This window comes from Myotis myotis, unplaced genomic scaffold (assembly GCF_014108235.1).
Source record: "Myotis myotis isolate mMyoMyo1 unplaced genomic scaffold, mMyoMyo1.p scaffold_m19_p_3, whole genome shotgun sequence".
NCBI classification, from domain to species: Eukaryota; Metazoa; Chordata; class Mammalia; order Chiroptera; family Vespertilionidae; genus Myotis; species Myotis myotis.
In genome coordinates, this window is record NW_023416335.1 from 89,816,483 (window position 1) to 89,960,661 (window position 144,179).

Sequence of the window (144,179 nt, forward strand, 5' to 3'; positions counted from 1 at the left end):
AGCTCCCCAAACCACACCTTTGTGCTCCAGTGCTTCTTCCGGCATGGTTTTGTATGTTCATTTTGTCAGGCAAAGTCAGATTTATTATAACAGTTCTTTGCTACCCAGATAACTGGTAGTCTTTGTGAGATCAGAAGGGACCTGTATTAAGAGAATGACAACCTTAGGGGAGAATTCACATCAGCCTCAGCTCCCTAAGTCAGTGAAAGTGTAGGAGAGAGAGATTAGGAGTGGGGAACTAGCCTGATAATATTAATACATGGCCAGTTTTGGCAGTGTCGCAGTTCTGTTCAGCATCTACCCTCTCCATTCTCCAGTTTTGGGAGCAAGCTATGAGCACTGCCTTAGGATCAGTACCACGTGGAGTGGAACTTGTGTCCCCTGATGGAGGCTTCAGCAGGGCAAGAAATTGCTTCACAATGGCTGCCTTGTCTCCTTGGCTGCCGTAGGGTAAAATGAGGCATAAATGGAGGCTCCATCAAACAGGCTCCTCCTCCTGTTAATGGAAGGAGCCCAGTTGCTAGTGTATTTCTCCTTTGAAGTATATCTTACCAAAATTCCTTACCTCCAGAGTGCACTTGCAACCCCAAATGTGACTCTAATTAGCTGTTGTATTAATGGGGATGTTTTGTTTTCTGAGATGAGTATTACAAGAGAAGAGTGTCATTTACTCCCTACCGATCCCTAAAGTCCCTTATATTGCTGTGGAAACAGTTCTGAAAAGTGTGATAACTTGTACAGCATCACACAGCTTGTTAATGGCAGAGCTGAAACACAGATCTCTTCTACCACTCCCTTCTGTCTCCATGTTATATTGCTTTAGTTAATGACTCCAAGTTTAATATTACCATAAAGTTGGGATTGGTGCTTTACAGGCAAGAGAAATGTCACTAAACATCCAAAGTTTAGTGTTTTACTCATATATATTCCACATTTGAAAAAAAATCATGAAGCAGGAAGGTAAAAATTTTAGTTATTAGTAAAAAGCATTTTGTTATGAAATTTATGAAGAAATTTTAAAAGAATTACATTTATAAAGGCTTTTGTTTATTGGTTAAATGATATTATATGCTAGAAGAAATCTGTGATAAACTTGAGAACTCTGGAATTTGACTTTTAATTCTTTTTGCAGCAGCAAGATTAAGAGAATTATGCACGTAATTGTATCATCCTTTATATTGAGGTATGTGAGACCCTAGAAAAGGAGGTAATTAAAAATGTATAGCACTTAATTTTGATATTTTTTATCAGTATGTTGCTAAATAGTCTGTGTGCAACATTTAATATAATATAATTTATCTGGGAATTTTAGTTTAAGCTGAACATAAAGTATTGCAAACAAATGGCATTTGACTAAGCTTAATAATAATATATTAATATGTTTCTCCTATATGTGAAAGTAAAAATAATGACGCATGCATTTAAAAATTCTATAATTATGTGTTTTATTAAAAATTTACTTGTCTAGAATTTATGGAAGCATTCTACTTTAGCTTCTTCTCAACATGATAGTAAGATTTCATACTATAATACAGATTCACACAATATACTTCCTTCCTTTTGAATTTATAATATTTTAATTTGTGTTACAATTGTAAAAAAAAAAAGTAATTGGAAGACATTTACCTTCATAGATTATATAAATTGTATAGTCAGTTTGTGGCAAATGTGTTTAAAATATATGAGACTCATTTCAAAATTTATATTTAGATAAAATTTGACAGCTAATAAGGATCCAAGTGTCTTGAGAATGCTTGTTTACAACCTCCCCCAAAAACCCACACTCTGAACTCCTAGCTGCCCCATCCTGTGGAGCTAGCACCCTGGTGAGGAATCAGTTGCCTGGACTGGATTGTAGAGGGGTCTGGACAGACTCCGGGGGTATCAGTGACTGAGTTTTGTAGCTTTGGGGTAGGGCCATTTCCCCTACTTTCCTGAAAACTTGACTGGTGCCTCCCTCTCATGGGAGATCCACTATCCCCACTCTCCAGGCTCCAGTGGCCCCATTCTCTTGACTCTTCATGACTCCACCTTACCCAGGTCTGAGCAGAATCTGGGACAAACTAATCTGTGTGGCTCCAGGGTGGTGGCTACTTCCCCAACCTTCTCCCAAGCCTGACTGGCATCTCTCTCTAGCCCCATCATCCCAACTCCTGGGGGTCCTACTCTACTGAGATCAAGCTCTAGGTAGAAACTTGGACAGACAGAGTTGTGTGGCTCTAGGATGGGGGACATTTATACTTTTCATGCCAACCAGCGCGGAGCCCTCCCTTCACACAGCCAAATCTTGGTCTATTTGGTTCTGATAAACTCTGCTGGCTTCACCTTGATGACTCCCTGTGACCCCACCTCACTACAAAGGTCTGTGAGCACCCAGGAGGAAGAAGCTATTCTTGGTGTACTCCAGGACATTAGATGAATGGTCTCAGAACCTGAATCAATCTGGTGAATACCATTCACCCCCAGAGGCTCTTTCAGTGACTGAGCCTAACAGGCAGTTGGTGGCTGGTAGACCTCAAGGTGCCTAGGGACTTTTACTGACCTTCCTCCAGGGCCAGCTTTGGTGCACAGTTGGTCCTTTCCACATACACACCCAAGCCCAGTAGAGGCAGTCACAAACTGTGGTTTGCTTTGTAGCACCAAACAGATTACCCAGGGCCAGTTACAGACAGACAGTGGCTGGCACCAGAGTTCTTAAAAAGGCCCCAGAAACAACACACTAAGTGGCCAGTTTCAGACAACATTAAAGCAGGATCTAATTATTAGCATCACCAATGGCATATCCAAAGAAAAATATCAGCAGGCAGCAGTCCCTGCTGAAGTAAATTATATTTTGTGAGGTCAGCATGTACACTGTGGTCCAGATTATCCTCATAGTCAGCCAGCCTGAGGATTGACCCTAAGCATGAATGGGCCAATAGCAATCAAAACTCAATTACAACAGGAGGACAAACATAATTGACATAAGGGACATTTCTGGGGCACCCAACTCAGGTAATAAAGGAGACTATATCACTGGTTCTTGCAGCACACCTACTACATAAAGATACCTGATCAAGACTGGAAATCATAGCAAATCTACCAAATACATAAAAACAAACACAAAGAGAAAGCCAAAATAGGGAGACAAAGAAGCATGTCTCAAGTGAAAGAGTAAGAGAAATCTCCAGAAAAAGAGCTACATGAAATAGAGGCAAGCCATTTATCAGATATATAGTTCAAAGAAATGATTAGAAGGATGCTCAAGGAACTTAGAACTACAACAACATGAAAAAGGATATCGAAACCATAAAAAAGAACCAGTACAAAATGAAGAATACTCTAGAAGGAATAAACAGTAGATTGGGTGAAAAGGGGATTGGGTCAGTAATTTGAAAGACAAAGTAGCAGAAAATCCCTCCAAAGAGCAGCAAAAAACAAAAAAGAATTTTAAAAAATGAGAATGGTTTAAGTGACATTTGGGAAAACATGAAATGTAACAATATCCGCATCAAAGGGTATCAAAAAGAGAAGCGGGAGAACAAGAGATTGAGAATTTATTTGAAGCCAGAACCGGTTTGGCTCAGTGGATAGAGCGTTGGCTTGCAGACTCAAGGGTCCCAGGTTCGATTCCGGTCAAGGGCATGTACCTTGGTTGCAGGCACATCCCCAGTCGGGGGCGTGCAGGAGGCGGCTGATCGGTGTTTCTCATCGATGTTTCTAACTTTCTATCCCTCTCCCTTCCGCTCTGTAGAAAATCAATAAAACATATTTTAAAAAAAAAGAGAGAATTTATTTGAAGAAATAATGACTGAAAACTTTCCTAACTAGTGAAGGAAAAAGACACACAATTCCAGGAACTGCAAAGAGCCACAAACAAGATGGGCCCAAAGTGGCTTTTAGCAAGACACATCATAATTAAAATGGCAAAGTTTAAGGAAAAAGAATCTTAAAAGCAGCAAGAGAAAGACAGTTAGTTACCTACAATGATGCTCCCATAAAGCTGATTTATCAACAGAAACATTCAGGCCAGAAGTGATTGGCATGAAATATTCAGTGATGAAAAAGCAAGTACCTACAACCAAAACTACTTTACCCAGCAAGGCTAGCATTTAAAATTGAAGGAGAAATAAACAGCTTTCTTTTTTCCAGACAAGAAAAAGCTAAAGGAGTTTGTTACCACCAAACCAGTGTTACAGAAATGTTAAAGGGTCTTCTTGAAGAAGAAAAGAGGAACATAGTTAAAAAAATAAAATGGTGATAAATATGTACTTATCAATAATCACTTTAAATGGCAATGGTTTAAATATTCCAACAAAAATATATAGGGTAGCTGAATGGATAAGAAAAAAAGACCCATAAATATGCTGCTTACAAGATACCCACCTCAGAATGAAATATATACACAGACTAAAAGTAAAGGGATGTTAAAAGGTATTTCATATGAATGGAAATGAAAACAATGCTGGGGTAGTAAAACTTATACTTGAAAAAATAGAATTTAAAACCAAAGTTAGACCTGGCTGGCGTTTCTGTTGGCCTTTGCACCAAAGGGTCATAGGCCCAATTCCTGGTCAAAGGCATGTACCTAGCCCCAGTCAGGGTGTATGTAGGAGGCAACAAATCAATGTATTTCTCTCTCACATCAATGTTTTTCTCTCTCCCTTTCTTTTTAAAAATCAGTGGAAAAACATATCCTCAGGTGATGATTAACAACAACAAAAACAAAGCTATAGTAAGAGACAAAGTATAATGATAAAAGGAGAAATCCAGCAAGAGGATAGAATGCTTGTAAATATTTGTGCACCTAAGATAGGAGTACCTAAATATTAAAGCAAATCTTGATAGGACCAGCTGCTGAGATGATCGCTTCACTATGGCAGTCTATGCATATTATGGGGAGATAGACATGCTGCCTATTCCTTATGGATATTAAAAATGGCAACAGAGTAAGTGGATGCTCCACGGACACGCTCCCAGAACCAAACTGGGATTACAACTAAAATACAGAAAAACTTCCTGAAAAATCAACTGAAGGCTCTCTGGAGAGAACCCTGATAACCAAAGACAGAAAGTGGAGACTGCATAGAGACTGGTATGAGGGGCAGAAGAGTGAAAGGACTGGCCAGGCGCCCACCAACAGCAACTGAGGTTCTGGAGAGATAGTTCAGCTGTGGGGTGTTCCCACTGAGAACTCTGCAGTCTAATCCCCAAACTGGGCCCCCTAGCAGAGAGCACCAGAACTGAAAAGGGTACCCACATAACATCTGGCTGTGAAAAGCAGTGAGGTTGCTGTATGCCAGGGAGAGACAGTTAGAAATGCAGGCACCCTCTTAAAGTGCCAATGCACAAAATTCTCTGTGCAGCCACTCACCTATTGCTCCAGAAGAGGGAGGGCAGAGTGGACGGGAGCTTTGTGAGAAAAAGCCAGGGTTGGGATCTTAGTGAAGGAAAAAGACACACAATTATAGGAAGTGCAGAGAGTCCCAAGCAAGAAGAACCAAAACAGACCCATGCCCAGCCACATCATAATTAAAATGCCAAAAATTAAAGACAAAGAGAGAATCTTAAAGGCAACAAGAGAAAAGCAAACTATTGCCTACAAAGGAGCTCCTATAAGGCTGTCATAGGAATTGTCATCAGAAAATCTACAAGCCAGAATGGAATGGCATAAAGTACTCAAGGTAATGGAAAGCAAGGATCTGAAACCAAGATTACTATATCCATCAAGGCTATCATTAAAAATAGACGATGAAATAAAGAGCTTAGCAGAAAAAAAAAAAGGTTAAAGAAGTTCACTACCACCAAACCAGCATTACAAGAAATGCTAAAAGGACTGCTGTAATTAGAAGAAACAGAGAGAGAAGCCTGGGAATACAGAATTAAAATGGCAAAAATAGGTACCTATCAATAATAACCTCACATGGAAATGGCTTAAATGGTCCAATCAAAAGGCAAGCTGAATAGATAAGAAAACATGACCCCACTATATGCTGTCTACAAGAGACCCACCTCAGAACAAAAGACTCACACAGGATGAGTGTGAAGGAATGGAAAAAAATTTTTCTATGAAAATAAAAATAGGAAAAAAGCTGGGGTTGCAATATTCATATCTGACAAAATAGACTTCAAAATGAAGGCCATCACAAGAAATAACAAAGGCCACTACATAATACCAAAAACATCAATCCAACAAGAGGATATATAACCCTGGTCAAAATATATACACCCAATATAGGAGCATCTAAATATATAAAAAATTTCTAGAGAACTTTAAGGGAGAGATCCATAACAATACAGTCATGGTAGGGCACTTTAACACTCTGCTGACTTCACTGGATAGATCTTATAGATGAAAACTTAACAAGGAATCAGTGACTCTAAAGGACACACTGGATCAGATGGATTTAATGGACATTTATAGAACGTTTCATCCCAAAGATGCAAAATATACATTCTTCTCAAGTGCATGTAGATCATTCACAAAGATAGACCACATTTTAGGACACAAAACAAGTCTCTACAAGTTCAAGAAGATTGAAATCATATCAAGCATCTTCTCAGAACACAGTGGAATGAAATTAGAAACCAACTACAGTAAAAAAACCCCAAAAGATTCAAACACATGGAGGCTAAATAGCATGTTATTAAGCAAAGAATGGGTTACCAATGAGATCAAGAAAGAAATAAAAAACTTCCTAGAAACAAATGAAAATGAACACACAGCAACCCAAAATCTCTGGGACACAGCAAAAGCAGTCCTGAGCGGGACATTCATAGCACTACAGGCTTCCCTCAAAAAATAAACAAAACAAAACAACAAGGCAAATCAGCAATAAAATATTTAACTCTACAACTTAAAGAACTAGAAAGAGAACAACAAGAAAAGGCCAGAGTAAGTAGAAGAAAGGAAATAATAAAGATTAGAGTAGAAATAAATGACATAGAGACTAAAAAAAAAAACAATACAAAAATTTAATAAAACCAAGACCTGGTTCTTTGAAAGGATAATCAAAATTAATTAACCCTTAGCCAGACTCATCAAGAATCAAAGAAAGAAGACCCAAATAAATAACATCAGAAATGAAAGTGGAGAAATAACCACTGACACCACGGAAATACAAAGGGTTGTAAGGAAATACTGTAAACAACTATATGCCAACAGGCTGGACAATTTGGATGAAATGGACAAATTTCTAGAAAAGTATAATCTCCCAAAACTGAACCAGAAAACCTGAACAGGCCAATAACAACAGATGAAATAAAAACAGCAGTAAAGAAACTCCCAACAAACAAAAGCCCAAGTCCAGATGGCTTCACAGGATAGTTTTATCAAACATTCAAAAAAAGAAATAATACCTATCCTTCTCAAACTATTTCAAAAAAAATCCAAGAGGAAGGAATACTTCCAAGTTCTTTTTATGAGGCCAGTATTATCCTAATTAAAAAACCAGATAAAGACACTAAAAAGGAAGAGAATTACAGGCCAATCTCCCCGATGAACATAGATGCTAATATTTTGCTCAACAAAATATTAACAAATTCAGCAATATGTTAAAAAGATCATATACCATGACCCAGTGGGATTTATTCCAGGGATATAAGGCTGGTAAAATATTTACAAATCAATAAACATGATACATCACATAAACAAGTTTTTTTTTAAATTATATCTTTATTGTTCAGATTATTACATTTGTTTCTCTTTTTTCCCCCCATAACTCCCCTCTTTCCAGTTCCTGCCCCACCCTCCACTCTCACTTCCCACCCACTGTCCTCATCCATGGGTGCACGATTTTTGTCCAGTCTCTTCCCGCATCTCCCACACCCCTTTCCCCCCCAAGAATAGTCAGTCCATTCCCTTTCTATGTCCCAGATTCTATTATGATCACCAGATTATTTATTCACTTGATTCTTAGATTCACTTGTTGATAGATACATGTTTGTTGTTCATAATTTGTATCTTTACCTTTTTCTTCTTCTTCCTCTTCTTAAAGGATACCTTTCAGCATTTCATATAATACTGGTTTGGTGGTGATGAACTCCTTTAGCTTTTCCTTATCTGTGAAGCTCTTTATCTGACCTTCAGTTCTGAATGATAGCTTTGCTGGATAAAGTAATCTTGGTTGTAGGTTCTTGGTATTCATCACTTTGAATATTTCTTGCCATTCCCTTCTAGCCTGCAAAGTTTCTGTTGAGAAATCAGCTGACAGTCGTATGGGTATTCCCTTGTAGGTAACTGAGTTTCTTTCTCTTGCTGCTTTTAAGATTCTCTCTTTGTCTTTTGCTCTGGCATTTTAATTATGATGTGTCTTGGTGTGGTCCTCTTTGGATTCCTTTTGTTTGGGGTTCTCTGCGCTTCCTGGACCTGTAAGTCTATTTCTTTCACCAGGTGAGGGAAGTTTTCTGTCATTATTTCTTCAAATAGGTTTTCAATATCTTGCTCTCTCTCATCTTCTGGCACCCCTATAATTCTGATGTTGGTACGCTTAAAGCTGTCCCAGAGGCTCCTTACACTATCTTCATATTTTCGGATTCTTTTTTCATTTTGCTTTTCTGGTTGGGTGTTTTTTGCTTCTTCGCATTTCAAATCTTTGCCTTGATTCTTGCGCTCCTCTGGTCAGCTGTTGGGAGTCTGTATAGTATTTGTTATTTCAGTCCATGTATGCTTAATTTCTAGTTGGTTCTTTATCATAACATCGAGGGTCTCATTAGATTTCTTGAGGATCTCACTACATTTATCGGCGGCTTCTAGACAGTTCTTAAGAGACCTTAAAATTGTGGTTCTGAACTCAATATCCTCCATTGACAGTTTTGTCCTGTTTCTTTGTCTCCGCATTTTTTATGCTTTCTTGGTGCACCCCCTAGTGGTCTTTGTGAGCAGTCTTGTTGTAGTTAAGCCTTGATTGTTGTCGGCAATACCCGGGGTGATGTGACCTCCAGGCTAACTGGCTATGAGAGTCCGCTGTGTCTGCAGTGGGAGAGCTTCTGTGCTGGATCTCTAGGGTGGTGCTAATCTAGCGTTTGCCTGAGGCTATCCGGCAAATGGCTCTGCACAGGGCTAGGGCAGGGCGGGTCCCCGGGGGATCTACAGGGCCGGAGGAGTGAGCAGTTATGGCTTCTCTCAGTTCTGTCCCTAGGGGCTCTGCCTCACAGAGTCCCAGCAACCGCTGCAAACCTCAGAGAGAAAGCTGCCTTTGAGCTCCGACTGAAGCCAGACAGTCCTGCTTCTCCCGTTTGAGTCTGGGTCCCTAGAGACTCGCCCAGATCTGGAGCTCAGAGTCTGAAACTAGCTCCCGATTGAAAACAACAACCGCGCCCTCGCCGCCAGCCCGCTCGGCACACACTCCGCACCTCAGTATTTCACTTCAGCACTGGGCCTCCTCTGAGTCTGGGTATGATATTCTCTTTCCTCCTAGTTGTAGAATTTCCACTCAGCCAGCCTTCCTGTGGTTCTGGATGATGTCCGTTCCATCGTTTAGTTGTTTTTTGAAGTGGTTGTTCGAGGCAGCAATCTCCAGCGTTAACCTATGCCGCCATCTTGGTTTCTATAAACAAGTTGAAAGACCAAAATCACCTGATCATATCAATAAACATAGAAAAAGCATTCGACAATATCAACACCCATTTTTGATAAAAACTCTCAGCAAAGTGGGAATAGAGGGAGCATAGCTCAACATGATAAAGGCCATATTTGACAAACCTATAGCAAGCATCATACTCAATGCGCAAAAATGAAAACCATTTCCTCTAAGAACAGGAACAAGGCAGGGATGTCCACCATTACCACTCTTATTCAACATAGTACTGGAAGTCCTAACCACCGTGATCAGACAAGAAGAAGAAATAAAAGGCATCCAAATTGGAAAGGAGGAAGCAAAACTCACATTATTCACAGATGACATGATATTGTACATAGAAAACCTTAAAGACTCCACCAAAAAACTACTAGATTTAATAAATGAATTTGTCCATGTAGCAGGGTATAAAATCAATGCCCCCAAATTGATGGCTTATGTATACACCAATAATGAATTCTCAGAAAGAGAAACTAAACAAACAACGCCAATTATCATTGAAAAAAATTAAGGTAGTTAGGAACAAACTTAACCAAGGAGACAAAACACCTGTATTTGGAAAACTCCAGGATGTTGAAAAGAGATATACAAAAATATATAAACAAGTGGAAGAATATACTGTGTTAATGGATTGGTAGAATTAACATCATGAAAATGTCCATACCACCCAAGACAATCTACAGATTAAATGCAATTATTATTAAAATGCCAACAGCATATTTCACAGATCTAGAAAAAATTCTCCAAAAAATTAAAAATGGAGTGGCCTATGACCCAGCGATTCCCCTTCTTGGAATTTATTTTAAAAAAACAACACCCCAAAACACCAATTTGAAAGAATATATATACTTCTATGTTAATTGCAGTGTTATTTACAACTAGAGGCCTGGTGCACAAAAATTTGTGCACTCAGGAGGGTCCCTCAGCTCGGTCTGTGCCCTCTTGCAGTCTGGGACCCCTCAGGGAATGACCACCTGCTGGCTTAGGCCCAATCCCCAGGGGATTTGGCCTAAGCTGGCAGTCATACATCCCTCTGGCAGCCTGGGAGCCCTCGGGGGATGTCCACTTGCCAGCAGGGAGCAGGCCTAGCTGCAGTTGGACATCCTTAGTGCTGCTGAGTAGGTGGGAGAAGCTCCCACCACCACCGCTGTACTGGCAGCCGTCAGCCTGGCTTGTGGCTGAGCAGAGCTCCCCCTGTGGGAGCACACTGACCACCAAGGGGCAGCTCCTGCATTGAGCATCTGCCCCAAGGTGCTCAGTGTCTGTCATAGTGACCAGTGATTCCCAGTCGCTCTGCTGATAGGGTCAATTTGCATATTACCCTTTTATTATATAGGATAGAGGCCTGGTGCATGGGTGGGGGCCAGCTGGTTTGCCCTGAAGGGTGTCTTGGATCAGGATGGGGGTCCCGCTGGGGTGCCTGGCCAGCCTGGGTGAGGGGCTGATGGCTGTTTGCAGGCTGGCCAAGTCCCCCAGCGAGGACCCTCACCCCATGAGGGTGTGGCCAGCCTAGGTTGAGGGGCTGATGGCTGTTTGTAGGCTAGCCACAGCCTCCTCAGGGTGGTGGTCCCCACTGGGGTGCCTGGCCAGGCTGGGTGAGGGGCTGAGGGCCATTTCAGGCTGACCACACCCCCTTCAGGTTGGGGGGTCCTGCTGGGGTGCCTGGCCAGCCTGGGTGAGGGGCTGATGGCTGGTTGCAGGCTGGCCACAGCCCCTTCAGGGTAGGGGTCTCCCCTGGGGTGCCTGGCCATCCTGGGTGAAGGGCTGATGGCTGTTTGCAGGCTGGCCACAGCCCCCAGCCACCCAAGCTCCCAGTGGAGGCTGGCTGGAAGCAGGTATCTGGGATTTATTAAGCTTCTTTAATTGAAACTTTGTTGCCTTTTGCAGAGGCCACAGCCATCCAGAGCAGGTGGGAAACTTGGCTTCTTCCATCGCTGGGGTAACCAAACCTCTTGCTTGCTCCAGCTCCATGGCTGCCGGCCGCCATCTTGGTTGGGTTAATTTGCATATATCTGCTCTGATTGGCTGGTGGGCGTGGCTTGGGCATAGCAAAGGTACGGTCAATTAGCATCTTTGTCTTTTATTAGTGTAGATAGCCAAGATTTTGAAGCAGCTCAAGTGTCCATCAGTAGATGAGTGGATAAAAACCTGTGATACATTTACACAATGGAATACTACTCTGCTATAAAAAGAAAGAAAAAATTTTATACTTTGCAACAGCATGGATGGAGCTGGGAAACATTAATAAGTGAAATAAGGCAGTCAGGGAAAGACAAGTACCATATGATTTCACTCATATATGGAATTTAATGAGTAAATTGAGCTACCAAGCAAAATAAATACAGACCCATAGATAGAGAGCAGTCTGACTGCTCTCTATCTATGGTGGGGGAATTAGGGAGTGTTGTATGGATTGAGCAAAAAAAAAAAAAGTGATAATTCATGGATATGGACAATAGTGTATATAGCAGGTTGGGGGCGGGGTGGAAGTGGAAGAGGGCATGGAGGGGATAAACGTGATGGAAAAATTTTAATTTAATTTTTAAAAAGAAACATACAATCTTCAAACACTGAATCAGAAAATCTGAATGGACAGATTACAATTAATAAAATTGAAGAAGTAATTTTTTAGTATATGTGCTGCCGAAGCGAGCACAAGAAGTAATTTTTTAAAAAAACCCTCCCAACAAGCAAAAATCCTGGACTGGATGGCTTCACAGGAAAATTTTACCAAACACTCAAAGAAGAACTAACACCTATCCTTCTCAAACTATTCCAAAACATTTAAGAGGATGGAAAACTCCCAACCTCATTTTATGAGGCCAGCATCATTTTAATTCCCAAACCAGATAAAGACACTACAAAGAAATAAAATTATGGGCCAGTATCCCTGATGAACATAGATGCTAAAATTTTCAACAAATATTAACAAACCAGAACCAGGAGTACATTGAAAAGATCGTGCATGCCTTGCTGGTGTTACTCAGTAGTTGAGCATCCATCTATAAACCAGAAGGTCACAGTTAGATTCTCAGCCAGGGCTCATGCTTGGGTTGTGGAGTTGATCCCCAGTAGGGGGCGTGCAGGAGGCAGCTGATCAGTGATTCCTTTTCATCACTGATGTTTCTATCTTTCTCTCCTTCTCCCTTCCTTTCTAAAATCAATAAAAATGCTTTGTGTTTTATTTTTTTAATTAAATCTTTATTGTTCAGATTATTACAGTTGATCCTCTTTTTTCCCCCCATAACTCCCCTCCTCCCAGTTCCCACCCACCCTCCGCCCTCACCCCCCCCACTGTCCTCATCCATAGGTATACGATTTTTGTCCAGCCTCTTCCCGCACCCCCATACCCCTTTCCCCCCTGAGAATAGTCAGTCCACTCCCTTTCTATGCCCCTGATTTAATTATATTCACCAGTTTATTCTGTTCATCAGATTATTTACTCACTTGATTTTTAGATTCAATTGTTGATAGATGTGTATTTGTTGTTCATAATTTGTATCTTTACCCTTTTCTTCTTCTTCCTCTTTTTAAAGGATACCTTTCAGCATTTCATATAATACTGGTTTGGTGGTGATGAACTCCTTTAGCTTTTTCTTATCTGTGAAGCTCTTTATCTGATCTTCAATTCTGAATGATAGCTTTGCTGGATAAAGTAATCTTGGTTGTAGGTTCTTGCGATTCATCACTTTGAATATTTCTTGTCACTCCCTCTGGCCTGCATAGTTTCTGTTGAGAAATCAGCTGACAGTCGTATGGGTACTCCCTTGTAGGTAACTGACTGTCTTTCTCTTGATGCTTTTAAGATTCTCTCTTTGTCTTTTGCCCTTGGCATTTTAATTATGATGTTTCTTAGTGTGGTCCTCTTTGGATTCCTTTTGTTTGGGGTTCTCTGTGCTTCCTGGACCTGTAAGTCTATTTCTTTCACCAGGTAGGGGAAGTTTTCTGTCATTATTTCTTCAAATAGGTTTTCAATATCTTGCTCTCTCTCTTCTTCTGGCACCCCCGTAATTCGGATGTTGGTACATTTGAAGTTGTCCCAGAGGCTCCTTACACTATCTTCATATTTTTGGTTTTTTTTTTTATTTTTGATTTTCTGGTTGGGTGATTTTTGCTTCTTCGTATTTCAAATCTTTGACTTGATTCTTGTGATCCTCTAGTCTGCTGTTGGAACTCTGTGTAATATTCTTTTTTTAAAAAAATATATTGTATTGATTTTTTACAGAGAGGACGGGAGAGGGATAGAGAGTTAGAAACATCAATGAGAGAGAAACATCGATCAGCTGCCTCCTGCACACCCCCCACTGGGGATATGCCCGCAACCAAGGTACATGCCCTTGACTGGAATCAAACCTGAGACCCTTTGATCCGCAGGCAGACGCTTTATCCACTGAGCCAAAGTGGTCAGGGCTCTGTATAATATTCTTTATTTCAGTCAGTGTATGCTTAATTTCTGGTTGGTTCTTGTTCATAACCTCGAGGGTCTCACTAGATTTCTTGAGGGTTTCACTAAATTTATCGGCGATTTCTAGAAAATTCTTGAAAAACCTTATAAGTTCGGTTTTGAACTCTATATCCAGTAGTTTGGAAGGCAGCTATGCTCACCACTACATCACCAACGCATGAAATTGAATTCCTTCTCCTGTACCCAGCCTTGTTCTAAAAGCATCCATATGTAAAATATCACTGATAAAAAAATTCTATTAGCCAAAGTGATCTTTTAAGAGCTTATATTAGTCATGATTTCACTTGTTTTTTCTTACTAAATTCTTTACATTTATTGAGGTTAATGAAGTTTAATTACTATAAGAAATTGACAGAAGCCCTTATAAAATTCTCAAATTTTAAGAAGAGTTTACAAACAGATGCATGTAATTTTTATTCAGCTAATATGTTCTTGTTTTGGAGTATTGATCTGATGTGTCTATGATGAAAGAACATTATCACATTAAGTGGTTTGGTGGAAATTTTGTTTCCTTAACAACTGTTTCTTTTGGGTGAAAACTGAGTAACTTTTTTTCAGATTCTAAGGCAATGCAGTTCAACTACCACTACAGGGTTTAATTTTAAATAATGACATTTTCTTATCAGACTATTGGCCTAAATGTAGTTTAACAAGATAGGTAAAAAACCACTTTATTTTTATTCTCTTGATTTATTTGTTGTAGAATTTTTGGAATTTTGCTGGTCTTTGTGGATGTGTCCCTCGTCATTGCAGACCTACTTACCACTGATCAAACAATGTATATTCCTTTGGCATATCGTTCAATTTCTTTATCGATTGGTTTATATTTTTTCATGGATGTTCTTCTTCGAATATTTGTAGAAGGGTAAGTTTGACTAATTTTTCTAAAAGCACATCAAGCTATTTTGTACTGCTATGAAAAGCATCCCCAAATAATTGTCAGGTCAACCCAATCAGATGTGTCCCTCTTTATTAAAACAAGTCTCCTAGAAGGCATAGTCCACAAGAGAAACAACAATCCAAATCCCAATTTATACTAGACTAGAGGCCTGGTGCACAAAAATTTGTGCACTGGCCGGGGGGGGGGGGGAGCGGGGGGGTGTCCCTCTGCCCCACTTGTGCCCTCTCACAGTCTGGGACCTCTCGGGAGATAACCACCTGCTGGCTTAGGCCCGCTCCCCGGGTGGCAGATGGCAGGCCCAATCCCTTGGTGCCTGCCCCACCTCCCTGGGTCACGCACACAGCAGGACTGATCCGGGGGTTGGGGCGCTGCCCCAGGTTCGGGTCACACATGGGACGCCCCAGGTCGGGTCCCACACGAGATGCCCAGGCAGGCCAGTGGATCGCTGCTGCCCTGCCCAGCCGCCCTGGGTCGGGTCGCACACAGGATGCCCGGATGGAGGCCGGGCAGGCTGGCCAATCGCTGCTGCACCGTCCGGCTGCCCTAGGTTGGGTTGCACATGGACGCCTGCCGCCCGGGTCCCAAATAGCAGGCCCGGATGGTGGAGGGCAGGCAGGATGGCGCTGTCCCACCCTGCCTGCAGTATGCAAATTAGCCGCCATCTTTGTTGGCTGTTAATTTGCATATTGCTCTGACTAGCCAATGGGAGGCGTGGCGAAGGTACGGTCAATTACCATGTTTGTCTATTATTAGATAGGATTGGGCTCTAAAATTATTGTTGCAACTGGTCCTCTAGTCTCTGACAATGTATTCTAGATGGTTTCTTCAACAAGTAAACCCCTTTTGGGTTTGCAAAATGGAGCCAGACAGGAACGTGTCTACATACAAAATATTAAGAGGAACATGTATGTGAAACATTTGTATAAATATTAATATTTCATTAATAACTGAATCTAAATAAAAGCTGACAGTATGTTAAATAGAACATGAACAGCCCCTACCTCAGTTAAAAGAAAAACTTTTGTCAAGGTCACAGGAGATCTGAGGCATGGTTATTCCATCAGCTTGGTACTGAGGCAGCAGCTGATTTTCTCTGCTTTCTGAGAAGGTGCATAGAGTGAGCCACGCCTTGGAGTTTTATTGCTGTGGGAGTTAGGGACTAAATTCCCCAGCCTTCTCCTTTCCTTGTGAACTATCCTAATGCCTTTGAGTTAAGGACAGCTGCCCACTCCCAGGTCACTCAGAGGCTGAAAGGGCTACCCAGACTTGGGAAAAGCTTTCCCTGGAGCACCAGTGCCATGGCTGAAGTAGCCAATGTTGGGAGGAAGGTTCAGTGGGTAGAATTTCAGCATTGGTTAGGGATTGTTCTACAGGTGCAAAGCCAGACTATAAGTTTGCAGGCCAAAGTTGTGGACCCTTCTTCCTCTCATAAGCTCCTGTTATGCATTCTTCACAGTCCCAGTTGCTCTAAAAGTGTGTCAGGTTCAGCTTCCATTGCCCAATAGTACTGCCAAACATCCTACCTTTCTCTTGCACCTATGTGAAGGCAATGCTTGCCTCTTCTTTAATGGTTTGGTTATAGCCCATACTATACTTAAATTGACAAATTGATGCTTTTTACACATATATTAATGAATATTATACCCTTAGTCTAGTTTATAAAATACATTTTAAATAATTTATTAAAATAGAATGCTTAATGGGAATGAGTCAAATACTTTGTGTTCTTATAAATATCCCCATCTCTTCTTTGGGGGGCATAAACGTACTTTTTTGTTTTATACTACAGGATACTATCATATTTTTCTGATATACTTAATTCCATGGATGCTGCCATTATTGTAGTGACTCTAATAATTGATTTCAATTATATTTTTTATGACTATGAGATTTTTAAAGATATTCCCAGGTAAGAAACATATGATTCATCTCTCTTAAAGATTTTTTCTTTATTTTCTGTGGCTTTCATTTTGTGTAATCTTTTTAACTTTGAATGTCCTGATTCTGTGCCAGATAAGTTGCTTGAAAATGAAATGTTTAGACTAATTTCCACATACATGGAAACTAAAGACTTGGTAGGTCCAGCGAAGGGTGTACACACTAAGTATCTTTAGTTGAATGAAGAAGATGGAACACCCGAAGAAAAAACTAGGGACTTTACCTTTGTAGTAACTTCAACTTCTCCACATTTTTAAATTCACACTATTAGAATTTGAGCTTCAACCATAAATGATACATGAAATTCCTAGTTTTTTCTACCAGAGAATATTGATTTGAGTATATGCAAAATTTTAATGACTCCAATGACGATTCTCTAAAAAACAGCTAATGGAACATAAAACTAGATGACATGGGTAGCAATACAGAGGTAGAATTTTCAGGATAGTGTATTTAAAATTAAGAAAGCTGAGACAAAGTTAGAACTGTTAGGGATTAGAAAACTAAAATGTGTATGAGACACTGATGGATTTTTCTTTTTGTTCTTCCTCTTCCTACTCTGGTAGAGAGGAAAAGAAGAGCAAATGTGTACTGGGATGTAAATGTTGGGTTGGCTCACTAGGCTTATTCATTCATCAAATAGCTTGCTTCTTTCTGCTATATAACTTCCCAGGACTTCATTTTAGGTTCCGACATTATTTGACATTATTTGATAGGCTTTTAGAGTTGTTTGAAATAGCTAGAATGGTCCTCTGACCAGCAACCTCAGCATCACCTAAGCGCTTGCTAAAAATGGAAGAAGAAAAAAAACTCAGGCCCATACTAGACCTATGGAATCAGTATGTACACTCAAGTTAGGGAAGCACTAGTCCCCACCATCAGTTCTCTGCCATTGTGTTTCTTTCTGACGGTAGGCGGGACACCAGCTAGCCCATTGCGAAGTATCTCAACCTGCTGCCTGCCTGATGTGTTAGCAGCGGTAGAGAACCTCTGTTACTGACGGAAGTAACAGAGGTGAACAAGAATCCTCAGTTTGTATTGATGGGAAAAAGACTGAAAAATACTCATCTTAAACCACAAAAGTTAAATCTACAAATTCTAAGTGTCTATCGTACAACTATTTCTCTAAACCAGTTTCTCAGCTTCAGCGCTATTGCTATTTGGGATCAGATTGTTCTTTATTATGGGGGCTGCCACTAGATGGGGGGGCTGTCACACACAATTGTGACAACCCAAAATATCTCCAGACATTGCCAAATGACCTAGGTGGCTGGGTGGGAAACATGGGGTAGGAGGTGCAAAATTATCCCTTGTTGAGAACCACTGCTCTATACTTAGATCACATTGAGAAAAACATCGTTTCCAAAGCAAAAATTGATCTTTCTAATTTATTGTTAGATTGGTAATTCTCCTTCGGTCTCTACGCCTTATCATTCTGATGAGAATTTTTCACCTGGCTTACCAAGAAAGACAGCTTGAAAAGTTGACCAGAAGGATGGTAAGTGGGCAAAACATGCTTATGGTTCAGAAAAATGTGTTTTAGGAAATACTGGCAAGGGTTATAGGTATCTATATAATGATCTTTATTTTTATGTTGATTTATGTTTTACAAATTAATGATTCTTTTAAATGCTCAGGTTTCAGGAAACAAACGACGATACAAGAAAGATGGATTTGACTTAGACCTCACTTATGTTACTGGTTTGTGAAATTTAACTGTTGATTTACTTAAATTGATTTCACTTTTTTGTGTGTATAAGTAATTATGTGGGGTTTTTATTGTTGTTGTTGTTGCCTTCTCTAAGCCATGTTCTTTCAAAGCATTGTTTATCCATGAAGAAGTATGCCACTATGGTAGTGTGACATATTTGTAATTTAACCCTGACAATGTTTTTATTGTCATCTCAAATAAGGTCTACTTGGTTACAATACAGGAAGTTGAATGGATTTTCAGATGACTGCATTTGTTTGGTTTAGAATTTATTGAGTAGTTATTCTGGGTCCAAAGGATTCCAAAGAAACCTCTTCTTTTTTCTAGAACCCCAGAGAATAAGGTCATTGCTTTGTAGATATCAGGTTTCTGAGCCAGGATCACTGGAAAGCATCCTGGCAGTTCCCAACATCCCTGGAGCCCGGATCTCTCATTTTCCTTTGGTGTTTAAGTAAAAAATAAATTCCCGCTACAGGGGGAGCTCCAGACTGAGATCAACACAAATCTGTTCGCATATAGCTGGAACCAACTGAGTTGGGAACACAGGGGAGTTTAATGGTCATTGTACTGGATAATTTACTATATTATCTTGATTATCTTTAGGGTTAGTTAGTTTTTTCTATCATTTTCAATCCTGAAAGTATTTTTTTTTCTGTGAAAAAGGAGTCTGGTTATTAGTAAATTAAGTTGTCACATATTGTTTGGCATCTATAATGACATTCATAACAGTGACTATTTTGACTTCCAGAACGTATTATTGCCATGTCATTCCCATCTTCTGGAAAGGAGTCTTTCTATAGGAATCCAATTCAGGTAAGGGTATTGATCTAACAAATGCTCATATTTCTCAGTAACCATAGACTGTGGCCCAAAGATGGAAGTATTTTACTAAAAATTTACTCTTTCAGGTAAAAAATTATAATGGATTGACATTAATTAGCTTTTGCTTTGTTGCACACCAACCAAAAACTTAGTGACTTATAATAGCAGCCATTGGCTTAGCTCATGATAATGTGGTTTGTGAATTTGCATTGGGCTTAACTGGGTAGTTCTGGTGATCACAGACAGGCTCAATTAATCTCAGTTGAGTTAACTCATTTATCCGTGGGCACCTACTGGGCATCTGAGGATTGGTTAAATGGCTCCATGTAATATTTCATTCTCTAACAGGCCAGTGTGGGCTTTTTCGTTGTGGCAGTGTCAAGGATCCCACAAGTAGCAAGCAAAAGATTGTAGAGCCCCTGAAGATCTAGGCTCAAAACTAGTATAATGTGGCTTCTACCTCATTCTATTAGAAAAGCAAATTGCAAATCCAGTGCAGATTCAAGGAGTAAAAAACAGACTCCATTTCTTGATGGCAGGAATTGAACAAATTGTGACCATATTTTTGTAGTCTATCATAGGGGGTAAGGGTGGGAATTCTTTAAAGTAAATAAGTAAAACATGTGTTCTTAGGTTGAGATCCAAAATTATAGTAGAGGCATACTGCTTTAGGTCTTGTGGATTAAGTAAACTAATTTCAAAGATAAAATTATGTGTACTATGAAATTTCAATTAAAAGTCATTGCTTAAGAAGTTTGCATAATGTGTGGGTATGTATACATTAGAGCAATTTACAGTATTTATATCTCAATAAAAATATAATATGTAATTATACATAATTATGTGTATGTGTGTATGTCTATATTCATACATATATAATTATACTTTTATTGAGGCATAAAAAAACTTGTAAGATGTACTGATCTTAAGTGTTTATCTTGATGTAATTTCATATATGTATATGCATGTAACCAGCACCTCTATCTAGATATAAAACATTTCATGCTCTTTTTCAGTCAATATCCCAACACACTAAAAGTCTAACTGAGTTAGTTTTACTTCTTATTGAATTTCACATAAGTGGAATCATACTCTAACTACATCTTTTGTTACTGACTTTTTATGTTCAAAATAAGTTCTGTGAGATTCATCCAATATTGTTATGTGTAAGAAGTTCTTTTAATTTGTTGCTTTTTAGAATACTGTATTGGAAGTCCAAGCATTCAGTTTACATGGAGAAATTATAACATTATACAGCACCTCACAAAGGCAGCAAATACATTACAGTTTACAAAAGCTATTCTACAAAATATTTTAAATTTGAATTATCAAAAGGTACAGCTGGAGAAACAGATATAAAACTGGCAACCAGTAATTTTGACTGTAGCTTACATGACTTTACATATGTGAATTTGAAAATACTGAGTTTAGGGTAATCATTATGCTTTGTGTCTATATGAAAACTATTAAAGGCCCTGTGCATGAATTCATGTACTAGTGGGGTCCACCTGCGCCAATCAGGGCTGATTGGGCCGGGCTGGCCCGGGAAAGGGGACGCAGGTTAAGGGGATCAATTGGGGGTGGGGCTAGCTGAGGGGACGGGCCACTGGCGGTTAGCCAGCTAGCCCTGCGCCCTGGTCGAACTCCCGATTGGGGGACAATTTGCATATCAGCCTCTTATTATATAGGATAATACTGCCTGTTGAAGAATGAACAGTATAATACTGATTGTTAAAGAATCGTGTTCAAAATTATTTAATTCACTTCAAAATGTCATACAAATTATTATGTTTTTTATGTGCTATTAAATCTTCACTCATTTAGCTCAAGTACATTACTAAAGTAATATATTAAATTTTCCACTGCAGTGGTCTTTCACACCATTGACATTTGCATACTTTAGTATAAATTAGAAAGAAATGTGTGATATTCACAAATGTTCAGAAAAGCAAGCAAAAGGTCAATGAACCTGCCAGGTTCTTTGAGATAGTGTCATGTCAGCTTCATAAACATTCATTCTGTAAAATAGTTAGCTAATGTTTGAACACCATTTGCAAGATAAAACACATTTTCTCATAAATAATGAAGTCTTTTTATCAAGCACTAAAAAGTATACAAAATAATTTGAATTTGAGCAAGTCCTGGAATGTGTTCAGCCTAATATTTAAACAGACTTGTTTCCAGGGTTTCACAAGGACAAGATTTTAAATTGCTCAGAAGAGTTAGAAACTGCCTTGAGAGAGATGAACACAATCATTACCAATAGAAAAAGTAACCATTGTGTTTATCGCTTAAGAGACAGAAAAATGTAACATTTTTCCCTTAGAATTATATGTATACAACTATATATAATATATAACATATAATAAAAAATATATTATATATACTTTGGTATAAAACATATATTAGATAATATAGTTATTTAATAATATGTAATTATAAAGTATATAATTATAAAATAAAATATACTATATATTAGAATAATATATTTCCCTGTTAAAATAGCATGCTTAATTATATTACATATAATTAAGCCCAGCCTGCACCCTCTTCAACCTGGGAGCCCTCAAGGGATGTCCGACTGCTGGTTTAGGCTCGATCCCACAGGGGACCCTCACCCCATGGGGGTGTGGCCAGCATGGCTAAGGGGCTGAGGGCTGTTTTCAGGCTGGCCACACCCCCTTCAGGGTGCAGGTCCCCGCTGGGGTGCCTGGCCAGCCTGGTTGAGGGGCTGAGGGCCATTTTCAGGCTGGCCATGTTCCCCAGCGGGGACCCTCACCCTGATGGTGGTGTGGCCAGCCTGGGTGATGGCTGAGGGCTGTTTGCAGGCCCCTCTCTCAGCAGCCGGCCCTGGTGACCCAAGCCTCCTGTGCCTAAAGGCCTCTCCTTCAGCCCCCAGCTAGGGCGGGAGAGAATCTTGGGTTGTCCTCGGCAACCCAAGCCTCCCTGCACTCTGGCCTGCTTCGTGGCTGCCACCCACAGGCCCCTCGGCACTGGCCCAGGCAGGCGGGAAGCTTGGCTTTCTTTGTTGCCTGGGCGACCCAAGCCTCCTGCCTGCTCTGGCTGGCTCTGTGGCTGCTGCCGTTATTTTTGCCCCACTAATTTGCATACTCACTCCTGATTGGCCGGTGGGCGTGGCTTGTGGCCATCATGAAGGGACAGTTAATTTGCATGTTTCTCTTTTATTAGTGTAGATTATATATAATATATATAATTATGTATCATAATATATAATTATATATCATATGGTTGACCCTTGAACAACATGGATTTGAACTGTGCAGGTCCACTTATATGCAGATTTTTTTCAATAAATACTGAAAGTGTATTTTCTCTTCTTATGATTTTCTTAATTTACATATCATGAATATGGTACATAATACATATAACATAAAAATATGTGTTAATCAACTGTTTATGTTATTGCAAGCCTTCCAGTCAAACTTAGTAGGTAAGTTTTGAGGGAGTCAAAAGTTATATGTGGAGGAGATTCCAAGATGGCTATGGATTAAATGAAAGCTACACTGACCTTCTCCCAGCAACAGCAACTAAAATATAGAAAAATCATCCTGAATAATCAACTGAAGACTAGTTGGAGAGAAGCCTTATAACCAAGGACTTAAAGAGGAAGCCACATTGAGACTGGTATGAAGAGGCGGCCACATTGAGCAGAGGCATGAGAGGGTTGGTGGGAGCAGCTGAAGTTCTATAGGGTATCTCCCTGAGAAGTCTGGGGTCCAAATCCCAAACCTGGCTCCCCAGATCAGAGCACAAGAACTAGGAAAGGTGCCCACAAAACATCTGACTGTGAAAAGCACAGGGGGTTCTGTCCACCAGGGAGAGATGACTAGAAATGCAGGTACCCTCTTAAAGGACCAGTGGACAAAATTTTGCTTGTAGCCACTCCCCTTGGGCTCTGGCAGAGAAAGGGTAGAGTGGACTAGATCTGTGTGAGGAGAGCCTGGGGTTAGTGGCTCTGGGGAGAGAGCTGAGAGGAGAGCTGCCTGGATCCCTGTGCTGAGTCATTCCTCCATACTGCAGAAGCCATCTTTCTTAGGCAGACCTTTCCCATCCATGTAGCTTTAGCTTTGGGGGAAACAATAGCCCCATCTATTGGAATCCCTCTCTCCCCATCCTGTGGAGCTTATGCCCTGCTGAGGACTACAGCCAGAGACTCATTAACTGACTGAGGCTAACAGACAGCTGGAGGCAAAGGCAATCCCTGGGTGCTTTGAATCTTTGCCTGATGTACTCCTGGGCTGGGGGCTAGCAAAAGCAGAACTTGGTGTGCAGCTTGGTTCTTTCCACATGAACTCAGGCCTAAAAGAGGGAGTCATAAGCTGTGGATTGCTAATAGCTCCAAACAAGTTGCTCAGGGCCAATCACAGACAGTATCAGACACTGGCCTGCACCGGAGTCCCTCTGAAGAGGCCCAGAATTAATACACCCAGTGGCCAGCTTCAGACAACAATAGAGAAAAATGCAACAAGCTTCACAAGCAGCATATCCACAGGGAAAAATTGGCAGGCACTAAATCCTGCTGAGGTGAATTCTGTTTCATGTGATCAGCACCTAGATAGCAGCCTCCATACTGTGTTGGGGGTTGAAGCTCACTGTCAGCCAGCCTGATGGTAGAGCCCATTCATGAATGGGCCAATAACAATCAAGACTCAACTACAGCCCTGGCCGGTTTGGCTCAGTGGATGGAGCGTTGGCCTGCGGACTGAGGGGTCCTGGGTTCGGTTCCTGTCAGGGGCGTGTACCTGGGTTGCGGGCACGTCCCTAGTGGGGGGTGTGCAGGAGACAGCTGATCGGTGTTTCTCTCTCATCGATGTTTCTGACTCTCTGTCCCTCTCCATTCCTCTCTGTGGAGAATCAGTAAAATACATATATATATAGAGAGAGACTCAACTACAACAGGAAAGCCCATACAATGCACACAAGGGGACATTCATAGAGCACCCAGTTCTGGTGATCAGGGAGACTATGCCACTGGGTCCCACAGGTCACCTACTATATAAAGCCACCCTATCAAGATGAGGGATCATAGCAGATATACTTAATACATAGAAACAAATACAAACAGGTAGCCAAAATGGGGAAACAAAGAACCAGGCCCCAAATGAAGGAATGTGAGAATGCTCTAGAAGGAGAGCTAAATGAAGTAGAGGTAAACAATTGATCAGATATAGAGTTCTGAGTAAGGATTTTAAGGATGCTCAACAGCATGAATAAGGATATAGAATACCATATCTGAAATAAAGAATACAGTGGAAGGAATAAACAACAGGCTCAATGAAGCAGAGGATCAAATCAGTGATTTGGAAGACAAAGTAAGAAAAAATATCCAATCAGAGCAGAAAAAAGAAAAAAAGTTTTAAAAATGAGGATAGTTTCTTGTTGTTTTGTAAATGTTTGTATTGATTTCAGAGAGAGAAAGGGAAAGGGAGAGGGAGAGATAGATAGAAACATCAATGATGAAAGTGAATCATTGATCAGCGCTTCCTGCATGCCCTCCACTAAGGATCAAACCTGCAACCCAGGCATGTGCCCTGACCGGGAATTGAACTGTGATGTCCTAATTTATGGGTCAATGCTCAACCACTAAGCCATACTCATTGGGCAAAATGAGGATAGTTTAAGGGTCCTGTGGGACAACATGAAGTGTAAGAACATCTATGTGATTTGGGTACAAGGAAGAGAAGAAAGAGAGAGCAAGCGATCAAGAGCCTATTTGAAGAAATAGTGTCTGAAAACTTCCCTAACATGGTGAAGAAAAAATACATACAAGTCCAAAAAATACAGAGACTCCCAGTAATATGGAGCTAAAGAGGTCCACACCAAGAACATCATGACTAAAATTTCAAAGGTTAATGACAAATAATCTTAAAAGCTGCAAAAGAAAGGCAGTCAGTTACCTAAATTAACTTTCATAAGACCATCAGCTGATTTCTTAACAGAAACATTTAAGCCAGAAGGGACTGGCATGAAATATTCAAAGTGATGGAAAACAAGGACCTACAGTCAAGACTACTTTGCCCAGCCAGTTTACATTTAAAATTGAACGAGAAATAGAGAGCTTTACAGACAAGAAAAAATTAAAGGTGTTTATTACCACCAAACCAGTATTATATAATAAATGTTCAAGGGCTTGCTTTAAGAACCAGGAGAAGGAAAAAAAAAGAAAAAAGAAAACAAAACAGAAGAATATAGTTAAAAAATAAAATGGCGGCTATCATCAACAAATCAGCAAACGACAAGTGCTGGAGAGGATGTGGAGAAAAAGGAACACTTGTGCACTGCTGGTGGGAATGCAGACTGGTGCAGCCACTATGGAAGACAGTATGGAGTTTCCTTAAAAAACTGAAAATGGAACTCCCATTTGACCCTGTGATCCCACTTCTAGGAATATATCCCAAGAAACCAGAAACACCAATCAGAAAGGATATATGCACCCCTATGTTCATAGCAGCACAATTCACCATAGCTAAGATCTGGAAACAGCCTAAGTGCCCATCAGTAGATGAATGGATTAGAAAACTGTGGTACATCTACATGATGGAATACTATGCTGCTCTAAAAAGGAAGGAACTCTTACCATTTGCAACGGCATGGATGGAACTGGAGAGCATTATGCTAAGTGAAATAAGCCAGTCAATGAAGGAAAAATACCACATGATCTCACTCATTCATGGATAATAGAGACCATTATAAACTTTTGAACAATAATAGATACAGAGGCAGAGCTGCCTCAAACAGATTGTCAAACTGCAGCGGGAAGGCCGGGGAGGGTTGGGGGGCAGGAGGTAGGGGAGTAAGAGATCAACTAAAGGACTTGTATGCATGCATATAAGCATAACCAATGGACATAAGACACTGGGGGATAGGGGAGGCTAGGGGAATGTCTAGTGCAGGGGGATAAAATGGACACATATGTAATACCCTTTGTAATACTTTAAGCAATAAATTAAAAAAAAATAAAATTGCAAGAAATATGTATCTATCAATAATCACTTTAAATGTAAATGCTTCAATCATAAGATATAAGGTAGCTGAACAGATAAGTAAACAAGACTCATAAATATGCTGTCTTCAAGAGACCCACATCAGAATGAAAGATACACACAGACTAAAAGTAAAGGGATGGAAAATGAGATTTCATGAAACTTGAAAGGAAAAAAGGCTGGGGTAACAATACTTATATTTGACAAAATAGACTTTAGAAAAAGACAAAGAAGGATACTACAAAATGATAAAGGGATCAATCCAACAAGAGAATATAATCTTTGTAAACCTTTTCTCCCAACATAGGATCATCTAAATATGTAAAGCAAATCTTGGAAATAAAGGGAGAGATTAACAGTAATACAGTTATAGTTATAACACCCCATTGACATCAATGGATAGATTTTCCAGACAGAAAATCAACAAGGAGATGATAACTTTAAATGAAACACTAAATCAACAGCATTTAAATGATATCTTCAGATCATTCCACCCATAGGCAGCAGAATAAACAATCTTGTCAAATACACATGGGATGTTTTCTAGGATAGACCACATGTTAGGACACAAAACAAGTTTCTATAAATTTAAGAAGATTGAAATCATATCAGGCATCTTCTTTGGCCATAATGCTATGAACCTTGAAATCAATCACAAGAAAAAAAAAAACTGGAAAAAAACAAACACACACAAAAAACACCACACAATGACATGGATACTAAATAACATATTGCTAAACAATGAATGGGTTAACAATGATATCAAGGGAAAAAATCAAAAGATACCTTGAAACAAATGAAAATGAGAACACAATAACCCCAAATCTGTGGGAAATTCATAGCATTGCAAGCCTATCTCAAGAAATAAGAAAAAGCTCAAGTAAACAATCTAATTTTACACTTAAAGAAACTTGAAAAAGGGCAACAAAGCCAAGAGTGAGTAGAAGGAAGGAAATAATAACATCAGAGCAGAAATAAGCTAAGTAGAGTAAAAAAAATACAAAAGATCATTGAAACCAAGAGCTGGTTCTTTGAAAAGATTAACAAGATTGGCAAACCTTTAACAAGACTCATTGAAAGAAAGGTAGAAAGGAAGAAAGAAAGAAAGAAAAAATGAAAGGAAGAAAGAAAGAAAGCCCAAATAAATAAATCAGAAATAAAAAAGGAGAAGTGCTAATTGACACTAAAGACACCCAAATGATTATAAGAAAATATTATGCCAACCATTTGGACAATATAGAAGAAATGGATAAATTCATAGAAGCCTACAACCTTCCAAATCAGTAAATCAGGAAGAATAAGAGAATCTGAACAGACAGATTACAACTAGTGAAATTGACGGAGTCATAAAAAAAACCTCCCCAAAACAAAAGCCCTGATGGCTTTAGAGGTGAATTTTACCAAACATCTAAAGAAGAACTAACTCACATCCTTCTCAAGCTATTCCAAATTTTTCAAAAGGAGGAAAGACTCCCAAGCTCATTTTCTGAGGCCAGCATTATCCTACTAGTAATTCCAAAACTAGATAAAGACACAACAAAGAAAATTCTAAGCCCATATTCCTGATGAACATAGATGCTAAAATGCTCAACAAAATATTAGCAAACTAAATCCAGAAATATATTAAAAAGATCATACACCATGATCAACTGGGATTTTTTCCAGGGATGCAATATCTGCAAAACAATAAATGTGATACACCACATAAGCAAATTCAAAGATAAATACCACATGATCATACCAATAGATGCAGAAAAAACATTTGATAAAATCCAGCACCCATTTATGATGAAAACTCTCAGCAAAGTGGGAATAGAGAGAACATACCTCAATATAGTAAAGGCCATATATGACAAGCCCACAGCCAACATCATACTCAATGGGCAAATACTACATCTGCCTCTTAAAATCAGGAACAAGACAGGGATGTCCGCTTTCACCTCTTATTTAATATAGTGCTTGAAGTACTAGCCACAATTATCAGACAAGAAGAATAAATAAAAGGCATCCAAATTGTAAAGGAAGAAGTAAAACTGTCATTATTTGCAGATAATGTGATGTTATATATAGAGAACCTTAAAGATTCCACCAAAACAATACTAGAACTGATAAGTGAATTCAACAAAGTAGCAGGATACAGAATATCCAGAGATCAGTTGCACATCCAATAACAAAGTGAAGAGACAATCCACTTAGTTGGAGAACATTTTCACCAATGATACATCTGATAAGGTATTAATATCCAAAATTTACAAAGAACTTATACACTAATAATGAACTATCAGAAAGGGAAACTAAAAAACAAATCCCATTCACTATTGCTTCAAAAGGAATAAAAAACCTAGGAATAAATGTAACTAAGGATGTAAAGAAGAGCAAAAAAATGATAAGACAGTGAAGAAAGAAATTGAGGAAGATACAAATAAGTGGAAGTATACACTGTGTTCATGGATAGGAAGAATTAACATCATTAAAATGCCCATACTACCCAAAGCAATCTACAGGTTCAACATGATTCCTGTCAAGATACCAATGGTGTATTTCACAGAACTAGAACAAATGATTCAAAAATTTGTATGGAACCACAAAAGATCTCTAATAGCAACAGCGATCCTGGGAAAGAAGAACAAAGTTGGAGGAATCATCCTGTCTGATATCAAACTAAACTACAAGGCCACAGTAATCAAAACAGCATGGTACTGGTATAAAAACATACATATAGATAAATGAAACAAAATAGAGAGCCCAGAAAGAATTCCATAGCTTTATAGTGAATTAATATTTGACAAAGGAGGCAAAAACATACAATGGACTAAAGATAGACTATTCAATAAATGGTGTTGGGAAAATTGGGCAGATACATGACAAAAAAAAAGTGAAACTAGACCACCTTCTTACACCACACACAAGAAAGACTTAAATGTTAGACTCAAAGCCATAAAAATCCTAGAAGAAAACATACACAGGAAAGTCTTAGACATTTCCTGTAGCCATATTTTTTCTGCTATATCTCTTTGGGCTAGGCTGCAGTGATCGGCAAACTCATTAGTCAACAGAGCCAAATATCAGCAATACAATGATTGAAATTTCTTTTGAGAGCCAAATTTTTTAAACTTAAACTATATAGGTAGGTACACTGTTATTAACTTAATTAGGGTACTCCTAAGGCTTAGGAAGAACCACACTCAAGGGGCCAAAGAGCCACATGTGGCTCGCGAGCTGCAGTTTCCCTAGCTGCTAGGGAAACAAAAGAAAAACAAATGGATCTACATCAAACTAAAACGTTTTTGCACAGCAAGGAAACCAATAGCAAAATGAAAAGACAACTCACTTAATTGGAGGACATTTTCACCAATGATACATTTGATAAGGTATTAATATCCAAAATTTACAAAGAACTTATAAAACTCAACACACACACACACACACACACACACACAACAAAAAACAAAAACAAACAACATCATTTTTAAAATGGCAAAAGACCTAAATAGACACTTCTCCAAAGAGGACATAGAGACGGACAATAGACAAATGAAAAGATGCTCAATGTCACTAATCATCCAAGAAATGCAAATTAAAATCACAATGAGATATCACCTCCCACCTGTCAGAATGGCTATCATCAATAAATCAACAAAAACGAGTGTTGGCAAGAATGTGGAGAAAAGGGAACCCTTGTGCACTGTTGGTGGGAAGACAAATTAGTGCAGCCCCTGTGAAAATCAGTATGGAGTTACCTCAAAAAATTAAAAATGGAGTCGCCTATGACAGCAATTCCACTTCTGGAAATTTATTCAAAAAAATCTGAAACACTAATTTGAAAGAATATATGTACATCTATGTTCATTGCAGCATTATTTACAATAGCCAAGATTTGGAAGCAGCCCAAATTTCCATCAGTAGATGAGTGGCTAAAAAAGCTGTGGTACATTTACACAATGGAATGCTACTCTGCTGTAAAAAGGAAGAAAATTTTACCTTTTACCATAGCATGGATGGAACTGGAGAGTATTATGCTAAGTGAAATAAACCAGTGAGAGAAAAACAAGTATCATATGATTTCACTCATATGTGGAATTTAATGCGTAAATTAAACTACCAGGCAGAAGAGAAACAGACTTACAGATAGCAGCAGACAGCTCTGGTGTGTGTATGTGTGTGTGTGGGGGGGGGGGGGGGGGAGAGAGAAAGGGAGGAAAGAGCAAAAAAGTAAAAAAGAAAGAGAACTCATGGACATGGACAATGGTGTGGTAATTGGGGAGTGAGAGGAGGGAGGTAGGTGGAGGTGGAAGAGGGCCATAGAGGGGATAAATGGTGACAGAAAAAATAAAATTAAAAAGAAAGTTATTCATGGATGTTCAACTATGTGGGGGTTGGCACCATTAACCCTAATGTTGTTCAAGGTTCAAATGTATAATTACATATAAATTATATGTAGTACATAACTATATATTATTCTATAAATATGTTACATATTGCTGTTATATCTATAACTAGAGGCCTGGTGCACAAAAATTTGTGCACTCGCGGGGGGGGGGGGGGTGTCCCTCAGCCCGGCCTATGCCCTCCTGCAGTCTGGGACCCCTCTGAGGATGTCCACCTGCTGGCTTAGGCCTGCTCCCTGGGGGATCAGGACCAAGCTGGCAGTCAGACATCCCTCTGGCAGCCCGGGAGCCCTCAGGGGATGTCCACTTGATAGCAGGGAGCAGGCCTAAGCTGCAGTTGGACATCCTTAGCGCTGCTGAGGAGCCGGGAGAGGCTCCCACCACCACCACTGTACTGGCAGCCATCAGCCTGGCTTGTGGCTGAGCAGAGCTTCCCCTGTGGGAGCGCACTGACCACCAGGGGTCAGCTCCTGCATTGAGTGCCTGGCCTCTGGTGGTCAGTGTGTGTCATAGTGACCACTCATTCCTAGTTGTTCTGCTGTTAGGGTCAATTTGCATGTTCCCTTTTATTATATAGGATAGAGGCCTGGTGCATGGGTGGGGGCCAGCTGGTTTGCCCTGAAGGGTGTCCAGGATCAGGGTGGGAGTCCCGCTGGGGTGCCTGGCCAGCCTGGGTGAGGGGCTCATGGGTGTTTGCAGGCTGGTCACCTCCCCCCCACAATGGGGACCCTCACCCCATGGAGGTTTGGCCATCCTGGGTGAGGGGCTGATGGCTGTTTTCAGGCTGGCCACACCCCCTTTAGGGTGGGGGGTCCCCACTGGGGTGCCTGACCAGTCTGGGTGAGTGGCTGAGGGCCATTTTCAGGCTGGCCAAGCCCCCCCAGCAACAGAAGCTCCCGGCCTCTCCTTTTTTTCTTTTTTCTTTTTAATTCTGGGATTTATTTACCTTCTATAATTGAAACTTTGTAGCCTTGAAAGGAGCTCAGAGCCTGCCAGGGTGGGTGGGAGAGAAGCTTGGCTTCCTCCATCGCCAGGGGCAACCCAAGCCTCCTGCTCACTTCAGCTCCGTGGCCACAGCCGGCTGAAAGCAGGTATCTGGGGTTTATTTACCTTCTATAATTAAAACTTTGTTGCTTTGAGTGGAGCTCAGAGCTGGCCACGGCAGGTGGGAAGCTTGGCTTCCTCCATCATTGGGGCAACCAAGCCTCCTGCTTGCTCCAGCTCCGTGGCTGCCGGCCGCCATCTTGGTTGGGTTAATTTGCATATAGTCGCTCTGATTGGCTGGTGGGCGTGGCTTAAGGCGTAGTGAAGGTATGGTCAGTTTGCATATTTGTCTTTTATTAGTGTAGATAATAAAAGGTAATATGCTAATTAGACTGGACATCTTCCAGACGTCATTCCGGACCTCCTTTATGCCAAAGCCAGGGCTGGAGGGAAGCCAGCGTGAGTCCTGGGTTCCTGTGGGTGGCCCAAGGGAAGCCAATCCAGGTCCCTAGTGCCTGCAGGCAGCCTGAGGGAAGCGTCTGTGGCCTGGGTGTTGGAGGGAAGCTGGGGGAAGCTACTCTTGCACAAATTTTCGTGCATCGGGCCTCTAGTACTATATAATTACATATATAAATTATATAGTATAAATTATATAGTATACATATATATATAGTATAAACTGATTTATTTTTTAAAATTTAAGTGTGGTTGGCATATAATATTACCTTAGATTCAGATGTACAATATCGTGATATGACAAATATATCTTATGATGTGATCATCACATTAAGTCTACTAACTGTCACTGCAAAGTACGATGTTAGCTATGGGCTTTTTATATATAACCTTTATCATTTTGAGGTACATTCCTTCTATACCCACTTTGCTGAGAGTTTTCATCATAAATGGATGTTAAATTCTGTCAAATGCTTTTTTAAAAAAAATCTATTGAGGAGATGATCATATGATTTTTGTATTGGTTTTGTTGATGTGATGTTTTACATTAATTATTATGTGGATATTGAACTTTCCCTGTATCCCTGGTATAAATCCCACTTGATCAAAAGGTATAATATTTTAATGTATTGCTGAATCCAGTTTTCTAGTATTTTATTGAGAATTTTTGCATCTATATTCATCACGGATATTGGTCTATAATTTTCTTTTTTTTTTGCAGTGCCTTTGTCTAGTTTTGGTATCCTAGTAGATTGAGTTTGGAAGTGATCCTTCTTCTTCATTTTTTTGGAGTAGTTTGAGAAATATAGCTATTAATTCTTTTTAAAATATTTTCTGTGAAGCTGTGTAGTCCTGGGATTTCATTTGTGGTGGTTTTTTTTTTTTATTACTGGTTCCATTTTATTCCTAGTAATCAGTTGTTCAGATTTTCTGTTTGTTTTTACCTATCTCAGTTTTGAAACATTGTGTGTTTCTAGAAATTTATCAAGTTCTTCTAGGTTGTCCAATTTGTTGGCATATAATTGTTTATAGTATTCTTTAATGATCCCTTATATTCTGTGATGTTGGTTGTAATCTCTTCTCTTTCATTTCTGATTTTATTTATATTGGCTCTCTCTTATTTTTTGCTGAGTCTGGCTAAAGGTTTGTCAACTTTATTTTTTCAAAGAATCAGCTATTAGTTTCATTGTCGTTTTTCTATTTTTTTAATCTGTATTTTGTTCATTTCACCTCTGATCTCTATAATTTCCTTGTTTGTATTTATTTGGGGCTCTGTTAATTCTTTTTTTAGTTCCTGTAGGTATAAAATTAGATTGTTTATTTGAGACTTATCTTGTTTCTTGAGGTAGGCCTGTATAAATATGAACTTACCTCTTACAACGGTTGTTGTTGCATCCCATAAGTTTTGGAAAGTTGTATTTTCATTTTCATTTGTCAAAAGGTAGGTTTTTTTTTTAAAAAAAAGAAATTTATTAAGATGTCATTCACATGCTATATAGCTTACCCATTTACAGTGTAAAATTCAATGGTATTTACTATATTCACAGAATTGTACAACCATCATCACAGTCAATTTTAGAACATTTTTATCACCTCAAAAAGAAACTCTTTAGCTACTGCCCCCTCCACCTCCCATTTACCTCAGCCCTAAGAAACTACACATTTATTTTATGTCTTTATAGATTTGCCTATTCTTGGCATTTCATATAAAGAATCATATAATGAGTGGTCTTTTATGACTGGTTTCTTTCACTTAACATAATTTTCTCAAGGTTCATCCATGTGGTAGCATTTATATCAGTACTTTTTTCTTTTTTGAGACCAAATAATATTTAGTGTTGGTATACCACGTTTTGTCTATCCATTTTTAAGTTAATAGGCATTTGGATTGTTTCCACCTTTTTGGGATTATGAATAATGCTGCTATAGACATTTGTTTCATTTGTTACATTTTTGCATGGACATACGTTTTCCTTTCTCATGAGCATATTAGGAGTAGAATTGCTATAGCATATTGTCATTTTAGATTTAATGATTTAAGAAACTACTGGACTCTTTTCAAGCAGTTGCACCATTTTACATTTCCACCAACAGTGTATAAGAGTTCTAGTTTCTCATCATCCTCTCCAACATTTTTCTTTGCTTGACTTTTTATTCTAGCCATCCTAGTGGGTGAACATGGTATCTTGTCATTTTGATTTGCACTTCCCTGGTGACTAATGACATTGAGAATCTTTCCATCTGCTTATTAGTCATTTGGATATCTTCTTTGGAGAACTGTCTACTGAGATAATTTTTTATTTTCAAATTGGGTTATTGGTCTTTTTATTATTGAGTTCTTTATAGGTGACATCAGAGGAATGGGGGTGTGAGAGTGCACTTCCCCCCCCCCACCTCCCCCCCCAAATTTCAATAAGTTAACCAACTATAATTCAACAAAGAAATCCCTGCTCAACACAGAGGCACACCTGAGAGACCTACGCACTGAAACATCGAAAGGCGGGCAACCAGGAATAGACAGGGAGAGGACAAGGGAGGAAAGCACAGATGGCCTGCAGACACAGCCCTGCAGCCGGGAGCTTGTGGCCCAGCTGGCTGGAAGAGGGGAGAAAGCCGGAGGTAGGAAGTGCTTCCTTCAACTGGAAGAAACAGAGAGCTGCGGGGGACAGTCCAGCAGGGCCAGCCGATGGAGCAAATGGTGACTGAACCAGCAGATGCCTGACAGAGCATGGGGTTCTGCCATGTGGCTCTCCACTGTCGGGCAGTTGGTGGTATTTCAGACAACAACCCTGTCCCTCCTTGCCCCCTCCCCCCACAAAAAAACCACATGCTTCCTATTGCCATTAGCATCAGGCCTACGAGTATATTATCTTAAACCAACAGCTAATGCAGTAGAACCACCGTTTCCCTCTGTGCCTGGTCCCCAGGTGGGGTGTTTGGAGTGGGACCCCACAGAGGTCAGGGGTCTTCATTACAGTGAAGGCAAAACAAACCCCAGGAACAAGCAGCATGCCTGTACTGTCTTATGGAAGCCAGAGGTTCAAGATGGGAGATCACAGCCATAAAAAATAAATTGGAAAAAAAATCTTGCGATTTGGCGCCATCTACTGGAAAATAATAGAAAGATCTCTTCAGAGATAAATGCATAAGCAAAGGAGGACATCAAATACCATGAAGAACCACAGTAACCATGATGACAAGAAAGAAAACAAAAAACCCCCAGAAAGCAAGCTGGAACACATGGAAATATGTGCTATAAATGATAGAGATTCCAAGATTGCGGTTCTGAAAATGCTCAACAATGCAAGAAAATACTGACAGACAGTTCAGTGCACTCAGAAAACAAACCAATAAACAAAATGAGTACTTTACCAGAGAGATAGAAACTTAAAAAAAAAAACAAACACAATCAGAAATCCTGGAAATGAAGCATGCAATTAAGAAGACAAAGAATGAACTACTGAGCATAGAAAACAGAGCCAACCAGATGGAGGAAAGAATTAGTGATATCAAAGATGGGAATCAATAAATGACACAGAGGGAGGAAGAGAGAGAACTGAGCATAAAGAATGAAACAGCTCTATGAGATCTATCTGATTCTATCAGAAAAAACAATATTAGAATTATAGAGGAGGAAGAGAGGGAGCAGGGAATGGAGAGTCTATTATAACAAAAAGTGGATGAGAACTTCCCAAACCTATGGAAAAAACTAGATCCTTGAATCCAAGAAACACACAGAACAACTAGTTACCTCAATACAAAGAGTCCCTCTCCAAGGCACTTGGTAGGGATAAATAAAGATTTTCCAAGACATACAGAAGCTAAGGAATTTTATCACCAGAAAACACTGATTGCAGGAAATACTCAAGGATGTTATTATACCTGAAACAAAGAACATAAGGTCAGAACACTAAGAGTAAGATCAACAAAAAACTTACAGCATAAGCAGGGATAATTTGTGACAACAAAAATTTAAAGGGGGAGAAATGAAAGATCTGACCTGGGAAAGGAAGATGAAAATCAGATGCACTCAAAAGAAAAAAAAACTACAATATATATGCAACTTCTTCACTTGCTATACACCTAATGGTAACTACATACAAAAACCCCCACACTGGGACATAGCTTAAAAAAATAAGAAACATAGGAAAGATGTATATGGAATACCATCAAACAAAAACAACAGACAGAAACATAAAGGAAAAGAATCAATGGAGATACAGAACTACCAGAAAATAAAAGATAAAATGACTACAGGAAATCCTCATACATCAATAATTACCCCAAATGTAAATGGATTTAACTCACCAATAAAGAGGTACAGAGTATCAGAGTGGATAAAAAAACAAAACCCAAACATATGCTGCCTACAAGAGAAACATCTAAGCTGCAAAGACAAAGGTAGTTTAAAAGTGAAAGAGTGGAAAATGATTCTCCAAGCAAATAACATCCACAAAAAAATCAGTTGTGGCCATACTTATATCTGACAAAATAGATTTAAAGATAATAAGAAACAGAGATGGATACTTTATAATGAACACTACATCAAGAAAACATAACACTTATCCTATATAATAAAGAGTGATATGCAAATGGTCGTTATGCCATGACACGTAATGACCAATCAGCAGGAGGGCGGGGCAGTGAACTACTAGCGGGGGACGGGGAGAACTACAGGAGGGTGGAGCAGGCGGCGGTGGGCAGGGTGGCAGACGAGGCAAGTGGCAGCGAGCTACTTGCACATGGATTCATGCACAGGGCCACTAGTTGATATATATGTACTCACCCATGAAGCGCTGAAATATATAAAGCAACTACTCACAGAACTAAAGGGAGAAACAAATAAAACACAATCATATGTGGGGAACTTAATACTTCATTGACAGCTCGAGATAGATCATTCAAACAGAAAATCAATAAAGAAATGCCAGCCTTAAATGACAAACTAGACCAAATGGACATAATTGACACTTACAGAACCTTTCATCCCAGAACATAAGATTATACATTTTTCTCCAGTGCACATGGGACAATCTCAAGGATAGGGCATATGTTGGGTCAAAAACTAACATCAACATCTTCAATGAGGTTGAAATTATACCTAGCATATTCTCTGACCATGATGCCACGAAATTAGAAATCAACTGCAAAAAGGAATTAAAGAAACACACAAATACATGAAGATTAAACAACAAACTACTAAAAAATAACTTGGTCAAAGAAGAAATAAAAGATGAAATCAAAAGACATATGGAGACTAATGAAAATTACAATACAGCACATAAAAATTTCTGGGATACAGTGAAAGTAGTGATAAGTGGGAAGTTTATATCATTACTGGCCTATCTCAAGAAACAAGAGAAATCCCAAGTAAACAACTTAACATCACATCTTAAAGGACTAGAAAAAGAAGAACAAAAGCAACCCAAAGTCATCATAAAAAATGAAATAATAAAAATCAGAGGAGAATTTAATAAAATAGAGAACAAAAAGACTACACAAAAAATCAATACAACAAAGAGCTAGTTCTTTGAAAATATTGATAAAACTGGCAAACCCCTGGCTAGACTCATTAATAAAAAAAAGGGAAAAGATCCATATAAACAAAATCAGAAATGGGAGAGGAGAAGTCACCATAGACATCACAGATATATTAGAATATAATGAAAGACTATATGCCACCAAATTCAATAATCTAGAAGAAATAGATAAACTCCTAGAAATATATAACCTTCCTAGACTAAATCATGAAGAATTGGAAAATCTAAATAGACAATCAGCAGTAAAGGAAATTGAAACAGCTATCAAAAAACAGAAATCCAGAACCAGATGTCTTTACCTGTGAATTCTACCAAACGTTCAAAGAAGATTTAAAACCTGTCCTTCTCAAACTCTCCAAAAAATAGAAGAAGAAGTAACTTTCTAACACATTTTATGAGGCCAATATAGGCCTGATACAAAAACCTGGCAAGGATAACACACACAAAAGAAATCTACAGAACAATATATCTGATGAATACAGATGCAAAGATAAACAAAATACTAGCAAATTTAATACAACAGTACACCCAAAAAATAATACATTATGATCAAGTCAGCCTGATTCCAGGGGTATAAGGATGGTTCAACATACATAAATCAATCAATGTAATACATCACATTAACAAAACAAAGCATAAAAATCATATGATCTTATCAATAGATGCAGAAAAACATTTGATAAGATACAATATCCATTTATGATTAAAATATTCAATAAAATAGGAATAGAAGGAAAGTACCTCAACATAATAAAGGCCATCTATGATAAACCCTCAGCTAATATAATACTCAATGGTGAAAATTGAAAGCTTTTCCTCTAAGATGAGGATTAGACAAGGATGTCCAGTCTCAACACCCTTATTCAACACAGTGCTGGAAGTTCTAGCCAGAGCAATAAGGCAAAAGAAAGAAATAAAAGACATCCAAAAAGGGAAGGAAGAAATAAGACTATCACTTTTTGCAGATGTCATGATTCTGTATACAGAAAACCCTAAAGACTCCACCAAAATAATTTAGAGAAAATAAACAAATACAGTCAAGTCTAAGGTACAAAATCAATGTGCCAAAATCCATTGCCCTCCTATATACTAACAACAACACTTCAGAAAAAGAAATGGAATTGCAACCAAAAGAATAAAATACCTAGGAATAAACTTAACAAAGAACTCAAAAGACCTATATTCTGAAAATTACAAAGCATTATTAAAACAGATTGAAAAAGACACAACAAAATGGAAAAGTATTCTGTGTTCATCGATTGGAAGAATCAATATAGTTAAGATGGCCATATTACCCAAAGCAATATACAGATTTAATGCAATCCCCATAAAAAAACCCCAATATCATTTTTTAAAGAAATAGAATGAGAAATCATCAGATTTGTATGGAACCACAAAAATTCTGAATAGCCAAAGTTATCCTGAGAAAAAAGAACAAAGCTGGAGCTATCACACAACCTGACTTCAAATTATACTACAGAGCTATGATAATCAAAACAGCATGGTATTGGCCAAGAAACAGACACACAAATCAATGGAACAAAATAGAGAGCCCAGAAGAATTCTGGGAGGGAGTCAAGATGGCAGCTAGCAGGACAACAGTGAGGGAGAGAGTGTGAGGGAGGGAGGGAGCAAAAGGGGAGTGTGTGTATGTGTGTGGTGTGTGTATGTGTAAGTGAGGGGCAGTTAGATTCTTTCAGGAGTCTCAGAGGGCAAAAGACCAGGCTCTCCTAGATGGGGGAGCCCCTGCTCCTACTGCAAGCACTCCCGGGGTGGCCAGCTCTGGCACAAAAACCATGCTGTCTTAAAGGGGAGAGCTGCTGTGACTAGGACTCCAGCCTCACCACCACCAGACTGGCCTCAGACACCATATAGGACCCTACAGACACTCTTACCAAAGACCTGCACCTCATCTGCAGACCCACAGACACTGATACTCTAGCCTCCCTCGCCACAGGCTCCTGTGAGTACCAGAGGGTACTCACTTTCACTGGCCTGGCTCCAGCCACAGGCCCCACACATCCTGGTGCCTGGGCTCTCTGGTGACTCTTGGGGTGCACGACTCTCCCACCAACCCGTCGCTTCAGCCTGGGGCCCTGTGAATCCCAGCACCTGGGTCCTCTGGTGACTCTCTGGGTGTGTGACCTTCCTGACAAGCCCTCTGCTTCAGCCACAGGCCCTGCAGAACTCGGTGCCTGGACCCTATGGTTAGAGCAAAAATGGGGAAACAAAGAAACAATCTCCAAAGGAAAGAAAAGGAGGATCACCAGGAAAGGAACTAAATGAAACAGAGGCATGCAATATGTCAGAAAAAGAATTCAGAGTAAGGGTCATACGGTTTATAAACCAGCTGGATGAGAAAATCAACAATTTATGTAAGAATAAAGAGGAAATCAAGAATTACATAGCTACAATAAAGAACACAATTGAAGGTTTCAACAGTAGACTAGAAGAAGCAGAGGACCAAATTAGTGAGTTAAGACAGGGCAGGAAAAACACACCCAATCTGAACAGCAATTAGAGAAAAAATTAGAAAGCAGGAGATGTGCCTAAGGCAGCTTTGGGGCTACATGAAACAAAGTAACACCCGTGTAATAGCAGTGCCAGAAGGACAAGAAGAGGAGCAAGGATTAGAAAATCTATTTGAAGAAATAATGACAGAAAACTTCCCTGATTTGGGGAAGAAAAAAGACACACAATCACAGAGAGTCCCAAACAAGATGAACCCGAAAAGATCCACACCAAGACACATCTTAATTACAATGGCAAAAGTTAACAACAAAGAGAGAATCTTAAAGGTTGCAAGAGAGAGACAGAGAGTTACGTACAAGGGATCTCCCATTAGATTATCAAATGATTTCTCAACAGAAACACATCAGGCCAAAAAGGAATGGAATGAAGTACACAAAGTGATCCAAAATAAGGGACTGAATTCAAGAATACTCTATCCAGCAAGGCTATCATTCAAAACTGAAGGGGAAATCAGGAGCTTCACAGACAAAAAAAGGCTAAGGAGTTTATCACTACCAAGCCAGCAATGCAAGAGATGCTAAAGGGACTGGTGTAAAAAGAAGAAATAGAAAGGGAAGAAGGAACACAGGTGTAAAGAATAAAAATGGCTTCAAACAAATACTTATCAATAATAACCTTAAGCATAAATGGTCTAAATCAAGCATGTCAAACTCAAAGACTAACCTGGGCCAAATAAATAAGGTTTAAGTTTATGTGGGCCGTAAAAAAAACAAAAGCTTCAATTTCCATAGAAACATAGGTTATTTCAATAGAGACATGCTGAATGCAAAGGGCTGAAATAAATGAGTAACCATTAACATAAAATAATAGAACATTTTAATAAAAGTTAACATTTTTTCTTGAACATTAACTTACCAGACACTGAATAACTGTACAACTTAATAAACAAAATGCAAATAAACCTATTTTTCTTGTTCTGAGAAAGCAAAATATTTCCTGTTACACACACCAAAACAAGTCAGTACAAGACTAATGATGTGGCAATAGGCTGCTAAAATATTCACTGTTAGTATTAGTGGAGAGAAATGGTATACCTGCGTGTAAGGTGCATAAGGGAAATGAATGCAACATGATATAGTAACCAGTCATTAGTGAACATTTTAGTTCATTATTAATAATTATGTATAACACGATATTGTAAAAATTAAGTTACAAAATTTTTATTAAAACATTTCTTACATACTGTTATATTGCCTGGGCCACAAAAATATTCATTGTCGGCTGCATGCGGCCCAGAGGCCGCAAGTTTAACATGCTTGGTCTAAATGCTCCACTCAATCAAAAGACACTGAGTGGCTGAATGGATAAGAAAACATGACCCATATATATGCTGTCTCTGAGAGACCCACCTCAAAACAAAGGATTCACACAACTGAAAGTGATGGGTCGGAAAAATATCTTTCAGGCAAATGGAAATAAAAATAAAAGCTGGGGTAGCAATACTTATATCTGACAAAATAAACCTCAAAGTGAAGGCCATAACAAGAGATAAGGAAAGCCATTTCATAATACTAAAGGGATCAATACAACAAGAGGATATAACTCTGGTATGCACCCAATGCAGGAGCACCCAAATACATAAAAAAAACTTCTGAACAATATCAAGAGCGAGATCAACAACAATATAATCATAGTAGGGGACTTTAGTACCCCATTGACATTACTGGATAAATACCATAGAGAAAAAATCAGCAAAGAAATAGCAATCCTAAATGACTCACTAGATCAGATGGAATTAATTGACATCTTCAGACCATTTCACCCCAAAGCTACAGAATATATATTCTTCTTGAGTGCACATGAGACATTTTCAAAGATAGACCACATATTGGGACACAAGCAAAGTCTCTTCAAATTCAAGAAGATAGAAATCATATCAAGCATCTTCTCAAATTATAATGGCATAATATTAAAAATTCAAACACTTGGAGGCTAAATAGCATATTATTAAGCAATGATTGGGTTATCAAAGAGATCAAAGAAGAAATAAAAAACATCCTGGAAAAAAATGACAATGAAAACACAACAATCCAAAATCTATGGGACACAGTGAGAGCAGTCCTGAGAGAGAAGTTCATATCATTACAGGCCTACCCCCAAAAAACAAGAAAAACTAGTAATAAATTAACTGTACAATTTAAAGAATTAGAAAGAGAGGAGCAAGAAAAGCCCAGAGTGAACAGAAGGAAAAAAATAATAAAGATCAGAGTGGAAATAAATGACACGGAGGCCAAACAAACAAACAAACAAACAAAACAAAACAATTCAAAAGATCTATAAAACCTAGAGCTGGTTCTTTGAAAGGATAAACAAGATTGATGAACCTCTAGCCAGGCTCACCAAGAAGCAAAGAGAGACGACCCAATAAACAAAATCAGAAAAGAGGCAAAATAACAACAGACCCCACAGAAATAAGAAAGGCTGATAAAAAAAATACTATGAACAACTCTATTCCAACATACTGGTCAACCTAGAAGAAATGGACATATTCCTAGAAAAATACGACCTTCCAAAACTCAATCAGGAAGAATTAAAAAAATCTAAATAGGCCGATAACTATTGAGGAAATTGAAGCAGTAATCAAAACATTTCTAGAGAGCGTGGCTATAATACCATATGTATATGGACAGATAATTTTCAACAAAGGAGACAGAAACACACAATGGAGTTAAGGACAGTATCTTCAATAATTGGTGCTGGGAAAACTGGAAAGCCACATGCAAAAGAATGAAAGTGGATTACAGTTTGTCCCCCATGTACAAAAATTATTTGAAAATGAATCAAAGACTTAAATATAAGACCCAAAACAATAAGTTACATAGAAGAAAATATAAGTACCAAACTTATGGACCTTGGTTGTAGAGAACAATTTCTGAACTTGGCCTCAAAGGCAAGGGAAGTAAAGGCAAGAATATATCAATGGGATTATATAAAACTAAAAGGCCTCTGCACAGCAAAAGAAACTGACAGCAAAACAAAGAGTCAGCCATAGATGGGAGATGATATTTGCAAACAGTAGCTCTGAGAAAAGGTTAATTTCCAAAATATATAAAGCACTCATAAAACTCAACACCAAACAAACAAGCTACCCAATCAAAAAGTGGGCAGAGGACAGCCAGCTTCTCTTCAGCTTCAGCCTGCGTGCTGCCATCGCCTTTATGCTGGGTGCCGCTTTCCGCCGCTGCGCTGTAGCAGCGGCCGCAGCCTCCCGAGTCAGCTCTCGAGGCCTCCTGCACCCAGCACCGCCCCGGCCCCAGTGGGTATCCAGTCAGTTCGCTGCTACTCCCATGGGTCACATGAGACAGATGAGGAATTTGATGCTCGCTGGGCGACATACTTCAACAAGCCAGATATTGATGCCTGGGAATTGCGTAAAGGGATGAACACGCTTGTTGGCTATGATCTGGTTCCAGAACCCAAAATCATTGATGCTGCTTGGCGGGCATGCAGACGGTTAAATGATTTTGCTAGTGCTGTTCGCATCCTAGAGGTTGTTAAGGACAAAGCAGGACCGCATTAGGAAATCTACCCTTATGTCATCCAGGAACTTAGGCCAACTTTAAATGAACTGGGAATCTCCACTCCAGAGGAACTGGGCCTTGACAAAGTATAAACCCCATCGATAGGATTCCCAAGGATTTACTGATAATACTACTTGAGTGTAAACAATCACCTGGAAACACTGATGATAACATATTACCTTATTTGAACAAGTTTTCTTTTATTGAGTACCAAACCATGTAATGGTAACTTGAATTTTAATATAAAGGAAATGAGTTTGAACTGAAAAAAAAAAGTGGGCAGAGGAGCTGAAAATACACCTCTCCCAAGAAGACATATGGAGCACCAATAGATATATGAAAAGATGTTCAACCTCACTGACAATTAGGAAAATGCAAACCAAAATTACAATGAGCTACCACCTTACACCTGTTAGAGTGGCAATTATCAACAAGACAAGCAATAACAAGTGTTGGAGAGGTTGTGGAGAAACCTCACTGCTGATGGGAATGTAGACTGGTGCAGCCACTATGGAAACCAGTCTGATGATTCCTCAGAAAATTAAGAATAGAGCTACCATACAACCCAGCAATCCCTCTTCTGGTTATACACCCGAAAAACTCAAAATCATGTATTTGCAAAGATATATTAGTATGTACCCCTATGTTCAGTGCAGCATTATTCATGGTGGCCAAGACATGGAAACAACCAAAGTGTCCCGCAATAGAGGATAAGGAAGACATGGTATATATACACAATGGAATACTATTCAGCCATAAGAAAGGATGAAATAGTGCCATTTGCAACACCGTGATGGACCTTGAGAACATTATGCTATGTGAAATAAGTCATTCGGAAAAAGCTAAAAGCTATATGATTTCGCTCATATGTGTGATATAAAACTAAAACTCTTGACCACAAACAGCAGCATGGTGATTGCCAGAGGGAAGAGGATGCGGGTAAAGGGGGTCCTGATATATGGTGACAGAAGATTTCACTTTGGGTGGTGGGCACATGGTGCAATATATAGATCTTATAACACAGAAACCCACACCTAAAGCCTATATGTACATGTTGACAAATGTCACTCCAATCAATTTAATTAATATTTTAAAAACGTTCTTTATATATTCCACATACAAGTTTCTTCACAGGCATGACTTGAAAATACGATCTCTCATTTTATAGGTTGTCTTTATACTTCCTCTATAGGGTCGTTTGAAGCACAAAAGTTTTTAATTTTGATTAAGTTCAATTTATCTATTTTTTCTTTGGTCGCTAGTGCTTTTGGTGTCATACCTAAAAATGCTTTGCCAACTCTGAGGTCATGAAAATTTAATCTATGTTTTCCTCTAAGAATTTTATAGTTTTAGATCTCCCAATTAAATATTTGATCCATTTTGAGTACATTTTTTAAAAAATATATTTTATTGATTTTTTACAGAGAGGAAGGGAGAGAGATAGAGAGTTAGAAACATCGATGAGAGAGAAACATCGATCAGCTGCCTCCTGCACATCTCCTACTGGGGATGTGCCCGCAACCCAGGTACATGCCCTTGACCGGAGTCGAACCCGGGACCTTTCAGTCCACAGGCCGACGCTCTATCCACTGAGCCAAACCGGTTTCGGCTTGAGTACATTTTTATACAGTATGATTCAAAGGTCAATTTTTTTTAATGTGGCTAACCAGTTGTTCCAACACCATTTGTTGAAAGACTAAAATATGATTGTAATGGCCTGTTTGCTACAAAAGATGTGGTTCTCAAAGTGTAATCACCATAGCAGTAACCTTACTTGTTAGAAATGCAAAGTCAAGATCCCATTGCAGACCTATTGAATCTGAAACTCAACAGTTGGGCCCAGCAATCTTTGTTTTTTATTGAATTTATTGGAGTGACATTGGGTCACAAAGCCATAAGGTTTCAAGTGTACAACTCAACAAAACATTATCTGCACACTGCATTATGCACCCATTGCCCAAAGGAAAGTCTCTTCCGTCCTTATTTATCCCCCTTTGCCCAACTCAAACTACCCCATCCCCTCTTCCCTCTATCACCAAACTATAGTCTGTGTTCGTGTGTGTGTGTGTGTGTGTGTGTGTGTGTGTGTGTGTGTGTATCCTTCACCTTCTTTTATCCAACCCCCAACCCCCACCCCTCTGACAGCTGTCAGTCTATTTCATGTATCCATGCCTCTGTTTCTATTTTGTTCATCAGTTTATTTTGTTCATTAACTTCCACATATAAGGGAGATCATATGTTATTTGTCTTTCTCTGACTGGCTTATTTCACTTAGCATAATAATCTCCAGGTCCATCCATGCTGTTGCAAAAGGTAAGATTTCCTTCTTTCTTATGACCAATTAGTATTCCACTGTGTAAATGAACCACAGCTTTTTTAAAAAAGATTTTTTATGGATTTTAGAGAGAGGGTGGGGAGGGGGAGAGAGAGAGAGAGAGAGAGAGAGAGAGAGAGAGAGAGAGAGAGAGAGAGAGAGAGAAACATTGATGTGAGAGCAAGACATAATTCGGCTGCCTCCTGCATGGCTCCTACCAGGAATAGAGCCCACAACCTGAGCATGTGTCCTGATGGGGAATTGAACCAGTGACCTTTTGGTACACCGCCCAAGTCACACCAGCCAGGGCTGAACCACAGCATTTTTATTCACTCATTTACTGATGGGCACTTGGGCTGTTTCCAGATCATGGCTATTGTAAATAACATTTCTATGAACATAGGGGTGCATATATTCTTTCTGATTGGTATTTCAGGATTCTTAGGAGATATTCCCAGAAGTGGGATTTCTGGGTCAAAAGGCAGTTCCATTTTAATGTTTTGAGGAAACTCCAGTGACTGCACCAGTCTGCATTCCCACCAACAGTGCATCAGGGTTCCGTTTTCTCCACATCCTCATTAGACTTGTTGTTTATATATTTATTGAGGACAGCCATTCTGACAGGTGTGAGGTGACATCTCACTGTGGTTTTAATTTGCATTTCTCTGATGATTAGCGACATTGAGCATCTTTTCATATGTCTATTGGCCATCTTTATGTCCTCTTTGGATAAGTGTCTATTCAGGTCCTTTGTCCATTTTGTTTGTCTACCTGGTGTTCAGTTATATAAGTTCTTTATATATTTTGGAAATTAACTCCTTAACATTGGTTAATATGTTGTCCCATTAGGTGGGCTCCCTTTTCACTTTATTGATGGTTCCTTTTGCTGTGCAAAAGCCTTTTAGTTTAATGTAGTCTCATTTGTTTATTTTTTCCTTTGTTTCCCTTGCTCAAGGAAATACATCAGCAAAAATATTGCTATGAGAGGTGTCTGAGGTTTTAATGCCTGTGTTTTGTTCTAGGATTTTTATGGTTTCATGACTTATGTTTAAGTCTATTATCCATTTTGCGTGTATGTGTATGGTGGTCTAGTTGCACTTTTTTGCATGTACCTGTCCAAATTTCCCAACACCAATTAGTGAGGAGAGTGTCTTTTCTCCATTGTGTGCTCTTCCCTCCTTTGTCAAATATGAATTGACCATAAAAATGTGGGTTTATTTCTGAACTCTCTGTTCTATTCCATTGATTTATATGCCTGTTTTTATGCTATTACCAAGCTGTTTTGATTTCAATAGCTTTATAGTATAGTTTGATATCAAGTAGCATGTTTCTCCAACTTTGTTTTTTCTTAAGATTGCTGTGGTGGTTCAAGGTCTTTTTTGGTTCCATATAAATTTTTGAAGTATTTGTTCTAGATCTGTGAAATGTGCCATTGGTAATTTAACAGGAATTGTGTTGAGTCTATAGATTGCTTTGGCTAGGATGGACATCTTAATTATGTCAGTTCTTCCAATCCATGAACCTGGTATATGCTTCCACTTTTTTGTATATTCTTCAATTTCTTTTTTTTTTTTTTTTTTTGTATTCTATAATTTTTGGAGTACAGGTCTTTTACCTCTTGGTTTAATTTATTTCTAGGTACCTTATTTTTTTGTTGCAATAATAAATGGGATTGTTTTCTTAATTTCTCTTTCTGATAGTTCATTATTGGTGTATTAGAGGCCTGGTGCATGGATTCGTGCACCAGTGGGGTCCCTCGGCCTGGCCTGCACCCTTTCGCAATCCAGGACCCCTTGGGGGATGTCAGATTGCTGGTTTCAGCCTGATCCCCGCTGGTGCATGAATCTGTGCACTGGACCTCTAGTATGTATGTAAGATCTTTGGTTAATCTCTTCCCACTCTCCCCCCACACTCTTCCCTCTGAGATTCATCAGTCTGTTCCATGTTTCCATGCCTGTACATTGAGCATCTGCCCCCTGGTGGCCAGTGTGCATCATAGCTACTGGTTAGAATATAGATAAGAATGCCACTGATTTCTGAATATTAATTTTATATCCTGCTAATTGCTGAATTCTTTTATTAGAGCTAGTAGGTTTTTGGTGGAATCTTTAGGGTTTTCTATATATAATATCATGTCATCTGCAAAGTATAGCCATTTTACTTCCTCCTTTTTCAATTTGGATGCCTTTTCTTTTATCTTTTTGTCTGATTGCTATAGCTAGAACTTCTAGTACTATGTTGAATAAGAGTGGTGAAAGTGGACATCCCTGACTTGTTCCTGATCTTAGGGAAAATATTTTTAGGTTTTGCCCATTGAGTATGATGTTGGCTGTGGGTTTGTCATACATGACCTTTATTGTTTTGAGAAATAATCTCTCTATTCTCACTGTGCTAAGAGTTTTTATCATAAATGGGTGCTGGATTTTATCAAGTGCTTTTTTCTGTATCTATCGATATGATCATGTGCTTTATCCTTCAATTTGTTTATGTGATGTATAATGTTTATTGATTTGCAAATATTTTACCAACCTTGAATCTTTGGAATAAATCTCACTTGATCATGTGTATAATCTTTTAATCTATTGCTGGATCTGGTTTGCTAATATTTTGTTGAGGATTTTAGCACCTATACTCATCAGGTATTGGCCTATAATTTTCTTTCTTTGTAATATCTTTATCTAGTTTTAGAATTAGGATAATGCCGGCCTCATAAAAAGAGCTTTTGGTAGTGTTTTCTCCTCTTCAATTTTTGGGCAGTTTGAGAAGGATAGTGTTCTTCTTTGAATGGTTGGTAAATTCACCTGTGAAACCATCTGGTCTAAGACTTTTATTTGCTGGATGTTTTTTGATGACTGCTTCAATTTCATTAGTTGTAATCTATCTATTCAGATTTGCTGATTCTTCCTGATTCACATTTGGAAGAGTGCATGTTTCTAGGAATTTATCTATTTCATCCAGGTTGTCTAGCTTGTTGGCATATCGCAGTTCATAGTATCTATACTTATAATATAGAGTAATATGCAAATTGGTTGGGACACCATTACATAATAACAGATCAGCAGAAGGGCGGGGCAGCGAGCTACGTGTGGCGGAGAGCTACAGGAGGGCGGGGCAGCGAGCTATGAGTGGCAGAGAGCTATGAGCAGTGGTGGGCAGGGCAGCCAGCTCAGGCAAGTGGCAGTGAGCTACCTGTGCACGGATTTGTGCGCAGAGCCACTAGTTTTCTTATAATCCTTTGTATTTCTGCATTGTCAGTTGTTACTTCCCCTCTTTCATTTCTGATTTTATTTAGAGACTCTTTTTCTTTCCTTGATGAGTCTGGTTAAAGATTTGTCTATCTTTTTTTATCTTTTCAAAGAACTAGTTCTTGCTTTCATTGATTTTTTTTTTTGTATATTTTTTAGTCTCTATGTCATTTGTTTCCATTCTAATCTTTATTATTGTCTTTTTTCTACTTACTCTTGGCTTTGTTGTTCTTTTCTAATTCCTTTCAGAGTAGGATTATATTGTTTATTTGAACTCTTTCTTGCTTCTTGAGGTACCCCTGTAATACAATGAACTTTCCTCTCAGAACGGCTTTCACTGTCCTCAGGATTTTCACTGTCCAAATCCTCTAGATTTGGAGTTGTGTTTACATTTTCATTTATCCAGATAACTTTTGATTTCTTCCTTGATCTCATTATTAACCCATTCATGTTATTTAGCCTCCCTGTGTATGAATGTTTTTAATTACTTTTTGAATTGTAGTTGATGTCTAGTTTTATACCATTGTGGTCAGAGAATATGTTTGATATCATTTCAATCTTCTTGAATGTATTAAGACTTATTTTGTGACCTAACATGTGGTCTATCTTTGGGAATGTATCATGTGCTCTTGAGAAGAATGTATATTCTGATGCTTTGGGATGAAATGTTCTGTAAGTATCAATTAAATCCATCTGATCTAGTGTGTCATTTAAGATAGCTCTTGCCTTGTTGATTTTTTTGTCTGGAATATCTAGCCATTGATTTCAATGGGATGTTAAAATTCCCTGTGACTGCATTACTGTCTATCTCCTCCTTAATGTCCACCAAGATATTCTTTATTTGTTTTTTTCTATGTTTGGTGCATATCCTATCTAATAATAGACAAACATGGTAATTAACCATACCTCCACTATGCTTCCCATTGGCTAATCAGGGCGATATGCAAATTAACTGCCAACAAAGATGGCGGCCGGCAGCCAAGCAGCTGAAGCGAGCAGGAGGCTTGCTTGCTCCAGTGATGGTGGAAGCCAAGGTTCCCCGCCTGCAGCAGCCGGGCTCTGAGCTCCAGTCTAAGTAACAATGTTGCAATTATAGAAGCTAAACAAAACCCAGATACCTATTTTCAGCCAGCCAGCCTCGGAGCTGGAGCTGCAACAAATTTTCAATTACAGAAGGTAAATAAATCTCAGAATAAAAAAAAGGGAGAAAAAAAGGAGAGACTGGGAGCTTCAGTTGGAGGCTTGGCCAGCCTGAAAATAGCTCTCAGCCCCTCATCCAGGCTGGTCAGGCACCCCAGTGGGGACCCCCACCGTGAAGGGGGTGCAGGCAGCCTGAAAACAGCCATCAGCCCCTCATCCAGACTGGCCAGGCACCCCAGTGCGGACCCCCACCCTGATCCGGACACACTTCAGGGCAAACCAGCTGGCCCCCACCCATGCACCAGGCCTCTATCTTATATGTAAAAGGGTAATATGCAAACTGACCCTAAGAGCAGAAAGACTGGGAATGACTGGTCACTATGACATACACTGACCACCAGGGGGCAGATGCTCAATGCAGGAGCTGCCTTCTGGTGGCCAGTGTGCTCCCACATGGGGGAGCTCTTCTCAGCCACAAGCCAGGCTGATGGTTGTCAGTACAGCGGTGGTGGTGGGAGCCTCTCCTGCCTCCTCAGCAGCACTAAGGATGTCTGACTGCAGCTTAGGTCTGCTCCCCGCTGGCAAGTGGACATCCCCCGAGGGCTGCTGGGCTGCCAGAGGGATGTCTGATTGCCAGCTTAGGCCCAATCCCCCAGGGAGCAGGCCTCAGCCAGCAGGTGGTCATCCCCCAAGGGGTACCAGACTGAGAGAGGGCACAGGCCGGGCTGAGGTCCCCCCCTCCCCCCCGCAGCCGCCGAGTGCACAAATATTTGTGCACCGGGCCTCTAGTATGTTTATAAAGATTATATCCTCTTGCTGGATCGATCCCTTTAGTATTATGTGGTGACTGTCTTTGTCTCTTGATATGTATGTCCTTTGCTTCGCAGTCTATTTTGTCTGATATAAGTATTGCTATCTCAGTTTTTTTGTTTCCATTTGCATGGAGCTATTTAAATATGTTTTTATTTATTTTAGAGAGAGAGGAAAGGAGAGGGAGACAGAAAAAAAAAAACATTGATGAGAGAGAAACACAGATCAGCTACCTCCTGCATGCTCCCTCGTGGGGACTGAGCCCACAACGTGGGCATGTGCCCTGACCAGAAGTCATGGGACATTGCTCAATCCACTGAGCCACACTGGCCGGCCATGCATGGAATACTTTTTTCCATCCCTTCACTTTCATTCTGTTTATCTTTTGTTCTGAAGTGGGTCTCTTATAGACAGCATATATATGGGTCACATTTTCTTGCCCTATGTCTTTAGGATGATCCCTTTACCATTTTTAATCAGCATCTCTGAAGAGATAATCATCTGCTTTCATAAAATCCATAAGTCATAAATCACCCCACAGGTATATCTACTATTCATATTCATATTTATTCTTATCATTTGCCAAAGTGCAGGCTCAAGTTTGAGCTATTAGTTCAGCTATCTAGGCAGACTGAGTATTAGGCAATAGAACTTAGGCTTCAGTGGTTGCATGTTCAATTATAACAATACTAGAGGCCTGGTGCACAAAAATTTGTGCACTGGCAGGGGTGGGGGTTCCCTCATCCCCACTTGTGCCCTCTCACAGTCTGGGACCCCTCGGGAGATAACAACCTGCTGGCTTAGGCCTGCACCTGGGTGGCAGAGGGCAGGCCCAATCCCTAGGTGCAGCCCCTGGTCGGGCTCAGAGCAGGGCCGATTGGGGAGTTGGGGTGCTGCCCCCTGTCATGCACAGAGCAGGGCAGATCGGGAGGTTGCGATGCCACCCCCAGTCATGCTCAGGGTAGGGCCGATTGGGGGGTTGGGGCGCTGCCCCCATTACACTCAAGGCAGGGTCGATGGGGAGGTTGGGGCACCACCCCTTGTCACGCACAGAGCAGGGCCGATCAGAGGGTTGGGGAGCTCCCCCCTGTCACACTCAGGGCAGGGCCAATGGGGAGGTTGCGGCTCCACCCTGTCACACACAGAGCAGGGCTGATCAGGGGGTTGGGGAGCTCCCCCCTATCAGGCACAGAGCAGGGCTGATCGGGGGTTGGGGCCCCTTCCCTTGTCACGAACAGAGCAGGGTGGATAGGGAGGTTGTGGCCCCGCCCCCTGTCACACACAGAGCCGCAGGGCGATCAGGGGGTTTGGGCGCTGCCCCCTGTCACACTGCTCCAGGGGCCAGGAGGCCTCGCAGCTCCGCTGATCCCAGTACTGGGAGGCCTCGCAGCTCCGCTTGATACAGGGGCAGTGAGGCCTCGCTGCTCAGCTGATCCCGGTGCTGGGAGGCCTTGCTGCTCCACTGATCCCGGTGCTGGGAGGCATATTACCCTTTTACTATATAGAATAGAGGCCTGGTGCACAGGTGGGGACTGGCTGGTTTGCCCTGAAGGGTGTCCTGGATCAGGGTGGGTGTCCCCACTGGGGTGCCTGGCCAGTCTGGGTGAGGGGCTGAGGGCCATTTTCAGGCTGGCGGGTGACTGAAGCTCCCAACCTCTCTTTTTTTTCTTTCTTTTTTTTTTTTATTCTGGGATTTATTCACCTTCTATGGCTGTCACTGGAACTGAGAGCCGGCTTTAGCTCTGAGGCTTGGCTCCAGCTCTGAGACCTTGGCTGCTGAAAGCAGGGATCTTGGTTTGTTTGGCTTCTATAATTGAAACTCTGTTGCAACTGCAGCTCGGCCGGCTGGCTGAAAGCATGGGGCTTGTTTAGCTTCTATACTTGCAACATTGTTTCTTAGAGTGCAAGCTCAGAGCCCAGCAGCGGCAGGCGGGGAACCTTGGTTTCCTCCTTCACTGGAGCAAGCAAGCCTCCTGTTCGCTTCAGCTGCCTGGCTGCCGGCCCCCATCTTTGTTGGCAGTTAATTTGCATATCGCCCTGATTAGCCAATGGGAAGCGTGTCAGAGGTATGGTTAATTACCATGTTTGTCTATTATTAGATAGTATATCCTGGACAGAGAATACCTTTGTCATTTTTAAGATAAGAGCCATCTACAAGCTATTTTAAGTGAAGGTTGACTACAGGATGCAAGATTCAGATCTGGCTATACTTGACTCCTGATAGAATGCTAAGCAGTCAGGTGGTTCCCCTTTATCCTTAAGAGGAAATAAAGTTGTAGGGTTATATTTTGAACAACATTGAATAGCAAAATGCAGAGCAAATGGTAGAATTTCATGAGTGGTACAATTGAATATTATTTATTCTGGCCAAGGACAGAAACTTTCTGTCTAGTGCAGGGGTGGGCAAACTTTTTGACTCGAGGGCCACAATGGGTTCTTAAACTGGACCTGAGGGCCGGAACAAAAGCATGGATGGAGTGTTTGTGTGAACTAATATAAATTCAAAGTAAACATCATTACATAAAAGGGTACGGTTTTTTTTTTTTTAGTTTTATTCATTTCAAACGGGCTGGATCCGGCCCGAGGGCCATAGTTTGCCCACGGCTGGTCTAGTGACAGATTGTGACCCCAAAAATGTAGTTTCTTGGCAAAGTTTAAGTTTTCTCTAGGTGTTATATGTATGTCTCTGTTCAGCTCATTTGGGTTAGAGGTATTTGGAGTCTTCGGGTAAACTACTTAGACCAGCAAACACAGCAGTAAATTGTCTACATATTGATACAAGGATGGACTCATGGGAAAAAATGAAATCAGTAAGATTATTTTTTAGACATTTAGAGCAGTATGAAGATGATTTTAAATGTCCCTGAACTTTAAACATCTAGGTACATTAATTTTCCCATTAAAAAGTAAATACTGAGAATCCTTATATGATGGTATACTAAAGAAGGCTGCACATAAATTAACCACTGTGAAATATTTACTTGTTGAGAAAATGAAGGTTTCAGGAGAGTACTCTAATAGTTGTATATTTCATTAGTGCTGTAATTAACCTCTAATGTTGGATATTTAGGTGTTACTGTTATCAATAACAAAGCAAGGAAGACACAAAGGCACAAGGATAGATTCCTACAGGTGAAATTATCAGGTTAAGGAGTATGAGTATTTTAGTATATATATTATAGTATATATTGCCAAATCCAATGGACTCTTATCAGCAATAAATCAAAGGTTTTATTTTCATGCCATATTTGCCAGCATTGGATTTTCTCATTAAAAAGGAAAGGGCTGATTTCATGGGTGAAAGTGGCATTTCATTTTTGCTTTGACTTCTATATTGATGAGGGTGAATATTTCTTTATGTAGGTTCTAAGCCAGTGAATTTTATTTTTTGTGAATTTATTTATGTCTTTGGCCCATTTAGCTATAGGATGAGGGCTTACAAGTTAAATTATTGTTAAAGAGTTAGTTTATATTAGTATCACTAATTTACAGATTATATTAGGCATAATCCCCAGTCACTCAATTTTACTGAGAAATCGTCTCCTCTGTTCTTTGTTTGTTATACTGAGGCATTTTTAAAACAGAAATTTCAGATTTTTATGAACACAAACTTAAATCTGTTGATTTTTCATTGATTTAACACATAGTTCTTTCTCATCCAAAAATTGACTAATGTTCACTTAAATTTCTTAGAGATATTTGTGGGGTTTTATATTTCATTCCTCGATCTACCTGGGATCCTATGAATTTTTTATGTAAATAAGACCGTTTATCTCCCTAACCCAGTACTATGCAGACTCAGAATGTTTATCTTTTTTATTTGACAGGGATTAACCAATTAACAAATTCATCACTTTGATACATTAATTTTATTTTTCTCAATATTAATCCAGTAAACATTGTTCTGAGGGTACTATACTAATCAATTTTTGAACTTTTTAATAATAATTGTTCTTGTACAGAGATTTGCATGTTTGTGTGTGTGTGTTTCAGATGGATAAGTTTGCTGAAATGTATTAGTGTGGTAAAGTAACTGTATTTTAAAAATAATCACTACTGCCCAGCCAGCATGGCTCAGTGGTGGCCTATGAACCTGGAGGTCACAGTTTGATTCTGGTCAGGGCACATGCCCAGGTTGTGGGCTCAATCCCCAGTAGGAGAAGGAAGATGATCAATGATTCTTTCTCATCATTGATGTTTCTATCTCTCTTTCCTTCTCCCCTCCTCTCTGAAATAAATTTTAAAAATATTTTTTAAATCACTACTTATTTCTTATTTTAAAAGTTATACATATATGCACATTGCATGTGTATATACATGTACACATATGCACATATATTCATTTTAGAAAATAAGAAAACACAGAGAAGACAAAAAAGTCTCCATATTGCCACCACTTACCTAAAAGTTGATATAATATGTTCATCTTTTTCTATCATTCATATACAAGAAATCATACCATATGTTTTCTTTGCATTTATTTATTTAAATAGTGCTTAGGTAAATTGTAATAACCAGATAATTACCTAAAAGATGTGTCGATTCAGAAGTAGATCTAGATAAAAACCACATATTACTGTGAATTAATGATTTGGAACAAATTTACTTAAAGTTAATTTATCATCTAATTTCTTTTTCGGGTAGCTTAAGCAATGTCTATTTATAGTATAGGCCAATTAGAGTGGCTAAGTACAACTTTGTGGGTTATTTGAAAACCATCAGTGGGTTAGATATGACTTGGAATGTACATAACCTCATATTTCCTGACTCCCCTAAAAGGTGCTAAGTGAGAGACCAATGAATAAAAGGTAATAACCATTTTAGGTTATTCCTAGAAAATGGTTTTTGTTGGTGTCATGTGGATATATGTAAGATAGGTGTCCATCTTTCTTAGGAAGTTGTGCGGTTCCTGGATACCAAGCATCGAAACCACTATCAAGTCTACAATCTTTGCCGTATGTACATGACTGGATATGTAACTACTATAGATAGAAAATAGATTACTATATATAAGAAGATGATTCAATTTTTACATTTCATTTAATCATAAGTATGTGGTGGTGGTGGGAAGTGAGTGAAAAAAATCTCCATCTTGTGCTGGGCTGAGTTGGAGGGGCAGGCAGGAGGCTGAAGTGGAGGTGGAGCCATGTAAGGAAGAGTCTACTCTAATGGTGTTAGGTTTAAGAAAACATTTGTTTTTCTTGTCAGTTTGTGTTTTGAAGACAGACAATTCAACCAATGTGTTCTTTAACCCACTAAAGGTGGAGTGTGAGAAGAGCAGGGCTCTACACAAAAACCAAAACCTTGTAAAAAACATGATATTCTAGTTTACTACTTTGTTTCTTTTGGTTTTTTTCTCTTCCTCTATATTAAACATTTTCAGGAGGCATTTTTGTTGGCCACATTTGCTTCTGCTCTCTGATGTCTAACTACCTTAGCATAATGTAATGAGTAGCCTGTTAGTGAAAGGTTCAGAGTGGGCCGGGGGAGCATCTATTACATGAGGCCATAATGTACCAAAAACTTTTATTTCAGGCACCTGGGTGCAGGTGGGCTGAGTCTGACAAAGGGATCAGCAGAGACTGAAGGAAGAGAAAGTTTTTTATTAATCACTAAAGGCCCGGTACATGGATTTGTGCACTGGTGGGGTCCCTGGAAGCGGGGGTGGGGGAGTGGGGTGAGGGGGGAGTCAGGCCAAAATCTGCAGTCCAACATCCCCCGAGTGATGTAGTAGTGCACAAAGTGAGGCTTGCTGCCACTCTGCTGCAGTCTCCACACCTGTCCTAGGGCGACACCAGCACACCCATGACTGAGAAGCAGCCACAGGCTCATGCCCAATCAGTCCTGATGCTGTCCAGGTCTGGATGGGGGAGGGGCGTGCAGGGGGAGTGCCTGCGGGAGAGGCTCGTGCCACCGCAGCTGCGCTTGCCAGCCCTGAGCCTGGTGTCTGGCGCCCATCGGTTAGCTGAGCAGTGCTCCCACTGTGGGAGTGCACTGACCACCAGGGGGCAGCTCCTGCATTGAGCATCTGCCTCCTGGTGGTCAGGGTGTATCATAGCTGCTGGTCGAACGGTCGCTTAAGCTTTTATGTATACAGATTGCTGGCTGCAAGCCGTTCTGCTGATGTAAGGGCCTAGTCCGTCCTTGGTTCCTCCCCGTGCCAGGTGTCTTCTGGTTATATAAGCTATGCAGTGCTCAAGGCTGCAAGCTTTCTGCAAGATATCTGCTAAGCACAATAAGTTTTCTCTGCCCCAGTTTATTCTCTTTAACCCTTTCAGTTAGAAAATTAAAAGTAAGACCTGTTGAACAAATCAAAATAAGTTGGGCTTAGGTTACTCAAGATGGACAAATCACTCTACTGTCTTTATTTTTTTGAGACTCGTAAGTGTCTTTTAGTATAGCAGGAGCCAGTCAAAAAGCTCCTTTTAAGATGAATAAATAATTTCTAAGAGAAAATTATAACATTCATAACTTGATAATTCACTGTGTTTATTAGGTATAGAGCTATGACCTATGTATCATTTATTTTAGGTGAAAGATCTTATGATCCTAAGTACTTCCATTATAGGGTCCATCGAATCATGATTGATGATCATAATGTCCCCTCTCTGAGGTAAGTTTATGCCAGTTGACTGTCAGAAGAGGGCTAAATACATTGGGCTTGATTTTTTTGGAAATCTGTTAATTCAACTAAAAATCTTACATTTGAAATCAGTGAGATGGTGGAATTTTCCAAAGAAGCACAGAATTGGATGGCTCAAGATGACAAAAACATCATAGTGATTCACTGTAAGGGAGGCAAAGGTAAAAAAAATTTATCTTTTTATTTCTCTTTTTCTAAAAAATTAGAAAAATATATTAAAGTACAAGAAACATATTGTTATTAATCAGTATTAATAGTTAACATTTAAAAATATTAACTTCAAGACTAAAGGAAAAAGCCCTTCTTTATACCCCCTGTTAAAATTTCACCCTACTTATATATTTAATTTCCAATCCCCTGCTCTAAGTCCATACACACCTCTCTCTTCTCTTTCTTCACTATCCAATTTTTTTTTCTCTCTGTCGTTTTGTCGTTGTTTGCTTGATTGTTGATTATATTGGGGTTTTTTTATGCTTGTTTGTGAGATTGTTTCACTTTTTCTTTTTGTTTTGTTTTTGGTTATTTTTTTTTAAGGGGAGAATGATGATTTCTATTTTTTTAAATATATTTATTGATTTTTTTTCAGAGAGGAAGGGAGAGGGATAGAGAGTTAGAAACATCGAAGAGAGAGAAACATCAATCAGGTGCCTCGTGCACACTCCCTACTGGGGATGTGCCCACAACCAAGGTACATGCCCTTGACTGGAATAGAACCTGGGACCCTTGAGTCCACAGGCTGATGCTCTATCCCAGTGTTGGCGAACCTTTTGAACTCGGCATGTCAGCATTTTGAAAAACCCTAACTTAACTCTGGTGTAGTGTCACATATAGAAATTTTTTGATATTTGTAACCATAGTAAAACAAAGACATATTTTTGATATTTATTTTATATATTTAAATGCCATTTAACAAAGAAAAATCAACCAAAAAAATGAGTTCGCGTGTCATCTCCGACACGTGTGTCATAGGTTTGCCATCACTGCTATATCCACTGAGCCAAACCTGTTAGGGCTGTTTTTGGTTATTTTTTGCTTCTGTTTTCCCTCGCCTCGCTTGATATTAGTTGTTGTTTGTAGTTTGCATTCATCTCTAGGTATTTGATGCTGGCTTTTTGGGGGGATTAGTGGCTGTCCTATTGGAGTTTTCTCCCCAAATAAATAGTTTTTTCTCCTCTTCTATTTCATTCTCTTTCTTGTCTCTCTTGCTTTTTATTTCTTTTCCCAATTTCATTTTTGCACTCCCTTTTTTCTCCCTCTTTTTTCTTTCTTTCTTTTTCTCTTCTTCTTTCTTTCTTATCCCCTAATTCTCGTTCAGTGCCTTGTGTGTTGTGCCTTGTTGTGTTGTATTTTGTGCCTTTAAATCAACACAGGAGAGAGAGAACTACATAACCAGACACCTGGAGAAGAGAGATCATGGGGAGACAAAGAAACAACTCACATATGAAAGAAAAGCAGGCATCACCAGAAAAGGAAGTAAATGAAATGGAGTCAAACAACCTGTCAGAGAAAGAATTCAGAGAAATGGTTAAGAGGTGGATGAAAAGAATGGAAGACAAATTTAACAGTATGTGTAAGAACCAAGAGGAAATGAAGAAGAACCAAGAAGAAATGAAAAATGACATCACTGCTGTAAAGAACTCAATGGGAAGCATCAACAGTAGACTAGAAGAAGCAGAGGACTGCATCAGTGAGCTAGAAGACAAGATAGGAAAAAATACCCAAGCAGAGCAGCATCTAGAAAAAAAAATTAAAAAGCAGGAGGGGAGCCTAAGAGAACTTTGGGACAACACAAAATGAAACAACATCCACATAATAGGGGGGCCAGAAGGAGAGGAAATTGAGCAAGGAATAGAAAACCTGTTTGAAGAAATAATGACAGAAAACTTCCTTGATATAGGGAAGAAAAAACTCACACAAATCCAAGAAGCTCACAGAGTCCCAAACAAAATGAACCCCAAAAGACAGACACCAAGGCACATTATAATTAAATTGGCAAACACCAATGACAAAGTAAGAATCTTAAAAGCGGCCAGAGAGAGACAGAAAGTTACCTACAAAGGATCCCCCATCAGACTAGTGACTGATTTCTCAACAGAAACACATCAGGCAAGAAGGGAATGGAATGAAATATACAAAATCATGCAAAGCAAGGGTCTGAATCCAAGAATACTGTACCCAGCAAGCCTATAAATCAAAATTGAGGGTGAAATCATGAGCTTCACAGACAAAAAAGGACTAAGGGAGTTTATTACTACCAAACCAGCAATACAAGAAATGCTAAAGGGTCTGTTGTAAAAAGAAAAAAATAGGAAACAAAGAAGGAACACAGGAGTAAAGAATAAAAATGGTAACAAACAAGTACCTATGAATAATAACTGTAAATGTAAATGGATTAAATGCCCCAATCAAAAGACATAGGGTAACTGAGTGGGTAAGAAAACATGACCTATATATCTGCTTTCTACAGGAAACCCATGTCTGAAAAAAAGACATGCACAGACTGATGGTGAAGGGATGGATAAAGGTTTTTCAGGCAAATGGAAATGAATAGAAAGCTGGGGTAGCAATACTTATATCTGACAAATTAGATCTCAAAGTGAAGGACATAAAAAGAGATAAGGAAGGCCACTTCATAATACTAAGTGGAGCAATCCAACAAGAAGAAATAACCTTGGTAAACATATATGCACCCAATACAGGAGCACCCAAATACATAAGAAAACTTTTGGAGGATACCAAGGGAGAGATTGACAGCAATAGAGTCATAGTAGGGGACTTTAATACCCCACTATCACCATTGGACAAATCCTCTAAACAAAAAATCAGCAAAGAAACATCAATCCTAAATGACTCACTAGATCAGATGGAATTGACATCTTCAGAACATTTCACCCTAAAGCCACAGAATATACATTCTTCTCAAGTGCACATGGGTCATTTTCAAAGATAGACCATATACTGGGTCACAGGCAAAGTCTCTTCAAATTAAGGAGATAGAAATCATATCAAGCATCTTCTCAGATCACAATGGCATACAACTGGAAATCAACTAACATAAAAACAATCCAAAAAAATCAAACACATAGAGACTAAATGGCATTCTATTAAACAATGACTGGGTTACCAGAGAGATCAAAGAAGAAATAAAAAACATCATGGCAACGAACGACAATGAAAACACAACAATCCAAAACCTATGGGACACAGCGAAAGCAGTCTTGAGCGGGAAATTCATAGCTCTACAAGCCTACTGCAAAAAACAAGAAACAATGGTAATAAACTACCTAACTCTACAACTCGAAGAGTTAAAAAGAAAGCAACAAGAAAAGCCCAGTGTAAGCAGAAGGAAGGAAATAATAAAGATCAGAGTGGAGATAAATGACATAGAGACCTAAAATACAATACAAAAGATCAACAAAACCTAGAGCTGGTTCTTTGAAAGGATAAACAAGATTGATGAACCTCTAGCTGGGCTCACCAAGAAGCAAAGAGAGAGGACCCAAATAAACAAAATCAGAAATGAAAGAGGCGAAATAACAACAGACCCCACAGAAATACAAAGGATTGATAAAAAATACTATGAACAACTCTATTCCAACAAACTGGACAACCTGGAGGAAATGGACGCATTCCTAGAAAAATACAACCTTCCAAAACTCAATCAGGAAGAAACTAAAAATCTCAATAGGCCAATAACTATGGAAGAAATTGAAGCAGTCATCAAAAAGCTTCCAGCAAACAAAAGCCCAGGACCAGACGGCTTCACAGGGGAGTTTTACCAAACATTCAAGGAAGAACTAAAACCTATCCTTCTCGGACTACTACAAAAAATTCAAGAGGAAGGAACACTTCCAAGCTCATTCTGTGAAGCCAGCATCACCCTAATACCAAAACCAGAAAAAGACAACACAGTGAAAGAGAATTATAGGCCAATACTCCTCATGAACATAGATGCCAAAATCCTTAACAAAATCCTAGCAAATTGGATCCAGCAGTACATCAGAAAGATCATACACCATGACCAAGTAGGATTTATCCCAGGGATGCAAGGATGGTACAATATCTGCAAATCAATAAATGTGATACATCACATAAACAGATCTAGAGAAAAAAACTACATAGTCATATCAATTGATGCAGAAAAAGCATTTGACAAAATCCAACACCCATTTTTGATAAAAAACTCTCAGCAAGGGGGGAATAGAAGGATCATACCTCAACATAATAAAAGCCATATATGACAAACCGACAGCCAGCATCATACTCAATGGGCAAAAACTAAAACCATTTCCCCTAAGAACAGGAACAAGACAGGGATGCCCACTCTCACCAATCCTGTTCGACATAGTGCTGGAAGTATTAGCCATTGCGATTAGACAAGAAGAAATAAAAGGCATCCAAATTGGAAAACAAGAAGTAAAACTGTCCTTATTCATAGATGACATGATATTGTACATAAAAAATTCTAAAGACTCCATCAAAAAACTATTAGGGAGAAACTAAGATGGCGGCATAAGGAAACACCGAAATTGCTGCCTCCTACAACAACTTCAAAACACAATAAAAAGACAAAACGGACATCATCCAGAACTTAAAGGAAGGCTGGCGGAGTGGAAATTCTACAACTAGAAGGAAAGAGAAAAGCACATTGAGGGTCAGGAGCTGTGGAAGTAAAGTGCAAAGGTACAGAGGCTCGAGAGTGCGTGGAAAGGGGCTGGTACCTGAGGACGCGGCTGTCTTTTTGAATCGGGAGGGAGTCACAAGCTCCCAAGTGCTCTGAACTCCGGTTCCGGGAAGTCTCTGGGGACCCAGGACTCATACGGGGAGAAACTGGACTGTCTGGCAGCGGGCAGAACTCGGAAACTCAGGGCAGCTTTCCCTCAGAGGTGCTTGCAGCAATTAAATTATCAGGACACTGAGACTCGCGTGGCCCCTTAGGGCAGGGCTGAGAATCCGCAATAGTTCCTTGCTCCACCCTTTGATTCCCTGAGACCCCGCCCCACCCAGGCTGCAGCAGAGGCTTTTGCATATGAATGCCCTGGCCCTTTGCAACCTGAAAATTACCTAACAAACTGCAGCTGGGCCACAGACCCAGAACTTCCAAGAGAAGGCCCAAGGCCCCACAGCATCTTGCATTGCTTCACAGCTGGGCCTCATCAGGGCACCTCCAAACTCCAAAACAGGAAGGGGAATCTGCAGTTCTCTTCATAGCTCCTGCTGGGTAACCTCCAAGAGCCAGGGTACCCAGTGGTCAGAGGGGGACCATCTGGATTACAACTCCTCAGATCCATAAGGGACACACCCAGGGGGCAGACTCAGTGAGCACCAAAGCCCTACTGAAGCAAGTCTTGCCCCAGGAGGGTGTCTTCAGCACAGAAGTTCTCCCACTGCAGACACAGCCGATTCTCACTGCCAATTGGCCCGGAGGTCAACTCCTCTCAGTGATCCTACAACAATCAAGGCATAACTAAAACAAGACTGTGCACAAAGCCCACAAGGGGGTGCATCAAGAGTGTCCACCTCAGGTAACGGGGGAGGCTGAGCCACTGGGCCCTACAGGACACCTAGCACACAAAACCACTCTACCAACACAGGGAAGCATAAAAAATGTGGAGACAAAGAAACAGGTCACAAATGACAGAAATGGAGGAAAGAAAATGACTGGATATAGAGTTCAAAACCACGTTTATAAGGTTTTTCAAGAATTTTATGGAAACCGCTGATAAATTTAGTGAGACCCTCAAGAAATCTAGTGAGACCCTCGAGGATATGAAAAATGACCAACTAGAAATTAAGCATACACTGACTGAAATAAAGAATAATATACAGAGATCCAACAGCAGACAAGAGGATCCCAAGAATCAAGTCAAACACTTGAAATACAAAGAAACAAAAAATACTCAACTGAAAAAGAAAAAAGAAAAAAGATTCCAAAAATATGAAGATAGTGTAAGGAGCCTCTGAGACAACTTCAAGCGTACCAACATCAGAATTATAGGGACACCAGAAGAAGAGAGAGGGCAAGATATTGAAAACCTATTTGAAGAAATAATGACAGAAAACTTCCCCTACCTGGTGAAAGAAATAGACTTACAAGTCCAGGAAGCGCAGGAACCCCAAACAAAAGGAACCCAAAGAGGACCACACCAAGACACATCATAATTAAAATGCCAAGAGCAAAAGATAAAGAGAGAATCTTAAAAGCAGCAAGAGAAAGAAAGTCAGCTACCTACAAGGGAGTACCCATACGACTGTCAGCTGATTTCTCAACAGAAACCATGCAGGCCAGAAGCAGTGGCAAGAAATATTCAAAGTGATGAACAGCAAGAACCTACAACCAAGATTACTTTATCCAGCAAAGCTATCATTCAGAATAGAAGGTCAGTTAAAGAGCTTCACAGGTAAGAAAAAGCTAATGGAGTTCATTACCACCAAACCAGCATTATATGAAATGCTGAAAGGTATTCTTTAAGAAGAGGAAGAAGAAAAAGGAACTCTTACCATTTGCCACAGCATGGATGGAACTGGAGAGCGGATAAATACCACATGATCTCACTCATTTGTGGAAAATAATGAACAACATAAACTGATGAACAAGGACTGATCCAGAGACGGAGAGGCATTGATTGGACTGTCGGGCCTTGGAGGGAAGGTAGGGGAGGGTGGGGGTAAGGGGGAAAGATCAACCAAAGGACTTATATGCAAGCATATAGGTCTAACAAATGGACACGGACAACGGGGGTGGGGGGAGAGGTGAGGGCATGAGCGGAGGGGGCGGTAGGGGGTAACGTGGGGATAAGGACACATATGTAATATCTTAATCAATAAAAAATATATTTAAAAAAAACTATTAGACTTAATAAATGAATTTGGCAATGTAGCAGGATACAAAATTAACACCAGGAAATCTATGGCATTTCTATACACCAATAGTGAACTTACAAAAGGAGAGACTAAAAAAAGCAATCCCATTTACCATCACATCAAAAAAAATTAAGATACCTAGGAATAAACTTAACTAAAGAGGTAAAAGACCTCTACTCAGAAAACTACAGGATGTTGAAAAAAGAGATACAGGAAGACACAAACAGATGGAAGAACATACCATGTTCTTGGATTGGTAGAATCAACATCATTAAAATGTCCATACTACCCAAAGCAATCTATAAATTCAACACACTCCCCATTAAAATACCAATGGTATATTTCACAGACCTAGAACAAACTCTCCAAAAATTCATCTGGAATAAAAAAAGACCCCGAATAGCTGCAGCGATCCTGAAAAAGAACAAAGTAGGTGGGATCTCAATACCAGATATCAAATTGTATTACAAAGCCACTGTTCTCAAAACTGCCTGGTACTGGCACAAAAACAGATATATAGATCAATGGAATAGGATAGAGAACCCAGAAATCGACCTGAACAAATATGCTCAATTAATATTAGACAAAGAAGGCAAGAACATACAATGGAGCCAAGATAGTCTCTTCAATAAATGGTGTTGGGAAAATTGGTCAGGTACATGCAAAAAAATGAAACTAGACCACCAACTTACACCATACACAAAAATAAACTCAAAATGGATAAAGGACTTAAATGTAAGACGGGAAACCATAAAAATACTAGAGGAATCCAAAGGCAACAAAATCTCAGACATATGCCGAAGCAATTTCTTCACTGATACAGCTCCTAGGGCATTGGAAACTAAAAAGATAATAAACAAATGGGACTACATCAAAATAAAAAACTTCTGCACAGCAAAAGAACCATCAACAAAACAACAAGAAAGCCCACTGCATGGGCGAACATATTTGCCAATGTTATCACTGATAAGGGTTTAATCTCTGACATTCATAGGGAACTCATACAACTTAACAAAAGGAAGATAAACAATCCAATCAAAAAATGGACCAAGTACCTAAATAGACATTTTTCGAAAGAGGGCATTCAGAAAGCCAAGAGACATATGAAAACATGCTCAAAGTCAGTAGTCATCCAAGAGATGCAAATCAAAACAATGAGGTACCATCTCACACCTGTCAGAATGGCTCTCATTAACAAATCAACAGACGACAAGTGCTGGAGATGATGTGGAGAAAAAGGAATACTCGTGCACTGCTGGTGGGAATGCAGACTGGTGCAGCCACTATGGAAGACAGTATGGCGTTTCCTCCAAAAGTTAAAAATGGAACTCCCATTTGACCCAGTGATCCCACTTCTAGGAATATATCCCAGGAAACCAGAAACACCAATAAGAAATGATATATGCATACCTATATTCATACAGCACAAGTTACTATAGCTAAGATTTGGAAACAGCCTAAGTGCCCATCAGTAGATGAATGGATTAGAAAACTGTGGTACATCTACACAATGGAATACTATGCTGTTGTAAAAAAGAAGGAATTCTTACCATTTGCAACAGTATGGATGGAACTGGAGAGCATTATGCTAAGTGAAATAAGTCAGTCAATGAAAGAAAAATACCACATGATCTCACTCATTAATGCATAATAAAGACCATTATAAACTTATGAACAAAAATAGATACAGAGGCAGAACAGCATCGAACAGACCATCAAACTACAGCGGGAAGCCCAGGGAGGGTTGGTGGGGGGCGGGGGGGAGGGTAAGAGATCAACCTAAGGACGTATATGCATGCATATAAGCATAACCAATGGACATAAGACACTGGGGGGTAGGGGAGGCTGGGGGAAGGTCAAGGCGGGGGGGAAAGGAGACATATGTAATACTCTTTGTAATACTTTAAGCAATAAAACAAAATTTTAAAAAAGACTAAAGGAAAAAGGGAGATAGGGAGAGAGAAAAGAAGGAAAGAAAACAGGCATAAAAGAACTAAGAAAGATTGAGCATGTTTTCCCTTCTTTACTATCAGTTTTTTCATTTTTAATTTCTCAAAATATCAGTCAAAATGAAAAGTGTGTTTAACTTTAGAAATCATCAGACCCTTTAATTTTATTTTAAGGTTTTTTTAACTTTGTAAGAACCTTTTAAGGTTAAAAGAGCCCAAAACAATGATATTTCATAAACCAAAAATTATCTGAAATGTTTATAGTATAATGATACAAAGTTGATTTTGGTGGGGATAAAAATTTTTAAAGCCATTGTAAATCCAGCAAATGAATTCCAGGAAAGCACAATACTTTAATATTGCCTTATTGATTGAGTAGAATCAAGTTTTAATTTTACATGAAAATTAGTTTTAAGCCCGTTAGTAGTTGGAAAGTTCTATTGTTAGTTCCATAGGTTGAAATATTACATATATATATTAGAGTAGAGGCCCGGTGCACAAAAATTTGTGCACTTGGTGGGGAGGGGATGGTTCTCAGCTCCCCAGGGGATCGGGCCTAAGCTGGCAGTCAGACATCATTCTGGCAGCCCGGGGCTCTCAGGGGATGTCCACTTGCGAGCGGGGAGCAGGCCTAAGCTGCAGTTGGACATCCTTAGCACTGCTGAGGAGGCAGGAGAGGCTCCCGCCACCACCACTGTGCTGGCAGTCATCAGCCTGGCTTGTGGCCGAGTAGTGCTCCCCCTGTGGGAATGCACTGACAACCAGGGGGCAGCTCCTGCATTGAGCGTCTGCCCCCTGGTGGTCAGTGTGTGTCATAGTGACCAGTCATTCCCAGTCGTTCTGCTGTTAGGGTCAATTTGCATATCACCCTTTTATTATACAGGATAGAGGCCTAGTGTACAGGTGGGGGCTGGCTAGTTTGCCCTGAAGGGTGTCCTGGATCAGGGTGGGGGTCCTGCTGAGGTGCCCGGCCAGCCTTGGGAGGGTCTGAGGGCTGTTTCCAGGCTGGCCACACCCCCTTCAGGGTGGGGGTCCCCACTGGGATGCCTGGCCAGCCTGGGTCAGGGGCTGATGGCTGTTTGCAGGCTGGCCAAGCCCCGCAGTGGGGACCCTCATCCCATGGGGGTGTGGTCAGCCTGGGTGAGGCGCCGAGGGCCGTTTTCAGGCTGGCCACGCCCCCCTGGCAACCCAAGCTCCCAGCCTCTCCTTTTTTTCTTTTTTCTTTTTTCTGCGATTTATTTATCTTCTATAATTGAAATTTTGTAGCCTTGAGCGGAGGCCATTGCCATCTGGAAGCAGGTATCTGAGATTTATTTATCTTCTATAATTGAAAATTTGTAGCCTTGAGCAGAGCCGAGGGCCGGCCAGGGCAGGTGGGAAGCTTGGCTTCCTCCATCGCTGGGGGCAACCCAAGCCTCCTGCTCACTCCAGCATCGTGGTCGCTGCCATCTTAGTTGGGTTGATTTGCATACTTGCTCCTGATTGGCTTGTGGGTGTGGCTTGTGGCATAGCTTGAGTATAGCGGAGGGACAGTTAATTTGCATGTTTCTCTTTTATTATATAGGAGATATATATATATGTATATATATATATATATATATATATATATATATATATATATATATAATACAATGCCACGGATAAATAGAAAACATAGAAGCTGAATAATATGGAATTGCCAGGTTTTGTTTTTTACCATTTTTTTACTCACAAAAATGGCCATTTCACACTCATAGTGTAAGCAATTGACTTCAGTTTTCTGATAATTAAAGCTAAGTCTCTGTTTGGAGGAAAGCATTCATTTCAAATTAAAATTTGTTGTTGCTGTTGAGAGGGAATTTATATTATTCTGTGTTCACATGTTTTTCAATTGCGGTACAATTTCAAAGTTGTATCTCATTATGGCTTTCATTTGCCTTTCTAATTATTAATTAGATTACTAGTAAGATTGAGAAAGTGTTCATAGGTTTATTAGCAACTTGGATATCTTTCTTTTTAAAGTTCTGTTTAATTTTCCTGTCCATTTTTCTCCTAGATTATTTTTTTCCAGTTGACTTATAGGAGTTCTTTATGTTTTCTGGATTTTCAACTCTGCTATTTGTTCTATGTATTGCAAGAAACTTTTTCTGCACTGTAATTTTCTTTTTCTTTTTGAATATCACTTGGTTAACAGAAATCTTACTTCTAACATAGTTGATGTACTATATCATACTTTCTCTTAATAAGGTGTTTTTATGTCCTGATGAGCTTCAAAGGCATTCTCCTGTATTATCTTATAGAAGGTTCATTCCATTTGAAATTGATCTTTGTGTGTGATATGATGAAAGAATCAAATTTCATATTTTACCATATGACTATCCAATTGTTTCAGCACACTGATTGGACTTTCATTTCTTTTTTTTTAGAACAAAAAATATCATTAGTTTATTGCAGTTGGTTCTGAATAAATTAAAACATACAACATATTCTCTTTTAAAATAGGTTATGAAGACCAGAATTGAAAAATGATCCCATTTAAAAACTAGAAATACATTATACTTAGTATAATTAATAGAATGGTTATCAGGAGCTTGTCATTTATATATCAAGCAATGTATTTTACGTTCAGCAAACTTAATTTTATCAAATGTCTTAATTTCATAGACAACAATATGATACATATTGTATAAGAAGCACACAATAGTTTTGCACTACAATTTCAAAGTTTATAGAAATTGAAAAACAGAAGTTAAACATTGGTATACTGACAGCATTTGTGAACTTTGGAAAAACTGTATATCAAACTTAGAATCCAGATATTAGCCAATGTGAAACTTTACTTTCATAATATAAAAATGATACTTTGAGAGGCAAAATCTTATTTTACTAAACAAACTATATAAACATTTAAAATAATCATTAAAAACTCGACTTTAGAATTTATAAAGATTAGCTATAAAAATATATTGATAATCACTTTTATAAATATACCATTCACTACATTACAAAATAGTCTCTAGCACAAAATTGCTTTAATAACTGTATTATTTTATTCTGATAAGTGTTACATTAAATTGATTATAAAATACTCTTGGGAAACTTTGGTATGCATCTTCAGAAGTTTTTTGATTTTTTTTAAAAAAACTCTAATATCACTTTAAGGGCCTGTAAACATTCCATTCTATTAAAGCACAACAGAATAAGTAATGCATATTCAACTGCTTACAGAATATAGAATCAAAAAACAATCTGCTATATATTTGTAGAAAACCACCATTCCCAGAATAACCCAAAAAAACAACTATTTAAAAGTGTCAAACTTTTAAACAGTTTTCTTTCCATTCTGATAATAAATGTACAAAAACACTACACCCCATTCATGTACCTTAGATGTCTATTAGGACAAGGGCTCAAAATTTGTTTTTCCCACTCTTCAAAACTCTCTCAAGTCCAATAAATAAACTTAAGAGCCATTTAAAAGACTTGACAATAGAATATGTATATGTAATCAGAACACATGATTATTACATTTAGTTATGCATTAGGTTTTCTTTTGGTAATTTAGAATTTATTGGCAGAAATAAAATACATACACATGCACACAACTGAAAAGAGTTAATTTTAGGAAACAGCATGAAATACAGACCTATAGGGTAAATTGATTTAATTTTGAAAATTTACCAAATTTCATCTTGTCTGCCATTTTTGGATTATTGACAACTACTGTTATTTAGAAAATTCAGATTAATTAGTATTTACTTCCTGCTTCTTTAGTGTTTTTTTTTTTTTATAGAGTTTCCAGTTGTGCCAGTATCTTCCTTGAGGTCATATTCCACTTTATCCTCTGTCACCAATTCTCTTGCATAAGACTGTGAGTTGCAAAAGCCTAAATAAAAGATTCATTTTTTTACCTTTTAATTTGTGTAACTCCACTAAAAAGAAAAAATCATTTAATTTTTAGGCAAATCCACAAAATATTTTCTTTCTCAAATATCAAACACTTTTATGGGAATAAACATCCTTCAAGGTTTTTAACTCTTCTATTAGAGTTTTTTTAAAAATATATGTTTTATTGATTTTTTTATAGAGAAGAAGGGAGAGGGATAGAGAGTTAGAAACATCGATGAGAGAGAAACACAGATCAGCTGCCTCCTGAACACTCCCTACTGGGGGTGTGCCTGCAACCAAGGTACATGCCTTTGACCGGAATCGAACCTGGGACCCTTCAGTCCGCAGGCTGACACTCTATCCACTGAACCAAACCAGTTAGGGCTTCTATTAGAGTTATATTTTGATTTTTCCAGGACTGCAACTCGATTTTCCAGGCATTTCACATATTCTTTTTTCTTTCTGCAACATTCTAGAGCACTTCTCTGTTTTTCTTCTACCTTATTTCTCTCTTCAACGGGGGATCATCTGTCTTAGTTGTCAGAGATGTAAGACTCACAGGAGATGTCATCACCACAGTTTGTGGCAGCAAAGTAGCTGAAAGTGTGGTATGAATCTGAAATGTCTATATATCTCCTGATGCAGTTTGTACAACCACCTGGTTGCTGGGCACAAGTATTTGCTGTGCATAGTGGAGAATTGTGCCTTGTTGGGTACTGCCTGAATTTGTCATGGTTAGTGTCTGAAGTCCCTGTACTCCATCTGTGCTGGACTGGCCAGCTATAAGGCTCCATTGGGGGGCAATGGCAATGTACTGTCCGGTGCTATTCTGATAGATGGAAGTTGGAGCAGACATATAAGTGACAGCAGAAACGCCAGGATTTTCTCTGTCTCCTTTTCTGCCCTGTGTATCTTCAGAAGATATATCTTTCAAATTTTTTCTATAAGATGGGTACCTTGCTAGGATCCCATGGGCTTTCTGTGAGGAGCCTATGCTATCAGATGAGCCCTGAGATTCTTCACTTTCTGATAAAGATGATACCACTTGCACGTGTGGTGGGTGAATTACACAGACTGAGCCGTCTGGATGACCCTCTGAACCTGTACTTGCTCTCGAGGAAGAGGTACAGTTGTCACTGGCACAGATCCTCTTAGTGACATCTGTTGAGTGATATGAGAAATATGAGCTCCCTGAACTGTGGAACCAGGCTGAGGTCTGTGTCTGAAGTAGTACTCTTGTGGGAATCTTCCATAATCAACTGTGGCTGTCACCTCGCCGCTCTCTGGGGCGGGAACTAGACTTTCATTTCTTTACTGCTCTGCAGGACATGTTCTATTTCTGAACTTTCTATTCTGTTCATTAGTCTTTTCTTTGTCTGTATGCCTGTAGCAAAACTACTTTACTTACCATAGCTTTCTAATATTCCCGATTCCCAGTCAAGGGAGTCCACCCATCTTGCTCTCCTTCACAATTGTTTGGGTCTTAATAGACCATCTACATTTCCATATAACTTTTGTAATCAGCTAGTCAAATTACACATACATAAACACATACACACAAATACATTTGATTTTGATTCAATGTTGTTTAGAATTGCATTGAATCTGCGGATTGAAGACAACTGAAATTTTTACAATTCTGATTCTTTCATACATGAAGGGAGATTGCCCCTCATTTAGTTAGGTGTTCTTCAATCTCTCTTTATAACTTTTTTCATTTTCTGCACAGAAAACCTTGTGTAATTTTGGTTAGATATATTCCTAGATATTTATATATATATATGGTTTAAAGTATTACATTTTTTTCCTTTTTCCCCAATTGACACCCCCCCAGGCTAGGACAAGCCCTCACCGCCCCAGTGTCTGTGTCCATTGATTATGCTAATACGCATGCATACAAGTCCTTTGGTTGATCTCTAACCCCTCTGCTCCCCTGCCTTCTATCTGAGGTTAGACGGTCTGTTCAGTGTTACTTTGTCTCTGGATCTATTTTTGTTCGTCAGTTTATGCTGTTCATTACATCCCACATATAAGTGAGATCATGTGGTATTTATCTTTCTCCGACTGACTTATTTCGCTTAGCATAATGCTCTCCAGTCCCATCCATGCTGTTGCAAATGGTAAAAGTTCCTTCCTTTTTATAGCAGCACTTGGGGCCCAGTGCATGAATTCATGCATCTTGAAAGGAACTGTGGGCCACGAGGCTGCGGTGGGCACAGTGGCGGGTCTCAGCCCCTCCCGCCATGGCCCCCATCCCTTGTCTGCCAGCAGCCCAGCTCCTGCCACTGCTGCTCCCACGTACTGATGGCACAGAGAGATTGGGGTCGGCTGGGCCCAGCGCTAGCAGCAGATGCGAGTGGGGCCAGCACCTTCAGCGGGTGTGAGGGGTGGCTGCTGGTGCGATCACCCCTCAGCAGCAGGGGGAGGTGGAGAAGCCACTCACACCTGCTGATGGCACTGAGCGATCAGGACCGGCACTGGGCACACCAGTGGGTGCAAGCAGCAGCTCTAGAGCCGGCTAAGGGGTGTGAGTGGGGCCATCACCGGCAGCGGGTGCAAGAGGCGGCTGCCAGCCCTGATTGCCCCTCAGGAGCAAGGGGAGGTGGAGAAGCCCTGAGGGGCGATCAGGGCTGGGAGCCGCCGCTCACACCCGCTGCCAGCGCTGAGCGATTGGGGCCAGCCCCAGGCACTGGCAGCAAGTGCAAGTGGCAGCTCCATCACTGGCAGCTGGTACAAGAGGGGCTGGCGCCAGCAGCAGGTGCAAGAGCCTGGTGGGACCATGGCATGCAGGAGAAAAGAATTTTCAGTAACCACCAGAGGCTCGCCCTGATGACAGCGACTGGCACCCCACCCTGGTCTGGCACCCCCTCTCACCTGCTCCACCATTGCCCTACGGCCAATGCCCGACATGTGACGCGATCTTTTGCCTGCTGCCAATACCTGACATGTGTAGCACATGCCCCCTGGTGGTCAGCGAACGTCATAGTGACCAGTTCTTGGGTTGTTCAGTTGTTTGGTTGTTCCCCCATTTGGTCTATTTGCATATTAGGATTTTATATATATAGATAGTATTTCATTGTGTACATGTGCTACAGTTTTTTAATCCACTCATCTGCTGATGGGCACTTAGGCTGTTTCCAAATCTTAGCTATGGTAAATTGTGCTGCTATGAACATAGGGGTGCATATATCCTTTCTAATTGGTGTTTCTGGTTTCTTGGGATATATTCCTAAAAGTGGTGTTACTGGGTCAAATGGGAGTTCCATTTTTAACTTTTTGAGGAAACTCCATACTGTTTTTCACAGTGGCTGCACCAGTCTGCATTCCCACCAGGACTGCACAAAGGTTCCTTTTTCTCTACATCCTCTCCAGTACTTGTCATTTGTTGATTTGTTGATGATACCATTTTTTCAGGTGTGAGATGGTACCTCATTGTTGTTTTGATTTGCATCTCTCAGATGATCAGTGACTTTGAACATGTTTTCATATGTCTCTCAGCCTTCTGTATGTCCTCTTTGAAAAAATGACTATTCAGGTCCTTTTTTTATTGGGTTGTTTATCTTCCTTTTGTTAAATTGTATGAGTTCCCTGTAAATGTTGAAGATTAAACCCTTATCAGAGACAACATTGGCAAAAGTGTTCTCCCATGCAGTGGACTTTCTTGTTGTTTTGTTGATGGTTTCATTTGCTGTGCAGAAGCATTTTATTTTGATGTAGTCTCATTTGTTTATTTTCTTCTTGGTTTCCATTGCCCTAGGAGCTGTATCAGTAAAGATATTGCTACGACATATATCTGCAATTTTGCTGCCTATGGAGTCTTCTAAGATTTTTATGGCTTCCCATCTTACATTTAATTCATTTAACCATTTTGAGTTTATTTTTGTGTATGGTATAAGTTGGTGATCTAGTTTCATTTTTTTGCATGTACCTGACCAATTTTCCCAACACCATTTATTGAAGAGACTGTCTTGACTCCATTGTATGCTCTTGCCTCCTTTGTCAAATATTAATTGAACATAATGGCTTGGGTCTATGGGTTCTCTGTTCTGTTTCATTGGTCTATATGTTTGTTCTTGTGCCAGTACCAGGCAGTTTGAAAACCATGGCTTTGTAATATAGCTTGATATCTGGTATTATGCTCCCTCCCACTTTGTTTTTTTCTCAAGATTGCTGTGGCTATTCATTTTTTTATTTGAGATGGATTTTTGTAGAGTTTGTTCTAGGTGTGTAAAATATGCCGTTGGTATTTTAATGGGGATTGCATTAAATGTATAAATTGCTTTGGGTAGCATGAACATTTTAATGATGTTGTTTCTACCAATCCATGAATATGGTATGTTCTTCCATTTGTTTATGTCTTCCTCTATCACTTTTTTCAATATCCTGTAGTTTTCCAAGTACAGGTCTTTTAACTCCTTGGTTAAGTTTATTCCTAGGTATCTTAAATTTTTTGGTGCAATGGTAAATGGGATTGTTTTTTTATTTTCTCTCTGTGTGAGTTCATTATTGGTGTATAAAAAAGCCATAGATTTCTGGGTGTTAATTTTGTATCCTTCTATATTGCCAAATTCATTTATTAAGTCTAATAGTTTTTTGATGGAATCTTTGGAGTTTTCTATATACAATATCATGTCATCTGTGAATAATGACAGTTTTACTTATTTTCTAATTTGGATGCTTTTTACTTCTTCTTCTTGTCTAATCGCAATGGCTAGCACTTCTAGTACTATGTTAAACAGGAGTGGTGAAAGTGGTGTCTTGTTCCTGTTCTTAGGTGAAATGGTTTTAGTTTTTGCCCATTGAGTATGATGTTGGCTGTAGGTTTGTCATATAAGGCTTTTATTATGTTGAGGTATGATCTTTCTATTCCCATTTTGCTGAGAGTTATTATCAAGAAAGGGTGTTGGATTTTGTCAAATGCTTTTTCTGCATCAATTGATATGACTATGTGATTTTTATTTCTCAATTTGTTTATGTGATGTATCACATTTATTGATTTGCAGATATTGTACCATCCTTGCATCCCTGGGATAAATCCTACTTGGTCATAGTGTATGATCTTTCTGATGTAATGCTGGATCCAATTTGCTAGAATTTTGGTGAGGATTTTAGCATCTATGTTCATCAGGGATATTGGCCTCTAATTCTCTTTCACTGTGGTGTCTTTATCTGGTTTTGGTATTAGGGTAGTGCTGGCTTCATAGAATGAGCTTGGAAGTGTTCCTTCCTCTTGAATTTTTTGAAATAGTCTGAGCAGGATAGGTTTTGGTTCTTCTTTGAATGTTTGGTAAAATGCTCCTGTGAGGCCATCTGGCGCTGGGCTTTTGTTTGCTGGAAGCTTTTTGAAGACTGCTTCAATTTTCTCCATAGTTATCGGTATATTGAGATTTTTCCTGATTTAGTTGTTGGAGGTTGTATTTTTCTAGGAAAATGCCCATTTCCTCTAGGTTGTCTAGTTTGTTGGAATAGAGTTGTTCATAGTATTTTTTTTTACAATCCTTTGTATTTCTGTGGGGTCTGTTGTTATTTCACCTCTTTCTTTTCTGATTTTGTTTATTCAGGTCCTCTCTCTTTGCTTCTTGGTTAGAGGTTAATCAATCTTGTTTATCCTTTCAAAGAACCAGCTCTTGGTTTCATTGATCTTTATATTTTTTTTGTTTTGTTCGTCTCTATGTCATTTATTTCTACTCTGATCTTTATTATCTCCTTCTTTCTGCTTACTCTGGGCTATTCTTGTTGCTCTCTTTCTAATTCTTTAAGTTGTAGAGTTAGATGATTTTCTACCATTTTTTCTAGGTTTTTGTTTTCTTTTTTGAGGTAGGCCTGTAGAGCTATAAACTTCTCTCTCAAAACTGTTTTCACTGTGTCCCATAGATTTTGTATTTATTTTCATTGTCATTCATTTACAGGATGTTTTTAATTTCTTCTTTGATCTCTTTGGTAACCCAATCATTGTTTAATAGCATGCTATTCAGCTTCCAAGTGTTTAACACATAATAAATAGTGAATAATGGTAGTGATTATAATGATTAAAGTGGGGGCTAAAGATAGCCAGCACTAGAATCATTGAGGAGGAAGTGAAAATAGCAAGTTTAGACTAGGGATTCAAGAAGCTTAGCTGTGAAAAAATGGAGAGAAATTAGTTGTTTAGGCATTTGGGGCCCATAGAGAGTGTTGTTTATAAGGCAAAGTGAGGAGACCTGACTATGTTTATTTGTCAAAGGAAGAAAGGGGACAGACGGGGGTGGAGGGGGAGAGAGGGAGAGAGAGGGAGAGAGAGAGAGAGAGAGAGAAGAGAGAGAGAGATTTTGAAGGTACTGAAAAGTGGAGACTGATAAAGTCAAGACTGAGTTGAGAGAAGGGGATGGGATCCAGAACCCAAGTGGAGAATTTTGCTGAATTAAGAGGAGAAACTCTTCACAAGTGAGATTCAAAGGAAGGGAAAAGAATGGATGTAATCATGGGAAGCTTGTAGTGGGGACTCAGAGAGGCAACAAGTTAAGGGAGGTCTTGCCTCTGTGAAGAAAGAAATGAAGACACAAACTGAGAGTCACTGGGAAGATGGTTGGGTTGGAGATTTGAGGAATGTAGGGAAAATTTAAATCAGATTCTAAAAGAACTAGGAAAAGGAACTAACTAGCAACATATAGAAGTGTTTTGGCTGCATTAAAGGTCCAGTTTATGTGTTGGAACATTAATTTATATTATTAGCAATATGAAAAGTTGTGTGATTTTTCTCCAGCAGTTCTCTGCATCTCTGGTGTCTATGTATTCTGATGTTTTTATACGTAAGAATGGAGGAAGTGGATGCCCAAATTAATCAAGTATTAGGCTTTTACAGAGTGGGTACAACAAAAGGATGCAGAAGTAAGAGAGGCAATGTTATGTGATATTGGTAAAGCCAATAGTGAAATTATTCATTGTGCATCTAGTTCAATGAGGAAGTGAAAACAAAACGAGATAAAGGAGTTGTCGTGGGACTTGATGTCATGATAAATTGGAAAAGTATAAATGTCCATTCGTTCATGTATTAAACACTAGGTACTGTATAGATGTAGGGTATGTGATAGGTACTTAGCAGACACATGCACTTCTCCCATGGAGACCACAGTCTATTGTTTACAAAGAAAAAAGTAATATGTATTAGATGGAGATACATGCAACTTACACACACACACACACACACACACACACACACACACAATCACACAATCACACCTACCACTCTTGGTGTCTGGGAAATCACCTCATAGATTATAGATCTGCTTATAGATTCAAGAATTTAGCATGTAAGTCTACACAGTGGGGAGGGGTGATGGACATGGCTTGAAAAAGACTAAAGCGTAAGGGTTGTTGTAAAAAGTCACATAAGTTGGCATTAAGATAGCTTGCTATTTTGATTATGTGAAAGTTTCTTAAACTTGCAGAACCTCGGTTTCTCCTTCCCTGTGCTACTCACAGAGTTGTTGTAAAGATTATATGAGATATGTAAACCCAAATGTTAGTTATCATTATGAAAGTCAAGAATTTTATTACATTTAGAGGTGCAAGATGCTTCTGCCGACTTCAGGATAACAAAAGCTCTCTTACTGACTTTCAACTAACCAATTTAGTGACTTATATGATGCTCTCCATTCCCTCTATGAACTCACCTGTTGGTGTCCATTGACACATTGACAAATTGCAGCTAGAAAGCTTCTCTAAAGTATGCCTATCTGTTTCTACTTCTGCCAGTATCTGCCAGTTTCATTTGTTATTATACTTATGTCAAATAATCAAGTGTTACGTAGATCTGTGAAATGTTAGAGTGAACAGAACAAGTTATAGTTTTAGGAAACTTAAATTAAATGTTTTAAGAAGATTCAATAAAGTTAAGTGGCTACAACCATAATTACAGCCTAGTTAAATACAAGTAAGACTAAAGTAAAACACTGGGAGAAAAATTCCAGTAGTAAAATCTAAAGGGGTTCTGCACCTAGATTGCTTTTTAAAATGGGAAACTAAAAATTATAGATGATGCAATTATTTATACCATGGACCTAGCCTTTCCAAGAAAAAACTCCAAAACCTTTGTCCAAAATCAGAAGTGTAGTTAATAAATGTATATTCTTTTAAAGTGAAAATAGGCAATGTCATTTTTGTGATTCCCTGCTGTACCCGACTTCACTGGATGAGAGGGCATTTACTGTGTATGCCATTGTCCTTATCCACAGGGATATAAATCTGCAAAAGTGCTTTTCAAAGGAAAGATATTAGAGTTATAGAGACCCAGAGATGTCATCTACAATTGAAATGTTAACAGTCTATACACTACTGAAAGCTGGGTTGTTAAAAAGCTTTTATTTATCATAGCATAGGATGGTTCAAAGTCCTCTTTGGAAGTACTTGGCTTAGAATAGTGGTTTTCAAACTATGGGTTGTAAAATAAGTTTAGTAGTTCGTTTTAAAAGGATAGAATAGAAATCAGAGTGTATCTCAAGTTAAAGGGATAAGTTTGGAATTGGATAAAATAAGTTCATCATATACTGATAAGACAAAAGCTACAGATAATTATAGAAATAAAAAGCAACATTTTTAACCCAAGTTTTGCTCGGCAGGACGAAAATATGTATTGGAATAAAACACAAGAGACTTTAAGGATGAAATGACATGAAATCAAGAGTTTGTTTTAAACCCAGATATTAAACACTAGATACTGTATAGATGCAGGGTATGTGCATCTAAATGCTATAGAAGTGCATGTGTAAAAGAGGGAAGGAGATGAAACACGAAAGAAAAAAAGAAGAGAGAAATTAAACTGCAATAGGCCCTGGTTGGGCAGCTCAGTTGGTTAGAGAATCATCCTGATATGCCAAGGTTGTGAGTTTGATCCCCTGTCAGGGCACATGCAAGAATCAACCAATGAATGCATAAATCAGTGTGGAAAAAAACAAAATTGATGATTTTTCTTTCACCATTCCTTTCTCTCTAAAAATAAATTTAAGAAACCAAGTAAACAATATAACTAGAGGCCCAGTGCATAAAATTCATGCATGGAAGGGGGGATCCCCTCAGCCCTGCCGGCACCCTCTCCAATCCAGAACCCCTCAGGGGATGTCCGACTGCCGGTTCAGGCCCGCAGCAGTCAGATATCTCTCTCGCAATCCGGGACTGCTAGCTCCTAACCGCTTGCCTGCCTGCCTGCCTGCCTGATCGCCCGTAACCACCTCTGCCTGTTGGCCTGATAGCCTCCTAACTGTTCCCCTGCTGGCTTGATTGCCCCTAACTGCTTCTGCCTGCTGGCCTGATCACCCCCTAACTGCTACCCTGCTGGCCTGATCACCCCCTAATTGTCCTCCCCTGCCAGCCTGATCGCCCCTAACCACCTCTGCCTCGGCCCCCACCACCGTGGCTTTGTCTAGAAGGATGTCCAGAAGATGTCTGGTCTAATTAACATATTACCCTTTTATTAGTATAGATAATTATAGAATCTGTGGACCAGGTATATGGGGGTACATTATACTGTTTTCTGCTTTCATATCTACACTAATAAAAGAGAAAAATAGTAATTGGCATACGACACTACCCTTTTCATTGGCTAATCAGGGCTATATGCAAATTAACTGCCAACTAAGATTGGCAGTTAACTGCCAACAAGATGGCGGTTAATTTGCATATGTAGGCACAATGCAGGGAGGCGAAAGGGAAAGCAGGAAGAAGCCCCCTGCCACTGACAGTGATCAGAAACCCAGGGGGGAGGGAGCTAAGAGCTGGGGGGCAGGGCAAAGGCGGCCCTGGGGCCGCCTTTGCCCTGCCCCCCAGCCATGATCGGAGAATCAGGTGCCTTTGCCGCCCTGGCCAGTGATAGCAGGAAGTAGGGGTGGAGCCAGCGATGGGAGCTGGGCACGGTGGAAGCTGGCAGTCCCAGGAGCTAGGGGTCCCTTGCCTGGACCTGAAGCGAAGCCCACGATCGCGGCGCCCCCCGCTGCCACTGCGGGTCCCCGCTGCCCGGGCCGGACGCCTAGGCCAGAGGCGTTAGGCCTGGGCAGGGGCGGAGCCTGCAACCGCGGGGAGCTGGGGGTCCCCTGCCCAGGCCTGACACCTCTGCCGGAGGCCTCAGGCCTGGTCAAGGGGCCGATCCGGTGATTGGTGATCGGAGGGTGATGAGGGTCAACTCCTCTGGCCGAGGCATCAGGCCTGGGTGGGGGGCGGAGCCAGGGATTGGGGGGATATGATGGTCCCCTTGCCCAGGCCTGAAGCCTGGGTCAGAGGCGTCAGGCTTGGGCGGGGGGTGGAGCAAGCAATCAGAGGGAGATGGGGGTCCCCTGCCCAGGCATGATTCCTGGGCCAGAGGCCTCAGGCCTGGGCAGGGGCCAGAGCCAGTGATCGGGGGAAGATGGGAGTCCCCTGTCCAAGCCTGACACCTCTGGCGGAGGCGTCAGGCCTGGGCAAGGGGCCGATCAGGCGATCGGAGGGTGATGGGGATCTACGCCTCTGGCAGAGGCATCAGGCCTGGGCTGGGGGCCAATCCTGCGATTGGAGGGTGATGAGGGTCAACGCCTGAGGGCTCCCAGTATGTGAGAGGGGGCAGGCTGGGCTGAGGGACACTCCCCCCGCCCCCCCCACACCCAGTGCACGAATTTCGTGCACCGGGCCCCTAGTATTTTATAACACACTTAAAAACTTTAACTAAAATGGAAGGAATAATGGGTATTGCAAATGCTAGATAGTATTTGAGGTTCTATCCATTTTCTTTTATTGATGTTATTCTTAACTGGCGAGTAGCTCTGTAGTGTTAGAATCCTAAGCAGAACTGGTTGCCTCTGCCTGTGACTGCAGTAGTGATTCAAGAACAACGCACACAGCACATGTGCACTCATGCACATGGTTCGGAAGAATTCCTAGGAGAACCTCAGAGCAGTGAAACAGCTTTGGCTGTTTCTGACTTGAAGTTTTCTGAACAAGCACTTTCAGAGTGAAAGAAAATCAATTCAAAATGACCTCTGGATATTTCTGAGAGTATTTTTATAACCACATATTACCCTGAATAATGAGCTAACTTCTTTTCTTTTCTAGGAAGAACTGGAACTATGGCTTGTGCGTGCCTTATTGCCTGTGAAATATTTACAACTGCAGAGGTATGAAAGATGTTACTACAAACGTTGTCTTATGCTGACTGCATTTGCTAGTTCTGAAATGTCATTGGTAGGGTAGGATGATTATTTGAGTCATGGTATGTAATGAAATTGTAATGGGAGAGGCTGTTATTAGAAAGCTTGGTTTTAACACTTCCTTGTTTAACTTGTGGTTATAAGTGATCTAGATACCCCTTACTCTGGGCCAGGACTAGGGTGAGGTCAGTGAGACACTAGTGCGCCATGGGAAAATTTTAAGAGAATGCCAAAATAGTCATAGTCAAGATAAATAATATCCTAATGCAATATTTTTAAATGAAAATTAATGCCAAAAATCAATGATATATACAGTAGCAACATTTTAAATAAAGACAGGACCCAATAGGGGCAAGATTAAGGTGAGGTGAGTAAGGTCAAATTACACAGTGCAAAAAAGCTTAACAATCTAGATTCACCTGTGTCTCCTAGTCCAGCCCTGCTCTTACTCTGACCAATTATGGGACTTCCTCCTTTCTCACAAGAAAAATATCAAGATTGATTGGGTAAGTTCTCTAAAGGACTTTGATCCTTAGAAGTGCTAGGTAGCTAAAAGGTGATGTTTTCCAACTCAGAACAAAGTCTCCCCTGAGTGTTACTTTTGCATAGTCACTCTCTGTGGGGTCTGTGCCCTCTGGAAATTTCTGAGAAGACAGGGTGGGTAGTTTCACTTCCCGAAGCAAGGTTTTCAGTCTTTTTTCTGCCATGATCTTGCTGAGAAGTTACCACTTAGACGACATACTCCCAGTAGCTCTGCACCTCACTTGGCCCACAGTCAAGTTAAGAGAAACTGTGCATTATGCACCATGCCCAACACTCTAATTCCACCATCTTCTTTTTTCTAATTTGAGGCACACAAATTATGAAAATGAATGTTCTAGGACAGTGGTTTTCAACCAGTGTGCCACAAGAATTTTTAAATCATGCAATACCTGAGTATTTAGTCAAGGGTACTGATCTCTTTTCCCTTAGATTGTCATAATAAAATGACAGAAGACACACAAAAATAGCTGTCTGGTGTGAATGAATCAAAATTATACCTATTGTTTATCAGATTGGCAAAAATATTTTTTGGTGTGCTGCAGAATTCTGGTAATTAGTTAATGTGCCATGAAATGGAAAAGGTTGAGAGTCACTGTTCAAGGGCAATGCTTTTTAAACTGTGAATCAAAATCTATTAGTGAGTTATAAAATCAAAGTATTGGGTTGTGACTCGTATTTTTTTAAATAAAATGGAATAGATTAGGAAATATCAAAAGGTAAGTATTGTTTTATGAAATTGTGTTTCAGTTTTGTGTGTGTGTGTGTGTGTGTGTGTGTGTGTGTCTCCTAGGTTTATTAATGTAGATTGTGGCTTTTAAATAAAACAGTTGGAAGCCATTGACTAAAGCCTTAGACAGAGAGCCCCCTGCATGTTGCTGCATAAGTTGCCATGTCAGTCACCAGCTTTTCTTTCAGTCGTAATCTTCTCCATTTGTAAAATGGAAAGGTAGGAAGACAGACCAGATGACCTCTAAGGTCTTCCCAGCTCTAAAATTCTATGTCTTTATGAGTATTGGAATGAGCATGAGCCTTGATGTGGCTTTGCTAATTTTATCATTTTGGGTAGCCTCTGCCCAGAGACTGCTGACTTAGGGGGATGTGTACCCTTAGAAACATTAAGAATGCCTTATACAGGAGAGGAAAATACAGATGATCCATGATTGGATTGTCCCCATTTCTATAGGACAGCCTTTATTATTTTGGAGAACGACGAACAGATAAAACCACCAGCAGTAAATTTCAGGGAGTAGAAACTCCTTCTCAGGTAAGTGTTCTTTTTATTTTTTATTTTTTTTTAAAATATATTTTATTGATTTTCTACAGAGAGGAAGGGAGATAAGGTGGTAAGTGTTCTTTTTAAAAAGGGGGTCCTCACCCAGTCAGTTTGGCTCAGTAGTTGAGTGTTTACCTATGAATCTGGAGGTTGAGGTTCAATTCTCAGTCAGGGCACATGCCTGGTTTGTGGGCTCCATCTGCAGTGTCGGACGTGCAGGAGGCAGCCAATCAATGATTCTCATCGATGTTTCTGTTTCTCTGCCTCTCCTTTTCTCTCTGAGATAAATTTAAAAAAATTTTTTTAATAAAAAAAAGGGAGATTGACACCTATTATTTGGTTTCAGTTTAGACTTCTCCTTTGGTGGTCAGGCAGCAGCACTTGGGTGCCCTGTGAGAGGCCTTGATCCCTCCCAGAGGCTGAGAGCTGTGTCTCAGGCACTGCCTGAGCTTTGCAGGCTTTGAGTTCTCCCCAGAGCATATTGCTTCCCACTCTATGTTGTTTATTGTTTACGGAGTTCAGGAGTTGCTTCCCTTCCCAAAGAAAGAAGGTCCCAGACTGCTGAAAACTAACTAAAGTCATCAGCCATTTATTTCCCATAGAGAGGAACTGAGTCTTTCACAATTCTCCACTAGGGTAGTTCTACCCTTGAAGAATATCATGTGCGTGAGTGTGCACGCGCACGCGCGCGCGCGTGTGTGTGTGTGTGTGTGTGTGTGTGTGTGTGTGTGTGTGTCTGTGTGTCTGTGTGTCTGTGTGTGTGTGTGTGTGGGTGTGTGTGTGGCGGGGGGCGGGGGCGGTATGCATGAGACAGAGACAGAGAGAGAGATGGGGTAAGGGCTGTATTTTGAATGATAAAGAAAAGGGAAAGTAACATTTTTCATAAATCTATTATATCCAGACACTATCATATATTACTAGAGGCCGGTGCATGAAATTCATGTGTGTGTGTGGGGGGGGGAGGCGGTGTCCCTCAGCCCGGTCTGCAACCTCTCCAATCCGGGACCCCTTAGGGGATGTCCAACTGCTGGTTTCCTAACCGCTCGCCTGCCAGCCTGATTGCCCCCTAACTGCTCTCCCCTGCTGGCCTCATCACCCCTAACTGCTCTCCCCTGCTGGCCTCATTGCCCCTAACTGCTCTCCCCTGCTGGCCTCATCACCCCTAACTGCTCTCCCCTGCTGGCCTCATTGCCCCTAACTGCTCTCCCCTGCCAGCCTGATCATCCCTAACTGCTCTCCTTTGCTGGCCTGATCGCCCCTAACCTCCTCTGCCTTGGCCCCCTCCCTCACCCCCCCGCCACCATGGCTTTGTTCAGAAGGACATCTGATCTAATTAGCATATTATCCTTTTATTATTATAGATTATATTGCAGTTTTATTTGTATTATCTCATTTAATACTCAGATAACCTATGTGAAATATATGCTATTACCCTTTTTTTCCTTTTAAAAGTATTTTATTATGGAAATTTTAAAACATAAAAAAATTGAGACAATCATATTGTAAGTCTCCTGATACTCATCACAGCATTTCAACAATCACTTGATTATGTGGCCAATCATGTTTTATCTATTTATCTCCACTTAGACACACACACACACTCTACTCTTTAAACCAGGATTATTTTGAAGGAAATTCCAGCCACCAGATTATATTATCCTGAAAGTATGTTATTCTGCCATCTACCATAAAGACTCTAAAAAACCCTTACAACCATTTATCATATCTAAAAATAAAATAATATTTAATAGCATTAAAGGCCTACTTTATCTTTAAATTTCCATAATTACTTTAAAATCTTTTTAAAAACTTAGTTTGTTTCAATCAGGATCCAAATAAGAGCCATATGTTTCATTTGGTTGCTATGTCTCTTAAGTCTCTTATGTTTTATAGGTTTTCCACCTCTTTTTATACCTTGTAATTTGTTTTTGCAGAAAGTAGGACATTTATCCTATAGAGTTTACAACATTTTAGACTTGATTGGACCATGCTAAAGGTTTTACATTCATTATCTCTTTTCATTTTCTCAATAACTGTGAGTAGATACCATCATGATTCCCATTTTATAGCTGGGAACTTGAGGTTCAGGGAAATTAACTTTTTAAACCAAGAATGCAAATCCAGATCTGTCAGACTCTGAAGCCTGTTATTTCGCATCCTGTGCACAGCTTCTCCTCTCTGTTGGCCCTCAGATCAAAGTGAGAACTGGTTGTGAATTCTTGAATAGAATGGATGTGGCTGTGAATGAAAGTTTTTTGGGGTGAAGTGATGTAAGCTGAATAGGTACCTTTGGCCTTGGTAGCAGAACACTGCAACTGCTAGTTCAGGGGATAAGAACTCAGCCTTATCCCATGAAACTTTCTGCCATACCCAAGGGGGGGGGGGGGAAGATAGCTATAGGCCATACTAGAAGTCACACTTGAACTTACCAAAGCCCAGTCCAGCTTGAATCATGCCATTTCCATGCTCAAAATCCATAATGGCTTCTGACTGCCAATGGCAGCAAATATAATTTTGTTAACCTTGCCCCCAAGATCTATGATTTGATTTTCCAACCATTTCTTCCACTGTGTGCATTCACATGTCCCACACTCTCACACACTTGGGCTGTATGCTATTTCCCAGCTCATCAGCACTTTACACCCACATGCCATTGCTCACATGGCCCCTTTTCCTGGAGTTCCTTTCCCTTCCCAGCCTGATAGTCTCCTACTCTTTCAGTTCTTCTAGCCCTTTGTGTTTCTTTTAGAGGTTACTTTACTTTATATTATTTTCTAGCTATTTTCAATGGTGAGTTTCTCTACCCCTTTTGCCTAAAGCCCATATCTTAACCCATCTTTCCACCCTAGGAATTCCCAAGTGCCTCATACAGTATCTCCCCTGTTCAGAGCAAGTGCTTACTAAATATATGTTGGTGTGGTGTCAGGGAGTTGGCATGAACTCCTGCTGCAGGCCCTGTAGTTTTAGGTGGTAGGGGAAGAGATAGTGACAGCAAAGCAGCTTGAGGGCCATGCTTGATTACAAGCCTTAAGCAAAAGGTAGAGAATCTGGTGGCAGGAGCTAAGGGCGTGTTAGATATAACTCCTTCAATGACTATCCTTGTACACTTTCCTCCCCGCCCCCCCCCCCCCATTTCTTCTGCAGTTGTACACAGTTTCTCTAACTTTAGTCCAGAACTGGCACACCCTAGCTGCGACAGAATCTCTTCTGATGCACTGGATAGAAACGCAGGGCCTCAGCCTCAGGCTGAGAGCTGTGCTGGCAAGGCCCCAGGACAGAGTTCCTTCTGCGTGGGGTGGCAATTCTCAGATACCATCACATTCTGACCCTATACTGCTGGCCATTCTATATGGGCTACATTTCATCCATCCCTGAGTTAAGGACTTACACGAGCCTTTCTCTTTGCTGGCCCTTTCCGATGGAAAGTATGGCAGTTAATTTTATTAACACTTCCCAATGGGTGGGGCAGAGTCGATACATTTTTTAGTCCAGTTGATTCAGTACCAGAACTCTTCAAAAAGAGTGAGCAGCCTGCCATAGAGAAGGACTAGGCTAAGAGAATTCCCAGGGCTTCCTTGCAAAAACAAAATTGGAGAGGTGGAAAGTGAAGAAACTCCAGCTGGCAGAGACAAGAGAATGTGTATCTCCCACTGGCCTGTGGAGGGCTTCCTCTTGAGTTTTCACATCTGCCCTCCCTCATGCCTAGAAGGCCACTCACCACCAAACCACAACTTTCCTTTAACGCAGTCACACCTAGGCCTCTGACCTCACATAGATTTGTTCTCATTTGTTTCATGCTCAAAATCCATAGTGGCTCCTTAACTGTTTCCTGCTGGGATGCTGCTGTCTTGTTGGTTCTGGTTAGCTGCTCTCTCAATCATAGGAGCCTGTCAGCAGCACCTGGCTCCTTCCTTGTTACTCCTCCACCACGTTTTTTAAGGTAGATATTCAGTCATGAGGCGACCTCCATAAAAATGCAGTTATATAATGGCACCCAATAAATGTTCCCTTAATTAATTACTCTACTTAAGTTCTATGTAAAAAAATCAGATATGCTGACTTTAGACTTTTCATCTCCACTTAAATTAAGACTTCTGTGTGTATTTTTTCCAGAATAGGTATGTTGGATATTTTGAAGATGTGAAAAATATTTATAACTTGACTCTCCCTCCAAGAAAAATACTTAGGATAAAAAAATTTGTTATTTATTCAATTCATGGTAAGTGCTTTAAATATTATTGGAGAATTGGGCAGGTGGGCAATGTTCTTACTATTTGGGAGGATTTTGCTCACATTTATACATACAGAGAATCCCAACTCTGAACTATCTTGTATATCCTCACATATGAACCTCTCCCCCTGGAATGGCCATCAGCCCAGGAGTGCTGTGGCCGGACTACCAACCCTTAAGTTTACCTTTCCCATCATCAATTTGGGGTGCTCAATCCCCTTCCTTATTTCCTGTTCTCACTGATGCCCAGGGTAGACTTTTCACAGTGGAACCTCTGATTCAGAAGAGAGGAAGATCCATGAGATCTGGAGACCATTTTCTCACACCCACCTCTAATTTACGTTTATCTTGGCAGAGGCATCCCTACATCATTTTTTCACCTACCCCTTTCAGAGATCCTTTCACTCTCATCACCCTGGTCTCTCTCTCTTTCCCCTTCCTCTTCCACCTATAGCTCTCTCACCTTCATCAAGATGTCTTAAATATCTGGCTTGCAAAATAATTTTGTTGCCAGAAATTCTCTTTACAAATAACTACCAGGACCCATGCTAGTATTTCAAGTCCCTGGGTGGTGGCAGAGGAGCGGAATGAGTACATAGATAAAGAGCTGACCATAGTGTTGGGGGCACCCAGAGGCTGGGCCCAGTCCATCCTGGGGGTCAAGAAAAGCTTTCTGAGGTCAGCACTTAGGTCTTTGTTACCTGAATCTGCATGAACACAGAAAGAGTTGGGAAAAACCTGGGCTCTGTGGGGTATCTTTTGGCCTCCCAGCTGTTACCAATTATTTATTATTACAAGGAATGAAAATCCTTATAAACCTCAAAAGAGTTGACTAGATCCACCATCACCCAAAGAATCAGGAAAATTCATTAGATCATTCATCTCTGGGACTTTAGAAAGAAAAGAAAAAAGGTGGAGAGAGGAACGGGCCTGAAGTCCCATGTCTCTAATTCTGTCACCCACCTCGCTTCCCTGCACAGCTCACCCTTAGAGGAACTGGGGAAGCAGGGCATGGTGTGGAAGGGATGTCATTAGGTCTGCACCTTATTCTCCCCTGCAGAGGTGCATCGGGGGCAAGGCTCCCACATCCTTAAAGCAGCAGCCACACTGTGGCCCACTAGGAGGATGGAGTGCTGGGCCTCTCACTCGTGGTGTGGTGCCAGGGAGTTGGTATCCACCCAGATGGCTTAGTGTTTAGTCTTCTGGGGCGTCACACAAAATAAGGATCTGAAAATATATATTTTTAACATTTTATCCAATTATTCAGAAATGTAAAAATCTTTAAAAATACATAAAACTGCATAGTCAGAAAATAAATTAAAATTATTAGTTAAAATATAAAATACTTTTTTCAGTTTATGTGCATTCCCCCCCCCCCACGACCCCCCCGCCTCGCCCACACGCGCGCGCACACACACACACACACACACACACACACACACACACACACACATCACCACCACTTCTTGTTGGCAGTGAGGAAATTTAATAGATTACCACAAACAGATTACATAGTTTTCTGACTTCTGAAAACAACTTCAACTCAGTACATTGCCTGTGTGGAACATTTTGGTCTAGATTTCCAAACAAGCATTGTTCAGGCAGACCTGTGAAACACAGCCTGTTGTGACAGGATGCCGCCTGTGTATATAAATGAACTGTTGGTGAAAAGGCTTTGTAGATGGCATTCCTCTGCAAAGACCATTGTGACTGGGTCAAGGGATGTGGGGGATTGTGCAGGACAGGGCTGTAGGGGAGCTGAATGGAACTCCAGCCCTGGCCAGACCTCCCCAGGTAGAGCCAGGCTTGTCCAGCAGGTGGTAGAAGATAGAGGATAGCAGTACCTTGCTTCTTCCTTCCCACACAAAGTGGCGCCCTGCAAATAGAGCGAGACGGCTTTCTTCTGCAGTGAGGAAGGCAACACAGTTGGCTGTTGGAGCAACTACTTCCACTCAGAAATTTAATCCCAAATGTAAAACCAACTTAGTGGCCTGAGAACCCTTATGGTACCTGAATATATACTCAGCCTCAGCTTCCTCTTTGTTAACCATACAAAGCTCTGTGAGCATTAAACTATTCCAAACAGGTAAACCAGCATTTAGTCTAATGGAGTTTTTTGTTGTTGTTGTGTGTGTTTTTTTAAAGCAGCAATGGCAACCTCAGATTGATCACTTATACATGCAAGCTCTGCGCACTAAGTGCCATCCATGAGTCGGCTCCTTTTTTTAAAATATATTTTACCAATTTTCCACAGAGAGGAAGGGAGAGGGACAGAGAGTCAGAAACATTGATGAGAGAGAAACATCGATCAGCTGCCTCCTGCACACTCCCCACTGGGGATGTGCCCGTAACCAAGGTACATGCCCTTGACCAGAATCGAACTTGGGACCCTTGAGTCCGCAGGCCGAAGCTCTATTCACTGAGCGAAACCGGTTAGGGCTAGTCTAATGGAGTTTTAATGCATCTCTTTAATATGAACAATGAGAATAGGAATAGTTTCTCAAAATTCTAAGCTTCAAAATGTTTTTAAGTAAGGTCTAGAATGTCACATGTTGCCTTAATCTGATATTATATCTTAAGACCGTCAATTCTCTCTTAATATTTTGAATTTTACTTAAACTCTGTGGAGACATTGTTCAGTAAAATGTATAGCTCACACCTGGAGAACAGCAGAGCTAACCCAAATGTCTGAGTACTGCAGGTGAGAGCTGGTGGAGAGTTCCACAGGGCTGGTTTCCTGCTCTCAGGCTAACATAAAATAGAGGATTTTAAAAGTCCTATTTGAGATCCCTCATGAAGACTTCCAGAGATCATGTTGTGGCCTCAGCGCTGGTCAGTACAGTTGGGTCTAGCCTTGCAGGGCCAACTTAAGAAGGCCTATGTGGTAAGTTAAGATTCTTGCTGCACCCAATTAAACAATCAGGTCAAACTAATGACCTCGGCCCTCTTTTGAAATAAGAATAATTTTTATGATTACAACAGAAAGATGATGGGGAGAAAAAAGTGTGAAAGACTTTGAAATGGTCAATATCTAGTGCACTTTCTGGGTTGTCTCCACCGCCCATGGTCTTGAAAGTATTTTACAACTTTGTAAGTTGTAAAAACCTCATATTAATGGACAACATTTTTACACATAGAAATAGAAATGCAAATTAATTGTGCCTGGTGTAATGCAATTGGTTATTGACCCATTTAGTGTCTATTTGTAGATTCATGTCATCCTCCCTTATCTGCTATAAATGTGCAGTACTTTGAACTAGCTATAACATCATACTTATTAATGAATGCTTCCTTATTAATGAATGAGTTAAATAATTTTTGACATGTATTTCAAAAATGGAAGATACAGGACAATTCTATTGTATGCAACAATTTCTGTAAAACAAAAAGGAAATAAATATGTGTTCATATTTGTGTGTGTCTGTATTTGTAAAATGTGTGGGAGGATATATTTTTATATTTAATTAAGCATAAAACAAGATAGTGGTTATCTATTTGGGGGTGGAGAATTAACTAGCTGTGGAATGGGTGAGAGACTTTTCACGTCACGTTTTTAATTTTTAAATCATGTAATTATTTTAAAAATTCTAAATGTGTTGTAATTTAAACTTTTAAATCAATGCCCTTTTCTTATCACGTGATATTTGACTTAGTTTAAATCTGTATTTCACTGGTTTTTGGTAGACATCCTTAGAAAGAAGCTCTGCAGCTAGAATGGTACTGAGGGGACTGAGGCAAAGAAACTGTGATCCTAATGACAAGTTAATGATATGGTGTTAGTGGAAACAAAATGAAATGAAAACAAAGCAAACATAATATAAGGTGAATAGTCAAGAATGATCAAGATATGGCTTTATTAGAATATTTGTTTCACTTCTGCACCTTTAGTTCTGTGCATATTTAAGTAAAACGTGCAGGGTTGCGCGAAAGCAATAAAACTTGATTGGAAGCTTGAGAAACTCGCTCTTTGAGGAAATGCTAAAGGAAGTGGATCATTTGAATTGAAAAAAGGGACAAGAAACCATTTGTTTATAAATGTACACTTAACACCACAGGAATCCTATATTTTGTGTATCCTATATTTTCACAGAAACTGCTCCCTAGGAACTAAAGAAAGAGGAATTTAGACTGTTACTAAGAAACATCATGATTTGAATTCTGAAGAAAGCAACACATTAGCAAGAAAGGTTGCAAGTCACTTTCCCTAATTTCTTTTTTTCTAGAAAGACAAATCTTAGAAGCTGAACTATGTCTCTTCTCCAGACTTATAAAGTCTGCTTTAGGAGACAGAATTGGCTTGAAGCCTTGTCTTTCAGAGACAAAATTCATGCACCAAAATTATTTTATATTGATACTAGAGGCCTGGTGCATGAAGATTCGTGCCCTGGGGTTGGGTCACTCAGCCCGACCTGCACCCTCTCCAATCTGGGAGCCCTCAGGGGAGCCCTCTCCAATCTGGGAGCCCTCAGGGGAGCCCTCTCCAATCCAGGAGTTTCTGTCTGTCTTTGCAATCCTATGAGCGAATTGTCTGAGACCCCCAACCCAGTTTGGTTTGTTGCTCACAGAATAATAGAGGCATTTTTTTTCTTTGCTTCATTGGTGGAGATTTCCTGGAAGTTTTAGGATAGCTTCCCTTTAATTTTTGCTAGACACTCTGATTTTACTTATGTCTCTCACCTTTGCTTTCCCTCCATCCCCCACCTCAACAGTAACTTGCTCCAGGCTCACTTTGCTCTAGTGTCTAGGAGATCCATCTGCCACCAGAACTACGATTCCCAGCATTCCTGGTGCTCCCCATGCTCTTGGTTTTCCCTTCCTGCTCTGTCTCCATCCCATGGCCTCCCACTGTGCCAATTCCTCCAAGCCACCAGCTCTCCCTCTCTGCTCTCTATCTGGCAGCTTGGGGAGCCAAGTTCCCCAAGCCGCTCCACTCTCTGCTGGCTCTCCTGCTCTGCTCTCTGCCTGGCGCCTGTGGATGCAAATTAACCTGCCATCTTTGTTGGGTTAATTTGCATACTCACTCCTGATTGGCTAGTGAGATCAGCAAAGGGACGGTCAATTTACATGTTTCTCTTTTATTATATAGGACATTGTTACCTGGGATTTCCTCTCTTTTTAATTTATAATGTTAATTGTTGAGACTTTTTGATCTTTACTCTAACTTTTTATTTTCATTCAGGTGTTGGAAAAGGCAACGGTGATGATCTAAAAGTGAAAATAATAATGCGTCAAAAGATTGTCTTTTTCTGTTCTGCTTCCAAAAACTGTAGGGTAAGAGAAAGTATGTGAACTGGAAAAGCACTGCTTTAAATCGCAATGTCAGATCAGTATGTTGACCTCTCACAGCCCTTGCTTGCCACAAGGAGAGGCCATGTTGCTTTTTGGTTCCTATGCAACCTGGTGCCCCTGGGTTTGAATGCAGTCAGAGCTAAATTAAACTCACTGTTCAAAATAGATTTTTCAGAGCATGCTCCAGAATATATTTTCAGCTCAGAGTGTTGCCTTGGTTTTCATTTTTGCACAATGCCAAGCATGTTACCATGAATCTGTCAGAGTTTTAAATTCATGTACCTATTCTTATCTCTGGTCATTTTTAGCCAGACCTTTTTTTCTTGGTCATTTTTATTATATGGCGCTGACTCTGAAATTTTAGTATGCATATTAATCACCTCGGAGTTTATAAAGATGCTGATTTCTAGGTTGTACACCAAAGTATGATTGAGGAAATTTGGAATGAGACCTGGAAATCTAGATTTAGCAATGACTCAGGTGATTCTAACTCAGACGTCTCGTGGGACTGCACTATGAGGGGGAAAAAATGACATTGCAAAAGACCCAAAGCAATGGGACCTGGTAGTCAATTTTTATTTTAATCAGTACAGTGAACTTGATTGATGGCGCATGACAAGGTGGAGTTCCCTAAGCGCCCCCCACCCCCCACCATTCTTCAGGAAGTCTGGGATGGAAACTATGGAGGTGAGGAGGTTCTCAATGTGTTGGGGGACTGACTGGGGGCAAGGACTCCCCAGCAGTGAGAGCCTCTCTTTCTCTTGCTGGGGCTCCTGGTCCAGGGGCTCTTACCAGGGAGGTCGTGTGGACCATAAGGCCCACCACTCTATTGCTGTAGCCAAATTCATCGTCAAAAAAGGGAATGAGCTTGACAAAGTGAACATTGAGGGCAATGCCACCTCCAGCAAAAATAAAAGGTGGAGGAGTGGTTGTCACTATTAAAGTCACAGGCGACAACCAGGTCCTCAGTATCACCCAGGGTGCCCTTGAGGGGGCCCTCTGATGCTTGCTTCACTGCTTTTTTGATGTCATCGCATTTAGTAGATTTTTCCAGGTGGCAGGTCAGATCCATATTTTCCTAAATATTGAAAAAATATCTAAGACTACAGACCTTTTCTGAAGCAACAAGAAAGCTTCCTTCATGGGTCTAAGAAATACAAACTTTGAAAATTCTCAGGCTTGTCTCTAGTTCCCCTCTTACCTCTCCAACACTATTTCTTTCCATTCTTTTTGCCCCTCCCCTGATGGAGGGCACTCACCCAGGCCTGATCTTTGGCTTTCTTTTCTTACCTCTGTACATACTGTATTCTTGGTTCCGCTCATCCATTTTTCTGCTTTAAACTATACATTTTTTTTCTCTCATTCATGCAACACAGCATCCACTGTGTGGTAGATGTAGGAGCTACAACATGGACAGTCTCTGCTCCTATAATTCAAACACATCATATTTCCTCAGGCAAGGGAAACAAAAGAAAAAAAATAAACAAATTGGACTACAACAAACTAAAAAGTGTTTGCACAGCAAAGGAAACAAAATGAAAAGACAACTTACTGAATGAATGGGAGAACATATTTGCTGATACATCTAATAAGGGGTTACTATCCACAACTTTATAAAGAACTTATAAAACTCAACACAAAAAAAAAACACAATCAAATTTAAAAATGGACAAAGGACCTGAATAGACACTTCTCCAAAGAGGACTTACAGATGGCCAATAGACATATGAAAAAGTGATCAATGTCACTAATCATCAGAGAAATGCAAATTAAAACCACAATGAGATATCACCTCATATATGCCAGAATGGCTATCATCAGTAAATTCACAAACAACAAGTGTTGGCAAGGATGTGGAGAAAAGGGTCCCCTTGTGCACTGTTGATGGGGATGCAGACTGGTGCAGCCACTGTGGAAAGCAGTATGGAGGTTCCTCAAATAATTAAAAGTGGAAGTGCCTTATGAACCAGCAATTCCACTTCTGGAAATTTATCCAAAGAAACCCAAAATATTAATAATTCAAAATAATATACACACCCCTATGTTTATTGCAGCATTATTTACTAGATAGGATCTGGAAACAGCCAAAATGCCCATCAGTAGATGAGTGGATTAAAAAGCTGTGGTACATTTATTTTTTTAATTAAATATTTATTGTTCAGATTATTACAATTGTTCCCTCTTTTTTCCCCCCATAGCTCTCCTCCACCCGGTTCCCACCCCACCCACTGCCCTTACCCACATCCCCACTGTCCTCATCCATAGGTGTACGATTTTTGTCCAGTCTCTTCCCGCACCCCCACACACCTTTCCCCCCCGAGAATAGTCAGTCCACTCCCTTACTATGCCCCTGATTCAATTATATTCACCAGTTTATTCTGTTCATCAGATTATTTATTCACTTGATTTTTAGATTCACTTGCTGATAGATGTGTATATGTTGTTCATAATTTGTATCTTTACCTTTTTCTTCTTCCTCTTCTTAAAGGATACCTTTCAGCATTTCATATAATACTGGTTTGGTGGTGATGAACTCCTTTAGCTTTTCCTTACCTGTGAAGCTCTTTATCTGACCTTCAGTTCTGAATGATAGTTTTGCTGGGTAAAGAACCTTTGTAGGTTCTTGCTTTCATCACTTTGAATATTTCTTGCCACTCCCTTCTGGCCTGCATAGATTCTGTTGAGAAATCAGCTGACGTCGTATGGGTACTCCCTTGTAGGTAACTGACTGTTTTTCTCTTGCTGCTTTTAAGATTCTCTCTTTGTCTTTTGCTCTGGCATTTTAATTATGATGTGTCTTGGTGTGGTCCTCTTTGGGTTCCTTTTGTTTGGGGTTCTCTGCGCTTCCTGGACTTGTAAGTCTATTTCTTTCACCAGGCAGGGGAAGTTTTTTGTCATTATTTCTTCAAATAGGTTTTCAATATCTTGCTCTCTCTCTTCTTCTGGCACCCCCATAATTCGGATGTTGGTACGCTTGAAATTGTCCCAGAGGCTCCTTACACTATCTTCATATTTTTGGATTCTTTTTTCTTTTCTTTTTTCCAGTTGGGTGTTTTTTGCTTCTTCATATTTCAAATCTTTGACTTGATTCTTGCAATCCTCTAGTCTTCTGTTGGATCTCTGTATAATATTCTTTATTTCAGTCAGTGCATGCTTAATTTCTAGTTGGTCCTTTTTCATATCCTCCAGGGTCTCACTAGATTTCTTGAGGGTCTCACTAAATTTATTGGCAGTTTCTAGAAAATTCTTGAAAAACCTTAGAAGTGTGGTTTTGAACTCTATATCCAGTAGTTTGCTTTCCTCCATTTCTGTCATTTGTGACCTGTTTCTTTGTCTCCGCATTTTGGCTGCTTCCCTATGTTGATAGAGTGGCTTTCTGTGCTAGGTGTCCTGTAGGGCCCAGTGGCTCAGCCTCTCCAATTACCTGAGGTGGACACTCTTGGTGCACCCCTTTGCGGGTTGTGTGCACAGTCTTGTTGTAGTTAAGCCTTGATTGTTGTAGGTATCACTGGGAGGAATTGACCTCCAGGCCAATTGGCTGGGAGAATCAGCTGTGTCTACAGTGGGAGAACTTCTGTGCTGGAGACACCTTTCTGGGGCAAGACTTGCTTCAGTGGGGTTTTGGTGCTCACTGAGTCTGCCCCCTGAGTGTGTTCCTTATGGATCTGAGGAGTTGTAATCTGGATGGTCCCACTCTGAACACTGGGTATACTGGCTCTTAGATCTCTAAGGAGGTGCTAATTTAGTCTGTGCCTGAGGCTACCCAGCAGGAGCTATGGAGAGATCTACAGATTCCTCTTCTTTGTTTGGGGTTTCGAGGTGCCCAGATGAGGCCCAGCTGTGAAGCAATGCAAGCTTCTGTGGGGCCTTGGGCCTTCTTTTGGATGTTCTGGGTCTCTCTGACCCAGCTGCAGCTTGTTAGGTAATTTTCAGATTGCAAAGGGCCAGGCCTTTCATATGCAAAAGCCTCTGGGCACAGCTTGGGTGGGGCGGGGTCTCAGGGAATCAACAGGGTGGAGCAAACAGCTATGGCTGATCCTCAGTCCTACCCTAAGAGGCCCCGCATCTCAGTGTCCCAGTAATCGCTGCAAGCACCTCTGAGAGAAAGCTGCCCTGGAGTTCTGACCGATGCCAGACAGTCCAGTTTCTCCCCATATGAGTCTGGGTCCCCAGAGACTCTCCTGGAACTGGAGTTCAGAGCAGTCGGGAGCTTGTGTCTCCCTCCTGATTGAAAAAGACAACTGTGTCCTCTGTTGCCAGCCCTTTCCACATGCGCCTCTGTACTTCTGCACTTTACTTCCACACCTCCTCTGAGTTTCAGTGTGCTTTTCTCTTTCCTTCTAGTTGTAGAATTTCCACTCAGCCAGCCTTCCTGTGGTTCTGGATGATGTCCATTTTGTCTTTTAGTTGTATTTTTGCAGTGGTTGTGCGAGGCAGCACTTTCCAGTGTTTACCTATGTCACCATCTTGGTTTCTCAGCTGTGGTACATTTAAACAATGAAATGCTACTTGGCAGTAAAAAAGAAGGAATTCTTATCTTTTGGGGACAGCATGGATGATCCTAGAGATTATTATGCTAAGTGGAATAAGCCAATGAGAAAAAGACAACTACCATATGATTTCACTCGTATGTGGAATCTAATGAACAAACTTAACTAATAAGCAAAGTAGAGACACACTCATGGATAGAGAGCAGGCTGACACCTGTCAGGGAGGGGTGGTGGGATTGAGAAAAAAAGGAAAAAAGAGAAAGAAAAACTCATGGACACAGACAACAGTGTGGTGATTGCCTGGGGGAGGAAAAGTGGGGGGCAGGTGGAGGAGATTATAGGGAGGATAAATGGTGATGGATGAAGACTTGACTTGGGGTGGTGAACACACAATAAATAGTGTATGATAATGTGTTGCAGAGTTGTGCACCTGGAACTTATATAATTTTTTAACCAGTGTCATCCAATAAATTCAATAAAAACGAAAAAAATATATTTATCAAATGAGTTTTCTTCTGCTTCTGAAAATGGCACTAGCATTCTCTCATTCAGGCCTTCAAATTTGGTATTATCTTTGATCCTCTCTTTCTCTTGGCCCCCTAAATCCTGCTGATTATACCTTTGAAATCTCTCGTTCTTTCTGTTCCTATTGCCACTACCTAGTCCAGGACCTCATTTGCTCATGCCTAGATTTCTATAGTCATCCCCTTACCTTTTTTTCCCCTCCTTATACAGTGCATATATAGAGTCCTATAATTTGCATCCTGAAATACTGTTCTCATTGTGAAAAGTTGTAGGTAGAGCAGAAGACACACTGTGTGCCAATAGTCAAAGACAGTTAATATCTCAATATTCTTATCTGTAAAATAAAGATTACGTTTCAAGTATTGTGAGGATTGAATTTGTTAATATATGTGAAACTCTTTTATAAACTATAAATTACTAAGTAAATGTTATCCTACATAATAAAAGCCTAGGTGGCGTCGCACGATGCCTTCATGTGATGTCATCACAAGATGGCCGCCACAAGATGGCCGGCAGGATAGGGCAGTTGAGGGTGAACAGGCCAGCATGGGAGGGAAGTTGGGGGCGATCAGGTCGGCAGGGGAGCGGTTGGGCAGTTGGGGGTGATCAGGCAGGCAGGCAGGCAAGAGGTTAGGAGCCAGCAGTCCTGGATTGTGAGAGGAATGTCCCTGCGGAGTTGGGCCTAAACTGGCAGTCAGACATCCCCCAAGGGGTCCCAGATTGGAGAGAGTGCAGGTCAGGTTGAGGGACACCCCCCCCACACCCCCGCCCTGCGTGCATGAATTTCGTGCACCAGGCCTCTAGTGTGTAATAATGATCAGGCCACTTTGTCACATAGGAATTGCCCCACATACTCTCTAATAACTTCTTTCTTATTTTCCTGGCTCTTGAACTCACAAGATACAACCCTATGATATTTGAGATCATTTCCATTAGTAATTTGGCCTGCAGATTCCCTTTCAAGTAGCCTGGGACCCTTTTGGTCCTTGGAACACAACTCTAATTTCTATTTCATGTTTCTGCAGGTCTTTTCTTCTCCTTCCCCTTCCCCCACCAACCCCCATCCATACTGGGTTCTCTTTTCATATCTCTACATTTATGCAAATCCTTCCATTCCCAACTCAAGTTCTGCCTCTTCAAAGAAGCTTTCTCATCCTATACCTCCTGTTAACCTCCCCAAGTATGCAACAGCACACTCAGTCTTCATCATACGGCTCAACACATAATTATATGCCATTCTACTATCATTCCTTATGTGTATAGCTCCCTGAATTTTCAACTGAGTCTACGCCTTCTTTTGTATTTTCCTAAAGCCTAGCATAGACCTTTCTCATTGTGGGCGGCACTATTACACAAGGGTGAATCAATAACAAAGAAATACTTACTATAGCTTCAAAGTTGTTCATTCCAGAGACTTGGCCTATCTTTGGTAACTTCATCTAGCAGTCTGCTATGGACAAGGCCCATGATGCCATCGGCAAATAACATTTTTAACAAAGCATGACAGTTATTCTTTGCTTTTTGAATGTGAATGCCAGCTTTAAAATTGAGCTTCTTAGTGTATTCCCAACATATGAAAATCAGGTGACACACAGTCAATATTAATGTTTACTTGGTGAAACTGTAATAGAAAATTGAATACTTTGCTTTTCAACAGTGCCCCACCATAATCCTCAAACATATTGGCTTTTTAAAAAGGTAAACAAGTATTGCAATGTTATAGAAACAATGATTAACATTTATTTATACATGTAGTGATAGGGCTATGAGACCAAGAGTACTTGGTAAATATAGGAAGCCTCAATAAGTAAACATGAACTTCCCTGTTATACTTTCTATCTCATTATCAGCTATCTCATTATTTGAATTCCATGTGTTCATTCACAGGTAGTTCATGATATTGAAAGAGACAGAGTAATAATTCATCTATGCAACAGTCCACTTCTGTATGATGATGTAAAAGTGCAATTTCTGTCTTCTTCAGTGAGTAATCAAGAAACAACCTATGCTGTTATTCTTGTTTGGTTTTTTGAATAATTCTGGCTTGAGATTTCCATTGCTATATATCTCAACAAGGGAGATGATAGATGTCAACTCCTAACCAGGGAGGAAGAAAAAAACAAGTCAGATCCATAACACTTTTTTTAAAGAACATATGTAATTTTAAAATTTTGCTCATTTGCTTTTCTAATTTCTATACAATATGTATGTATTAATTTTCACATAAGTAACACAAAAACTAAGATGTAAAAAAAGACAAAGGTATGTTTTACTGCATAGAATAGTCAAATTTTTGTTTTATATTTTATACATTTAAAACACATTGCTCCCCATAATTTTTTAAATACTTGAAAGTGAAGATTTTACTTTCTTCTGAATTGTTATATAATACATTATAAATAGTATTTTAATGTAATGTTTACTTTATAAAAAATCCAATATTTACTTTATGAAAAATAAGAATTCTGCTGTCATTACCGTACCATAAGTGTATAATTTATATTGACCAGTCATAAAATGTATGTCTGGGCATTACTCTGTATATAACACATTTCTAATCTCAATAGTTTCAATTAATTTTCCTGTAAAACCAACCAAAGTTTCCAATAAGAAACTATGTCCATCACTTAACAAGTTTTTTTTGGTTAATCCTCAGCTGAGGATATTTTTTCCATTGATTTTTTTTTTCTTTTAGAGAGAGTGGAAGGGAAGTAGGACAGAGGGAGGAAAGGAAGGAGGGAAGAAGGGAGGGAGGGAGGGAAGGAGGGAGGGAGAAATGTCAATGTGAGAGAGACACATGGTTGCCTCCAACATACACCCCAACTGGGAATGGGAGTTGAACCTGCAACCCAGGTACATGGCCTTGATTGGGAATCGAACCTGAAACCCTTCAGTGCTCTGGCAGATACTCTAACCACTCGCCACACCAGCCAGGGCTGTGTCCATTGATTTAAAACATATTTCCTTTGTCCTCCTTCAGCCCCTGCTTTCTCCCTGTTAGGGGAGAATCTACTACTAGTAAGTATTGAAATGGTAAATGTGTTAAAGCAAGTGACCTGGATAGTTCCCATATTGGATGGTTACCCCTTGAATAATGGAGCCAGTCTGAATTCTTTCTCAATCATTGACCTCTAAGCTGAAAGACTGGTGAAGAGCACTCACCCAGAGGATGCTAGTACTATCTGGCCTTTATGATTTTCAAGGGCCATGAAGTAAAAGCACTTTCAAAAAATTTAGGTATTTCTATCATCATTAATAATGATAGTTAATTATATAATAGCTGCTCCTTGTAGGAATGGATGATATATTTGTGCATAAATAGGCATAGGCCCTTAATAGATTCTGCTTAGCACTATCGAAACCAGATAAAATGCATAAATGTCCATCATAGAAAAGATACATGCCTGGCCTGTGTGGCTCAGTGGTTGAGTGCCAACCTATGAACCAGAAGGTCACGGTTCAATTCCCAAGTTGCAGGCTCAGTCTCCAGTGGAGGATGTGCAGGAGGCAGCCGTTCAATGATTCTCTCATCATTGATGTTTCTATCTCTCCCTCTTCCTTCCTCTCTGAAATCAATAAAAACATTTTTAAAAAAAGATACATTTCCTTGAAAATTTTGATAGAAACAGTGATCCCTGAAAGCCTCTTCCCTGTGTCCTCGGTGTCATGTAGTAGACTGTAAACGCTGCACATTTAATGGCTGCGATTGTTTGATAAATATATAAATGAATAAAGGAAGGAATTGTAATCCCTGTTGGGTGATTAGTTTTTGGTATCACTTTTATTATGAAGAATAACCTTCTTTTTTAAATCCATGTATTTTTAGGATCTTCCTAAATACTATGACAACTGCCCCTTTTTCTTTTGGTTCCACACATCCTTCATAGAAAATAACAGGTATGGTTTATTATATAATCCACTAGAAATAGCCTTATCTTCAATGTTTGTGTAAGGTGTAATGGCAGGTTTTTTGCTGATTGCCATAAACTCGGTTTACAGAAACCAAAAAATCCTCAAGTCACCATTCTTCATTCACATACTCATTTAATCTGGTTATTATAAAAATATGGCTATTCTTGAGATTTGCATTATCCTCAAGGCCATGCCATAGGACTGTGTTATAAGTTAAAACATATTATAATCAGATCTTGAATGTGGTAATAAATCCAGCAGTTTGAGTTTGCTCAGTACCTTAAATAGGACAGATCCTCAGTATATGTTCATTTATTGATGACTGACCACCACCAAATTCTGTGCAAAAGTAAGGTGTCACCTGGCGGGGGGGGGGGGGGGGGGAGATAGGGGAGGGGCAGCTACAGCTACTCTAAAAGGTAATTGTCACACTTTTTTCTAGGACAGAAGTCATAAGACATAGTGTCTGTGAAGACAGCTAAAAAAAAATCATTCATAGTGTGTGCTCTCTCTCTTTTCCAGAACACACCCTAGCCTCTTCTCCCTTTTTTGTCCCTCAAAGCGAGTATCTTCTCCCTTTTCCTTCTAAGCTCCAAGGGCCCTTCTACTATTTCTGTAACTTTCTAAATGAATTTTACCTTATAATTTTTAAAAAATCATTAATAGTCTCACATTTAAAAGTGATTTCTAATAACTAAATTGCGAACCACTTTTAAAAAGGTAAATGTTAATTGATTTGAAGATTATTCCAAAAAAACTTCTGGAAACTCATTCCTGAGTCTAGAAATTCTCCACTTTAAATATTTGTTTCATGGTGCTGAGACAAATTTAAGATTATTGCTATCACAATACCACCCAACACAAAAGAAAAAATAATGTTCAAAAACTCATGCAGGTGAGTTTTGAAGCAGTTGTGATTGTATTTGGAATGAATTGATAGTTCTCATTACATAAACCTAGCCTATTCTTCAAATATGAACTGTATCTACTCACACTTGAGTCCACAACAGGAAACTGAGGCAAGAGGAAATTGAGCATCTAATCTACATACTTACAATGTACACACATTTAATGGATTTGGATAGAGTGAATTTTAGATTGAAAATTTTTTAACCAGTTTCCTTCCCTGCATGTATACAAACAATAAACTTTAACTCACAACAGAGGCAAAGTCTCTCAAATAGATATCTGGGTGGAACTTCATTAGGTGGGACGCCTCCGAAGTGGTAATTGCTAAATAAGGACACTTTTTTTTTTTCCTTTAAAAGACCATGCTCATATTAGAGAGACAACCACAGTCAGATCACTTTCCTCCTCACTTTTACATGTTTCTAAAGATTTCTTCAACATTGAAATGTCCATACTACTTGGTAAAGCTGTTTTTATTAGTTATGAGATTGTTATCAGCTAAAATGCCAACTTAATCATTGAAAAGACACTCAGTATTTTATTTCTGGTTTTAATACACACCTATTCTCTCTGGCTGATTTCTGTCACATAAAAATTTATTTTATTAAACCCAGATGTCTTTTATTCATTCCATAAAAGGCAATGTTAAAAGAATCAGTGACATGTTGTTACCATGTGTTTGTTAGTGAATATTCAGATATTTTGCATCTCAGTAGAGAAAGTGGGAGCATTGGCTCATAAAAAACTAAGAGAAAAGTGGGCAGAGATTAATCTTGGCCAGCAAATCTTTTTTTAACGCCTTAAAAAGGGTGCCTTAAATGGCTTTTCTATAAGCCCTAAAATATGTGTGTGTGTTTTCTATTCTAGGCTTTATCTTTCAAGAAATGAATTGGATAATCCCCATAAACCAAAAGCATGGAAAATTTATCGTCCAGAGTTTGCAGTTGAAATTTATTTTGATGATGTTAAGTTGTGCCTGGTATCTGATTAAGTGTAGTTCCCCTTCTAGAATAGAATCATATTCTTCCCAATCCCTGCTATGTATTTATATCTTCAAAACCCTCTTCCTTGCTGGTATACTTATATTTACATATGTGTACATATGTTCTTGAGAATACTATTCAACATATATTAAATATATACAAGAGAAAATGTCAATGGCAATTTTTTTTTCCTTTTTGAAGGAATATACTTCACACAAAGTTTTGAGATAAATTTGGAACACAATACACAGGAACATTAGTTACCACTTTTAAAAACTTTAAAGAAAACTTTTATATCAAAATAATTGGAATATTTAAAAATTGTGATTCCCCCTAATACTGTGGGTTTGTTTCACTTATTTACATATTTTTGGACAAGTATTTATTCCCTTTGTTTCACATTTGTAATTTCAGATTAGAAGGTAATTTCTATTTTCTTCCTCCATTTGACTTACAAACTAACAAATACCAGATTGACAGCAGAGACTTTTAAACCCAGAGACGTGTTTACACAGCAGCCCCTCACCCCAAACACACGCTTTTCTCTTGCTCTCCAAGCAGCTCACAGAGCACGACGAGCTTCCTCTAGTCACACGCAGACGTGGGGAGACTAGGAGAATCTTGGTCAACATGATGGATAAAGCAGCTTGGGGAACTCTGAGGGAAGGTCGCCTTTTCATTCTAGTCCTGTGTCCAGAGGGAATCATTTTCTCTTTGGTACCCAGTGCTATTCTAAGTACTTTCACTGCCACTGTACCTTAAGGCCATGATTGTGCTTGAAAACAGTTCTATTTTGGCTCTGTTGAAATTATCCTTACTTGAGTGATTTTTCCTTTATTTGGCAAGGCTCTCAATTCTAGACCAACTTAAATTCATTGGGAAACACAGCTAGCAATAAGAAACAGTGCTCTGCTAAAACACACGAAACCCATTCCTGAAAAACCTTTCACTCTGCCAAAAACACAGACTAAAATGGTTTGCTCGGGGGAGACAGGGTTGGGAGTTTAGGAGGTTTGGAGGTTTGGGGCAAACCACTCGAACTAACAAACGCAACCAGCACATTAACCACTAACCACTCAGGTAGCAGCGCAGAATGCCTGGAGGTTGCCACAGTAGGCATTTTTAAAAGGGGAAACTGGGCAATACCTTATCACAGAAGGACTGGTGGGTGCCAAGGTGGCACCGGCACAGGTGCTCTCTTCTTGTTTCAAAACAGCCCACAAACGGTCAGAGCTTCCAGTGCAGAAGGCCAACTGAAGGCTTTTTGCTTTTGACAAAAGTTATTACCCTCCTCTCCCTAACCTGGCTCCCCTGAAGGAAGAGATCTTGGAGGACCCTCTCAAGTTCCTTCCAGGTTATGACTGCATTATTCCCTGTTAATTGGTGCTACAGAAACGTGTTGTGGCAGAACAGGCTGTGTTGTTTCCAGAATGCACATCAGGGGGCAGGCTTAATTGAATGGGGGAAGTGCTTAGCTGGCTCATGGAGGAGTAAGATCTATTTCAATACTGGCAGACCCCCATTTTTAAGAATCTTGCTCTTTGAAATAAGGAGATACAGTTGGGATTTTTCTTCTCTAATCTGCCAAGGTCCATCAGAATTTCTGGCAATGAGTTGCCACATAAGTCTGCTTCCTCTCCTAGGAAGAGAACTTGCTTAGGGCCTCCCAGGGGGTTGCTGTCTTAGAACCCAATGTGAATAACTCTTTGAACACAAGAAACTTGTTTAGAATATATCAGAATGATACTGGTTTTCTTTTGTTCTTTGTTGTTGTTGTTGTTGTTGTTGTTGTTAAATATACATTTTTATTGATTTCAGAGAGAAAGGGAGAGGGAGAGGGAGAGGGAGATAGAAACATCAGTGGTGAGAGAGAATCATTGCCTCCTGCACACCCTCCACTGGGGATCGAGCCCGCAACTAAGGCATATGATTCCTTGACCGGAATCAAACCCGGGACCCTTCAGTCGCAGGTCGACGCTCTATCCACTGAGCCAAACCAGCCAGGGCCTCTTTCTTTTTTTGATACTGGTTTTCTTAAACAGAATTTAATTACCTGGAACAGTATCCATATCTTAATAGAAAGAAGTTTAACTACTTAAAGAAAAAGAATGGTAACCTGCCAAATCAGACACCTCACATCCACAGCCTGGTGGAGGGAGACAGTAACTCTAGTGAACCGAGTTTCATAATTGCAGTGTATAAAAAGAACTCCTCATATACTCAAATATTAGGCAAATAATTTAATAATATAGAACACTAGAATTTCTCTAAACACAGTGACTATATTTTTATCTGGAGTACGGATCTGAAATGGTACAAATTATACACGATGAATTCAATAGAATGAAAAATCAATTCCTCTGACTTTCCATTCCTTGTTCCCACTCAGTCTTCCTTGCCTCAGACTGTTTCTATTGAAGATATTTAGTTAAACCTTTAAAGGAGGACATGTGAGGTCTACTGCCAACAGTGTTCACATGCTGACGGGCACCACACAGGGAGACCAGGGACCCTGAGCAATTCGCTTCCTGCTGGAAGCCAGTACTTCATTTCTAGCCTGTTCAGATGAAGTGCCACTCAGATGGCCAAAGAACAGCTGCCATCTCCAAGTCTGTGGGAATCAGAGGAATGAGTGTTTTGTTGCTATTACTGCATACATGTGGCATAGCTTAATAAAAATTACTTTGTTTCATTGCTTTATAAAGTCACACCCCATACAGACATTAAAACTCAACGACTGCCAGTACCAGATATAAGGGGTTCCAGCACTATCAAAGCACGATGGAGTTATGGACCCCAAGAAAAACTTGAGAATGGGTCAGCCCTGACGGTACTCACTGCGGAGTGCACACACTACGTTTGGTCTAGTTCTGAAAGGGCTCCATCCAGGAGCACTGGCAGTCACCAGACAGGGAACAAGGACTTCTCTTGGCTTTGGCACTCTACTCCAGGAAGGGTTTCCAATTGGTGGAGACAATGAGTGAATGGTCCAAAGTGGTCCAAAGAATATCTGGAATCCTACCCAGACCAGGACCCAGAGACCAAAGCTAAGGGCTGTTGTGGGCCACAAGGTCTTCACAAAGACAGCAGCACAGCCCCCTCCCCTCAGGCCCTTCCGTAACATAAAGCCCAGCAGAGGGAAGCTCTTTGTGAGAGAAGAATGGAGTTGGCACAGTGAAGGCCAAGCAGCTTTCCAAAGGCTTGATACTCTAGGCCACACCCAAGAATATTTCAGAGAGTATATGATCCCACCAAAAAAATGAATGGCACTATTTTTTCAGTAGAGCAGCTTGGAAAAATCCAGGATGCTTACTCTGAAAGTTAAATCAGAAACATGGAAGCCACATCAGTTTACAGTTAAATTCTTTTCTTTAAGATCCATGGATATACTAGTATTGGTTTCCAAGCACCACAGGAAACCTTTTTAAAAACTTGAGCCACTTGGTATAGTGCATGTGTTAAGCAGATTTTTAAGAGACCCTATATCTAGAATGGGTTAAAGTAATCATACCATCTTCATGAAACATGGTTACCTCTGGGTTTTTCTGGTGTGATCTGATTAAACACAGAACAAAATTATGCTTCATTCACAACACACAACCATCCAAACTGCATGTACAATACAAATTTATGCAAAATCCCTGATTATATTTAGATTGTCAGATTAGGAATGGAGGGCCAGAGGCTACCCTGTGTGTCCTACCAAGGACAGCAGCAGCAGCTTTGCTATTTCAGTACAATTATGGGCAGAAATCAGATTGTGTAAAATTGAGGTCCTTCCATGAAGTTTAAGATTTAGGATAGAAGAATGGAAGACAACAAAATACTCTGAAATTAAAATAATTCCACACTGGGCTTGTACTCCATGAAACCCTGAGATGAGTTATAGTCCTCAAACACTTGTACTTGGATCCAGGTTCGCTAGAATACTTCAGTCTGCTTCAAGCTGGCTCATCATCAACTTCCTGCTGTATTCATAGGCCAAAAATAGTGCCCCATTGGCGGGGAACGCTCGAATCATAGTAGGTTTCAGTCCAGAATATAAGGCCGTTATTCCTAGAAGACAAAAGGGTGATCCAAGACTGAGTCCCTTCCTTAGAGATATTCCATGAAGCTGCATAGCATACATATTTTACACTTACAAATCCATACAACAGCATTAAAAACCAACACATGATGAAAGACCTCATTTCCAGATTTCCCCTGGACTAATGGAACTAAATAGACTATAGGAAGCCGGACAACGTCAGGACTCCGAGCAAAGCTGGTTGATGCTCAGGTAACATACACGAATCCCATGCCTGGTTAACTCCTGGTAGGTGGATCTGGCAGAACTGAGGCCTCACGAGGGCAGGCAGAAGGCGAACACAGAGCCACAGGCTGCCGTAATCTTGTAGCTTCGCCTGGGAGGCAAAGACGAGGCATAGGGCACGTGAAAAGAGCATTTCTGGTTTTAGCATTGCCCTATGAAGATCCAATTACATTAGGGAGGAGTAAGTACTTTGTAAAACTATAAAGTGTTATGTAAATTCAAAGAGGGGTTACTATTAGTAATATACAAGATATCTGTACTCAGGACACAAATTAAACAATTTCTGCATTCTGTTACTGTGCTCTCGCTTTTAAAATCATGATAGAGGAGTTCACATCTCCAGCTTTAAGATGTATAGAGGATGCTGGAAGGACGGACTTCACTCACTATAGTAGCATAAAACTGGCTTTATACAAACATTAAGTAGAAAATCTACATCCTCCTACATAACTAAAAACTGATAGAAAATCACCTTCAGAAGTTGCTTAGTGATTCCTACTTCCAGGAGACTAAGGATTAAGCATGGTGCACATTCTTTTAAATCCCTTAGTGGTTCTCTTAGGGTCATCTGAAAATATCTATACGACATAAAACAAGTGGTGCTAACTTCAAAACATCTGTCCCCTTAAACAAAGTCCATATTTTAATAATTCCCTCCAGGCTGTTTAGAACAAAGCATCCTAACAGGTACCTGGCTAAGGGGTTAGGAATAAGAACTTTAAACATTCTTGAGAATAACGAAAGTAAGCTAAAGAAAGGGAATTGGAAACAAATCCACAAACATGAATTAACATACAGTGCTAGCTAGACAAGGAATATGAAATGGGGCAGACACCAATTATACACGATACACTGCAATAAGACCAGCAGTGAAATATGACATACATATGTGCTCTGTTTGTGCAATAGCAGACCCACCTTCATTTTTCACAACACTTATACAGGTTCCAACAAATCCTGCCTGTTTTCCAGACATGGAAAGAACTTGAATTCTAGACTTGATACAATCCACTGGGTAAACAGCAAGCCAGAGGCAAATTCCACCAACTCCACCACTTAACATCAAAGGGACAGGGCCTAGAGAAGAAAATTAGCAAACAGTGTTTTATCTCAAAAACAGCTGATGTGACATTTCTAGAGGTCAAGGTAGTGGCTGCAGGTAGGTGCAAATAAAAATGCTAATGCTGTGAAGCCCAATTCTCTGAGGCAACTGTCGAACTCTAAGAGCACAGGTTCTGTGTGGTAGTGTACCCACACGGTAAACTTCTCCAAGAGGGGAAGCCCTAGTGAGGGTCATATCAGGCTGGTCACTGTGGCTCTGAGGCCCTCCTGCCCCACCCTCCAGAGGGCTGGTCCACACAGAACCAGCAGGCCCCCAGCAGCACGGCAGTGCCCTACTAGGAGGAACGAGATGAGAGAGCACTGAAACAGAGGCCTCTTTTCAACTGTCTCACTCTGAAGTACTGTAATATTTTAAAGCCCAGCAGCCCTGATTCTTCCTTTACTGTGGAAAATAAATGCTGTCTTATTAAACAGAGCAGTTAAGCCTGGGAGCTTGACTAATCCTAGAATAGGTCCAAAACACTGATGGGATGTTTTACGGAAAAAGTAATCACACTCATGTGGACCAAACACTGATACGCTGTGTCAAGCAGTTAAATAGAATAAGCTAGAAAGAACTATAATTTCACTTCTCTCAAACACTACCAAGATTTATTACCAAATTTTAAGCTTATTGCAAGATAATTTACAGGTGATTTCCCTATTTATTGATGTTTTCCCATAGGGAAAGGAATTTCTGTATTTCCTCACCTCTAAGATGGAGCCAGAACAAATTAATAAATATTATAACAGTACAGAAGTTTGGGATGCACTGCGTCAGCCTGTCCTGAGGAAATTACCAAGCTGAAAGGAGGGTGCCAACAGTCGCCAGCGCCACCTAGAGGAAGGTGCCTGCAATTGCCAAGGACACACTGCTTCCCAGTATCTGGAAATCCCAGTGCCAGGTGGGCCCCCACAGCGGGGCGCAGGGCACATGGAATCCGCAGCAACCACACCATTGGAAAGCTGACACCGTCAAACCCAAAGTGAATACATTTACCTAGTTCATCTTTTGATCTCCCTGCGGCAAAAAACGATCGACTTTGTTCATAGCCGCCGAAAAAGAAGAAATAGCCCGGTACTTCTCGAAGTAAAGTGCTTGAGAGTCCATGATAGAAGCCCAACGGGCCATCCTTTCTAAGGATACTCTTCACTACAGACCAAACTGTACTGGAAGGAGACAGAGGGACAGTGTTAAACACAACACCGGCATTAGCACCCAATCAACAGACCTGATTAAGCTCTAGGAAGGAAACAGCTGATTTTATAAACAGAATTCTGAGAATAAAGACTCCTGTGGGAAGGAAATATCTAGAGAAGCACAGATACAATTATGTGATGATAAGTGTTATCACCTAAACTATTCTATGATACAGAAATACATTTCTAGAAGACATATTATCAACAATATAAAAGAACTAATGCCATTTATTCAACAGTGAATAAGTGAAGTTATAATAGGAGTATCCAAACTCAGCAAGAACAGATGGTACTCTACTTGCCCAATCCCTTACCTCCCTCAATTCCTATTTCCTTCATCTTTCTTTGGATCTGGTGTTTTGAGGAAGTTTGTCCATGTGTTTTAGGGGTTGTTTTGTTGTGTGTTAATACAGAGAAATGAGCAAGGGAGTAAATGTTCCTTGAAGATAAGACCAAAGTAATGCTGTACAGTTCCTGTACGGCACACAGCAAGAGTTCAGTTCTTAGAAAGGAAGGTATGCAAGAGCTTTTATTTCAAGCAGATCAGAGTCCTGCAGCAGCCAGAACACAGGGCACTTTCCACCTGGGCTCCTCCTCTTCCTAATGGTTGTGCCACAGCAGACTGTGTCCCGCCAAACAGCAAGAAGCCAAAAACCACACACTCCTCTAGCTTCTCCCTTTGTTATCATCAGGTGACCTGGCTTGGACCAATGCAGGATTGAAGCCTGATTAGTAAAGGCCACTGCTTGTAATGGTTCTCTCTCTCTGAGGGCTTCCGAAGGCTCCAAAGGCATTACCCTTAGCTAGGTCCTTCTAACACAGCTCGCATTCTGTAATGCACGTGACAAAGTAATCCAATTCAACACAATTAGCCTGCCTTCCAATCCAAGTCAACCTTAAAGCATCACATACCACTGGGTGGACACCGCGGTGCCTCACTATCGTCACCCAATAGTTACTTTTGTGCAAGATGTCTGTTTGCCAAAGTCCTTTGGCTCTAACAATTACTTTCTTCTTCTTTCTTTTTTTAATACTTGCCCAAGAATATATTTTCCATTGCTTTTCAGAGAGAGTGGAGGGGGGAAAGGAGAGGGGGGGGGCAGGAAGGAAGAGAGAAACATAGATGTGAGAGAGACACATCAATTGGTTGCTTCCCACATGCGCCCCAAATGGGGCAGGGATCGAACCTGCAATCTATGTGCCCTTAACCAGGAATCGAATCTGCAACCCCTCAGTGCATGGGCTGATGCTCTAACCATTGGCACTAGCCAGGGCTTTTTTTTTTTTTTAATCCTCACCAGAGGACATGCTCAGAAAGAGGGGATTGGGAGAGGAAGACAGGGTAAGAGAGAGCGAGAAATCCCTGTGAGAAACATTTATCAGTTGTCTTCTGTATATGCCCCAACTGGGATAGAACCTGCAACCTTTTAGTGCACAGGACATGCTCAACCAACTGAGCCACTCAGGCCAATGTTTTTTGTTTTGTTTTTTAAATGGATCCAGTTTAACTTTTTTTATCCTTACCCAAAGACAATGGGTATTTTTTTGTTGTTTTATTGATTTTTAGAGAGAGAGGAAGGGAGAGAAAAAGGGAGAAACATCGATCAGTTGTCTCCCATAAGTGCCCTGACTGGGGGATTGAACCACAACCCAGATGTAACAATTACTTTCTTTAAAAATACCTTAAACTACTTTCAAAGGACATGAGGACAACTTTATGGGTGCTGTTCACGTTCTATTTTTTAATCTGGCCATTGGTTACAAAGGCATGTTCATTTTGTGGCTACATATAGAACCACACACGATTTCTGAGTGTATATATTTCTATAAAACATTTTAAAGTCTTACACATTTGAACCTCTGGTTATGACTAATAGATTCAAATTGGTTGTAATGAATCTCAAGGCTGCAGGAAACAGGGCTCTGTGACATACCCCACCCTCACTGGGAGGAGATTAAAAATGGTTATCTACTGGTTTTTCCCAACAGACTTACAGGCTTTGAGTTAGCCACAGCCATACCCACCACCAGAACTTCTGTCAGCCAGATGTTACAATAAAAAAGCAAATTTTGAGGTTAACAAGGATAATCAATTACTTTTTGATTCAAATAAATCATATTGCATACCATTACTCACAGGGTAACTAGACTCTATTTTCAAGACCGAGTTGAAGAGTGATCATTTGATCACTGAAGAAAGCTATGTTTACAGGGGCTTCCGTGGGTTTTCAGACCTTGGGCCCTTTGTAGGTAAAAGTAAAGGATTAGGGAGCGGGGTTAAGGAAGTTAGCACTAGGATCTGGACTGATCAGCCTGAACACCCATGTGAATCCTGGGAACAGGCAGCAAATATTCATCTCCGATTCCAAATGAGCACTTGTGAAGGCTCAGCTCTCAGTACCAAAGCTCCCATCCTGGTTGGAGATCATGCCTTACTTACAAAACAGGCCAAAAGGGGATACTCCTGGCTTCTTCACTTGTGGGGTATTACATATCTGTCAGATGGGGTGATGGTCCAACCATCACCCCGTCCATTTAGAAAATTATCCTGTGACTATAGGGGAAAGGGTTCTAGAAAAACCATATTTTGGAGTAGAGAAATCTGTTTTTCTATTACTTGATTTTAGCACAACATGAAATTACAAAGTACTCAATACTGTAAGGCAACAGAGACCTATTGTTTGTGCCCAGGGGTACTTACTTCTGGCTTTTGGCTATCTTTCCTGAAGTCTCCATTTCGTACATGGTCTGTAGCCGGCACTTCACGAGCTCAGTGGGGCAGAGCACCAGCGCAGCAAACGCAGAGGCAAAGGAACCAGCAGCTGCATTCTGCAGATCACTGAAAGGACACAAGCACAGGCGACCAATTACCTGCCCCGTTCTTCATTCACTCGGCACTCACCATGCTGAAACTCTCCGGTGGTAGAGCAGAGTGTGCATAAGAGAAAACAGTTCCTGAGTACCCACCGGGAATCTGCACTGGCTGCTTTACCTAAGGATTCCACAACCCTGTGAGGTTGACAGCAATACACCAGTCTCCATACGGGGAAAATAACGTGCCTAGTCACACAGCTTCCACGTGGCAGGCTTAGGATTCAAACCCAGGTCCGACTGACGGTAAAATCCATGCTCTTTTTATTGGTCACATGCTATGGACTGAATGTTTGTCTCCCATCCCCAAACTCCACGTGGAAGCCTAGCCACAAGGTGATGGCATTTGAAGGGGTTCCTTTGTGAGGTAATTAGGTTTAGATGAGATCATGAGGGTGGAGACCTTCTGGTGAGATTAGTACCCTTATCAGAAGAGACCAGAGAGCTAGTTTGCGTGCGCTCTCTCTTCCATGCAGAACACAACAAGAAGGCATCCCTCTGCAAGCCGGGAAGAGGGCCCTCACTAGACACCGAATCAGCCAGCACCTTGACCTTGGACTTCCCAGTCTGAAGAACTATGAGAAACAAATGTTTGTTGTTTAAGCCTGCAAGTCAATGGTATTTAGTTATAGCTGCCAGAACTAAGACACACAGTGATATAAAAAAGCAAAACATGGAGAGGAAGAAAAAAATTACCCATAGTCCTACCACCCTAACACATGCACTGTTAATATTCCAGTGTATTTTGCTCACTAAGCTTTACATAAAACTAGGTTCTGAGGCCATCCCTACACACCCAAAACCCAACCTGGAGCAAACATGTATTACAACTGCCACAGATGAAAATTCAAGATAAATTTTTAACTCAGAAGTTGTTCATTCCAAAAAGATTTCCCAGTTCAGCTAATAACCTCCTGGCTGCAGCAACACAGAGGGAATGTAGGGAGGGCAAAGCCAGTGAGTCTGCAAGTTCAATGGTTGCAGGTAAAATGGCTAAGCTGGAAATAGAAATGGAGGAATGAATGCAAATAAATACAAAAACAGAAGTTTTCACCTCCTCGTCTCATATCCGTTTAGTGCCACCAGCCAGTCACCAGCAGCATTGTGAAACTGAAATCCAATAGAGTTTAAGACTATGGTGGAAAGTCTAAGAAATAAACTGTCAGGAAGGCTTCTCTGAGAGTTCATGGGGGTCAGAAAAGATGACCCTTCCATCCCTCGGGCAATGTTTCATCAAGGGAGCATGACTGGCACATGGGGTGGAACAACCTCCGCTGGGCAGGAAGGACCGAGCTGCTCACAGCAGGACAGCTGGCTCCCGGACACTCCCCTGTTAAATGCCAGCATTCTGCTGTCACTGGACAACCAGCAGCACTCACAGATTTCCAAAAGCCCCCGGGGAGTAATCCCCTCAGCTTACTGGCCCAGGTACAGAGAGCCCCTTACAATTTTTCTCCAAACTGTGAGCAAAAGCTTAACAGACCTACCACATTCAGTTATCCTAAAGTTACAGTAAACTAATAGCTAAATAAACTGATGTCAAACAGCAGTGTCAAATCAAGGGCCACTTCCAATCCCAGCTCTGGTATCCTCTCTCCTGGTAGGCTGGCCTCAGTGCCTCAGAAGGATGTACGGCTGGTGTTAGGTTTCAAAAGGTTGGCTCGGAGCAGCTTACTCTCAAGAGGAAGACACTGCTTACAGTATGGACTCCCTTTTGATGTTAGAGAATTGAACATCATACCATTCTGGTGCAGAGCCAGATACACAACTATGCTGGCACTCAGCTCTCTGGAGTGTGGAAACTGCCTGTCACTCAACTCCACTCCTACCCACTCCATTCCTACTGCGCTCGGTTCTCAAAACCAAAGCTTAAAATGGTTTCTGCTGTCTTTCAGCCAGCCTGCAGATCCATACTTGGCCTCCCTTGGGGACTCTCTGTCAATCTGCTGACAGGCAACAGTCAATCAGGGTCATTAACCAGTTTGCCAAGTTTGCAGGAACAAAGGTGGCATCAGTAAATGGAGCCGCCCATTCAATCTAAGATGTAATGGTTTGGACACCTGAACAAACACCTATCATGTCGTTACAATGCAACAGCAAGGCCAGATCAGACCTGCCTGGACTTTGGCTTTCTAATAAATACTTTCATCTACCAAGGCACTAAATGAGGTCCATGGGCCCCAGGCTGGGCCTAACTTATAAGCGTTGAGAGCTGGCACTGAAATGGCAACAGGCATAGGATGGGATTTTGCAAGAATTGGCTGTTTATCACCCATTTAACAAATATGTACCTGAACAATCCTGCCATGTAAGATCTTGTCCAGCCAAAGGTCAAAAGATACCACTCAGGGCAGTGTTCAAACCAAGAACAGACAAATATTTACAATATTACTGAAATTCACAACAGGTTTTCTCAAGCGGTTTCTTCTTTTCACTGCTCTGCTTATTCATCTTTTATCAGGATTTGACCCCTACAAAATACTCTAACTATGGTCTTATGGAGAATGCTGAATGGGGCTGGAGCCCTGGCTTTCTCAGCCATTACCGTGTGACTTTTGAACATGCCAGTACCTGCACTCCATTTCCCCTCTAAAACATAACACTCACTTTGCTTGTCCCACAGGACCATTAAAGCTAAAAAACACAGCATACACGTCAGAGCTCTGTAAACTCTAAGGCAGCATTTCCCCAACAGGTGACAAGCAAACTCTGTTCTGCAAGATGAAAAAGAATCTGAGTTCAAAAGATAATTGAGTGCTGGTTTAGGCCAAGGGAAATAGGAAGGTGTCTGTCTTGAAGGACTCCTCCAGAATCCCATGTGGTTGCTGTTTCCCATCTTCTCTAAGGATGTTGGAGGCCCAGACTCCTCAGTCCAGAGTCTCTTCCTCTAATGGGGTGAGCTGCAGTCATAACAGGTTCTTCCTGTCAGTCTCTACTCTGGGAAATCTCACTCTCCTGGTTTGTCTCCTGCTTTTCTTTACTTCCTCTCCTTTTTCTGGCCCTCTATACTGGAGGTTCAGTACTCAGCCCTCCACAAATGTTGTCTCCATGAGTGAGCTCACCAGCCCCGAGCTTTTAAAAAACAGGTTCCATCCATCAAGACAGAATTCCTTCATATAAAAGGGAGCATGCTTAGACCTCTAAGCACCTCCAAGGGAATATTTCTGTACAAAAGGAACCTAACTCCAGTCATGTAGGACCTTAATTGCAATGGGATTCCAAATTCCTACCAAAATAACCAATAAGCCTGCCCTTTGTAACCATGAGGCTGACAGAATAGTTTTAAGTTATTTCAAGCATGGCAATGCTCAAAGGGGGCATGGATAAATATCCCAGGGGCTTTCAAATTCTTTTTAGTCTAAGTATAATAAATGCCCAAGAATGACAGGACCCAAGCCAAAGTTTGATGTCTGGGGCAGACTTGGCCAAAGAAGATTCGCCAATAATTTCTCAGATGCTCCTGACCCTTCCTAAAATTCCAATTCTCTCCTCAAAGTTATTTGGTTCAGGCAATCTCTTCCAAGACTTTTTATTTTGCTGATGAAATAGAACCTAAAGTTTGGGTCACAAGTTGCACCTATGGTTTTAGTCTAGCACCTCTGACCACAAGAGAAGCAGCCCCACCATCAGCATCTTAAAAGCATTCTCCTGAAGAATACCAATGCCTAAGGGTGGGCTGGCAATTCTCCCTTTGTGTAATGCAAATGTGCATTCCAACACAATCACTATATATCCTATCTAATAATAGACAAAAATGGTGACGAAACCGGTTTGGCTCAGTGGATAGAGCGTCGGCCTGCAGACTGAAAGGTCTCAGGTTCAATTCCGGTCAAGGGCATGTACCTGGGTTGCGTGCACATCCCCAGTGGGAGATGTGCAGGAGGCAGCTGATCAATGGTTTCTCTCTCATCGATGTTTCTAACTCTCTATCTCTCTCCCTTCCTCTCTGTAAAAAATCAATAAAATATATTTTTTTTAAAAAATAGACAAAAATGGTAATTGATCATACCTTCGCTACGCCTCCCATTGGCTAATCAGCGTGGTATGCAAATTAACCGCCAACAAAGATGGCAGCTAATTTGCATACTGCAGGCAGGGCGGGTCAGCGCCATCCTGCCTGCCCTGCCGCCATCCGGGCCTGCTATCTGAGACCCGGGGCGGCCGGGTGGGATAGCAGCAATCGGCCAGCCCAGCTGGGTGTCCTGTGTGTGACCCGACCCAGGGCGGCGGGGCGGGACAGCGTGGCTCCTCTGTCACCCCAGCTTCCTCATCATAGCTCCTTTGGGGGCCTAAACCTTTAGTCGGACATCCCCCGAGGGCTCCCTGGCTGCCAGAAGGATGTCTGACTGCAAGCTCAGGCCTGATCCCCCCAGGGTGTGGGCCTAAGTCAACAGGTGGACATCCCCCAGGGGTCCTGGACTGCAAATGGGCGCAGGCTGGGCTAACGGATGCCCTCCCCCCCCCCCCCAGTGCACAAATTTTTGTGCACTGGGCCTCTACTATATATAAAAGCCTAAGTGACCTTTCAACCAGTAGATATGATGTGCACTGACCACCAGGGGGCAGACACTCAATGCACAGGCATGGAAACATGGAACAGACTTATGAATCTCATGGAAAGGGGGAAGGGGGAGGGTGGGAAGAAATTAACCAAAGATCTTATATGCATACTAGAGGCCCAGTGCACAAATTCGTGTATCGGTGGGGTCCCTCAGACTGGCCTGCAGGGACCGGGCCGAAACTGGCAGTCTGACATCCCCTGAGGGGTCCTGGATTGCAAGAGGCCACAGGCCAGGCTGAGGGACCCCACAGGCATGAATCCACCCACTGGACCTCTAGTGTATTCATAATCAGAAAGAAAGTAGTTATTTTTAAAAAGGAAACATTTTCTCCATAAAGTATCATAAAATCTTGACTATACAACAGTGTTGCTTTTTTACAAATCAAAAAAGTGTCAGTGTCTTCAATCACCTCAGCTTTGCCTGCTTGTCCAATCCCACCACTTTCCGCACCACCTGCTGGCAGAAGCCGTAGCACATGAAGAGGACAGAGTTCTCGGCGATGTTGGCGATGAGCGCTGGGCTGGTCCCCTTGTAGAAACCCCGGAAGCCCACCTGTGAGTAGGTCTTTAGGCAGCAGTCAGTGAGGCCCCTGTACAGGTCAGGGAACGTCTGCATCTTCACTTTCATCGTGTCAAAGGGCTGCCCAGTCAGCACACATGCTGTGCCCCCTGCGAACAGGACAGAAGTCTTCTGTAGCACAAGTCTATGGCTACGTTTTAGAGTGAAGACTCAATCACCCATGGAAACGAGGGGCAGGCAGCCTACCCCAGCACTGGCTCCTGCTTCAGCTCATTTAGACCTCTTGCTCCCCCAAACCTTCTCACCCAGTCCAATAAACAACATGTGTGCCGGGCCCCCAGCTCCTGCCCTGAAAGAGTTCACATGGTAGAGACACTGATGTGGACTCAACAGTCCAAAGCCACTGATAAAAGGTGTGGCATGTGTCAGCAGCATCAGCAATGGGGTCAGAGGGATCTGGGCTTGAAGCCTGGCTCTGCTGTGAGATCCCGAACACGTGAGACAAGTGATGTAACTTCCCAGCCTCAATTCCTAGCAGGGTTAGTGTAAGGATCGAATATAACAATGGATGAGAATGGATAACATATGGTGGCTACATAACAAGTGGTTAATAAATAGCAGTTGCACCCTGGCCAGTGGGGCTCAATTAGTTGGAGCATCGTCCTGTGTGTGCACCAAAGGGTTGTAGGTTCAGTTCCCGGTCAGGATGCATGTGGGAGGCAAACGATTGATGTTTCTCTTTCTCTCTCTTTAAAATCAATTTAAAAAAAATATATATCCTCAGGAGAGAATTTTTTTTAAAAAGCAGTTGCTGTGTGTGAGTGAATGTGTGTGTGTGCGCGTGTGCATGTGTGTGTGTGTGCGCGTGTGTGCTATGCAGGTAGCCATATAAAAGGAAGGGCAGAGAAGTCTGGAAAGAGTTAATCACTTTTCTTGCCTAATGCCTGGTGCTGGTGACTACCAGAGAAATAATAAAGGAATAGGCAACAGATAAAGAAAAGAGAGTGGCTAATTAATCCCTGAAAAGTTAAGTATCTGAGCCTACAAGAAAGTCTCTATTTGAACTCTACCAAGACATGATTTGTATTCAGATAGGCAATGAACTAAAACGTACATTTGCTTAGCAAAAATCATATATTTATTTGATTTTATACAGTAAGAGTATTAAATACAGAAAATCCAAAGATCACTTCAAGAAAAATTCTGAACGTAAGGAAAAGAAAGACCTAAGGAAAAATGACCCTATTATATCCCCAAATCCTGAATTGAATCTGCATTTTGGGAACTGCCACTGGCTAATATTTCTACTTTCCCTTGGGCCTGCAAGGCCACCTTATCTCAGTTGTCTCATGCTTGTGTTATAAAACATAACCACTGATAAGGTTATTAAAGCCTAATCAAAACTGAAGAGAAGGATTTCATAAATTATTTAAGAAACAAACTCAGAGACACAGACAACGGTACAAAGGTTTACAAGAGGGAAGGGGGAGGGGGAGGATGAAGAGGATAAAGGAGGTCAAATATATGGTGATGGCGGGAGACTACTATAGGGTGGTGGTGGTGAGCACACAATGCAATATACAGATGATGTCTTATAGAATCGTACACCTGAAACCTATATAATGTTATTAACCAATGTCACCCCAATACATTTTGTTTTTAGTTTAAGAAATGCAATTTCATAATTTTAACATTATGCATAGTTATTCCAACTCAGTTGTAGAAAGTAGAGATTGTGGAGGGGCTGTTAAGAATAGCTCCCAATTAATTACTGGGAAATAAACAGGCATTTCCAAAGAATGTGAAAACTGTTTGATCTCTTCTCTTAAGCAAATCACAAGTATGATCTTTGTGGTTCTATCACTACTGATTGCTTCTTTTAGGAGAGTAGTAATACATTTCTGTCTTATCTAATTATCCCTAATTCTGAATTACAATTTAATAAAACATCACTATTATTAAAGTTATTCTCTCCTAGGTACTAATGGGCCAAAATAAAATAAGATCCTAATTATCTCACAATAATTTAATTATTCCAAAAGATGAGGTGAATGTCAGAATTTTTAAACTTGGTACATAATTTAGATGACTTAGATGCAGATAAACTGAATAAAGCATTTAATTCAGAGCATTCATGTTTTAACTGGAAGTTTTCCATAGTCTTACAATTATCCTGAATGGTCCAGACATCATAGGTTACTAGACTAGTAATATGCATTTGTTGCATATCTGGAACAGTTACATTTCTAACAGGAAAAAGGTAGGAGCCTAATGAATTTTCAAATGCTAGTTATAATGCTCTCCTTTCATCCATGAAGGTAAGCTAATTCTGCAGGTAATTTACCGCACACAAATGATACTGTCGAGGCACTCATCATGTCCATCAAGTGGGTGACCACTATTCTGAACACCAGCACCAACCAACGGGGCCAGGTCCTCAGATACCTACCAAGTCAATGAATATGAATAATTTACAGGAACTAAACATTTCTCCGTGTGCTTAGCCCTCAGACCTCTGATTATCTCGTCCTCCTTGAACACATGGAAATAGCCTCTGCATTCTCTCATAGGTATCACAGTGGGTCCTGCATTTTACTCTGCAAGAGGCACTCAAACCGTCTTGTACTCTATGCTTTACCAAGGTTGCTGTTGGTGGATTTTCAGTCCTTGATGTAGTTGAGTCAGCAAACATCAAGGTGCTGAGGAAGTCTATTAGGCACAGACAGTGTCACGGTGAAGGCCAGCTCACAGGGAGAGCAGAGGTGAGAAGCAGAATTACTTGGCGCACCCACAAAGAGGTGAGAACCGCAACCCCCTCTGGAGGCAGTCAATAAATGTTCAGTTTAACACACAGAGAGCTGCATCACTGTCAAAGAATTCCCATTTAAAAATACTGGCATTTGAGAGGATAAACTTCAAAGACCTAAAGTGCCACATCCCTCAACTACGCTGGTTGAGCAAGCATGCTGCGTCAGAGCAGCGGAGCGGGGTGCATAACCTCACAGTTCTTCAACTGTCCAGCGCTGCCACAGGCTTCCCCTGCGAGGTTACACTGCTGACACCCTCGCTGCCTCATTTCAACAATGCAGTTACCTATCTTCTTCAACTCCTCCCGCATTCTAGCTGCCGGGGCTCTCGATCCTCTCCTAGACTCCTACAGCAGCTGCAGACAGTCGGTGACAGCTTCCCGCCAGATAAGCTGCACTAAAAATCTGCTTGGTGGGGAGGTTTGCTTAAACGAAAAAGGAGAGATACAGAAGAACCTGTGTGTGTTACACCCTCACCGCGGCTCGCTCTTACATGCTAATCACTTCCATGGGTGGGCTGTGTCCACAAAACACTCAGGTCCCTCTGCTCCTGGCCAGCAATAAAAACCCCAACGCCCAACAGTTTCCCCCTGCAGAGAGCTGGGGCAGTGAAGGCTCCAAGCTAACCCCACCTCCAGGAGTGCTACTGGCCCATTACAAACTATTAAAACAAAGAGGACAACAGAACTAGACAAGGAACCAAGCAGCCAAGGTCCTAGCCTTGTCTGTGCACCATCAAGCTGTGCAAGCTGGAACAAAGCCATCTGGGCCCCTTTTCTATGTTCAGAATGAGCATTAGAGCCAATGGTCTCTGAAGGCCCGACTAGCACCGTCACTTGAAGAGTGAGACCCTCCAATATGGAATGGCTGCTTCCCCTTTGCATTCCACATACAGGGAGCTCTTAGGTCACTGCCAGGAACCTCCTCTGCTCAGTGCTCACAAGTGCCTCACCAGGTGAAAACATAGACCCCTGAAGAGAAGCCTGTTGTTCTTGGAAGTTAAATGACCCAGAGCAGTGCTGTATCAGAGAAGGGTGACCCTGTGTTTCCAGGGCAGGAAGAAACACCTGCTCTCAGTTTTCAGGAAAAGTTAATGTTAGCATGGGTAGGAGCCCCTACATGTTCAGTCACCAGCAAATGCTTACACACCAGACTCCCAACAATACAGTTGCAATTTACAGCTTTAAAATTCACTGTAAATTATAAATGTGGCATACAAATGCCTGTCTTGGAAAAGGTAAGCTCTTCAACTCTATCACAACAGATTTGACATCTTTGATAGAGTGACTGAAGGACATTAAATTCCAAAAGCTGAGAATCTCTCGTGTGGTTAAATATCCACCTATTGCAGAGACCAAATGGTTCCACTGTTTTGTGTCAGTGTCCAAATGTGGCATGGACAGGCAGGCGGGCAGGGCGCGAGGTCTCAGGGGCTGCAGTTGGATTGCACAGCAGGGTGAGGAGCTGACCCAAAGTCACACAGCAGGCAAAAGTTTCCCCAGCTCCTGGGTTGGGACACTCCCTGTGGTCTCTAACCTGGGAGCTGGTGCCCTTACCCCGCACTTATCAGTGTCTGCAGTGGGCTGTTTCTAGCCTTCCTCATTAGCTCACCTTGGCCGACCTTTGGTTCATGGGAAAATACTTTGTTCTTCTCTGAAATGCAATTTCTTTTTTACAATGAAGCGAACGACAGGATGAGAGTAGGTGACCATGTGGATTTGTTGAGCCACAAAGCCCCACTGGATAATAGGACAGTGGGCAGCCCAACCCTCTAGCCCAGGGGTCCTCAAACTTTTTAAACAGGGGGCCAGTTCACTGTCCCTCAGACCGTTGGAGGGCCGGACTATAGTTTAAAAAAAACTATGAACAAATTCCTATGCACACTGTACATATCTTATTTTGAAGTAAAAAAACAAAACGGGAACAAATACAATATTTGTATTTGCATGTGGCCCGTGGGCCGTAGTTTGAGGACCCCTGCTCTAGCCTCTCCATTCTTCATCGGAGCTGCAACCCATTATAAGAATTGGTGTAAGAGGCAAGGATAAACCAAGGTTTTCATCTGGGAAGTCTGAGCATTAGCGTGCTCCCCAGTCCTAATATAACACAGGAATCTGGAAGACAAGTTACCAGCCATCCACTTCCCATTCCGTCCTTTGCATCAGGCTGAGCCAAGGTGACCTTTGTAAAGAATAGCCTGTGTGTTAGAAGCTGTGCCGGGGAGTACTTACTTGTACCCCATGGGGCCACAGTCTGCACTGGGGCTCAGGACCAAGTCCAGCCCACCATTCCCCAGCAACTCCTAGGGCCTCACCTTACCTTTCGGGGCTTTAAGATACAGTGAATGCCAGTCTCATTTACCAAAGATATTTCTAAAGGGTGTCCTCCTTTCCTTCCCTGGCAGTAGTAAGGACAGTAACTGGGATTCCCCGGAGACATGGCTGGGTGTTATTTTTACACTGCAAGGGCTCTGAAGACTGCTAGGCTTGGAGTGAATCCCAAGTAACCTGCACATCCAGCCAGGGACAAAGAACAGGGACTTCAGCTTGAAGGTGCAATGTTTTCCAGCTGTAAACCAGACACCTTCCCACCCTGCACCTTGACTCATACTTTGTTAATCCTCACCCAATGATATTTTTCCCATTGGTTTTTAGAGAGAGTGGAAGGGAGGGGAGGGAGCAGAGGTTGGGGAGGGAGGGAGAGGAGGGGAAGAGAGGGGGAGAGGAGGGGAACAAGGGGATAGAGAGGGGAAAGAGAAACATCGATGTAGTAAGAGAGATACATCAATTGGCTGCCTCTGGCACACACCTCAACTGGGACTGGGGATCTAACTTGCAACCCAGATACGTACCCTTGACTGGGAATCGAACCAGTGACCCTTCGGTGCATGGGCTGGCGATCTAACCACTGACCTACACTACTCAGGGCCTGACTCATACAGTTTTAATATAATGGGAACTAGTCTACCTTCTGCTGTGCTCAGAACTCAATATTACACTTCCGTTAAATGAATTCATTCTGAGTTAAACCATATTGGTTTTGGGTGACAAAGTAATATTTTCACGATGCTTTCCCTGGATCTCACTTATAGAAAGTCCTTGAGGAGGAGAGGATTGGCGTTTTCTCTGGGATTACCTGCGGCCCCTGCTGTGAGGTCAATGGCAGCTTGGATGGCAGGATTGGACTTCATGCTTGCCCACTCCTCTGCTGGGCTCCGTAGAAGGCAACTCTCTGAGGCTTACAATGGGCACCTCATATCCCTGGGAGGAGGCAAGAGTTCACCATCAGACAGGCCTTTGCAGCCTCCCTTTCTCTAAACCTGCTGCCTGGTTACTGGACCTGAACTTCTGGGAGCTGGGAAATCAGCTCCAAAGGAAGTGGGCTCAAGATGTCAGTGCTGTTTAGTGACTGGCCTCCCTTTTTACCTGGCCACCACCTCCTCACAAAAAGCTCACAGATCAAAAACCGTCCTTCGGTATCAATGTTACAGCCCTGGTGAGCGGCACTTCAATCCCACCATTCTGAAACCCTTAGAAACAAATGCCAAATAAGTGAGTTAGCCACTGACGTCCGAAGTCACATCAAATAAGTTTTGTAGAGATTTAAGTTGAACCATCACTCCGCTAGGCTCAGTTCTACATTCAGACAGCAGCCTGTGCTGGGTCCGTTAGAGAAGGTCACAAAACAGCTGGGCTGGGGAAAAAACAACAGGTTAAGAGCTGTGCCAGTGACACATGCTAAAGTCTGAATGCCTGTCTACTCTGCCACCAACAGGATGGCGCCTTGGACCCCTAAAGCTGGGGGTCCCCATCTATACAAGGCAAATATTAAAAGCATTATTGTTGTAATACAAAGGCAATCACAAATAGCCACGTGGGACAGATAATGAACTGTGACCATGCATCAGTTCTTAGAACCAGCAAAACACAGCACTGAACATCAGTTATCATAATCACAGTCCCCACCAGTGCTTCTCAAACATGTGTGCACACAAATCACCTGGGGACCTTGTTGAACTGCAGATTTTGATTGACAGGCCTCAGGTGAGACCAGAAATGCTGCCAGCCCTGATAATGCCTGACCACCAACCACTTTGAGAACACCTGCTCTATTGTGTCCCAAATATGTTTGACAAGAACCACTTCTGGGGCACCTGTTAAATGTTCAAATAACAGGCCTCTCTCCTGGAAATCTTGATTCTGTGTAAAAACCAGAGCTTACTCCTCTACCTTTAGACAAAATTCAACTATTGCTGAGGTATAGACTTAATATAGAGTACAAAAAGCAATGGTGGTTCATTAACATAGAATATCCAAATAACCAGTTTAGCAACCAACTCTGTATGATTTTCAAACTATGTAAGTGACTTCTCTAACAACAAGGAACAGTTTTTATCCTCATTACACTGAAGACCTGTGTGATCCGTCAGGCCACCATTCAGGAGGGGCACTGAGGGGTGGGCTGGATCAGTGATGAACACCATCTCCTAAAGGTCAGAAGAAAATAATTTTAACCACTTGAAGAAGGTTGCCAATAACCACAGACCAAGAACCTAACTTTTTTTTACAAAAAAATTTAAAACCAGCAACAATAAAATCACAGTACTTAAAGCAAATGGCAATGATGTAATGTTATTGACAGGCCTGGAGAGGCAGTACCAATGGTTGATAAGGTGGTGGCCATCCGGTTTCTGGAGAAGGATGTCAAGATCATAATCTAATCTCCCCCCTTTCCAGATGGAAAATTGAGGCCAGAGAAAGATGAACTGTGAACGTGCATCAAGGAGTCACAATAGGGGCTGGGCGGAGGGAGGAAAAGGGGTGGGGGGCATTGGAGACATCTGTAATACTATCAACAGTTAAAAAAAAATTTTTTTTTAAGGAGTCACACAAACAGGGCACATCCAATATGGCCTCTCAGTGTCTTCATTCCTTTTGGAATGGACATTTCTTTCTTAGGAGGAAAAGAAAGGCACGCCGGATTATACAATGCCATCACTGTGGATTCAGCCCCCTCAGGTAAGCTGAACTTATTAAACACGTCAAATCCTACAAATAACTACTTGTAGAATTATTAGGATAGTAAACAGTGATCGGAACATTAAGGCAAAGTGTGGGCAATTGGTTCATATTATGAGTGGCTTTGGTTTGAAGGAGGCATAGGGCTTGCAAGACTGATCAGCGTGAGTTAAACTGATTGATAAGCCTCAGTACCACCTGAAATATAAAAACTGAGCCCTTTCAGCATCCCTTTCCCCCCCTTTAAAACGACACCAGGGTCGGACTTCAGGACAGACAACAGCGCTGGTCATACATCTTAACTGATTTCCTAAGGAAATTAATTTCTCTAGTGGGAGAACCTAGAGGCCGCATTCGACTCGCAAGTTCCAGCTAAACCTGCACAGCAGGCGGCCGCCGGCCAGCAGGTCCCGGAGCTGGGGCAGAGCTGCGCGGGGAGGCGACCCAGCTTCACTACCGAACGGCCCACGAGGCACTCCTCCCGGGGCCTCGGATCCTCGCCCGCACGAGGGGCACCTCAGGGAGCCCACGTACAACTTCCCCGGCTCTGACTCCGCCCGGCAACCTGCAGGCGTCTCCCATTCATAAGCGCCCGGTCCCCCGCGCTCCGCACACAGGGCGCTCCGCACACTCCGCGCACCCGCGGAGCCTCCCGCCGGTGAGCGCAGGCGGAGGCCGCGCAGCCCGAGTCCCCGCCGAGCCCGGGCAGCACGCGGACGAGGGGCCACACGCGGGTCCCTGGGCACGCGCGCCGCGCCTTGGCCACCTCGCCGGCTGCCCGGGAAGGTCACGCCGCCCGGGCGCGGAGGCCCGCCCGCCCCGCTCCCGGCCGGCTCCCAGCAGCCGCGAGCGCCAGGCCGGGGCTGCGCTCACCGCCGCGCCGAAGGGCCGGTCCTGCTCGGGCTCGGGGGCCTGCGGTCCTCTCCCTCCGCGGGGGGGCGGCCGCTTAACCCCCACGTGGGCCACGGCCGGCCCTCCGCCCCGCCCCGCGCCCGGGCCCCGGGCGGGCGGTCTCCGCGGCTGCGGAGCCCAACGGCGGGGCGGGCTGAGCCGCCGGGAAGCGGAAGTGGGCGCGGGGCGGCGGCGTTCCTCCCGCACCGGCCGGGGAAGGGTGCGGGGGGCGCTGACCGGCACCGGGGCCGGAGGGGCTGGGGTGGCCGTGCGCCGCCCGGCCTTTCGTTGCTTCCCTTCCCTGGGCTCCCGGAGGGTTTCCGTGAGGCTCTGCTCTAGTAAACCTCAGGGCGGGGGCGGGCTGGCGGGGAAGGGTCGGCGAGGCTGCCGGGTGACCTTGCTGGGATCGGGCTCAAGGCCTTAATTATAAATTATAATTTAGTACGAAAGTAATGGAAAAGGAAAGATGAAATATAAGTTTGTTATTGCAGGAAAAAAAGAACAAAAACCATTTCCCATTCTGCCTTCCCCAAGGAAATCCATTTCCACTGATGAAAACTGAACCTCTAAGTCAGTCGGTCTCTCTGATCTTTTAGGCTATTTCTATAGCTCTGCCAATTTATTAAAAAGCACTACTCAGGCATGTGTTGTGTAAAGGAACTTTCTCTCCCTAAGGCACAGCTAAGACCCACTCAGCATATGTGACACTCAGGGCCTTAGAGTGCTTGGTTCAGGCGTCATTTCTACATAGCATTTTCTTCCTTGAAACATGGTATCATTTGCTTTTACAACTTTCTGCCCTGTTTGTGTGTGGTGTTGGACTACTGCCAATGTAACCGTGGGTCCGCAGTTAGACAGACATGAGCAGAGCAAGGGCGATGGGCCAGGTACAGAAGGGCACCAGCACAGAAAGCCCTGGGTCCCTAGCACTGGACAAGTGTAGGGTGGGACCTTGCCCCAGGGTGACCTTTCCTCCCCAAGCATATCCCTCCCTCCCGGTCATGTGGTTTGGACATCTTGCCTTTTCTCCCTAGAGGTTGCATCTAGGCCTCAGTTTTATTTCAGCTCCAGGCCCAGAAAACCAGACAAGTGACCCCACAGCTGACCCCAGGACCAGCTGCATTGAATAATGCCCCCTGCCCTGGTACTGACCAATCAATCAGCCGAGACCTAGACCCTGAAAGAACATACCTAGAAAGCTACTATTCTACTAAGACCTTCCCTTGGAACCTCCCCAAAAATCTCCACCTCCCAGGACCATGCCTGTGCCTTTCCCCTCCTCTCTCCCCTACCTGCTAGGTGCTTTACCATTCATTCCTCACTCCCAAGCTCCAAGCGCCCGTCCTTTACCTCTTTAACTTATTTCCAAGCCCATTTCTTAAGCCTATTTCTTTACAAATTACTTCTTCCACCTCTGTAATTTTATAAATAAACTAGAGGCCCGGTGCATGAATTCATGCACGGGTGGGGTCCGGCTGGCCCACCCTAATGGGGGCCAGTTGGGGGCAGAGCCTGCCATGGGCAGTTGGCCAGCTGGCCCCGCCCCCAACCTGGCCTGGCTGGGGGGGGGGGGGCGCCCCCCAATTGGCTCGTTGGCTAGCTGCAGTGCACGTCATAGTGACCGATCTGACGGTCGCTTGGCTTTTATATATATAGATCTTCTCTTATAACTTGAGTCTTGACTCTGAATTCTTTCCTAGCCAGAACTCAAGTACCAAGGTTGCTGAACCCAGGTCCGGTCTGACCCCACCAGTCTAACACCTGGTGTTGTTATCTCTGCCTACAACGTAAATAAGTGATTTTTTGTGTGTGTGTGTGCCAGCCAGTGACTTAAATTTTACGTGCTTCACAACTGAATAGACCTCCCTGAGGGAGGAGGTGCCATGAAGGACTCAGAACTCTTGATAAGTGGAGACTTACCTCAACATAGCATAAAACTGTCTTCATAGGATCACTTCACTTTTGAGAACTCAAGCTTCTGGAACAAAATTTAATTACAGTAACAAGCCAGGGAGTTCCAATGAACTGCCCAAAGTACCATATAACACAACCAGTAGGAAGCAGAACCAGGAGCATAACTCCCATTACAACATCCTAGAGCAGGGGTCCTCAAATTTTTTAAACAGGGGGCCAGTTCACTGTCCCTCAGACCGTTGGAGGGCCGGACTATAGTTTAAAAAAAACTATGAACAAATTCCTATGCACACTGCACATATCTTATTTTGAAGTAAAAAAACAAAATGGGAACAAATGCAATATTTGTGTTTGCATGTGGCCCGCGGGCCGTAGTTTGAAGACCCCTGTCCTAGAGCATCAGTCACCAACTTTTCGGCTGTCCTGGACCACCAGTGGTCCATGGACCTCCGATTGGCGACCACTGTCCTAGAGAACTGAGAGACTTTCAATATCACCTGGCCTGGTGGCTTTTGCAAACTAGAAACTTGAGGCCCAAAGGAAAGCTTATGAAGGGTAGACCCAGATCTCCTGTTATAGATTAGAAGGAGCTCTGTACTTGGAGCCAGGATGTTTTAAAAAATCTGTGTGACCTATAGTGAGTCATTTAACCTTTGAAAACTCTAGTCATCACGTGACTGTATCTCTAATTCACCATGTGCTGCCTCTACTGCAGGTCACCGTTGGCATCCTTGCTGAGCCCTCATCCCTTGGCCCATACTTTGCTTGTCTCTCTTTAGCCCCTTCCTCTTCATCCCTCAGAAGGGAACTGTCATCACTTCCCCCAAAACTTCTATATTTCCTCTCTTCCTCACCTTTCTTTAACAACCATCAGCCTCAATTTACTCTGTAAACTAAGAAGCAAGCAGGAAACTTTCCTGCAAAATTTTAACCCCTATTCTATAGGGGTTGCCTTTTTGGCACAAACTGTCATTCATTTTTCCTCTGCTTGCTGTTTTGCTTGCTGTCCCATGAATAATGCTGGTGAAGAAACAGGCTTAGAGGAGTCAAGTCACTTGCCCAGTGTTGTACAAGTACTAAGGGAAGAGTTGAGACTCATCAAAGTTCTTTCCAACTCTATTTCTTGTTCAATTCTAGTTGTTCAACAAAGTTCATGTTCTTAACCACTACACTATACAGTAATACCTTCCAGAAAGCTTCCTCTGAAAAGCAACAAGGTTGCAGAAACTAGTTCTTTCTGTTGGAATAGGTCTTCCTCCAAAATACTTTAAAGTTCTTTACAGCAGTGGATCTTTCTGCTATCTTTGTTTTAGGAATAAGGAAACATATGCAGAACTCAAAAAGCCTTACATCTCACGAGAGCTCAGAGAACTGATTGGTTGGCATTGAATTGTGAAGTGTTCAAGCAAACTTTGTCCTAAGGGTATTTCCTCAGGAATCTGATGTTCTCTTGAGAACAGAATTTTAAATTACTCCTCTCAATGTAGGTAGGTCAAATAGTATTTCAAACCTGGGTTAAAAACAGCAAACAGATCAATACACTGACCTCTTTGCTCCAGGTAGCTGTTTGCTGCACTTGGGATTGCACAATCCTGGGACATCAGGGCAGCTGACTCTGTGATGGAAGGGCAGATGTGACGTAGGTCAGAGGTAAGGGGACAGAGTGGCTACATGGAAGAGACAGGCTTGACGATTTCAATAGAATTTCACAATGCACAGGTTAATGATCCCAAAAGGAGAAATAATTTCATGACTTGAAGGATTTTGGCCCTGATACCATGTGAGTGTGTTTTAACAGAGTGTTAATTGGAGTCACAGATAATTTAAAAACATAAATTATCTCTGATTCAACGGTACTTTTAATTAATAAAAAAGGGAAAATGCTTTGATTACACAATTTCAACTCTCATCAAATGTTCTTGGCAGTTGATGTAACTTTCATTGAAAACTCTCTCAAATATTTTTTTTTAGCCAGGGGAAGTTTGTATTAGAAATAAATACAGATTTGGATTTCTGTCTGTGTGGAATAAGGGGGTACAATAATTTGTAACCCATGAAAGAGTTGGTAGTACAGTATTTTAAGAGGTGGAAATTTATGTTTGTTTGCCAGTTTCATTGAGAAATAATTGACATATATCACTGTATCAAGTTTAAGGCATACAGCATGATGGTTTGATTTATATATACTGTGAAATGATTACCACAGTAGGTTCCACTACCATCCATCTTTTCACATAAATACAATGAAAAAAGGGGGAAAAAACTTTTCTCCTTATGATGAGATTTCTTTGTACTCTTTTAACAACTTATATTTTATACAGCAGCTAGAGGCCCAGTGCACAAAAATCATGCACGGGAGAGGGTGGCCCTCAGCCCAGCCTGCACCATCTCCAATCCGGGACCCCTCAGACATCCCTCTCACAATCCTGGACTGCTGGCTCCTAAACACTCACCTGCCTGCCTGCCTGGTCGCCCCCAACTGCCCCACCTGTCAGCCTGGTCGCCTTCAACTGCCCCCCTGCCAGCCTAGTCACCCCTCACTGGCCCCCCTGCCAGTCTGGTTGCCCCTAACTGCTGCCCTCTACCGGCCTGGTTGCCCCCAACTAGCCCCCAAGCCTGGTCACCCCTCACTGCTCCCCCTGCCGGCCTCGTCGCCTCACGCAGCCTGCTGTTCGGTCATTTGGTCATCCCTCACTGCCCGCCCCCGCTGGCCTGGTCACCCCACACAGCCTGCTGTTCAGTCGTCTGTCTGGTTGTTTCGGTCGTGGGCCCCTGGCTTTTTATATATTAGGATGTTAGCTATAGCCATCATGTTGTACATTACCTCCCTAGTATTTATTTAGTTTATGCCTTTTGACTGCCTTCTTTATTTTCTTACTTGGTTTTAGAGAGAGTTAAGGAGGGAGAGAGAGAGAAAAAAATTAACGTGAGAGAAATATCAATCAGTTGCCTCCACACACACCCTGACTGGGGATCAAACCCGCTACCTTTTGGTATACAGGACTGTACTCTAAGCAACTGAGCCACAATGGCCAGGGCTTGACTACCTTCTTCTGTTTTACATTTCCTTGGCAGCTTTTTAATAGCTAATGTGAATATTTCATGAGCCACAGGTTTGAATTCATAAAATATATGTTTTTTATTTCATTTTTTCCTTTTTATTGAATTTATTGGGGTGAAAGTAGTTAACAAAATTATACAGGTTCCAGGTACCCAATTCCACAAAACATCATCTGTACACTGTATTGTGTATTCACCAATATATGTGTTTTTTTAAAGACATAATCTATAATAGCAAAGAATTAGGATAAATGCCCATAAATTGTTAAAATTTAATGTGTCTTCAATAAGAGGAATTACTATGCCATAATTTAAAAAATAATTTCCTTGGAGTTCCAAAATGGTGGAGTAAGTGGAAGCTATACTGACACTCTCCAGGACCACACTGGAATTACAACTAAAATACAGAAAAACCATCTTGAATAACCAACCGAAGTCTAGGTGGAAAGAATCCTAATAACCAAGTATAGAAAATAAAAACCACATAGAGACTTGTAGGAAGAGCAGAAGCATGAGAGGGCTGGCCTGGCACCTGGCCACAGTCAGTAGCTGAAGGTCCGGAAGGATATCCCAGCTGTGGGGGGTTCCCATTGAGAACTCTGGGGTCTAAATCTCAAGCTGGGCTTCCCAGCACAGAGCACCAGAACTGAGAAAGATGCCCATATAACATCTGGTTGCAAAAACAGTAGGGTTCCTGTCTGCCAGAGAGAGACGGCTGGAAATACAGGCACCTTCTTAAAGGGACAATGCACAAAATTTCATGTGCAACCATTCACATTGGGCTCTGGCAGAGAGAGGGCAGAGTGGACTAGAGCTGTGTGAAAAAAATCCAGGGTTGGGGGCTCTAGGGTTAGAGCTCAAAAGGCAGCTGCCCCTGGTTTCCTGTGCTGGGTCATTCCCATGTACTGCAGAGGATATCATTCTCAGGCAGACCATTACAGCACTTGCATGTAAGAATATATTAAAACTAGAGACCTGGTACACGAATTTGTGCACAGGTGGGATCCAGCCCACCCCAATGGGGGCTGATCAGGGCCAGGCTGGTGGGGGTGGGGGAGGCGGAGAAGGGCTGTGGACAGTTGGCCAGCCAGCCCTGACCCAATCGAGGTTGTGGGGGGTCGATCGGGGGCTAGGCCGGCCCGGGGGAGAGGCCATAGGAGGTTGTGGGGGCTGATCGGGGCCCTAATCCTGTCAGTTGGCCACCACAGTACGTGTCATAGCGACCAGTCATTCTGGTTGTTCCATCATTCTGGTCGCTTAGCTTTTATATATATAGACTAGAGGCCCGGTGCACAAAAATTTGTGCACTCGGGGGGGAGAGGGGGGTCCCTCAGCCCGGCCTGTGCTCTCTCGCAGTCTGGGACCCCTCAGGAGATAATGACCTACTGGCTTAGGCCTGCTCCCAGGTGGCAGAGGGCAGGCCCAATCCCTAGGTGCAGCTCCTGGTCGGGCTCAGAGCAGGGCTGATTGGGGAGTTGGGGTGCCGTCCCCTGTCATGCAAAGAGCAGGGCAGATCGGGAGGTTGCGATGCCACCCTCAGTCATGCTCAGGGTAGGGCCAATTGGGGGGTTGGTGCACCGCCCCCTGTCACACTCACGGCAGGGTTGATGGAGAGGTTGCAGCGCCACCCCCTGTCACGCACAGAGCAGGGCCAATCAGGGGGTTGGGGTGCTGCCCCCTGTCACTCACAGAGCAGGGCCCATCAGGGGGGTTGGGGCTCCGTACCCTGTCATGCACAGAGCAGGGCGGATCAGGGGGTTGAGGCGCCGCCACGTCATACTCAGGGCAGGGCTGATGGGGAGGTTATGGCTCTACCCCAAAACACACAGAGCAGGGCCCGTGGGGGGGGGGGCAGGTTGGGGCGCCGCACCCTGTCACACATAGAGCAGGGCTGATCAGGGGGTTGGGGCGCCTTCCCCTGTCATGAACAGAGCAGGGTGGATAGGGAGGTTGTGGCCCCGCCCCCTGTCACACACAGAGCCGCAGGGCAATCAGCGGGTTTGGTCGCTGCCCCCTGTCATGCTGATCCCGGTGCCAGGAGGCATATTACCCTTTTACTATATAGGATAGAGGCCTGGTGCACGGGTGGGGGCTGGCTGGTTTGCCCTGAAGGGTGTCCTGGATCAGGGTGGGGGTCCCCACTGGGGTGCCTGGCCAGTCTGGGTGAGGGGCTGAGGGCTGTTTTCAGGCTGGCGGGTGACTGAAGTTCCCAACCGCTCCTTTTTTTCTTTCTTTTTTTTATTCTGGGCCAGCTTTAGCTCTGAGGCTTGGCTCCAGCTCTGAGGCCTCGGCTGCTGAAAGCAGGTATCTGGTTTGTTTGGGTTCTATAATCAAAACACTGTTTCAACTCCAGTTCTGAGATCCCGGCTGGCTGAAAGCAGGTTTCTGGGGTTTTGTTTAGCTTCTATATTTGTAACAATGTTTCAAACTGCAAGCTCAGAGGCCGGCAGCAGCAGGCGGGGAACGTTGGCTTTCTCCGTTACTGAAGCAAGCAAGCCTCATGTTCGCTTCAAGCTGCCTGGCTGCCGGCCGCCATCTTGGCTGGCAGTTAATTTGCATATCGCCCTGATTAGCCAATGGGAAGGGCAGCAGAGGTATGGCTAATTACCATGTTTCTCTTTTATTATATAGGATTCTTAACAACAACGAGAATTTATTCTTCCTGGGCTTTCTGCTAAGAGTAAACTGATGAAAGTTCACTACTAGGTCCAGTAGTAATTGCTAAAAATTTTGGCTTTGGTGTCCTCCAGAAGTGCTACATTTGAAATCAGAAGACACCTTACAGAAAACAGTGTTTGAGTGATATCAGAATCATAGCAGAGTGAGACAACCTCTTAGTCTTGCCCCTAAAAGTTCCAAGTCAGACAAAGAATTCCCTGCTCAACACAAACATATCTGAAAGATCTGTGCATTAAGACATCTGAAGAAGGGCATGTGAGAATAAGGAGGAAAGATAGGATGGAGAAAGAACAGAGATGGGAGCCCCAGGCATAATCAAGCTCTTCTGTGAGCACCACCTGAAGCAACAGCAGTGGAAGTGTCAGATTGCAGCCCTCACTGGGCCCCTGAGAGTCAGAGGGGCAGAAGCAAGCTTGCAGCCTGAGTGGCCTCTACAGATTGCTGCTAAACCCAGTGAAAAAAACAAAGCCACAGGCCTGGGACCCTGCCTCCCTCTCTCACTGACCCCCCATCCCTCACAGTGGAACCCAGTAGAGGCAGCTGGGATACTTCAGATAGTACAGTGCAGCTGGCAGCCTCTGGTTATAAGGAGGCAGCCATAGGAACTCACAGGCCCAGAACCCCATTACCTACCACATCCCACCACACGGGTGGTGCTTTGAGACCAAAGTGACCTGGTCATAGACGGGAAAGCCCACCTCCTCAGAGAATACGGGGCATTTTCTATAGCCCAGGTGACATTGCCCCACTAAGATCCCTGAAGTCCCATGTAAGAGAAAACAAAAACTTGTGCAATAGCACCACCTAATGGGAAAAAAAGAAAAACCTCTACTTAACTTGCTAAATTGTTAAAAGCAATAGTCTAAGATTTCAAGTCCCTGGCAGAGTAGCATATCTGGTTAGAGCATCATCTGGATATGCCAAGGTTGCGGGTTCCATCACCTGTCAGAACACATACAAGAATCAACCAATACATGCACAAATAAGTAGGACAACAAATCTCTCTTTCTCTTCCCCTTCCTCTCATTCTAAAACAAATACATAAATTTTAGGCCCGGCTGTCATGGTTCAATTCCCAGTTGGGACACATGTCTGGGTTGCATGCTCAGTCCCCAGTGGGGGGAAGTTGTGTGTGCAGGAGGCAGCCAATCAGTGATTCTCTCTCATCATTGATGTTTCTATCTCTCTCTCTCCCCCTCTCCCTTCCTCTCTGAAATCAATAAAAATATTTTTTTAAATAATAAATAAATAAATAGATTTTGTATATATGTAAAGATTTCAATACATCAAATGCCTAGACAAAGAAATAATCCATCAAGTACAATGAGTAGCCAAGATAACAAGGGAGTTCACAAAGAAAATGAAAATTATGATTTAAATGACAAACATTCAAGATTTCAGTTCTGAAAAAACTCAATGAGATACAAGAAAACTCTGAAAAGCAGTTCAATTACTTAGAAATAACATCAACAAACAAAAGGACTTCAAGTAATAAGATTTAAATTATAAAAAAGAACCAAACAAAAATTCTGGAGCTGAAGAGTTCAATAAATGAGATAGAGAATGAACTAGCAAGCTTAGGAAATATTACAGTCCAGAACAGCAAAGAATTGGTGATATTGGAAATAGAAACCTATGAATGACTCAGGTGGAAGAGAGGAGAGAATTGAGAGTAAAAAATAAACAAAAGAACTCCATGAGAATCATGTGGCTCTAATAGAAAGAGCAATGTAAAGATAATGGATATATGAGGAAGAAAAGAGAAGGAGAAAAGAACAGATAGCTTATTTAAACAAATAATTGATGAGAACATCTCAACCCTGTAGAAAGAACTAGACTGTCTCATCCAAAAAGCTAATAGAACACCTCATTATTCAAATCCAAAAGGCCTTCTCCAAGGCACATTATATAAAGCTGTCAAAAATTAACAGTAAAAAAAGAATTACTAAGGAAGCCATGGAAAAGAAGATGGTAACCTATCAAAGAAACCCCATTAAATTATCATTGGATTTGTCAGAAGAAACTCTACAACTAGAGTAAAGTGTAATTAAAATATGAAAAGAGAAAAATCACCAGGAAAGAATCATATATCCAGCAAAGTTACCCTTTAGAAATAAAGAAGAAATAAAGGCTTTTCCAGACAAACAAAAGCTGAAAGAATTTACCATCACAAGACTTGCATGACAAGAAATGCTAAAAGGTGCTCTTCTGCCTGAAACAAAAAGACAAAATGACACAAAATTGTGAGTAAGATGAATAACAGACAGAAGCAGGAATTGCAGCTCTTGTTCAGAATAGGACTGAATTCCTAATTAAAAGGCACAGAGTAACAAGATGAACTAAAAAACAAGTTCCTGCACAGCCAGTGTGGCTTAGTGGTTGAATATCTACCTATGAACCAAGAAGTCATTGTTTGATTCCTGGTCAGAGCACATGCCCAAGCTGTGGACTCGATCCCCAGTGTGGGGCGTGCAGGAGGCAGCCAATCAATGATTCTCAAACCTCAGAGGGAAGGCAGGGAAGGGTGGATGGGAAGAGATCAATCAATGAACTTGTATGCATATATGTATAACGTGTGGACACGGACAATGGGGTGGTGAGGGCCTGGGGCGGAAAGGGGAGGAGGCTGGGAACAGGCTGGAAGAGGTTAATGGGGGGGGAAAGGAGGACCTATGTAATGCTTTCAACAATAAAGATTTTTTAAAAAATCATTCTCTCTATTCATTGATGTTTCTATCTCTCCCTTTCACTTCCTCTCTGAAATAAATTAAAAAACACACACATATATAAAGTTTAAAAAAAAATAACAAATTCCAACTATAATCTTGTTATATTAGGAGACGCTTCTCAGCTACAAAGACAAACATAGACTCAAAGTAAGGGGGAAAGATAATATTCCAAGCAAATATTATTCAGTGAGAAGTGGGTATAGCCATACTTCTGTCAGACAAAATAGATTTCAAGATAAATAAGAGACAAAGATGGGCATTTTATGACAAAGGAGACAATTCATCAAGAAGATATAACACTTATCAATACATATATATACATACATATCTCTCCAACCTGGGAGCACCAAAATATGTAAAACAAATACTAACAGACCTAAAGGGAGAAATTGACAAAAATGCTTTTATAGTGGGGTACCTAAATATACCACTGACAGCAATACATAGATTATCCAAACAGAAAGTCAGTAAGGAACTAACAGCCATAAATGACACATTAGACCAAATGGGCATAACTTATATCAACAGAGCTTTGCATCCCCAAACAATATAATTCTTCTCAAGTGCACATGGAACATTTTCCAGGATAGACCACATATTGGGGTACAAAACTAGTCTCAATAAGTTTACGAACACAAAAATCATACCAAGTATATTTTTCAATCACAACAATATGAAACTGGAAATTAGCTACAAAAAGAAATTTGGAGGCTCTGGTCAGGCAGCTCAGTTGGCTGAAGCATTGTCCTGATATGCCAGGGCTGGGGGTTCCAACCTTATCAGGGCACATACAAGAATCAACCAATGAATGCATAAATAAGAGGAACAACAAATTGATGTATTTCTCTCTCTCTCTCTCTCTCTCTCTCTCTCTCTCTCTCTCTCTCTCTCCTCTTTCTCTCTCTCTCTCCTCTCTCCAGCTAAATTTTAAAAAACAAGAAGAAAGCTGGGAAAACCACAAATATGTACAACTTAAACAACATCTACTGAACAACTACTAGGTCAAAGAAAAAATAAAAGAAGATATCAAAAGATGATGCATAGAGACACATGAAAATGATAATACAACATATCAAAATTTGGGGAATGCAGCAAAAGTAGTGCAAAGAGAAGTTTATACCATTACAGGCCTACCTGAAGAAACAAAAATCTCAAATAAACAATTTAACATGTCATCTTAAAGAACTAGAAAAAGAACAAATAAAACACCAAGGCAATAGAAAAAAGGATATAATAACAATTAGAGCAGAATTAAACAAAACACACAATAAAAAGACAATAGAAAAATATTAATGAAACAAAGAGCTATTCTTTGAAAAGTTAAATAAAATTGGCAGTTCTCTGGCTAGACTCACTAAGAAAAAAGAGATAAGACTCAAGTAAATAAAATCACAAAAAAAGAGAAGTTACAGCAGACACCACAGAAGTACAAGGACTACAATAATATTATGAAAAGCTATAAACCACAAAATTCTATAACCTAGAAAAAAAATGAACAAATTCTTAGAAATATATAACCTTACCAGACTGAACCATGAGGAACTGGAAAACCTAAGTAGATTGATCAACAATAAAGAAATTGAAACAGTAATCAGAAAGCTCTCCCCTCTGAAAAAGTCCAGGACCAAATGGCTTCACTGGTGAATTATACTTAACATTCAAAGAAGACTTACTATCTACCCTTCTCAAGCTCTTCCAAAAAATTAAAGAGGGAATATTTCCTAACTCATTGAATGAGGCCAACATTACCTTGATACCAAAATCAGGCAAGAACAACACACACACACACACACACACACACACACACACACACACACACACACAACCTTACAGGCTGATATTCCTGATGAACATAGATTCAAAAATCTTAAACAAAATACTAGCAAGTCAAATATAATAATACTTTAAAAGGATAATGCATCATTATCTAGTTGGGTTCATTCCAGAGACACAAGGATAGTTCAACATGTGCAAATCTATCAATATGATATACCACATTGACAGAAAAAAAGATAAAAATCATCTGATCGTATCAACAGATGCAAAAAAAGCATTTGACAGATACAACATCCATTTATGATTAAAACACTCAATAACAGGTATGCAAGGGAAGTATCTGAGCACAATAAAGGAAATATATGAGAAACTAATCATATTCAATAGTGAAAAGCCTAAAGCTTTTCCTCTAAGTTCAGGAACAAGACAAGGATGCCCACTCTCTCACTGTTATTCAACATAGTATTGAAAGTCCTAGCCAGAGCAACCAGGCAAGAGAAAGAAATAAAAAGGCATCCAAATTGCAAATAAAGAAGTAAAACTGTCACTATTTGTAGATTACATGATTTTATATGTGGAAAACCCCAAAGAGTCCACCAAAAGACTATTAGAAACAATAAAAAATTATAGTAAAGTTGCAGGATACAAAATCAGTGTATTAAAAATCCATTGTATTTATATATACTAATAGTGAAATATCAGAAAAAGAAATGAAGAAAACAATCCCATTTACAGTTGCAACAAAAAAGAAAAAATACCTGGAATAAACTTAACAAAGGAAGTAAAGAACCTATATACTGAAAACTGTAAGACATTGTTGAAAGAAATTGAAGTACATACAAAGAAATGGAAAGATATTTTATGTTCATGGATAGGAATAATCAACATAGTTAAGATCACCATACTACCCAAAGCAATATATAGATTCAATGCACTCTTTATCAAAATCTCAAAGACATTTTCCAAAGAGATAGAACAAAAATTTATCAAATTTGTGTGGAACTACAGAGAAATCCTGAATAACCAAAGCAATCCTGAGAAGAAAAAACTGCCGGGGTTCTTGTCCCAGCATCAAGAAGGGTTCAGGAATCTGGAGAAGGGGCTGTGCGTAGATGACATAGGAATCCAAAGACTAGTAAAGAATCCGGAGACGAAATATAATTTTGAAAGGCATTTTGGGTGTCAGAGGAGCTTAACTAAAGGAGCTAAGTTCTAAGGTCTTAAGTCTAAGGCCTTAGGCCCAGGACCCCATGCTTTTTATTAACACAACTTGTCCTGAGGAGAGGTGGAGATATATACTTCAAAGGGTCAGGGTTTGGTACAGAGTCCACTGTCAGAATGGGGGAATTAGCCTACAGCTGTTCAGGTGTTTGGCCAGTAGGAAGCAGTAACATGTAGATTAAGATGCCTTTTAGCTGTCTGGCAGCCACAATCAGTTTCCTATTCAGGTTTGGGAAAATGCCTTTACCCATTTCCAAATGCAGGTGACTACATGCGTGACTCAACCCTGTTGAGTCCCCAAGTCTCATTAACCATTTGATGAAACTCTTGAAATTATGACATGCTGGAATTGGTCACTGGCAAAAAACAAAGTTGGAGATAGCACTCTCCCTGACTTCAAATTATCCTACAGAGCTACAATAATCAAAACAGCATGGTATGGGGGATTTCAAGATGGCAGCAGAGTAGATGGAAGTTACAACACTCACTTCTTCACAGGACCAAACTGGAATTGCAATTAAATTAAACAACAATCATATTGAATAATCAACCGAAGACTAGCAAAGAGGAGTCTTTAAACAGGATTTATAGAAAAAGACACATTGCAACTGGTAGGAAAGGTGGAGACATGAAAAGGGCTGGCCCACTCCTATAGGCAGTGGCTGAGGTTCCAGAAGGATAACTCAGCTGTGGAGGAAGGTCCCTCTGAGAAGCATGATGTCTAAACCCAAGCCAGGCTCCATAGCCCAGAGTACCAGAGACAGGAAGAAGCACCCACATAACATCTGGCTGTGAAAATCAGTGGGATTTCTGTAGGCCAGGGGAAGGTAATGGGAGACACAGACATTATCTTGAAGGGCCAACACACAAAATCTTGTTCACAGCTACCCTCCCTGGGCTCTAGCAGAGGAAGGGTGGAGTGAACTAGAGTCACATGAGTAGAGTCCAGGGTTTGTGGCTCTGGGGAGAGACCTGAGAGGACTGCCACCAGATCCCTATGCTGAGACATTTTCTCATACCACAGTTGACATCTTTCTTGGGTGGAGTACTCCTTTCATGTATCATCAGCCTGGGGTAAAGCAATTGCTCCACCCTCTGGACTCCTTCTTGCCCCACCCTGCTAAACTTTTTTTTTTTTTTTTTTTTTTTTTTTGGTGTGCCACAGAATTTTATTTTATTATTTTTTTTTTTAATTTCTTTTTTTTTTTAAATATATTTTTTATTGATTAAGATATTACATATGTGTCCTTGTCCCCACGTTACCCTCTACCCCCCACCCCCCCACCCCCGCTCATGCCCTCACCCCCCCGTTGTCCATGTCCATTGGTTAGGCCTATATGCTTGCATATAAGTCCTTTGGTTGATCTTTCCCCCGTACCCCCACCCTCCCCTACCTTCCCTCCAAGTCCCGACAGTCCAATCAATGCCTCTCCGTCTCTGGATCAGTCCTTGTTCATCAGCTTATGTTGTTCATTATATTCCACAAATGAGTGAGATCCTGTGGTATTTATCCGCTCTCAAGTTCCATCCATGCTGTGGCAAATGGTAAGAGTTCCTTTTTCTTCTTCCTCTTCTTAAAGAATACCTTTCAGCATTTCATATAATGCTGGTTTGGTGGTGATGAACTCCTTTAGCTTTTTCTTATCCGTGAAGCTCTTTATCTCACCTTCTATTCTGAATGATAGCTTTGCTGGATAAAGTAATCTTGGTTGCAGGTTCTTGCTATTCATCACTTTGAATATTTCTTGCCAGTCTCTTCTGGCCTGCATGGTTTCTGTTGAGAAATCAGCTGACAGTCGTATGGGTACTCCCTTGTAGGTAACTGACTGTCTTTCTCTTGCTGCTTTTAAGATTCTCTCTTTATCTTTTGCTCTTGGCATTTTAATTATGATGTGTCTTGGTGTGGTCCTCCTTGGATTCCTTTTGTTTGGGGTTCTCTGCGCTTCCTGGACTTGTAAGTCCATTTCTTTCACCAGGTAGGGGAAGTTTTCTGTCATTATTTCTTCAAAAAGGTTTTCAATATCTTGCCCTCTCTCTCCTTCTGGTACCCCTATAATTCTGATGTTGGTACGCTTGAAGTTGTCCCAGAGGTTCCTTACACTATCTTCATATTTTTGGAATCTCTTTTCTTTTTTCTTTTTCGGTTGGGTATTTTTTGTTTCTTTGTATTTCAAATCTTTGACTTGATTCTTGGGATCCTCTTTTCTGCTGCTGGATCTCTGTAAATTATTCTTTATTTCAGTCAGTGTATGCTTAATTTCTAGTTGGTCCTTTTTCATGTCCTCCATGGTCTCCCTATACTTATTGAGGGATTCATTAAATTTATCGGCGGTTTCCATAAAATTCTTGAAAAACCTTATAACCGTGGCCTTAAACTCTATATCCAATCATTTGCTTTCCTCCATTTCTGCCATTTGTGACCTGTTTCTTTGTCTCCGCATTTTGGCAGCTTCCCTGTGTTGATAGAGTGGCCCTGTGCGCCAGGTGTCCTGTAGGGCCCAGTAGCTCAGCCTCCCCAGTTACCTGGGGTGGACACTCTTGGTGCACTCTTGGTGCCTTGGTTGTTGTAGAATCACTGGGAGGAATTGACCTCCAGGCCAATTGGCTGTGAGAATCAGCTGTGTCTAAAGTGGGAGAACTTCTGTGCTGAAGACACCCTTCTGGGGCAAGACTTGCTTCAGTGGGGCTTTGGTGCTCACTGAGTCTGCTCCCTGAGTGCGTCCCTTATGGATCTGAGGAGTTGCAGTCTGGATGGACCCCCTCTGACCACTGGGTACAGTGGCTCCTGGATCTAAGGAGGTGCTAATTCAGCCTCTGCCTGAGGCCACACAGCAGGAGCCACGAAGAGGCTCAGCTGTGAAGCAATGCAAGCCGCTGCGGGGCCTTGGGCCTTCTCTTGGAAGTTCCAGGTCTGCCTGGTTCGGCTGCAGTTAGGTACATTCACATGCAAAAGCCTCTGCCGCAGCCTGGGTGGGGCGGGGTCTCAGGGAGTCAGAGGGCGGAGAAAGCGGCCATGGCCGATTCTCCGCCCGGAGTCGCGCGTCTCAGTGTTCCGGTAACGGCTGCAAGCACCTCTGAGGGAAAGCCGCCCTCAAGTTCGCTCGCTGCCAGACAGACCAGCCTCTCCCCGTGTGAGACCGGGGTCCCCAGAGACTTCCCGGAACCGGAGTTCAGAGCCGTCGGGAGTTTGTGATTCAAAAAGACAGCCGCGTCCTCAGGCGCCACCCCCTTTCCTCGCGCGCGCGCATGCGCGCGCGCCGCCGTACCTCTGCACTTCACCTCCGCAGCGCCTCTGGCTCTCAGCGTGCTTTTCTTTCCTTCTAGTTGTGGAATTTACACTCAGCCAGCCTTCCTGTTGTTCTGGATGATGTTTGCTCAGTCCTTTGCGGTAATTTTCAATTGTTGTGTGAGGCAATAATTTCCCGGTGTTTACCTATGCCGCCATCTTAGTTGCTCCACCCTGCTAAACTTAAACCCTGCTGAGGAGGCAGCTGCCTTGGCCAGGGTATAGAGGTCTGGGCAGACTCAGGGGATGACTGAGTTGTTTGGCTTTGGGACAGGGG

At 41.3% G+C, this 144,179-nt stretch overlaps 2 protein-coding genes and 2 pseudogenes across 6 annotated transcripts; 2 read left to right on the forward strand and 2 right to left on the reverse strand.

The window, feature by feature from the left end:
- Positions 1-14,840: 14,840 nt before the first annotated feature.
- Positions 14,841-104,038, forward strand: LOC118651618 (phosphatidylinositol 3,4,5-trisphosphate 3-phosphatase TPTE2-like). 3 transcript variants are annotated; one of them, XM_036300952.1, is made up of 15 exons: positions 14,841-14,887; positions 16,713-16,832; positions 18,260-18,359; positions 18,499-18,562; positions 19,321-19,385; positions 56,223-56,283; positions 57,860-57,941; positions 58,044-58,132; positions 81,707-81,768; positions 83,528-83,608; positions 87,731-87,836; positions 93,028-93,119; positions 100,040-100,135; positions 101,979-102,049; positions 103,841-104,038. In XM_036300952.1, the coding sequence occupies exons 1-15, from the start codon at positions 14,856-14,858 to the stop codon at positions 103,962-103,964; spliced, it is 1,245 nt and encodes a 414-aa protein (XP_036156845.1). In that variant the 5' UTR covers positions 14,841-14,855; the 3' UTR covers positions 103,965-104,038. The 3 variants fall into 3 exon arrangements, with proteins under 3 accessions (XP_036156845.1, XP_036156847.1, XP_036156848.1); XM_036300954.1 differs by having other exon boundaries at positions 93,040-93,119; XM_036300955.1 differs by lacking the exon at positions 16,713-16,832 and having other exon boundaries at positions 93,040-93,119.
- LOC118651619 lies at positions 43,457-43,984 on the forward strand (annotated as a pseudogene).
- Positions 70,757-71,904, reverse strand: LOC118651617 (annotated as a pseudogene).
- A 2,143-nt stretch (positions 104,039-106,181) lies between the features above and the next one.
- Positions 106,182-127,370, reverse strand: SLC25A15 (solute carrier family 25 member 15). Of its 3 annotated transcripts, none has more exons than XM_036300019.1 (7): positions 127,220-127,370; positions 124,464-124,588; positions 118,412-118,670; positions 113,271-113,408; positions 110,370-110,539; positions 109,187-109,345; positions 106,182-108,012 (listed from the first exon to the last, which is right to left on the reverse strand). In XM_036300019.1, exons 2-7 carry the CDS (start codon positions 124,516-124,518, stop codon positions 107,888-107,890), a joined length of 906 nt encoding a protein of 301 aa, XP_036155912.1. In that variant the 5' UTR covers positions 124,519-124,588; positions 127,220-127,370; the 3' UTR covers positions 106,182-107,887. The 3 variants fall into 3 exon arrangements, with proteins under 3 accessions (XP_036155912.1, XP_036155913.1, XP_036155914.1); XM_036300020.1 differs by lacking the exon at positions 127,220-127,370 and adding an exon at positions 126,881-126,992; XM_036300021.1 differs by lacking the exon at positions 127,220-127,370 and adding an exon at positions 125,328-126,865.
- Positions 127,371-144,179: the final 16,809 nt, after the last annotated feature.

Coding starts and splice junctions, on each gene's coding strand:
- LOC118651618 (XM_036300952.1), top strand. CDS start 14,856: ATGGATGTTCTTCTTCGAATATTTGTAGAAGG. Junction 19,386..56,222: donor TCTATAGGAATCCAATTCAG/GTAAGGGTATTG, acceptor CATCTTTCTTAG/GAAGTTGTGCGGTTCCTGGA. Junction 58,133..81,706: donor TCACTGTAAGGGAGGCAAAG/GTAAAAAAAATT, acceptor TTTCTTTTCTAG/GAAGAACTGGAACTATGGCT.
- SLC25A15 (XM_036300019.1), bottom strand. CDS start 124,518: ATGAAGTCCAATCCTGCCATCCAAGCTGCCATTGACCTCACAGCAGGG. Junction 109,346..110,369: donor GAGATCAAAAGATGAACTAG/GTAAATGTATTC, acceptor TTTCTTCTCTAG/GCCCTGTCCCTTTGATGTTA. Junction 108,013..109,186: donor AAGTGTTGTGAAAAATGAAG/GTGGGTCTGCTA, acceptor TTTGTCTTCTAG/GAATAACGGCCTTATATTCT.